Consider the following 138,255-nt stretch of genomic DNA (forward strand, 5'->3'; position numbering starts at 1 on the left):
ACACTGGACTGAGTTCTCCCACCCACCCAAGTGACTCTTGAGACTTGGCTTGACTCCTCCCAGAGCTTCCACAGCAGCTCTTGCTGTAGCTGGCACGAGATAAGATAGATAAACTGTGCCTTTCATTTCAACCTCTACCAAAAGATCAGGGAGAAACATATCCTTACTCATCTTCATTTTACTCTTTTTATGAGGAACTCACTCTAAACTGGTTTAACTAATTCTGTTTTACGAACTAGCACGGAAAATGAGCTTTTTTTACAACCATTCAAAAGTTCTTGCTTCAAGCTAGGGAGCACACACTACTTCCAACATAGGAAATTCTGTTCAACAAGTCTCCCATCTTGCGTGCCCCGTAACAATGAGCAAGGTGCTACTGGAGCTACTCCTTGGGATGCGCATGCAAAGGACAGAGACCAGCTAAGGCACTGGGCTTGAGGCAAGCCAGTTCAGCATCCTCGTTCTGCACATGGTCAGGGATAGGCAATGATTCAACTAGAGTCCTTGGCTACAGGGTAAGATTCATTCTTGACCTGGAAGTCAGAATATCAGCGACAGATCGATAAAAAGCTCTGAAGTCACTGTGTGGACCCCTGGATCCAACTACTCCCTAAGCCTCACCCTAGCTTCTTGTCACATCAGCCAACAAATTCCCTTTTGCTTTAACTAGTTACATTATTTATATCAGAGAAAGACCTATCTAATACAGCCTTTTCCTAACAGAACAGTCATCTTGGTAAAAAAAAGTTCAGACGACAGAATCTGAGCGACAGCATTCAAGAATAAAGGACAACAGTTTGCTGCATATACTTCTTGTTTCACCTGTGGCAAACTACCTATTACACCTTCACGAAAACATGCTCTTTTAACTTCCCCACCCCACCCCCTACAAAGCTTCTAGTAAGCAGTGGGTACAAGTAAGGAAAGAAACTAAACATCGATGTCCTTCATTTGCTACTAGAAAGCACATCCAGGATAGTCACTCTTGGGCAAATAATAAAGAAACAGACTGCAAAACAGCCACATACACAAAATAAAGTTACCCACATTACCATCCAGTAGCACTGACTACAATGTTATTCATACTTCTCTGACATGACACACAGGAAGAAACACATTTTATCATGTACACAACAGGTAACATCACAGTAAAGGTTTTATGAAATATTCTTGAAATGTGTGGCACCCTCTGATTTTTCAGTTTTTTTCCCCAAAAAGACAGGCTGGAGTGCAGTGGTGCAATCACAGCTCACCATAACCTTGAACTCCTTGGGCTCAAGTGCCCAGCTTCCTAAACAGCTAGAACTACAGGCACTTGCCACCACACCCAGCTCTCTCTCTCTATATATGTGTGTATTTTTATTTCTACATATATAAAATATACTTATATGTATTTTTTTAGAGATGGGGTCTGGCTATGTTGCTCGGGCTGGTTTCAAACTCCCGGCCTCAACTGAGCCTCCTAAAGTCCTGAGATTACACGAACCACCACACCTGGCCTGTCATTTCCTTGCCCCCACCACCCCCAAACACCAATTGCAACCCACTAAACTCATTTCATGACCCATAATTTGAAAAACACATATAAAGAATTATGTTCTACTGTAGTCCCAGCTACTTGGGAAGCAGAGGCAGGAGGATTGCCTAAGCCCAGGAATTCAAGTGCAGCCTCGGCGACATAGCGAGAGCCCAACCCCCTCCCAAGTTTAAGAAGAGTTCTAGCATGCAGAGCCACTCTCAACTTTATTAAACATAAATTATTATTAGACCCCATCTCTTAAAAAGAAAAAAAGAAATACTTTCTCTGAAAATCCAGGTTCTTGTCAGTTCTCTGGAACCCAAACCTATCTGCTCTGATTTACATATGAAAAACTGAGGCTTGGAAGTGTAGGTAACAAGCCCAAGGACACACAGCAGGTCCCAGTCAGCCCACACTGGCACCCACTCCTAGGGCTGGCAGGTCCCACACTCTCCATGTAGTTCTCATTTCAATGCTAACAATAGTGATCCACTCCCACAAAATAGATGTTTCCTCAGACAGCGTGGAAAATATTTAAAGTATAAAATCCCCAAATTTATCTCACCCTCTTCCCTTTCTTTCACACAAAACAAAACAAACCTCAAAAGTCAATCCACCCACAGGCATGTATGTTACTGCCTGAGGTAGAACTGGGGACATTAGCCATAAACAAGCAAACAAGATTTACTAATTTGTGTTTCTGAAAAATTGCATAATACCAAGCCTAACGCTTCTCCCCTGGCGCTGGCTCCACAGTGTGCCAGTGTCTCCTGATGTAACAGCAGCTAGGAACAAATGAGGAGTTTCAGACTAGCATGGAGACAAGACAATAAAGGTGACCACATGCAAAGTAGGAAGGACCTAGACGGCCTTTCTCAAGGTCCTGCAGGCAGAGAGCAGAGCAACACTCCTAGTCTCTGCCTTTCCTGCCTCAAGCATCTTACTACAGTAAGATCTGAGGCCCCAGTCAGTACCCACATGGTCTCATCTTTGTCAAAGTATGTAGGCACGCTGATCCCATTTTATAAAAGAGGAAACTGAGGCTTATGGAGATTATGTCATTTGCTTGAGGTCAAGGCCAGAAGGGGGTGGGGCTGGGACTGAGCCCTGATAGAGAAATCCACAGCTCTCCCTCTCTGGTACACAGTCCCACCGAAACCCAGTCAACTCTGTCTGCCACAGCCCGAGGTCCCAGAACCTTCCCACAGTGGGCAGAACAGGCTAACACAAGCCAAAGGGGGGAAAAAAATCAAAGAATAGCCTATGCCTATGGTAAATGTGTGTGGGGGGGTGATGATGGGAGGAGAAGTATTTCTAAGTGTGCACAGATCAAATAGAACAAATGTCGTATTTATTCAATTTCTTGTAATTTGAAGTTAATGTTCAGATTCCCTAACCAACCTCCAAAAGAAATACAAGCTCCAACTGTATTTCACATAGACAAAAGGCATCCCTCCTGGACCTGCACACCCATGGCTCCCAGTAACAGGGACTGGCACTAACTGGTTCTTCTGGTCAAAAGACCCAAAGTCTATTAGTAGGACCCCAAGCTCTCAGTCAGGAGCTCTGCACATCCAACTGCCTGGTTCACTCTATCAAACCCTTCCAGGGAGACCCTACAGTGTAGAGCCTACACCTTCCTGGGGCCCAGAATCCTTTCACCAAGCCCAGATAATCTGAATCACGGGCAAGGGAGGCAAGAAGGTTCGAAGAGATGTTGTGCCTGTGCTCTGGAAAAACTTCAGTCTACCAGTGCCTTCTAGCTCTCTGGCCATGCCTTTGCTCAGATAACCAGGTTTTCATAAAATGGATAAGTTACATTTTAGGCTTCAGGATACACTGGCCCAAGTTCCCCTGCAGGATCATTTTCCCAAACTGGGGAGCAAACATCCCAGGGTGGATGCCCCAGAGCTGCCACATTTCTACTAATCCCATTATCACCACTCTTAATCTCATTATCAGATAAAAACAAACACAACCCCTTTCAATTGCCTCCTCCATGGGTCTCCACCCAGAGGTCACTCAAAAAAGACACAGCACCCCTGGACCTTAAAGTCACTTAGTGCCCTGCCTGGATCAGCTGCTGCACTTCCTAACTGTCAGCAGCTCTACTCTGGCTTTCTCTTCCCACTTCTATTCTTTACCTGGGCAATGTCAGCAAGTAGCTAAACTAACCTTGAGAGGGCACCTTGGCATTGGTGCAAAGATCTGTGCTTTATGCCCTCTGAGGTACACATATTTTTTACTCTTATCTAAAAGATGAGCAAGTGAAGCTCCGGGAAGGATGAACAACAGGCTGAAGCTCACACCGTGGGCAGCAGAGCCAGGACTCCAAATGGGGTCTGAGTCTGCCACACTGGTGGTATCAAGAGTCTCTGGAGCAGAACAGAAAAAAGAGACAAGAATAGATGTCAAAAGGCCACTCGTGCCTTCTAGGGTCACCCTCCCTAGAGCATTCTGGTAATATTGGGCTCCTATCTCAGGGTCTGGAGACTGACTTGATTTCAGGAAACAAAGTCCAACTCTGGGCAAGAGAGGGTAGAAAGGTCAAAGAGCAAGAGCCCAGAAACACTTCTGCTTCTCAACACATTTTGTTTTCACACAATCATCATTTGTGGAGGAAAAAAATGTTAACCTCACCCTTATAAGCAAGACACTGCCAAGCTCTGATTGGAAAAATGGAAATGTATGCAACCTTTTAGAAAAATAATTTATAACAAATTTTCAACAATACAGACTTTTTGATCTACTAATCCTCTTTCTAGAGATGAAAAAGGAGAAAACCTGAAAATCATGTCCAAATGTCCACAAATAGCAATATTAAGTTATGGCACAGTCATATGATACTTAAGTATCCACTTAAAACAGAACATTTTGGAAATGTTCACAATGTAGTATTTAAAAAAAAAAAAAAACTTGAGTACAAGCCAACTTTGTTACTCAAGTATAGGAAAAAGACTGGAAGGAAATAAAAATGAGATTAAGAGGTAACTCCCTAACATTTAACATTGTTTTAACATTTTATATTTTCCAAATTCTTTAAAATGACCACACACTACTTTTATTTAATGAGAAAAACTCTTACAATCTCATTTTCAAGTGATATGGACCAACTAATGTTACTCCCCTCCAGGGTGCGGACAGATTGGGACAGACAGCTTCTTTGCAAAAGGTGACATATTATATGATTCCTGAAATATCCGTAACAGGCAAATCTAAACACAGATTTGTGGTTTCCAGGGATTGGTGGGGGGAGGAAGGGGGAGAATGGGAATTGACTGCTAACCGATTAAGGATATCTTTTGGAGGGGATAGAAAAGTCCTAAAATTGGTTGCAGCTATGGTTACACAACTCTGTGAATACACTAAAAATTAATGATCAAAATTGTCTTCCCTTGTACATAGCATAAGAGCTCAGGGACTAACTGTAGAGACGGACTGGTTCATCATGGACACATGAAATCAGTATCTTAAAAAGAAATGCGTTCAATGTTTTTTTAAAAAGTGATCAAGTTTCTACTGACATGCGAGTCACATTAAGAAATGCTACCCATACGTGTGTTTATTACCCACTTCATCTCTCTCTTAAAATACTTTTTGCAGGTCAGGGTTGAACCACAAGCCCAAACCCACTCACCACATTTCAAACTGCTAAGTGGGAAATGTACAGTAGACTGTGCATGGAAGCAAATGCATGCCAAGCTGCTCAAACTATTAATAAACTTACTGCAATTCCTAAGATCTAAACATTATCTTAATTAAAATTCACATTCCTTGCAAGTCACTATTGACCAATTATGTCCACTGCTAACAATATTTTTAAGAGGAATATTTGCATTTGGTATTATGGGCACACCAAATTCCTGCTCAATTGTCTCTCTAATTTATTCATTCAAAGAATGAATGTGTGCTCTTCCCGACACAGGATACAAGGGGATAGGCAAAGCCAAGCAAACCAAACCCTGCCCTCATGAAACTTACATTCTGGTTTTTAAAAACATTTTTACTTAAGGAAATTTTATTTTTACAAACTCACATCTTATGTATTAAATGAAATGTCAGTATCAGCAATGAATTCCCCACAATTCTCACCTTGCAAATATCCACCCCTTTCTAAACACGAAAAATCACAAAGATTTATGAAACATTAATAGCAGTTTCCAACAAGCTTTTCTTTCCTTTTTATAGATTTGCCAGGAACATAAAGACAAACTTGGTCTGCTCTACAAATTTATTCAAATTCAGAAATCAAAACATTTTACATCCACATAATCATGACAGACTACAACAATCGGATGTCAAAAGCATATTTAATAGCCCCAGATCTTCAAATCACTGAGGTACCAAATGGTTCTTGCTTTAAAAACAAAAAATTCCAATCTCTCTCTCAAATCTGTAAAGCTCAAGTCATTCAATAACTTGAATTGTGTAATGGGAAAATATTGTGCACCCCCAACTTCCAAAAGCAAAAGTGCAATATAGTACAAAGATCACAACTGGCTCAAAAAGGTAACTTTTGGAAACAAAGTCTAAATTCCTTTAAACAATTCAATAATTTGGTGGAAATTTTACTAAGTGGCCACTGATTCTTTCACAATTCTTAGCTAATTTTTTCCTCCTCACTGCCCTCCCAAGCTAGGGAAGCTAGGCATATGGCACCCCAAAGTAGCGGAACAATTCTTAAAATGCAGCTACTTTTCAAGTCTAACTTTCATGTGCAGGCAAAGTTCCTCATCTTCAGCAACAATTCCGCTGCACTGAACGCTAACCAAGATACATGGAGGTGAGCTCTACTCTTTCCAGTTAACACCAACTAAAACCATCTTAAGAGACTCCAGTTTGAACCTGTAGATACTGTTTCCTACCAAAGAGCTATGGCGGATAACAAGACAATACATTTTGATTCAGATTAGGCTTTTTGTTCTCCATTTGATCAATGGAAACCATCTGAGACATTTATCTTTCCCTGGCTGGGGGAATGGGTTAGTTATCTACAATGCCTTGGTGGAAAGATAATCCCATCCAAATTAAATCGAAAGAAGTGTTTCAATGTTTTATTAAATTATTGGCAAGGTCATAAAACAGATTGTGCCATCCAAAACCTTCCTGAAATTGAAAACACACATTCATAAATCCTTCTAAGTATCGCTTTCTTTACAACTTCCAAGACTACAAATTCCAAGGAATTTGCGGCGCACTTGACAGTTCCATTCATAAAAATCTCCCAACCATTATTACAGCACCAAAGACCCCCTGGCTTAGAGGTACACTGCGACTTGGTTTTTGCAACCACGGACTGGTAGAGCCCTCTTGAAGCTAAGCAAAGACATTTCAATTCTCGTGAAGCACAGACTCCAAGAGGTCATTTGCCTCGAACATACACACAGAGATAAATGAACCCAACGACCGAGACTATAAACCCGATGCGGCTGCACGAAACGTAAACAAGCAAATTAAAAATAAAAATTAAAAAAAAAAAACCCACAAAGCATGCTCTTGAGTTAAAGAGAGGTCAGCCACTCAGCAAAAGCACATGACTCATCCACGGACCTGAACAGAAGTATTTACACCGTCCACTACACCAAAGTGGGATTTCCCATCTTCATCCAAGGCCAGGCCTTGGGGGCATCTCAGTCGGGTGAAGTTGTGCTATTTCCGTTTGCGGGTGGGGGGGTCATTTTATTTCGCTGAATCACAACTCCCCCATATCCCCACCCCAAACCACCACACACACGACACCACAAATAAATGAGGCCGTGGCAAGGAAGCCGGCCAGCACCGACAGAGCAAAACAAAGCACCCAGCGAGGGGCTGCCAGGCAGGGAATGGGTGGGTCAAGAGGGCCAAGCTCGACTCCTAGGGCACCGCTCCCGCCCCCTGGGGCCTGTCTTCGGGCTGGCGCGCCGCAGCAGCCCCCTCCCTCTGGAGAGGACCTGCCCCTTTCTCTGCAGAGTTCTAGGGACCGCCAGGAAGATGAGGACACGGGGTCGGGGGACGCGGTGCCCCAGCCCGGGCAGAATGACCCAGGGGCCAAACAGAGAGCGCGCGCGGCCCGGTCCACGTGAGCGCCGGAGGCCGAGCCCGCCCCGGGGACCGCGGCCGTGGACGGCGGCGCTCGCGGGCACCATGCCGGGCCCGGACTTACCCGGGCCAAGCGCGCTACGGACACCGCGGTGGCCGCTTCCTCCTCCTCCTCCTCCTCCTCCTCCTCCTCCTCCTTACTTGACAAAATGGCGGCGGCAGGAAGTGCCGGGCGCCTCGGCCCGCCCCCCGCCCGCCCCCGGCCGCCCGCCCCGCCGCGGCGCCCGCGACCCCCGCCCGCGCCCCCGCCCCGCCAGCCGACTCAAGCCAGGGGGCGGCGGCGCGAACGACCGGACGCCCGCGAGCAGCCCCGCCGTGCCGACACCAACGGCGCAGGCCGTCGCGGCCCGGCGCGAGCGGCGCGGGAGGCCCGCAGGCCCGAGCCCGCGTAGCCCCGGCCTCCCCGCCCCCGCGCCGCGCCGCGCCGATGGCGTAGGTGGTGGCGCACCGGCCCCATTACGCAATGCAGGTTACGCGGGACGCGCCGCGAGACCCCGCCGGCCGCCCCGCGCCGCCCGCCGCCCAGAAGGGCACCGGTCCTCACCTGAGACGCTAGGCCGCACGCCGCCCCCGCCGGCCGCCCGCCCGCTGCCGCGGTTCCCTCCCCGGGCTGGCCTGCGCGGCGCCGGGGCCCGCCCGCCGCGCCTGCTGCTCCGCTGCGCTCACAGGCCCCGCTCGCCCGCGGGCACCGCCGGCAGCCACCGCCGCCGCCGCCACTGCTTCGGCTCCTGGGCTGCGGGAGAGCAGAACAAACAGCCCTGCCGCCGCCGCCAGCGCTCTGACGTCACCGCGCACGCTGCGCGCGCGGCCCCGCGCCACCGCCCGGCGTGCGCGCCCCGCCCCCGCGGCCTACGCGAACGAGCTCGGGGAAGACTGTGGCGCCGAGGTGAGTGGGGGAGGAGGGAGAAGGGGGCTCCTTGGGGAAGGAACCTCGCAGACTCAGGGAGGGGCCTGAGGGAGACCCGCAGACCGAAGGCTGGGCCTCGGGGAAAAGGTCTGAAGGCTGAGAGTTGGCCACAGTTTTCAGAGGGATCTGATGACAGACCCTGAAAGAGAGGGAAGACGGTGAGGAGAGACCCCTTCAAAGACTGGTGATGGGAGAGGCCGAGGGAGGTCCCCCTCGTGGGCGAAAGAGCCGCGATGGGGGTGCCAGGGCTGGGGTGAAGTGAATTCGGGAAAGGAGGTGAGAGGAGGCTGTCAGCAACGCCGAGGCTGCATCTTCGTTCGTACTAGAAGGTGCTGGTCCCCAGGCCCAATGCGTTCTCTCTGCTGTTGTCCCCCTGCTTTCCCCCTGCTGACCTCCTTGTCATTCTTCAGACTCAACCCGCAACTCAGCTCCAGGGAGTGTGTACCCCCATTAGACTCTGGAGAAAAAAAAAATCACACGACCTCTTCTGGGGCTTGCAGAACATCCCACCTGAAGCCCAGAAGATCTTAGTAAACATTGGGTAGTTTCCTGATCCCTAAAAAAAGAGGAAGTTAGGCTTAGGTCTCTTGCGGCTTCATATGATGGTTCCGTGAAATTTTTCAAACCTGGACACATAACTGCCTCCTCTGCCCTTTTGCCTTTATCTAAAGTCTGGGTAATGAGAAATTTCCATGATGGTCCCTTATTTCAGAACATATTGATACAATAAGATACCAGTTAAATCGATTTTTTTTCCTCTATTGTGATGTTTGTTCACACTTTAACAGAGGATAATCATACATTTATGGGTCCTAAGCAAAGGAAAAGCTATATCCTCCCCTTTATTTTAACAAAGCATGAGGTAAATTATTAGTTGCAAGAAATAAAGGTTGTAATCGTAACTGGTTCTTAAAGCATCTTTCTAACCCTGTATTACAAATATTGAAATTTGTAAATATCGTCTGGCTCCTAATTTTGCACACTCTGCAACGTGCAGAAGATGATCAGAAATGGAAAAAGAATAAAAAGGTACACAGTGCTGTGTGAATATGGAATAATCACTGGTTTGTTGTTGTTGGTTTTTTTTAAGGAAACCAGAATGTATCTATTTTAAGGTTCCCTTCCTTGTTAGTTAATCTTGTCTTGTTACATTATCCACTTAATTTATTACTGTTGCTGACAATAAATGTTTTTGGAAGTAATTTGGAGCTACCAATTTGCAAGTCGCATAACAAAATCTGTCACTTTACTACAGAGTCACACTTCATTTTAGACAAACCATATATTTAGCTCGATATACTGGTCCCAACTGGATCGCTTCTGGCTATTGCTGGAAATTAAATCCAACCTGAAGAGAGTATGCAAGCTGTGAAGACAGTTTCAAAAGCTGTTTCAAAAAATCTTCTAGGACGATGATGTCTCATTCTTTTTGTTTTCCGTGGTGCTTAGCCTAACTTCTCACAGGTAGCTCAAACTCAGAAAATGTTTACCTAATTGCATCTGTTAAATAAAAAGTCTTGTTACTTAATGGTTCACATTTTAAATAAGCTCTTTTTACTTTCTCCTGTTAGTACCATGTTCATAATACTAAAATCCAGAAGAGATTAATGAAAATATTAAGGAATAAAACTTGAAATACATAAATAATTCTAAGCACTGGTTTTAAATATCTATTATTATTTATTAATTTATTTATTTTTAGATTCAGAGTCTTAGTGTATCACCTGGGCTTGAGTGCAGTGTGCAATCATAGCTCACCATAACCTTGAACTCCTGGGCTCAAGTGATCCTTCTTCCTCAGCCTCCCAAGTGGCTAGTGCTACAGGTGCCCACCACCATGCCCTGCTAAGTGTTTTTCTTTTTTGTGGAGATGAGTTCTTGCTGTGTTGCCCAGGCTGGTCTTGAACTGCTGGCCTCACACAGTCCTCTTGCCTTGGAGCTACCACACCCAGCCTCCATTATTAATTTTTAATAAAATAATATATGAAACCATTTTAATTGAACAATACACAAGAATAGAGAGGAAAAATAAAGAATGCCCTGTCTCTCTTCCCTTCCCTGACCAGAGTAACTGCTGTAATCACTTTGATGTATTCACTTCTGTTTTTTTTTGTTTTTTTTGAGACAGAGTCTCGCTTTGTTGCCCGGGCTAGAGTGAGTGCCATGGCGTCAGCCGAGCTCACAGCAACCTCAGACTCCTGGGCTTTAAGCGATTCTACTGCCTCAGCCTCCCGAGTAGCTGGGACTACAGGCATACGCCACCATGCCCCGCTAATTTTTTCTATATGTATTTTTAGTTGGCCAGATAATTTCTTTCTATTTTTAATAGAGACAGGGTCTCACTCTTGCTCAGGCTGGTCTCGAACTCCTGACCTTGAGTGATCCACCCGCCTCGGCCTCCCAGAGTGCTAGGATTACAGGCATGAGCCACCGCGCCCGGCCTAATGTATTCACTTTTAGACTTGTACTCACATGATGGCCACTGGCCACATGTGGCTCTTGAGCACTTGAAATGAAAAGACAAATGTAAAACATTTCATTATTAATTTTTATATTGGCAGGGCACAGTGGTTTATGCCTGTAATCCCAGAATTAGGGATATGGACAAGAAACAATACATTTTGTAAGTTTTATTATGTATTTTAGGTGGTGGGAAATGAAAAAAAGAAAAAGTGGTCAGGCATGGTGGCTCACACCTGTAATCTTGGCACTTCGGGAGGCTGAGGTGGGAGGATCACTTGAGGCCAGGAGTTCAAGACCAGCCTGGGCAACATAGTGAGACTCCCGTCTCTAAAAAAAATTTTTTTTAAATTAGCCGGGTCTGGTGGTACACACCTGTAGTCCCAGCTACTCAGGAGGCTGAGGTGGGAGGATTGCTTGAGTCCAGGAGTTGGAGGCTGCAGTGAGCTATGATGATGCTGCTGCACTCCAGCCCTCTAGCACTGGCGACAGAGCAAGACTCTGCCTCAAAAACAAAACACACACAAAAAAACAATGACAACAGGAGCTCTCATACACCACTGGTCATCAGGCTTTATCTGGTGAGCTAAAATTCTACATACATTATGGACCAGTAATTCCAATCCCACAGAAACTTGCTGACACATTTAAGAAGGTTCAGAGAAGGTTCAGAATGGCAGTGTTCATAAGCACCCACACTGGAAACAACCCAAATGTTCATGGATGGTAGAATGAATAAATTGTAATGAAAATGAACAAACCACAGCTACACCCAACAGCATGAATGATTCTTACCAACGACACAAAACCAAAGAAGCAAAGGCATATTGAGTATGCAGTGATTCTACTTTCATGTAGATTTCCAAAACAGATAAAAATAGATTGAGTTTTTTAGGGAAGTGAAACTATACAACAAAAACAAAAACCAATAAGTAATCACCACTGGTTACCTGATGGCGTAATCAGGAAGGGACGAAGCAGGTGGGTGGGGATGGCAGGTTTCCGAGGTATATCAATGTTGTTTTTCTTTTCTTTCTTTCTTTTTTTTCCAAATTAAAGATCCATATGGCCCTGCTGATTTGCTTTTTTTTTTTTTTTATTTTGAGACAGAGTCTTGCTCTGTTGCCCAGGCTAGAGTGCCGTGACGTCAGCCTAGCTCACAGCAACCTCAAACTCCTGGGCTCAAGCCATCCTCCTGCCTCAGCCTCCCGAGGAGCTGAGACTACAGGCATGCGCCACCATGCCCGGCTAATTTTTTTCTATTTTTAGTAGAGATGGGGTCTCACTCTCAGGCTGGTCTTGAACTCCTGACCCCTAGAGCCATCCTCCTGCCTCAGCCTCCTAGAGTGCTAGGATTACAGATGTGAGCCACCGCGCCCAGCCTGCTTTTTTTTTAAATTGAGGAAGAAAACACATGAGTTCTGCCCCTTTGAACAGATTTTTAATTGTTCAATACATTATTATTGTTGATATAAGCACAATGTTGTGTAGCTCTAGAACTCTTTCATTTTGCATGACTGAAAAGTATTCTGTTTTCTTTACTATGCATTAGCTTTGTAGCACCCTACTATGTGGGTGCTTTATGCATATTTTTTGTGTTGTGTTTTAAAATTTTTCAAAGGAGAAAAAAGAATGAGTCATATATATGAGGAAAAGTGCAAGACAAGTTAATAGAAAAAGTTAATGCTGAGCCCGGTGTGGTGGTGCATGACTATATTCTCAGTTTCTCAGAAGGCTGAGGCGAGAGGATCGCTTGAGCCCATGAGTTCAAGGCTGCAGTGAGCTGTGATTGTGCCACTGTACTCCAGCCTGGGTGACAGAGCGAGACCTCGTCTCTTAAAAAAATAGCATCTATATCTAGGTGTATACAAGTGTTCCGTGATAGGCAGTTTCAAAGCTGGCTCCCAGTGATCCCTGCCTGCTGGTATTCATACCTTCCGTAATCTCTGCTTGAGTGCGGGCTGGACTTGGTGACTCATTTCTAAGGTATCAAATATGTAAAAGTGATGGGAGCTGGGCTCAGTAGCTCAGGCCTGTAATCTGAGCACTCTGGGAGGCTGAGGCAGGAGGATCAGTTGAGGCCAGGAGTTGGAGACCAGACCCAAGCCTTATAAAAAAGGAGTTAGCCAGGCATCGTGGCATGCACCTATATTCTTAGGTACTGGAGTGGGAGGTGGGGAAGTGATGGGATGTCACTTTTGTGATTAGATTACAAAAGACTTGACATAAATCTTGCACTTTTTTGTGGGTTGTGGGGGGACAAGGTCTCACTTTGTCACCCCAGCTACAGTGCAATGGCATCATAGCTCACTGCAGCCTCAAACTTCTGGGCTCAAGTGATCCTCCTGTCTCAGCCTCCCAAGTAGCTGGGACTACAGGTGCATGCTATTACACTTGGCTAATTTCTGGGGGTGGGGGTTTGTTTTGTTTTTTTTTGTAGAGACAGGGTCTCTCTCTGTTGCTCAGGCTGGTCTTGAACTCCTGGCCTTAAGCGATCCTTCCACCTTGGCCTCCCAAAATGCTGAGATTACAGGCATGAATCACCACACTGACCTATCAAGCACATTTTGATGTAGCAAGCTGCCGTGTTGGAAAGTCCTGTGTGGCAAAGAACTGAGGGGTAGGTTCTGGCCAATAGCCAGAAGTAGATCCTTCCAGTCTAGCCTTTAGATGAGACCACCGCCTTAACAAACACTTTGATTGTAGCCTTGTAATTTAAGCTAAGGACTCAGTTAAGCTACCCCCGGATTTTGCTCATCCGTAGAAATTATCAAGTGTGTACTATTTTATGCCACTAACTTTTGGAATACTTTATTAGACAGCAATAGAAAACTAACAACATACATCCTGGGACCATATATCCCCTTTTCCTAGTGAAAACATTTTTCAGCCTTTGTGAGGTCAAAGAATACTGGCAGGCAGATTCTTCCTTCTCCCTTTAGCTCCTTCTGGTTTTGCCATTGTTGAGCTAGACAAAGTGTATTTCAAACACTGGGGAGAACTGTTGTGATCTTAGTTCATGGGTAATCGTATTATCATTCTCACTGTCCTCCAATGGGGAGGAATTGAGTACTTCAGTCTCTCTAAAGAGGCTACAATTTTCCTTTGGGGGACCATTGTAGCAGAGAATTTTCACATTTATACACTTTGTTACCCTGAAGTTATTGTCCCATGGGGGCTTATCCCTAAAGAGGACAATAAGTACATAGCAGTTCTTTCAGAGAAAATTTCCTTGAAGCAAATAAGAAAAATTTGCATGCATTTCTGATCTCTTCTTTACCCCTGTTTAGAGAAACATTCCTAAATCTTTGTATGCATCTGAGAATTTAAATTCCCCAAGCATTTCCCATAGGGCAGGTTCAGGATTTGTCTGGAGTGGGTAGCTCTGGGTAGGTTGCTGGGTGAAGACATGACGGTCTGTGCACCCACACTGCCTAGGCCCTGCAGACATAAAAGTCCCGCTTGTTGACCTGCGACTCACAGGCTTAGACTCCCCCCAAAGATATGTTATATACTTTATGTTCTTTTTTGTTTTTTGAGACAGAGTCTCGCTTTGTTGCCCGGGCTAGAGTGAGTGCCATGGCGTCAGCCTAGCTCACAGCAACCTCAAACTCCTGGGCTTAAGCGATCCTACTGCCTCAGCCTCCCGAGTAGCTGGGACTACAGGCATGCACCACCATGCCCAGCTAATTGTTTTTTTCTATATATATTTTTAGTTGGCCAGATAATTTCTTTCTATTTTTAGTAGAGACGGGGTCTCGCTCTTGCTCAGGCTGGGCTCGAACTCCTGACCTCAAGTGATCCACCCACCTCGGCCGCCCAGAGTGCTAGGATTACAGGCATGAGCCACCACGCCCGGCCTACTTTATGTTCTTTATTCAAAGAATCCAGCTTAAATGGATTGGCTGGAATTATATAGTATCTGTGGGAACAAATGGTCTTCCACATAAACTTAGTGGAATTGACAGGAGAAAGATCACTGAGGGTGTAAATATACTTTAAAAAGAAGTTTTATAAGGATGCTAGCATTGCCCTGGAAGTTCTAACCAGAGCAATCCGGCAAGGAATACATACGAAAGGCATCCAAAGTAAAAGTCAGTCGAAATCAAGCAGCGGGGAGGAGGGGAGGGGCGGGGCAAAAACCTACCTAATGAGTAGAATGAACGCTATTTGGGTGATGGGTACACCCATAGCCATGATGCAGGCATTACAAAAGCTATTCATGTAACCAAAAACATTCGTACCCCCCTTAATAATTTGAAATAAAAAAAATTAAAGGCATCCAATAGGAAAGAAGTAAAACTATCTCTGTTCACAGATGACATGATCTATAGAGAGGAAATCCTAAAGAGCCCTCACACACAGAAAAACCTATTTGAGCTAATAAACAAATTCAACAAAGTTACAGGGTACACGATCAACACGCAAAAATCAGTTATTTTTCTATACACTAGCAATGAACAATCCAAAAATGAAATTAAGAAAATGGTTCCACGGTGGACACTCAGAGAGGTGGGGTAGGGTGGGAGGGGGTGGTTGATGGGAGGTTGCTTGGTGGGTACAATGTGCCTTGCTCCAGTGATGGATGCACTGAAAGCCCTCACTTCACTGCAGTGAAATATATCAATGTTTCACGCCTGTAATGCCAGCACTCTAGGAGGCCAAGGCAGGAGGATTGTTTGAGGTCAGGAGTTCAAGACTAGCCTGAGCAAGAGTGAGACCCTGTCTCTACTTAAAAAAAAAAAGAAAAGAAAAGAAAAAGAAAAAGAAATTAGCCAGGCGTGGTGGTGTGCACCTGTATTCCCAGCTACTCAGAGGCTGAGGTGGGAGGATCGCTTGGGCCCAGGAGTTTGAGGCTGCAGTGAGCTATGATGACACCACTGCACTCCAGCCAAGGTGACAGCATGAGACTTTGTCTCAAAAATAAATAAATAAATAAATAAATAAATAAATAAATGAAATACTTGGGAATAAATTTTACAAAAGAAGTACAAAACTTATGCACTGTAAATTACAAAACACTGCTTGAAAAAGTTAAAGACAACCTAAATAAGTGGGAAGATATCCATGTTCGTGAATTGAATGACTTAATATTGTAAAAATGGCAATATTACCCCAATTGATCTATAGATCCTCTGTCAGATAGCCCTATCAGGATACCAGCTGGCTTCTTTGTAGAAATTGACAAGCTGACGTTAAAATTCTTATGGAAACTCAAGGGACACAGAAAAACCAAAACAATCTTGAAAAAGAAGAATAAAGAGTCAGTCACACTTCCCAATTTCAAAACTTATTACAAAGCTACAGTGTGGTACTGGCATAAGGATGATATATAGAAAAATGGAATAGAACAGAGAGTCCAGAAATACACCCATGTAGCCATGGTGAACTTATTTTTGACAAGGTTGCCCAGACCATTCAGTGGGGAAAGAATACTTCAACAAGTAGTATTACGACAACCGGATAAGCCACATGGAATAGAAGGAAGTTGGACCTTACCTCACACCATATATAAAAATTAACTAAAAATGGATTACACAGCTACACATAAGGGCAAAAACCATAAAATTCTTAGAAGAAAATAAAGAGGTAAATCTTTACTTGGATTTTCCAAAATCACAAGTAACAACAGAAAAAAATAAATTGGGCTTGATCAAAATTAAAAATTTTTGTGTATCAAACAACACTATTAAGGGAACAAAAAAACAGCCCACAGAATGGCAGAAAATATTTGCGAATTATATGTCTAAGTGTCTAGTATCCAAGGTATATAAAGGACTCATGCAACTTAACAACAAAAAGACAATCCAATTTTAAAATGGGCAAAGAACTTCAGTAGATATACAAATGGTCAAGGAGCATATAAGGAGATACCTAACATCTTTAGTCATTAGGCAAATGCCAATCAAAAGCACAATGAGATACCACTTCTCACCCACTAAGATGGCTAGAATTTAAATAGTGGAAAATAGTACATGTTGGTAAGGATGTGGAATTGGAGCCCCCATACATTGCTAGTGGGAATGTAAAATGGCGCAGCTGCCGCAGAAATGTTTACTGGTTCCTGAAAAAATTAAACATAGAATGACCACATCACCCAGTGATTGCACTCCTAGGTATATATGCCAAAGGATTGAAAACAGGTACTCCAATACTTCACACGAATGTTCCTAGCAGCATAATTCACAATAGCCCAAAGGTAGAAATAATCCTTACTAATCAGATACATGTATACACAAAATGTAGCGTATATGTACAATGGAATATTATTCAGCCATAAAAAGAAATGAAGTTTTGATATATGCTACAACATGGAAGAAGCTCAAAAACATTATGCAGAGTGTAAGCTAGACTGAAAAGGTCATATATTATATGGTTCCCTTTATATGAAATATCCAGAATAGGTAATCCAAGGACAGAAAGCAGGTTATTGGTTGTCAGGGATTGAGGGGAGGGGAAAGGGGGAGTGACTGCTAATGGGTATGGAGTTTCCTTTTAGGATGATGAAAATGCCTTGAAAGTCATGTTAAATTTAGCATAAAGCTGCCTTTTACATATTTTAAGTTCAGCCTAAAGGTTTCTCTGTACATATTGAACCATAAGTTAACTGGACGTGTAAACAGGCTGTAACCTACTCTGGTACTAATCACAGAGTTTCAGCCAATTGCAGGCAGCCAACGGTTCAAACCATGTTCAAACAAGGCAAACGTGGAGCTGTGACCAACCCAGCTTCCGCATTTCATTTCTGTTTTCAGTCTGTCACTTTCCTTTTTCTGTTCATGAGTATTATCTGACCACCTGGCAGCCCTGAGTCACTGTAAACCTATTGTTTCTGGGGACTTCCCAATTTGAGAATCGTTCTATTTTTTTGTTTGTTTGTTTTTTGTTTTTTTGAGACAGAGTCTTGCTCAGTTGCCCAGGCTAGAGTGAGTGCCGTGGCGTCAGCCTAGCTCACAGCAACCTCAAACTCCTGGGCTTAAGCGATCCTACTGCCTCAGCCTCCTGAGTAGCTGGGACTACAGGTATGCGCCACCATGCCCGGCTAATTGTTCTATATATATTTTTAGCTGTCCATATAATTTCTTTCTATTTTTTTAGTAGAGACGGGGTCTCGCTCTTGCTCAGGCTGGTCTCGAACTCCTGAGCTCAAACAGTCCGCCCGCCTTGGCCTCCCAGAGTGCTAGGATTACAGGCGTGAGCCACCGCGCCCGGCCTAGAGTTTTTCTTTTAATACTAGATATAGGTGGTGGTTTCCCAACATTGTAAGTGTGCCAAATGACACTGAATTGTTCACTTTAAAATGGTTAATGGTGGCCAAGCATGGTGCCTTCCAACTGTAATCCCAGCATTTTGCCTTGAGGCCAAGGCGGGAGGATTGCTTGGGCCCAGGAGTCGGAGACCAGCCTGGGCAACATTGTGAAACCCTGTCTCTACAGAAGTTTTAAAAATTATCTGGGTGTGGTGAAGTGTGCCTCTAGTCCTAGCTACTCAGGAGGCTGAGGCAGGAGGATCCCTTGAGCCCAGGAGTTTGAGGCTGCAGTGAACTATGATCATACCACTGCACTCGAGCCTAGGCAACAGTGAGACCTTGTCTCTAAGACAGAGAAAAAAAAAAAAAAGTTAATGGTTCCATTTTTTGGTTATGTGAATTTTCGCTCAAAAAAACCAAAATTGAGCCACTGTTTCACACAATGCCAAGTGCTTTAAGTCTGTAATCTCACTTGATTCTCATAAACAACCCCATGAGGATGAAGATTTCTTATCCCAAAACTGAATTCTCATTTAATTTCTATAAAGTATACACTCAACAAGTAGTGTTTTCATAGGCGGTGGATAGACTGTACATCTGATTGCAGATAATCACCTACCCTCCTAGGCCTCAGTGTCCTTGTGGAAGATTAAGTCCCTCAATAATTTTATTAATTATTGAGAAGCCTCCTTTAGTGTTAAACCAGTGCAAAGTCATACCCATTTTTTTAAATCCATTATGCGCATGTTTTTATTGAACCCTCCAGGAAGCTATTATAAAAAAGAAAATGCAGAAAGGCTCTTCTAGAACTCTGCTATTCTCATTACTACTGGCAGCACTTCTTGTGAGCAAGGACCACTGTATCAGGCAGTGACAATTTTTCCTTTAGGGTCCCCAATCTAATTGGAGAAGATTTAATAATACTAATGATTGTGTACTTTAATGAGCACTTTGCTTAACTACATTGTTTTCCCTTTAGCAACTGTGCTAATTCCATGAAAACCTAATAAAATCACACAAGTAGGTAACATGATTAATGTGAAGTTGAGATTAGGCTGCCATTCTTATGATTTCTTGCATAGGAATTGAAGCAGGGGTTGCCAATTTCTTCAGACTTGTTTTTAAATAATAAATTAGGTGTTGTATGGAAAGATCACGACCATTGGTCTCATGGACCTGCATATTAATCTGGTCACCCCACATCTTTGACATGTGACCCTTAAACTGACTTAGCCCCCGTCATGTTTCTCCTCTGCAAATGAGGGAAATAACTGATAAATATGAGCTCCTGTCTCAAATGAGGAAGCTTGCAATTCATTATTGTCATTTCAGGAAACATAAGTGCATCCCATTTGTGCAATCCACGTCATCACTCTCCAACTTGGGGCACAAGGGCTAGATTTAACCCCAAGTATAGGAACAAAATGATTCATGTCATTTCACATGGGGTGGAGGGTAGAAGAGCCTCATTGACATTTAGATTGACTTAAGGATAGGCCTTGGATTATTTTTACAAAAAAATCAAAAACAAACAAAATAAACCAACCATCGCCAAACAAAGCTTTTCGCCTTCAGAGAACATGCCTTGAAGGGGATGCTCACCCTGCAATTAAGCTACGTCTCCACCGCATTAAGGAACTACTGGCAGAAATGATTCACAGGCACCATTTTCTCATAAAGCAATTTATTGTTCTAATAGTGACTTCTTCATATTCACCTCGCAACTCCAATAAGGTTCCTTGAGAACAGCGCCCTATGTTAGAAATTTATCATCAATTAGCACCTGGTATACAATAGATGCCCATTAAATATTTTACTGCCTCTGTTCTAGTAATTTCCCACTGGCCAAGACTTCCCAAAACATGAGATGTATACAGTTCAAAGGTTTTCAGGGAAATAGACACAGCAGGACCATTTCAAAAGAGATCTTCCAAGTCTTCTGATTCTATGAAAATGTAACTGTTGAGTGCCACCCTTCAACACATGCTAGCCTTCCTTTCTCAGACTCAGAAACCTCCAAAGGAATAGTATTTATCTAAAGTGAAACATGCCTATTCCATTATATTACCTTTTTACAGATAGCCTCTACCTATGGCAACTTACATTGGTTTTCCATCTATGGTAGTAATAATCAAGTTTTCTTTTAAATACATTTAAGTGGGAATAACTCAATTTAAAGAAAATGAAAACCTGAAGTAATCTAGAGGTGGATCACAAATGAGGTAAAGTATGATAAAAAGTGATTCACCAAGGACTGAAGATTGGAAAAAAATGCCCTACGCGAAGTTTCCTCATTCTTGAGGGTCAAGTGGTGAACTTCCAGTGGTGCGGGTCAGTCAGACCCACCAGACCTTTGACAGAGCTCACTGATGCGAAGTGACCAGCATCACGTGGTAGAGAGATGCTGCCACATCTTGTGAGGATCACAAATCATACAGTGCGCTGCAAAAAGCAGAGGTCAAAACCTGAAGCCAAAGCTAACGCTTGAAACTTAAAAGCAAAAAAATCCTTTATAAAGCAAAATAGATTCCTACTGTTGAGCTGTTCACAATCAAAAAAGAAAAAAAAAATTAAACAACCAAAAAAATAAAAAGAGACATTCAGCCAGTGGGCTGTATCTAACAAGCAAAGCATAATACCATCAAGACCTAATCACCCAATCTTTATTATTATTCCAACTACAGTGTAAAGAGACATGTCACAGCTGCTTGGGGGGAACGTACAACTTCTGCGGCTTTTAAACCCAGGCGGGAAGCCACTCAACTGTACGGAACAAGTCCGTGAACTACACCATTCGGAAGGAGATGGCCGGGTCTCTTCACCCATTAGTTTACAGCATATTCCAGCAACACACACCCTAGTACTGCTTACAAATCAAGGAAGAAAAAGCAATGCATTCTACAGCACATCCCTTGAAACAGGGAAATCAGGATCATTCTGTGGGAATGGCATCTTTGGACTCTGTGTCAGTTTGTTCCACTTCAGCTTCCATGGCAGCTGGGGCAGGAACGGCCGCTGTGCCTGTGCTTTCTGCCTCGGCTGCCAGTGTCTCAGCCTCACTTCTGGCCTCAGTGGTCCCGTTCCCAGATGCTGTTTCACAGGGTGTCTCCTCTTCTAGAGGCTGTTCAGCCTGGAGATTGCTGCTGGCCGCCGCCGTGTCCACGGGGCCTTCCCCTTCAGCCGGGACTTCACTGCTCTCTGCAGCCCGTGCTCCTTCCCCATCCACGGCCTTCACTGCGGCCATAATCACCTCGGCTAAGACTTCTGCGGCCACCTCCTCAGGTGTCTCTTCCTTCTCCTCACCTCCTAAATTGTCATCTCCTTCCATTTCTGGGTCAACAGTTTCATTGGTGAAAGGGTCCTCACCCTGGCCAAAGAGGAAACACAGGTCAGTGCGGTCTAACAAGAGCTCAAAGGAGCCCCAGGACTGCTGGGACTTCATGTTTTTTAGGACCAGCACTGTCCATGGCAGAAACATTTAAACTAGACCATGTGAGTTAATCTTAAAGGCTCTCAGAGCCTACAGTTGCAGAAAAGAGATCTTGGAAAAGCTTCACCGGAAACATTTTGCACTGTTTTTTTTTGAGATGGGGTCTCACTGTTGCCCAGGCTGGAGTGCAGTGGTGTGATCATAGCTCACTGCAGTCCTGAGCTCCTGGCCTCACGTCCTTCTCTTGCCTTGGCCTCCTCTCAAAGTCCTGGGATTATAGGCATAAGCCATCACGTCTGGCAGATTTTTTATAAAAGCATGTGTCATCTGCTCAGTATTTCACAGCTAGACAATCAGGGTTTCTCCTGGTGAGAGCACTCACCCCTGCATGCTGGTTAATCCAACAGCGCCAGATCCCCACGGCCCCAGGCAGCGAGTAAGGAAATCCCTAGCTGTCACATTCCCAAGCTTGATACATTTCAATGTCCCTCAATTGGTCAGAAGACTCAGACATGCGAAATACTGTCCCCTGGGTACAGTCCATGCTCAGAGTTCCCCCTGTATGTTAGAAGCTCTCCCTGTCCACTGACTCCCCAGCACAAACCTTGAGGTATTTTTCCAGCATCTTGACTATATGTCTGTTGTTCAAAACACTCTTGGCCACATGGAGACTTGTTTTCTTGAACTGCTCAGCAGCCAACTGCAAAGGGAACCAAATGTGGGACTTTAAGAATGAGAGCAAGAAGGCACCACAGAGAGAGACTTTGCAATTGAGACTGAAACAAAGTGGAAGAGTTTGATAATCTTAATAGATAAAAGCACAGACAGGCCACTGCTATCCAGGAACCATCTGCTGAAGCAAGGATGAAACGAGAACATTTGCAAATGAGAAGCTATGTGGACTAAGCAGGGGAACAAGGTGAGCGCTTTCTTTTCCGGTTTTTGGGTTATGTTGGTTTCATAATAAAAAAAGTCCAACAGGAAAAGTATGAATGCATCAACCGTTTGTTGCAGAGCATGACTTATTCGTACCATAATCCCTCGTTGGTGCAGTGCTCAACAGCTGGTCTGTAGTAGCGCCGTGAGATGGGCGGGCATTTTTTGATATTTCCATTTAATACCTGAGTCAACTAAGGATCAAGATGCTAAACCTGGCGTCAGCAACCTACAGCCAACAGACCAAAGGTGGCCAGCCACACCTCCTTACTGTCAGTGGCTGCTTTCGTGCACCAGTGGCACAGTTTTGTCACTGTACAGAGACCCTGTGGCCTGCAAAGCCAAAAATATTTACTCTCTGACTCTTTCAGAAAACACTGCTGACCTCTGGGCTAAAGATTTAGCCTCAGGCCCCATCTGCTAGTAAGGACCAAACCAGTTCCTTAACCTAGGTCCTCCCCGGCCACTCAGCTTGGGGGCCTTCCACCTCAGCTTACAGAAGTTCACAGATTTTTAGCAACTGGGGGATTTACCTGTGCGGCTTACAGGGAACATTCTCAAATCAGGAGAATCTCAGGTACTATATCTAATCAAGCCAAGCAACACATTTTCTCACATTTCAGTAAAATCGAGATGGATTTTACAATCAGTGGCTAGAAGTGACAGACTTGAAATATACAGCAAGAGCCCCCGACCCCAGATATTAGCACTCCCAGTAAGACACGGAAGGTTCTAAACTGCACCCCTGCTGGCAGCCCGGGAATGCTCCCCCACGCCCCCGCCCCGAGTCGGAGGGGACTTACCCTGCGGTTGTGATTGTGGTCGACGGAATGCAGGTGCCGCTGGAGGAGCTGCGGCTGTGCTGGGATCAGCATGTCACAGGCCAGGCAGTGGGCGGCCTCGATCCTCTTGAAGAAGTGCTCCTGGCCAATCCCTGTGATGACACCAGAGTCTTGTGGGATCTGGGACAGCAAGTGACTGACGCTTTCCTCCTCTCCCTTGACAACACCCACGCATTCTCCCTGCGGCACTAAGATTCAGCTGAGCCAGACTCTGAAACAGGCCTGCCCTTCTACGGGGAGTGTGGGGTCAGAACAGCCAGGCTGTGCACCTGGGAATTCTGCACTTCCACTTCTCTTGCCCTTCTGATCCTTCCTCTCCGAACCGAGGAGGAAGAGACATCAGGGTGCTTAAATCACTCCAGCAAGCTGCCTGCAGGGATGTGATCTACTCGAGGTCACACAGGAGGGCTTCTCTCCATTGCTAAGTGCCGTTCCCTCGGGTCTAGACTTCACTTTCTCAGCAGCCCGGGCTGCACCAGGTTTCACAGGCCCCATCACACACCTCACTGCCGTCCAGGACAGCAGGTGCCCCAGGATCACAACTCACCTTTGAAAGGATCTGGTTTTGGTTTTGTGCTTTCCTTTTCTATTAGCTCCTGACGCCGCTTCTCAATTTTCTTGTTCCTGTTTACGATGTATTCCTGGAGGGTGGGAGATGGCAGCAAATGAGCCGAGAGGCCAGCAGAGTGGACACTTCTCGGCTGCCCCAAGGGTGGGCACGCAGCTATCAGAGCAGCTCGGTGGGCAGGGCTAGTGGGAACTATGATGACTGGAGCGCTTGACTGTCCCTCTGTGACCTGGGGACTTGTACAACTGTTTTGTTCTGGGAAAAGAAAGCTTGACCGAATTTAGGCCTCCTATTTCCCTTCCCTTTCCATTTTCTGTGAGGAATGTGGTGCCTGCAGAATCATCAGGAAATGCCGAGATGGAGGCCAAGGATCCTGTACCTGGAGGAACTCCACCGTCTTGTCAGGCAGCTTGGTGCTTATAAACCGCAGCGTCTCTTTGTGAAACTTGCTCTGCAGATGCTTCTGGATTTCTTCGTCATCAAAGCTCCGGAACTTGCACACGGAGCAGGCAAACTGGATCCTGGGGAAGGACAATGAGGAGAGCAGTGAAGTGGGGAAAACCAGTTCATCTCTGGGCAGAGCTGAAATGCAAACGGGAAAGCAGTTTCTGAACCAAGACCTCTGACTCCTCGGGGGGTGCCAGAGTAGCAGCTCCCCAGGCTTCCTTGGCTGAAGAACCGGAATACAGCCTTGCAAGTATTCAGGAAAATGACTCACACAGCAATTTACTGACATCCCCAAACCCCCTAAGAAAACACCCTAAAGTGGTTCAGAACTGTGGTGGGAGGATTACTTGCGGTCAGGAATTGGAGACCAGCCTGAACAAGGGCAAGACCCCATCTCAACTAAAAGTAAAAAAATAAGCCAGGTGTGGCGGTGGCATCTGTAGTCCCAGCTATTTGGGAGGCTGAGGCAGGAGGATCACTTGAGCCCAGGAGTTTGAGGTTGCAGTGAGCTACGATGATCCCACTGCACTCTAGCCCGGGCGACAGAGAAAGATCTTGTCTCAAAAAAATAAAAAAGAACTGTGGACTCCCTAAGCTCCAGCTGACTGCTCTGAGGGCCGGGGGTTCAGTGTCTAACCCCATAGCCCCATAGCGTCTCTGCAGTTAGTGGGATGCCACAAGGCAACCTGGTTTTAGGTGAGGAGAAAATTCCTGACCTGAAGACCTTGCACAATCCAAAACTAACATACCTCGAGACCAGTTCTCCCAGGGGACTCAACATAAAGCCCCGTTCTATCAAATTCTATGCATAAAACATCAGGCTCCTTTGTCACGTTGCTTTCAAAGCTGCAGCAAATGTAACTTTGCTGTACAGTGAGGAGAGTGACCTGCAGACCCCCAGGCGCCCTCAGTGGGGCGCTCTTCTCCTGGCTCTGCCCTGGAGGCTGCAGCCCTCCTGGGGTAGGAGTGCAGGCCCTCGGGAGGATAACCCACAGTTCTGCTGGCTCCCCATCACCTGACTTCCAAACTGCTAAGCGCCATGAGACACTTCTGCGGACGCCGCCCCCCAGCCCCGTAAGAGTGAAGAAGACAATCTGCCAGGTCCTGTGCACAGGCCTGTCAGGAAGCTAAGGAAGAGATGGGGGTGGGGTGGGGGCATTCACACCTCCCTGCTGCACCTTTACCTCCTCTGTAACCACTCCTCTAAGTCCCTTCTAGATCCTTGGTCACCAGTGCAGAGCCTGAATGTTTCTTTAGAAAAATGTCATCTCAATTACCATGTGGCATGAAAATAGGTCTACTCTACCCATCATTTATATATTTAAAAACAAGGGTTTCAATGAGTTTCTGTATCACCTGGCATTTCTTTGCACAGAGAACTCACTGTCCCATTTGAACCCTCAGGTCGAGGACTCCCCAGGTGCTCACATGGTCACCAGGGATGTCCACCTTTAGACAGAAGCCACCTGATTACTGCATTGGGAGAAGAAGGCGGGTGGTGTGGTCACACTGACACTCTCAGGGCTTGACATTATTACATGCTTTTCCTACTTCAAAACAAAATCTTGATGGTAGGACCATCTCTCTACGCATAGACCTGCTATGGCAAACTTGAGGGCTGGTCTGGATTTGAACAAGGTACCCAAAGTGCCTTCTTAGCAGCTCTGTTGAATGAAGGGTCACTTGTCTGGGATGTCAGACACCAAGCCAGGGGACGGGGACACCCCTCAGGTCTGCTGGAGGGCAAGAGAGCCCCCTGCTGGGCTTGTCCAGGCCACACAGACCCACCAGCAAGGCTGGGCTTTCCCATACTCCTGACTCATCTCCTAAGTCTCCCGTTGACTTGGCTCCAGCTCCCGAACTGTGCCTGGGGTCAGATCACACCAGGCTCCCCTGCCTTGGGGAGCAAGGACAGAGCCTGACAATGCCCAGGTCCGGGCACCTCCAGGGGCTCTAGGCCCGCTCTCACCTGTCGGCGGCCCGGTCCCGCATCCTGTCTCTCCTCCGTTGCTTTTCTCTTCTCTTCTTCACTTCCTCGTCCTCCTCATCCTTCTCTCCTGTAACAGACAAGTTCCTTCGAGCTGCTCTGAGGGACCTGCCGAGGAGCCGCGCTCCAGGGCCTTGCTGGTGCTGTGGCTTGGCTGCTGCCTCCACCACATGGCAGGGTCAGGACACCCGAGGGACCGTCACAGGCTCCTGACGGGCATGGGTCTCGGGTGAGAACCCAGAGGAGTCACCTCACTCCCCCAATGACCTGGGAAGGCCAGGATGGGCCAGGGACGTGGCCTGCCGGTCCCATGCGCACCATGGGCCCTTGCTCTTCGTCCTTCCCCGTCCTGCTTGTCCAGGCTAGCACCCTGCAATGGGGTCTTCTCCCAGCATCACTTAAGGAGAAGCCAATTCTCCCCTGTAAAGAGGCAGCAGGAATGAAGCAGCCGCTCTACCGCCCTCAGTCCCACCTCTAGGTGGGCCATGACGAGCATCCTGCCAGCCTCGTCTCAGCTAGGGCCTCAGCAGGTCTGACAGTCCTTGCTGGCCCAACCTCCACCTTCCACTCACAGAAACCGTCAATCTAGGGCTTTCCCAGGGCTGCGTGGGAAGCAATCCTAGAAACAAAAGTGGGAAGAGACCGACTGGTCCTCCCGTCCGTCCCCTGGGGCCAGCACAGGAGCTCCTCGAGCGCCGTGCAGCCAGTGTCCCAGCATGAGGCCAGGCCGGGTCCCCAAGGCTCAGGGCCAGAGCTGGATGCTGAAAAAAGGTTGGATAAGCATCTGAACTGTAACCCCTACCCCTGGTGCCAGTCCCGAGACTGTCCCACGAAGATGGCGACCGGTGTGCGCTGCTCAGAAGCCTCTCAAAAGGGCGTGTGGGGTTTTTGGCAAGAGGTCACTGCCTGAAACTATGACTGCTGTTTAATAGCAAAGTCATCCCGGGTAGGTAGCAGGACCTGCGCGCAACAAACATGTCACCTTTGCTTTAGCATTTGCCCCGCCGCACGAGCTGCTAAATGCTCGGTGTGGTCCCATGCTACGGGCAGAACTGCTTCAGGATATGGGGTGGGGGGACCGCAGAGGGTCGTCTAAGCCTGAAAACACAAGAGAAGGAGCATCTGAGCCAAGAGCCTTCAGAAGTTAAGGGAGCAGAGCTACGAAGGAGCCAGCTTACGATCCTCACGGTAACCAGCTACGGACAGACCCACGGGAACAGGGCAACAAACAAGTGGCTTCTGAGAGAGCTCGAGACCTCTGCATCTTAGGCTGCTTTGCCACGGCCCTCCAAGGGGTGTGACTACTTTCTGCCACTTCCTTTGGACCCTTAGGTCTCCTAAGTTGGAAACGACACAGCCTGCTGAGCAGTGACTGCTGCTCCAGGATCTGCTGGGCCTGGGTGCACCTGACAGGCCCCCTACCACTGAGCTCCCAACCCCAGATGGTTTCCACTCTCTGTCCCCCACGTTCAGGCACTGCAGCTGCCGGTATCCCCACCACAGAAGCCGAGAGCACAGCCCCGGGCTGGCAGCTGAGGAAACTGGACAGAATGAATCCCAGGAGAGAACAGTACAGGGACCTGCCCTGGTTGGGGAGGCACACAGGGGATGGGCTGGGGGGCCTCTTCTCTATGTTTCTGAGACTCTCCCTTCCTCCCACCATGAGCTGGTGCGGACACCCAGAGACAGGCTTCACTCCGTCTCCGCAGCCTGTATCAAGTGAGGCAAACGGGCCTGTTTCCAGCAAATGCTGCCCCAGACACTTGGAGGCAAAGGCTCAGGTGAGCGCTGTGGTCAAGGCCAACCCGGTGGCCACAGCCCCTCCTCTGCCCTGAGCAAGTGGCCCAACCATCTAAGCCCCCAGCTGGGAGCCGGGCAATGAGCACACGGCAGCCGGCAGATGCGGGAAAGCTGCGAGGGACGCTGGGCAATGCCTACCTCTCTGCCTCCCGGAGTCGCAGAATTCGTCCTCCTGGAAAAGGGCACATGCAAAGTTGTGCGGTGAGATGGTTTCCAGAATGTTCCACAAGCAGCCCAGCTCCCTGGCACTACCCACTGAGTGGTCTCATCCTAGACCCAGGACACTGTGCCACCAAGACACTCATGCCACAGTGTGTCAGGACGAGCCTAGAGCCTTGGGATAAACCTGTGTGCTCTATTTACCACTCCTGGCTGCCTTCCGAGATTCCGTGGTGACAACTCTTTTATTTTGAAGTCACCCTCTTTCAGTTCATTCTAGAGTGACGGAACTACCTGCCCTGTGGCAAAGGCCAACCTGCATGGAAGAGCCCACTCACCAAACTGTAGGGTAAGGAATTCTGACTTGTGGGATGCTAGTTCCTGCATTCTTGGTTGAAAATGGGCTTCACCAGGTTTCTCGAGCCTTCGTTTATATTTACCCAGTATTTCAACAAACCAGCTATAGATAAAAATGACTCATCTGAGTATCTGGGCAGAGCTGATTCTGCAGGCAGTGAGCCTGAACGTTAGGGTTAGGAAGCAACGGGCAGATCTGCAGAGATCCCAGACTCAAGACCTAAGCAACCCAAGGAGGGAACAAGCGAGACTCTCAGAAAAGCTGAAGATCCACCGTACTCTGCCTGCTCCCAGACTGTCACCTAGAGGAAGCTCTCCCACACTGCGATGGCCAGGCTCCCCCCACACCCCGACACTTGGGTGGGCATCTGCACAGGGCGGCAAAGGCACCCTCGCCGGGTGCTGGGGTGGTCCTGGCTCAGAAACAGCCTTAGACACTGCTCTCCTGGGCCTTGTTGTGAGAATGGAAAGATGCAGACATGGGTCATTAGCACCCGGCACAGAGCTGGCGGCAAACACGCCTCCAGTGTTTGACAGCTTCGGCCCACACAGTCCTTGTGCTTACCAGCCTGGCAGCTAGGCCCAACACACTGACACAGCGGTGGCTGGGGAGAGGAGCAAGGAGCTTTTTCAGGAAGGAAATGATTGTTGCAGGTAGAAAACTCTTAGAAACCTAGCTACAAGTCTAGGTACTAAATCCACTCAGAGGGCCAGGTGCCGAGGCTCACGCCAGTAACCCCAATGCTTTGGGAGGCTGAAGCAGGAGGATTGCTTGAGGCCAGCAGTTTGAGATCAGCCTGGGCAACATGGCGAGACCCTGTCTCTACGAAAAAACTTTAATTAGCTGGCATGGTGATGCATGCCTGCAATCCCAGTTACTCAGGAGGCTGAGGCAGAAGGGTCGTTTGAGCCCAGGAGTTTAAAGCTGCAGTGATGCAGTGAGCTATGACAACACCACTGCACTCCAGCCTGGGCAACAGAGCAAGACCCTATCTGTAAAAAAAAAAAAGAAAGAAAGAAAGAAAGAAAAAAAAAAAAAAGAAAAATCCACTCAGAGGTAGAGTTGAGTCTACCAGGGCAGTTCTTCCTGTCTCTCTGTGAGGAAGAACGACTGAGGAAGGAAGAAATCTCACACTAGACACAAAGGGTTGGGGGTGTGACTGATAAAGGGTGAACTTACACCCCTGAATTCTTCATCTCCTGACCGGAAGTCACCAGCTCCGTCATCTGCCAGACACAAAGGAATAGGAAAAGTCAGGCCCTCGAAGGCAGCCCCATTCCATTCCTACCCTCCCAAGCTCACTGTCCGGAGTGCCCATCTGTCCTGGCCACAGAGGGGGTGAGGGAGCAGGGGTGAAACATGCCACCCTTGAGTGCCCATGGGATGGATGGGGCAAGCCAAGAACCAGGCGGGCAGGTGACCTGTCTCACACCCAGTGGGCCCCACTGGGCCCCAGGCCATACCGTTTTCAGAAAAATCCCCTTCACTGTCAGCCCGGGCCAGTTTGGCATCCGGTTCCTCGTAAATCTGAAACTGCTTCCGTTTCCTGCCCATGCCGTCTGGTCCGAAGCGGTCAAACCCTCTCCTCCTGGGCTACGGACACAAGCACATCTTATGTACCACTTACCTGGACTGTTAAAAGATCCCCAAAGAAATGAAGACCGGAGAACATAGGCAGAAAAGGTCTTTTCAAAAAGCAATGAGAGACAACGTATGTGGGTGGAGTTGAAAAGGAAACACCATGCTAAGCATAAGAAGCCAAACACAAAAGGCCACGTGTTGTGCGATTCCATTTGTATGAAATGTCCACAACAGGCAAACCCACAAAGGTAGAAAGCAGACTGGTGGTCATCAGGGGTTGGTGGAAGGGAATGGGGAATTATTAATGGGCAGAGATTTCTTTTTGGTTTGATAGAAATGTTCTAAAATTAAACTGTGGTGATGGTGATGATTGCAAGATTTTGCAGATTTAATAATAAAGCCAAATTGTACACTTACAAATGAGTGAATCTCATGGTGTAGAAATTTTACCTCAATAAAGCTGTTAAAAAGAAAAGCAAAGTTGCCCCGACCTAACTTTCAGAGGGCTTACCCAGTCCCAATCCCGATCCCGTATCCGGGTCTGTGACCGGCCACATCCATAAGGCATCGTGTTGTCATAACTGCCCGCCCCCTGCATGCCCATGACACCGTAGTCAGGAGCCATGGACTGGGAGAAGAGGGACGGAGGTGGCCTGCTGGGGGAGGGGCCGCCCAGGCCCCGGCCACCCCCGTAGTTCAGCTCGTTCCAAGGAGTAGACAGGGGCTCAGAGGAGGCTGAGGGCGGCATGAAGGGGTCACTGCGCATGAAGGTGCTGGGGTTGCTGCGGTCTTGGAAGCGACCCTGGCCCCGACCCCGCATGAAACCATCAAGGGAGCCCCGCTCTCGGGCTGGGTCCCGGCAGTCGTTGTACTGCCCACCAAAGCTGCCGTTGCGGTCGGACCCCAGGTCAAAGTCATAGTCATAGCTGTAGCTGGAACGGTAGGGATTGTGCTCAGGCAGGCAAGGCCTGGAGTCGTAGGACTCAAAGGGCTGGAAGCGGAAGGAGCTGCAAAGGAAGCACAGCCTGTTGGGGATGGTTGGGGACCCCGCCCGGGCCGCCCCAGCCAACCACTTCTACATTCCCTGGGTACAACCTCAATGCCCAGCTACCTCCCTATATTCAGAACAGTGAACTAAACCACCCTGCACCCCACCTAAATGCTCAGAAAACAAAACAGACCAACCCCCTCTTCTGAACACTGCTGAGCGAGGGGCATGGAGCCCTTGACCACAAGAGTGGCCTGTCGTACAGATGGGGAGTCTGCGGCAGCTTAGCCGATGGCCACTCCCCAAGCCCCACCACAGTCCTACTGTAATGCCCTGCAACAGGCCCAACTCATCCATGCCACACACAGGTGGGAGGCGAGAAAAAGCCCTCCCCGAGGAACAGGTGCCCACTCCCAAGTGCACAAAGGTGGGCATACAGGGTCTCAGGGGAAGGGGCGTGGATCCATAATCACCTCTCCCGGTCCTGCATGCCCTCCCCACCGCCGCCGCTCCCGCCCCTGCCTCCTTCCTTGGACATCATGTCTAAGCGCTGGTTGATCTTGGCAATGAGGGAGTCAGAATTGTCGGTGCACGGCTCTGGGCCAAAAGAGGCCATGTGCACAGCAGGGCCCCCTGCTGCCAGGCCACCATCACTGGCCTTGGTGGCCTCCCAGGAGGCTGGGCCATAGCTGTAAGTTGCTCCTGTGGTAACGCTGGTGTTCTGGGTGCTGTAATAATTGTAGTTTTCATAACCTGTCGTAGAGAGGAGGAGCCAAGTCAGACCTTAGGAGCCAAGAGACCTGTCCGTGGCGGACGGTTCTAGAGAAGAGCACCAACCACCCATAGAGAAGGAAAAGGGTCGTGGGACCAAGCACTGCTGGCATCACTTTATGCTGAGCTTGTGACCTGCCGAGAGGCAACAGGAAGGGCAGCCTTGGCACTGAGCAGCAGCTTTTCTGTGCCAGACCCTAGGATTTGCTTCCATGCAAAGCCAAAGGTTGCTGAGAGCCCAGAAATGGCAGTTCGGGTTGTTGATAAACCCCACAAAGAGCTGCCACTCAGTCCCAACCCTGTCCAGCAAGCCCCCTTGAGGCCTCCATGGCCTCGGCCCTCCACAGCACTTCCTGCTCCGAACAGCAGCCCTGGTCAACCATGTCCTCAGCAACAGAGCCAGGAAATCCGTGCCAGACCTCCCTGACAGCCTGACCTGCCCGGCCTTCAGGACAGTGTGAGCACAACTAGGGCGGAGGATGGGGTGCCTGTATCCCAACCCACTGGGGGCTGACCAGAGGCCCAGCTGCCCACTTGCAGACGCACAGAAGGGCTCACCTTGCCAGCCGGCCACACCGGTTCCGTATGCACCTTAGGGGAAACAAAAATACACAACAGCTCTGTCTGCAAAACGAAGGCAACCGACACCACCCCACTGAAGGCCAGCTGTCACCTCACTCCACCATCCACAGCCCCAGGGTCACACCCTTGGTTGCCTGTTATCGTGCGCCTGTAGAATGTGTTTCCTGCAGAACGTTTGGCTGAGCAAAGTCAAAGCCACTCTCCTAGGCAAGCCTGACTTCCCCCAACAGGGCACAGGAAAGGACACTGCACGCTCTCCAGGAAGCTCATCCGGTGTGGGCCACCAGCCGAAAGGCCAGTCGGGCCAGGGCCCCAGGCAGAGCCCTTGTAAAGGGCCAGTTCCCACCAGGAGCCAAAGCTCAGGCACTGCAAACCTCACAGGAGGGCACTGGTGGAAAGTCATGTCCTCAATTCAACTGAGCAAGGGGATGTTATGTGCCGTGAGAGACCTGGAAAGCCTCCTCCTGGGACGCCTGGTGATGGGGAGAAGAGCAACCCTGCCCCACCTGGTGCCTCTCCACCGGAGAGCACATCCTGCTCCTCCAAACAAGCTCAGCATCATGGTCCAGACTAAAGAGCAGGGGTCAGCAAAAGGCCCCTGCGCCAAATCTAGCCCGATGCCTGTTTCCGTACAGCCCTTGAGCTAAGAACGGATTTTACATTTTTTAAATGGTTGGAGGGAAAAAATTCCAAAGAATATTCAAGGACAGATGAATTTTGACATGAGACGCACCACTTATACTTCTGTCAAAACTCAGAACTATAAGACACAAAGTAAATATTAACGTAAACTATGGACTATGGTTATTACTATCCACACTGGCTTATTAACTGTAACAAATGTATCACACTAATGCAAGATCTGAATAAAAGAAAAAACTGCTGGGGTGGAGGTGGGGTAGGTGTACAGAACTCTTACTACTATCAGGCGAATTCTATAAATCTAAAGCTGCACTAAAAAGTGGCCTATTAATTATAGCAAAAAAAAGTGCTTGATTATATCCTCAGCTATTTACTTAGAATAAAAAAATTTTACCAAAAGTATTTCACGACATGCAAAAATTATGAGTTTCAAATTTCAGTGCCCATCAATAACTACAGGCACACAGCCACGTTCACTCTGTAACATATCTATGCCTGCTTTTGTACTAGAAACTGTAGTCCACAGAGCCACAAAGATATTTCCTATCTGACCCTTTACAGAAAACGTTTGCTGACCCTTGGCCTACTATTTCCACTTTACTCCGATGAGCAGGAGGTTCAGCTTGGGTGTGGGAGACGCCCACGCCTCACATACAAGGCAGGACGCACTTACCCTGGGTGTTGGCAGGTCCTGCGCTCCACGCCCCATAGCCTGCGAAAAGAAGATCCTGTGAGTTAAGATCCCATCTGTAAAACGCCTAAACGGATCTCCTTGCAGGAGTTTGGTGCTAGTCTTGCGACAATGCAGCATAACCATGACACCATCCCCGTATAAAACCCACCCCACAGCTGGCTGACTGCATACCCACATTCTGAGGCCAAAGAAGAAAAAAAGGGGAGGGGAGCAAGCTTGGAAGTCAGCTCTGCCCTGCGGTGAGACCTTGGCTGAGGAGCTCACCCCTCCAAGCCTCAGTCTACAACTGATGACCCAGGACAAGCCACTCAGCATTAAGGCACAGTCCCCACCCAGTTTGGCCCAGCCACTATGCAGCTGGGAAACCCATTCAGTCCACCACCAGTACCCTATACCTGGAGATGAACTTGGGACTTGGGTGACATAAAGTGCTCCTCTTTAGGCCTCACTTACTCCACTGCTCCCTTGGGCCTTCAAGTCCCAGGGCTTGCCCTGGCCCTACAGCAGCATCAGATGACACTCCTCACTCCTCAAGATCCCCTACCATAGCAGCATCTGTCTGGCCCCTCCAGGCAGGAGAGTGGGAACTGTGTTCTCTTCACTTCTGTGTCCCTGGAGCCCAGCACAGAGCTGGGCACAAGAGACCACTCATGCCTGTCAAATGAATGATCTCACTTTGATGAAACAAGAATATATTCTTGCCCCCTTACCAGAACAACATCCACCACTAGCTGAGTGCCTAACATGGGCCAACATATGACAGGCACTCAGCAAATGCGGTTGTCCCCCATGCTGTTCAGAGACAAGGGAGCGAAGGCTCAGAGGTTAGGGGACTTGATCCAGGGTTTCCCCTCTGCTCACCTCTACAGGCTACGCCCAATCCTCCCTGTCACACTATACAGCCTTCCATAGCCATGTGGCAGAAAGGCAGAGCGCAGATTCTAGCAGCAACCGACCAATCTCACAGCACTGACTGCTTCTCTGTAAGGCTCTGGTCTGAGTGGCACACACTACTCACTTAACCTGAAAACACCCTGAGACAGAAAAATGAGAGGCTGCAGTATCTTCACTGAAGCGGAAAGGTTTTTGGGGCGGGGGGAATCTCTCCAAACTACGGGCATAAAATAGGAATAAAGTACCTGTAGGAAGACCTGATGGGAGGGAAGCCAAAGAATGGTGAGATCCAGACTGCTGAAGGCCGGGAGAGGCAGGCTGAGCCTCCCCTAGGGCCCAGCTGACACCCAAAGCACACCACACATATAGTCTCACCTTGGGACCTCTGTTTCTGTAATCTCTGCTGCTAGGATCTGGCTACTCTGCCACCTCTCAAGTCCTGAGTCTTCCCTAGCCTTTGCAACCGAACAAGCCCCAACCGCGTGTTCCAACTGTTCTCTGTGGGTAAACTTGGCTTCTAGCACAGAGCAAAGGCCTCCCAGGAGGCTCTGACTCCAAATGCTGGGAGCAGGTAGCTCGCAAAGGTCGGACCGACTGTCGGCAAGCACTGAAGCCAAGTGGGGAAAAGGCACGTTCCCTCCCACGTAGCCCTTTGCCTCCTTGAGGCCACGAGAGACTGCCCAAAGGAGAACGGCCGATCTGTCACCAGGCCCAAGGCACATCAAGTTTCCAGCTTTGAACAAGAAAACGCTCAGAATCTGTCTCTTAGTGTCTTGTTCCGCGCCGGGTCTCTGCCTCCCACGGCCCGCACGCAGCAGACACACAGGGGGCGCCCCGGGCGGCTAAGTCCCGAGCCGCCTGCACCGCGGCTAAGGGTCCGGCCCCGCACCGCCCGGACAGTTCCGCGACAGGCGCCTCGGGCCCCGAGAGCCAGCAGACGCCCCGCCGAACCCCGAAGGCCCGGCAGCCTGGAGAGCGGAGAGCCCCCCGCCCGGCTCCAGCCGCAGCCCCGGCGACTCGGGCCGGACCCCGGGACCTGCCGTAGCTCCGCCCCCGGCGCCGCCATTTTGTAGCGTCTGCAGAAGAGGAAGCAGGGGCTGCGAACGCCGACCGCCCGGGCCGGCACGGGCCGCGCTGGGGCTGCGGGCAAAAAACGGTCCGGACGGCCCAATGCGCCCCCCGAAGCCCGCCTCAGCGACCGCCGCCGAGCCCCGCCCGCCTCCTCCGACCCCGCCGACCAATCCGCACGTGGCTCCCCGGGAACGACGGCACCGAGGCCCAATGAGCGCTGCGCGCGCGCGGCCGCCTCTCCGTAGGTCTGGCCTGCGGCAACCGCGCTCGGAACGAAGGCCCTGGTCGGCGGCCCTCTGCCTGGCGGTGGCAGTACCACCCGCACGAGCCCTTCCCGTCCCTCCCCGCGCCAACCAGCGGACACAAACCTCCGTAGCCCTGCTCCATGTCTCCGCGGCCCGCCAGCAGCCCCTTTTTCTAGGTTGCCACAGGACGCATGCGTTCAACGCACCTCCTGGCGCCCGCTACTGGAAGACCAGGCGTACACGTCACTACCTCCGCGCGCTGCCATTGGCTGACCTTGACGAAGGACCCGCCCCTGGCCCCCTAGCCAGCCCTTCTGCTTGCGCAGGGTCGACGTCCGCAGCGCCTCGTGAACAGTCGAGCCCGGCGCCCAGCCCGCCCGTCCCGTGCGCAGGCGCGCCCGTCGCTCTGCACCCCACCCCCTGACGCCCCGCCCACGCCGCACACCGACTGGCAACCGAGGTCGGGTGGAAAGAACTTTATTAAGCTCGGCTTCTAGCCTCTGCCACATGGGACCCGCCCGCCCCCGGCCTGGGTCACGGGGCGCCCCCGCCGCCCTCCTCTTCGTCGTCCTCGACGTCGAGGCCCGGGATGCCGCGGATCTGGCGCTGTAGCGCCCCTCCCAGCAGGGGCACGGCATCCTCCTCCTCCTCCTCCTCCGGGGGCGGCAGCGGTGGCGACTCGGCCCCAGGGGCCGGCTCTGGGGGCTGCGCCGGCGCGCCCTCTGCACCTTCCTCGACGCCTGCCACCTCGGCCTGCACTCCCTCATCCAGGGTGCCGCCCTCCGCCTCCTCCTGCTCCTTCTCCTCCTCCGGGCTGTCGGTGAAAGGGTTCTCGCCCTGCGGGGAGGGACGTGGACACTGAAAGCGGGGAGGACGTGCGGGATGAGGCTGGGGACGGGAACGGCTGGGGCCTGCGCCTCACCTTCAGATAGCGTTCCAGCTTCTTGCTGATGAGCTTGTTGTTGAGGATACTGCGAGCCACCATGAGCGAGGACTTCTTGGACTGCTCCATCATGAGCTGCGGACAGGGCAGAAGGGGCTGGAGAGGCTGCTCAGGGTGCCCTGCAAGCCCCCACCCCCACCCCACCAGATGAAGGGGGACCCCCATACCTGCGCACCTCCACCAGGGGCTTAGCCCCGCCAATGAACGGAACCACGACCTGATCTGATTCTTGTTCAAATGCCCTATCCTTCCACACCATACTTACTGTATGTGATTGATTGAAAATACATATCTGTGTTATCTTTACAGCTGTATTGCAGAAATCTTATTTGCTTACATAAAAACTATAAACAGTGAACAAATTAAGAAACCTACTGAAGCCAAATGTGCAAGGAGCCAGCTGCCCTAATAGACAAAGAATACTGCAATCAACAGGAAGATCTAAAAGAAGGAATGCAAATGTCTCACAGTATAATTAAATGATATATGTCCTTTTAACCCATAGGATTCCAAGGATGAAGAATTTTTCTCAGTAAAGCAAGGTTGAAGAGACACTTCTCTGCCTGGTGGGTCAACTGTTTACATATTTTTTAGAAAGCAGTTTGATGGACTATCATCAAAAATAAAAATCTGTCTTAGTAATTCCTTCCCAGAACCTATCCTAAATTTAAGGATTGGAAATATACATGCACACTGCTTGTAGTGGTGAAAAATAGGAAAGCACCTAAATGTTCTTCAGTGGAGAAGTGGTTAAATAAATCGTACATTCAAAAACACCACCAAGCAACCCCTTAAAATCAGACTCATCTCTCCACTGGCATAGTAAGAAAGGTGTGTGATGGGGCAGGCTGTATAGTGTTCTAGAGCCATTTTGGCTGGAAGGATTTACACCAACATGCTGGGTCACTTCCTCAGTGGTGGGAGTACAGGCAAATCTCACTTTCATCATTATAAAACCATAAGCAGAGAGAGAATGATAAAGCTATTTTTGCTGAGGTGAGAGAGCCCATTGCCAGGAACCCTACTGAGCCCCAGCCAACTGTATTTGCATATTTCAGGAAGCCATCTCACTGGCTCTTTGCACTCCTTTCCTCCACCTTCATTTATTTCTTTACACGTTTTTTTCTATGACTGGGGGAAAGTATTCACAGATCTCATGCATGCCCATAGGTTAAAGATACACAACTAAGACACCACTACAGACCTACAGACCTGTTCCTCCACATCTCTTTCTCACTTGCCAACACATTATCCTCCCCCCCAGATGGATATACCACAAATTCTCCCACCTGAGGCATGTTTACATTGTTTCCAGATTTTCGCAACAATAACCAGAATAAGTTTATATATTTCCATGTAGGTGTTTTTAATTCTAACCAGACAGGTCCCCCAAGGTGATAGTGCCCAATTATTCAGCAAAAAATTTGCAAGTCATGCTTCCTCCACCTGCATTAAATCAATGAACCGGTCCTCTTGCCTGCCCATGAACATTGGATGTTATCACACTGCTGGGTGTTTTTACTGTAGATGAAAGAGAAAAGAATGTATATTGCCTCCCTTGGCACTTCCCTGCCCACCAGCGATTTTGAGCACTATGATATGCAGGTGGGGCCGTGTGCCTAGTGTTTCTATAAGGTCAACCCCTTTCTGGCCTTAGGGTTTCCTGGCTTGCTCAAGGTAAAAAAATAATCTAAATATTTTCAAATCTTGATTTTTCACATTTATAATTTCTAGAATTTAATACAGATTGAGATTCAGTATCCACCATGCTTGAGAGCAGAAGTATTCTGGATTTCGCATTTTGGGATATTTACATTATACTTACCAGCTGGGCATCCCTACTCCAAAATTCAGATTTTCAGAATACCTGTTTATGGTATGAGGCAGGGGGGTCTAACTTTCCAGAAATTTCTAAAATAAACCACTATTTTCCTACTGAATTAGCATATACCTCTATAATCCCTTATCTATAAATCTGAAATCCAAAAGGCTCTAGAAAACAAAAGTTTTCCCCCAAAACTCATTTGGTAGCAAAAAATGAAATGACATTACATTTTTATGCCATTTTAATTTACCCTACTTATGCCAGTAACTTGAAGATTTATTGATTCAACAAGGCATTTTCCCAGATCCTGCTGAAGAGGTCAGTTACTGTACCATATTGTTTTTCTGAAACCCAAAAATTAATTCAGACAAACATCTGGTCCTAACATTTCAGATAAGGGATCTGTACCAACTTTAACAAATATTAAGTTCTGAAACATACTAGGATCTTTTGGTAGACTCTCTATTCTGGTTCCACTGTTTTAATTACAGTGTCAATATCACTTCTTTGTTTTAAAATACAATGGCTTTGTAGTAGTAAGTTTTAATATCTGGTAAAGCAAGTCCCTGAACTCAATACTGACCTTTGTATAATCTTCTTGGCCACTGTTAGACTTAATTCTACAATGTATTATAAAACTTTAATATTCTATTAATTCTAGGAGAATTTTGCTGGAATCATTCAGCTTTTCTGAGAACATAATCACATTATTTGCACATAAAGATAGTTTTCATATACAGTACTTTATACCAATAATATGTAGCTAGATTTGTGTGTGTGTTAGATATGGATTTGCTCTGTTACCAAGGCTGGAGTATAGTGGCACGTTCATAGCTCACTGGGAACACAGGCATGAGCTACCGCACCTGGTCAAAAGCAGAATTACATTTCTTATCAAACCATCCTTGCATTCCAGAAACAAGCCCCACTTACAACTTATACATATATTTTTTAATTCTTTTTTTTTTGTAGAGACAGGATCTCACTCTGTTGCCTTAAGCTGGTCTCAAACTCCTGGCCTCAAACAATCCTCTCGTCTTGCCTTGGCCTCCCAAAGTGGTGGGATTACAGGCGTGAGCCACCCCACCTGGCCTTAATCTTTAATAGTAAACTAATCGACATAATCTTTATCAGATTTTTGGAATTAAGGTTAAAAAAGCTTTCTAAATATTAGAGAGGATAGACTTCTAGCATGGCAATCACTAATCAAATACACAAGCAAATACAGTAACAAGACCCAGGGTTGGGGAGGGGGAGACCAGTTTTTAGGATGGACCTACTACCTAGTGAAACTGAAAAAAAAAAACAAAAACCCAACCATTGAAAAGTCTCTGGAAATGTTTCGAAGGATATACAGTGAATTAAGAAATATTTAGTGAGGAAAAGTTACTAAAACCCAAAAGAAAAATGAGAGTCATGGTGTTCGAAACATGACTTGTTGCCTCCCTGTCTCATCTAGCTCAGGATGATGGAAACTCCACTCCACATGGTATAGCCAATACAGTGGGCTTGCCCACTCCACCCAGCTCTCAGTAGAGGGCTATGGTATCTTTCCAGGAAGAGCAGGATGTCAGCATTTCTTATCCTGCCCCCACCTACCTGCTGCTGAGGCTAAGTTCTCAGCAAGTACAGCTAAGAGGTAATGGCTCATATCTCCTACTCAGCCCTTCACATGGAATGGAAGCTTGGCCTTGGGCATGGCAAGTAAAGAATACTGGGGCCCACCAGGGCTCTGGCTTGTTTATAAAGTAGAGGTCCCATGCCAGGAAAGGCAAAGCAACACCAGAGGCTATAGCCCACCGCACCTCCCCCTTCTTCTCTCCTAAAGCAGCAGAGTCACTCAAAGCGAAGCACTCCTCTGTCCCCATCCCCTATAGCCTTGGCTCAGAGATGTTGCCCAGGGATAGAGCTGGGTCTTAAAAGAGCAAGCTCCCAATCTTTTCTAAAAGATTCATTTGTAAGAGTGTAGGGAATTGGGATTAAAGACTCATCCCACAGGCGTGGTGGCTCATGCCTGTAATCCTAGCACACTGGGAGGCCAAGACAGAAGGAACCCTTGAGGTCAGAAGTTTGAGACCAGCCTCAGCAAGAGTAAGATCCTGTCTCTACTGAAAACAGAAAGAAATTAGGCAGGCAACAAAAATAGAAAAAATTAGCTGGGCATGGTGGCACATGCCTGTAGTCCCAGCTACTCGGGAGGCTGAGGCAGGAGGATTACTTGGGCCCAGGAGTTTGAGGTTGCTATGAGCTAGGCTGAAGCCATGGCACTCTATTCTGTCTCAGAAAAAAAAAAAAAAGACTCTCCCAAAACAATGGAGGGTGTGAAGAAAAGAAATTAAAAGGAGACTGATAGATAGTGATACAAGCTAAAGCACAGGTCAGCTAAATTACCAGAGACAACCAGTAAAACAACAAAGACACCATCCCTGGGTTTAGAATAAATCTCAGACAATAGCCTCAAAAACCATCCCTGTAAAGGAGCCCAGATTTAATAGGATCAGACTGGGAAACAATTTATGCCCCAAGACATTGTTGAAAACAATAGAGCAGTCAGCCAGCAATTAGTGGAGTTTAACAGCTGAGTGTGTTCTGGGATCACAGAGAGTCCTGCCAAAACCACTGTCATCCCAGGGTGACTGTGCACATGCCCATGGCTTCCTTGGCCAAGGCACAACATCAGAGCTTCACACTGTGTGGGACAAAAGAGACCTCACTAAAAGAATCTGGCTAGTCACTGAACAGACAAAACCCTGGGTCAGGGAGGGTCAGACCAGTACCCTGAGCCAAAACATATTTTCTAGACTGCAGTCTCTAATCCCTGGGCCATGGGCCAGTAAGGTCCTGGGCCTATTAGGAACCAGGCCACATAGCAGGAGGTGAGTGGTGGGTGAGCCAGTGAAGCTTCATCTGTATTGACAGCTGCTCCCCATCACTGGCATCACTGCATGAGCTCCCACTTCCTGTCAGATCATCAGATGCATTAGATTCTCATAGGAGCACGAACCTTACTGTAAACTGCACATGCAAGAGATCTAGGCTGCATGCTCCTTACCAGAATCTAATGCTTGATTATCTGAGGTGGAGCTGAGGCTGTGATGCTAGTGCTGGAGAGCGGCTACGAATACAGTTTATCATTAGCAGAGAGGTTTGACTGCACAATAAATGTGTTTGAATCATACCAAAACTGCCCCCACTTTGGTCTATGGAAAAATTGTCTTTCATGAAACCGGTCCCCGGTGCCAAAAAAGGTTGGGGACTGCTGTTCTAAGACATCTAGTTTCTAACAAAAAATTATGAGACATCCAAAGAAAACTCTGACCCCCACACAGGAAAAAAACAGCTGATAACAGAAACTGCCTGGGACAGTGACCAATGTCAGCTTTAACAAAGATTTCAATGTAGCAATTACAATTATGTTTAAAGAACTAAATGCCTGAAGAAGTATAAGGTATAACAACACTGTCTCATCAAACAGAGATGGAAATTGTAATAAAAAGAAAATATAGGCCGGGCGCGGTGGCTCATGCCTGTAATTCTAGCACTCTGGGAGGCCAAGGCGGGTGGATCGCTCGAGGTCAGGAGTTCCAGACCAGCCTGAGCAAGAGTGAGACCCTCGTCTCTACTAAAAATAGAAAGAAATTATCTGGCCAACCGAAAATATATACAGAAAAAATTAGCCAGGCATGGTGGCACATGCCTGTAGTCCCAGCTACTCGGGAGGCTGAGGCAGGAGGATTGCTTGGGCCCAGGAGTTTGATGTTGCTGTGAGCTAGGCTGACACCACGGCACTCACTCTAGCCTGGACAGCAGAGCGAGACTTTGTCTCAAAAAAAAAAAAAAAAAAAAAGAGAAAATATAAATCTTGGAGCTAAAAAGTACAATAACTGAAATGCAAAATTCACTAGAAGGGCTCAACAGAAGATTTGAACTGAAGAATTAGTGAACCTGTAGATCAATAGAGATTATACAATCTGAAGATCACAGAGAAAAAAAGAATAGAGTCTCAGACAAATTGTGACACACCATTAAGTGATCCAACAAATGCTTAATGAGAACACCAGAAGAGAAGAAAAAGAAAGGAGCAGGAAAAAAATTTGAAGAAATAATGGCTGAAAGCTTCCCATGTCTGATGAAAAACTTTACACATCAAAGAAGCTCAACAGAACTCCAAGGAGAATAAACACAAAGAGATCCACAAAAAGACATATTATATTATAATTAAAAAGCCAAAACTCTATCTTGAAAGCGGCAAGAGAAAAACGAATCATCATCTACTAGGGAACTCCTATAACCGGACTTCTCATCAGAAACGGGAGGCCAGAGGCAGTAGGATGTCATATTTAAAATGCTCAAAGAGGAGGGGGCAAAAACTGTCAGCAACAATCTTATATCCAATAAAGCTAGCTTTCAAAATGAAGGCAAAATAGATATTCTGAGATAGGTAAAAACTGAGATTTGCTGCTAGCAGACCTGGCCTTATAGAAAGTCCTAAAGGAAGTCTGAAAGCAAGTAACTCCAGACAGTAATGCAAATCCACACAAAAAGAACAGTAAAGGTAATTATGTAGTTATAAAACACACTATTAATACATATTTTCCTTTTTTCTCAACTCATTCAAAAAGCAATTATATAAAACTGTGTGTGTGTGTGTGTGTGTATAAAATCTCAATTGTTTGGCCCATAACATACAGAAATGTAATATAGTTGCCAGTAACAGCACAAAGAAGGTGGGGAAGCAAAGCTATATTGGGGCCTGACACGGTGGCTCATGCCTGTAATCCTAGCCCTCTGGGAGGCCGAGGCGGGTGGATGGCTAGAGGTCAGGAGTTCGAGACCAGCCTGAGGGAGACCCCCGTCTCTACTAAAAATAGAAAGAAATTATCTGGCCAACTAAAAATATATATAGCAAAAAATTAGCCGGGCATGGTGGCGCATGCCTGTAGTCCCAGCTACTCTGGAGGCTGAGGCAGTAGGATCGCTTAAGCCCAGGAGTTTGAGGTTGTAGTGAGCTAGGCTGACGCCACGGCACTCACTCTAGCCTGGGCAACAAAGGGAGACTCTGTCTCCAAAAAAAAAAAAAAGCTATATTGGGCTAAGGAATTAACTACAGATGGTAATTTGAATCCACAGGAACAAATGAAGAGAAAGAGAAGTGGGAATTAGGAAGACTAATAATAACTAAAGCTAGAAATATGCAATTGCTTTCCTTTCTTCCCTCAGTTTATTTTTCATAAAGCTAGTCAAATTTAGTGACACTAATTTTAGTAAGTTCTGATAACCCACTACCATTGGACCAGCCCTTCAGCTTCTTTAAAATACAAAAAATGTCAGATCTAAGCAACTCTGCCAAAAAAAAAAAAAAAGACACAAAATCTTAAAGACTAATAATTGCAACAATGTATTGTGGGTTTTTAACATATACAGGTATAATATGTATAACAGTAACACCACAAAAACTTATGTACACAAAGTTACACAAGAGCAAGTTAATCTCATTGGAATCAAGTTATATCTGAAGCACATTTTGAGAAGTTAATAAGTATAAAGGATAAGGCCTGGTCCAGCCCAGTGGCTCAAGTCTGTAATCTCAGCATTTTGGGAGGCCAAGGTAGGAGGATCGCTTAAGTTAAGGAGTTCAAGACCAGCCTGGGCAACATAGTGAAACCCCATCTCTACAAAAAATTAAAAAATTAGCTGGTCTTGGTGACATGTGCTTATATTCCTAGCTACTTAGGAGGCTGAGGCAGGAGGATCGCTTGAGCCCAGGAGTTTGAGGTTGCAGTGAGTGAGCTATGGTGACACCACTGCAGTCTAGCCCAGGCAACAGAGTGAGACTCTGTCAAAAAAAGAAAAAGAATAATAATAGAGATTTCAATACCCCACTTTTAGTAATGTATACAACAACTTGACAGAAGATCAACAAGGAAATAAAAGGCTTGAACATCACAAACCAACTAGGCTAAGACAGATTTATAGAACACTCCATCAAACAATAGCAGAATCTATATTCTTGTCAAGTGAGCAAGCACTATTCTCTAGGATAGACCATATGCTAGGCTATAAAACAAATCTTTTTTTTTTTTTTTGAGACAGAGTGTCACTTTGTTGCCCTGGCTAGAGTGAGTGCCATGGCGTCAGCCTAGCTCACAGCAACCTCAAACTCCTGGGCTTAAGCGATCCTACTGCCTCAGCCTCCCGAGTAGCTGGGACTACAGGCATGTGCCACCATGCCCCGCTAATTTTTTTTTTCTATATATATTTTAGTTGGCCATATAATTTCTTTCTACTTTTAGTAGAGACGGGGGGTCTCGCTCTTGCTCAGGCTGGTCTGGAACTCCTGACCTCGAGCAATCCACCCGCCTCGGCCTCCCACAGTGCTAGGATTACAGGCATGAGACACCGCGCCCGGCCTAAAACAAATCTTAATAAGTTGAAAAGGACTGAAATACAATGTATGTTCTCCAACCAAATGGAATAAAACTAGAAATCAGTAACAGAAATAATCTGGAAAATTCACAAATAATATATAAATTAAACAACAAAACTTATGGATGCAGGAAAAGTAGTACTCAGAGAAAAACTTACAGCTGCAACTACCTATGTTTATTTTTGCCTTTTTTTTTTTTTTTTGGAGACAGGGTCTCACTATGTTGCCTAGGTTGGCCTCAAGTAATCCTTTTGCCTCTGACTCCAAGTGAACACCACCTCACCCAGCCATGCCTACGCTCTGAAAGAAAAGCTATTCGTGATGGCACACACACATGGTCCGACTTACTTGACTCAAATTACTAGAATCAGATATTAAAGAGGGGACAACACTACCTACCTTACAGAAATAAAAGGGACTATAAAGGAATACTATGAACAACTAGATGCCAATAAATCAGGTAACTTAGACAAAATCAGCAAATTTCTAGAAAGATATAAACTACTAAAACGGACTCAAAAAAATTTAAAAATCTGAATACACTACAACAATTAGATATTGAATTAGTAAGTTACTTATAAAGAAAAGCCCAAGCCCAGGTGGTTTCACAGGCAAATTATACCTAGCACTTAGAAATTAATACAAGTTCTTGACAAACTCTTCCAAAAAATCCAAAGAAGAAAAACTTCGTAATTCATTCTTTATGGCCTATATTACGCTGATGCCAAAACCAAAGACATCACAAAAAAAAAAAACTATAGACCAGTATCTCTTATGAATAAAGATATAAAAATTATTAACAAAATACTAGCAAAAGCAATCTAAATATATAAAAATATATACTATGACCAAGTAGGATATATTCCAGGGATACAAGGGTAGTTTGATATCTAAAAATCAATTAACGGCCGGGCACGGTGGCTCACGCCTGTAATCCTAGCACTCTGGGAAGCCGAGGCGGGAGGATCGCTCGAGGTCAGGAGTTCGAGACCAGCCTGAGCAAGAGCAAGACCCCGTCTCTACTAAAAAAAATAAACAGAAAGAAATTATATGGAAAACTAAAAATATATACAGAAAAAATTAGCCAGGCATGGTGGCACATGCCTATAGTTCCAGCAACTTGGGAGGCTGAGGCAGGAGAATCACTTGAGACCAGGAGTCTGAGGTTGCTGTGAGCTAGGCTAACGCCATGGCACTCTAGCCAGGGCAACAGAGTGAGACTGTGTCTCAAAAACAAACAAACAAACAAACACCCCAAAATGAATTAACATAATATATGATGCCAATAGAATAAAAACACAAACTATATCATCATGTCAATAGATTCAGAAAAAGCTTTTGACTAAATCCAACAGTTTTTTAGGATAAAAATACTCAACAAAATAGGAACACAAGGAAACTTCCTCAACCCAAACCAGGGTACCTATGAAAAACGTGCAGCTAACATCATACTTAATGGTGAAAGACCGGTGCTTTTCCCTGTAAGATCAAAAACAAGACAAGGACATGCACTCACTACTTCTAATCAATATTGTACTGGAGTTCTAGCCAGGGCAATTACGTAAGAAAAAGAAATAAAAGGCATACAGATTGGAAAGAGGAAAAACTAACTCTATTTTTGATGACTGATATTATATATAGAAAATCCTAAAAAATCCACTAAAAAACAGTTAGAATTAATAAACATTAGTTTAAATATTATTAAGATTATTAAAAACTAATGGTTCAGAGTAAGGTTGTAGGACATAGTATCAATATACAAAAAAGAATAGTAGTTTTAGGCTTGGCACAGTGGCTCACGCTTGTAATCTTAGTACTTTGGGAGGCCAAGGTGGGAAGATCACTTGAGGCCAGGGCCTGGGCACCAGAGCAAGACCCTGTCTACAAAATTTTTTAAAAATACTATTTTTATACACATACAAAGCAAAATCCAAAGATATTAAGAAAATCCCATTTATAATAATATCAAAAAGAATAAAATACTTACTGATGTATACATTGGCCACAATCCTATCAGAATACCAGCTGGCTGCTTTGGAGAAATTGACAGGTAGATCCTAAAACTCACATGGAAACTCAAGAGACACAAGATAACCAAAATAATCTTGAAAAAGAGGAACAAAGTTGAAGGACTTGCACTTCCTGATTTCAAATCTTATTACAAAGCTACATACAGCACCACCTGGCATAAAGATGAACTGAACAGAATAAAGAGTCCAGAAATAAATCCCTGTAGCTATAGTCAACTGATTTTCAACAAGGGGGCCAAGATCATTCAGTGGGGGAAAAAATAGTTCTTTTCCTTCCCCTTTCAAATGGTGCTTGGACAACTGAATTTCCACATGCAGAAGAATGAAGTTAGATCCTTATCTCACACCATACCAAAAAAATTAACTCAAATGGAACAAAGACCTCACTGTAGGCCAGGTGCAGTGACTCACGCCTGTAATCATAACCTGAAGCGGGAGGATCACTTGAGGTCAGGAGTTCAAGAGCAGCCTGAGCAAGAGTGAGACCTGTCTCTACTAAAAATAGAAAAACTTAGCCGGGTGGTGCACACCTGTAGTCCCAGCTACCTGGGAGGCTGAGGCGGGAGGGAGGATCGCTCGAGCTCAGGAATTCGACGTTGCTGTGAGCTAGGCTGACACCACGGCACTCTAGCCCTGGCAACAGAGAGACACTCTGTCTCAAAAAAAGAAAAAAAAAAAAAAAAAGACCTAACTGCAAAAGCTAAAGCCATAAAACTCTTAGAAGAAAACATGGGGTAAATCCTGTGACCTTGGATTTATCAATGGATTCTTGGTTATGACACCCAAAGCATAAGCAATAAAAGAAAAATAGATTAAACTCGACTTAATAAAAATTAAACTATTATGCTGCAAAGGACACATTAAGAAGGTGAAAACCCACAGAATGGGAGAAAACATTTGCAAATCATATCAAATAAGGGACTTGTATCTATTAACAGAATATATAAAGAACTCTAGCAACTCAAAAAGACAACACAATTTAAAAGTAGGCAAAGAACTTGAATAGACATTTCTCCAAAGATATCCAGATGGCAAAAACAAGCTCATGAAAAGATGCCAGGGAAATGCAAACGAAAACCACAATGAGATACCACTTCCTACCCACTAGGATGGCTAGATCACAAAGTCAGATAATAACAAGTGTTGGCAAAGATGTGGGCAAATCAGAACACTCATACACTGCTGGCAGAAATGTAAAATGGTGCAGCCACTTTAGAAAACAGTCTGGCAGCACCCCAAGAAGTTAAAAACTTGCACACAAATGTTCCTAAGAGCATTATTCATAATAGCCAAAGTTGAAGACAACCCAAATGCTCAAACAGATGAACAAAACGTGGTATATCTATACAATGGAATAATAGGCCATACAAAGGAATGAAGTTCTGATACATGCTACAATGTGGATGAACCTTGAAAACATTATGCTCGGTGAAAGAAGCTAATCACAGAAGAGCACATATTTGTTCCATTTATTATGTGATTTCATTTATATGAAATGTCCATAATAAGCAAACATATAGAGAGATTTAGTAGTTGTCTTAAGGCTGGGGGAAGATGAAAGGTTGGTGGGGGTGATGAGAGCTAAATGAGATACATTCTTTTTGAGGTGATGAAAATGTGCTACAACTGATTGTGGGGATGGCTGCAGAACTCTGAATGCACTAGAAACTACTGAACTGCACACCCATAATGAGTGAATTGTGTGTATGTCAATTACAGCCCAGTTAAGCTGTTACCAAAAGCAATAATAATTAGCTGGGTGCAGTGGCGTGCATCTGTAGTCCCAGCTACTCAGGAGGCTTCAGTGGAAAAACTGAGTTCGAGTCCAGCCTAGGCAAAATAGCAAGACCCATCTCAAACAAACAAACAAACAAACAAAAAAAGCCAAAGCAATACTAATAATTAGAAGCTTTCCATTCATTTCTACGGTCTGGAATTTTTTTCTTTTGGAAGGGTTTTTGGGGAGGGAGGCACGCCAGCCAGGTACTTAGCCAGAGCCACCTACATTACTCTATAACTTTAAAAAGTATAGTATTTAAATTGTATTAAAATTATCTCTATAAACCAACTACTTGTCCTGCCTTTTAAGTATCTTTCATCACCCTTCAAAACCCCTCTATGGTTACAAGTTGTTATGGCTTTTTTTTTCTTGTTTTATTTCTTTCAGGATCAATTTTGAGTTTATATTTTGCTAAATATCACTCATTTCCCCTGCATTTTCCAGAAGTTTTAATGCCATGTACACTTTCTGTTCCCTGCAATCTTCTCTCTCCCCACCTCTGTGAGTTCCCAACCCAAGAATCTGAAGCTTCTCTGCTGCCAAAGCCAATGGACACTTTCCTTATCTTTCCAGGCCTCTTGGTGGCATTTCCCAATCTTGGGTTTCTGTGACCACCAACCTTGTCCCACTGTTGAGAATCACTGCACTGAGAACTGAAGTCTCCAGTTCAATGCCAATGGTAATCCTGTTAGTCCCCTGGGACTAACTTCGCTGCCTACAGGAGCAAGCCCAGACCCCTCAGTGCAACCCTCATGAACCCCAAAGTCAAACCCTCTCCTCCAACAACATCTGCACTGTACACTTCTGTTTGGTTTCTGAACCCAATCTGGCTGTTGGCCCCTGTGCACATGGAGATCCTCATATCCCATAGTGTGTTGCTCCTTAAGATCTAGCTCTGATGTCACCTTCCCCCAGGTAGAGTCCCTATCTCCCATCCCTGTCTCTGTAGCTGTGCTGACTGCACTAGGCTGGAAATGTTCACATCTACCTGCCCTGCCTCTGCTACAGTTCATCACAGGCAGGCAGAGGTGATAATCACAGGACCTCCCAAGAGGCATCACTCAGTCCACCCACAGGATCGAGGGAGGGCACCTGTGGCCACTCACCCTGCGGTTCCGGTTGTGATCCATGGTCTTGAGGTGTTTCTGGATGATCCCAAACTGCATGGGGATGAAAAGGTCACAGGCTGCACAGTGGGCTGCCTCCACCTTCTTCACAAAATGCTCCATGGCAATTTCTGTAGGGGAGACAAGAAGGGAGTTGCTACTGCTTCCTGGTACCTAAGACAACCCAGAAGTTTGCGAAAAACTACATCAGCTTCTCAACTTGGCCTGCCACTTCCACATGGGCCCGAGGCTACTCTCACTGACCTTCCCTGGTCAGTGAACAGAAGGGTGTGATGACCCTGCACTGAGAACCAGAGGAGAGCAGGCTGAGACCTTGCCCTGGTGGGAGTGCGATGGAACCTCCTTACCTTGAGTCAGATCCTGGTCTCTGTAGATCTGCTGGATCAGACCATCAAGGTCCTCCACAGTTTTTCGGAGCTCCTCTGTCTTCTTAGTCTTATTGGTGACATACTCCTGCCAGAGATATCGAAGTTCATGTGGGCTGCCCTATGTCCCGAGGGGCCTGAAAAACTAAGAGCAGCTGTGCTACTCCAAGGCTTACCTGCAGAAAGTCGGCCGTCTGCTTAGGGAGCTTGGTGCCTACATACTTAAAGTGCTCCTTGTGGAACTTGCTGTCAAGGTGGCCGGCCATCTCATCCTCATAGAAAGTCCGGTATTTGCAGAGAGAACACACAAACTGGATCCTGCCACAGGAAAGAAACAAGGGGCTAAGGCTGTGAGGGTCCCAGGGGACAGTGCTGCTGCCTCACCCAACCCAGATGCAAGCCCACAAACAGGCCTTGCTCATGGGCCTCTGAAGTACGATCCCAGCAGAGGGACATAGGCTGGGACCAGTGGGGTCGGGAGTAGAAAGGGACAGAAAGTCTGCAGGCTGCAGTTTCTGCAACGTAAGGGACAGGGGAGGAGCTCTTCCTTCCCACAGGCAGGAGGCTGAAGCCCGAGGCAGCTGCTGCTGCAACAGGCAAGGAGTCGCTGGAAAGTTGCCGGAGGGCCTCTCTACCAAGGCTGGGCAGGAGCTTGTGCACTTGGCCCAGCTGGGGAGCGGAAGGAAGGATGCCCTGGCGTGAGCCAGGTGGCCCTGAGGTGCAGAGTGGAGTACACAGTCCCGAGACGGGGCCCGAAAAGGTGCTGCATCTTCCTTCTGGGGTCTGGGGGACTCAAAGGCCCAGCCCATTCTCTGCTCAGAATGCTTGGGGGTGGTGTCGGGAGGGATGGGAGGCGAGCAGGCCTGGGCACCTGCTGCCTCGTCTTCCTCTTCCAAGAAGAGACCAGTCTGAGCTGGAAGGAGGGTGCCCGCCTGGCCTGCCAGAGGGCAGCCTGGAGTCACCTGGGCGAGGTGCTCTGTCTGGGCCTGGTGTCCACAGTAGAAGCCCGGGGTCTGGGGCCTGGGCTGGAGCAGGCCGCCGTGGCAAGGGGCGGAGGAGGCCAGCCGCCACTGAGGCCTCAGGGCAGGTCCCTACCTCTGCCGGACGTCCTTATCTGGGCCACGGGGTCAGCTTTGTCTGGAGAGCCCAGGGGCCGGGCGCCGGCGAGGCTGAGGAAGGTCCAGCAAGAGCAAGAGTCTGAGGCGGAGGAGGAGGAGGCAAGCACCAGTGCGGGAGCCCTGAGGGCAGACAGACCCGACCAAGGGGCGTGAAGGACTCAGCCGCAGACAGGCCCGGCCTGACAGGGCCGGCGGGCAGGGCAGAGGGCAGGCCCAAGGCTGCCACAGCCCACAGGTGCTGCCATCTCTCCTGGGCACGGCGGTGGCCTCTTGGCAGCTAGCTGGGGCAGCACAGGCGCCTTGGACCTTGAGTCTCTGATGAGCTGGCCCCCTCCCTCAGGGGCATCGGGCCCCCTGTGCACCTCAGGACTCGTGCGCCGAGTGACCTAGCACCAGAGCTTCTGAGCAACAGTGCCGAGCTGTGTCGGGTCTCAGGCCACAGATGCCAGCGGTCACCAGGCGGCCGCAGAGGGGCAGGGGATGAGTCAGGCCTTGGGAGCTGGGCCTGGCGGGAAGCAGGGTCCATGCACGGCCGAGCAGGTGGCGGCTCCCAAGGGAGGCCAGAGGGCGGCGAGATGGCAGAGCTATGGCCCTGCTCTCCTGGCAGCAGCCCCACAGCGAGGCAGAGGCAGAGGGCTGGAGGGAAGCTGGTTACCTTTCCACCATTCGGTCTCGCTGCCGTTTTTTCTGCTTATCCTGGCTCTTCTTGCCTGCCTGCAACTTGCGCTTGGCCTGGCTGTTCTCATCCTGGGTGGTCAGGGCCCCTATGGGAAGAGATGGGCACAGTCACCAGCTTGGCTGTGCCAGGACAGTGTAGGCCCTGTGGCCTCTGGCTGAATCACCCGCTGTCCGCTCCAGGGTGTCCATCTGAGAGCAGCTGTCCAGACGAGGCCTCTGGCCACGAGCAGGGTTGGGTACCCTGGGCTGGGCAGGGAGTGGGTTTGGCCTAGGCCCTGAGGAGGGAGGGCCAGGCACTGACTCCTTTGTTCTCCAGAACACCCACGCTCTCTGCACTGTGGGCTAGGAGGCTGCAAAGCAAAGAGAGGCTATCTCGGTGCGGACACTGGCATACGTTTATAGGGGCTGGATGGTGGGACGCAGGAAGGCCGCTCACATGGCCCTGCCCACCCCCCACCGGGCACTGCGGCAACAGTGGGCTGAGGCTCGATTTACTATCAGGTACCTGCTGGCACTCATCACTCAGGTGGGGGGACACGGACTCCCAATAGGGACTGGAGAGGTGCTAAGGGAGAGGACATGCAAACCAGAGCCATAAAAACTGCACCAAGGGTCCCAGTTTGGACACCAGCCACTGAGGACTCGGAACTGCACATTACTGAGGGACCAAGGGCAGGGGCAGGAAGGAGGGTCCATGCACAGCCAAGCTGGTGACTGTGCCTGTTTGTTCCCAGAGGGGACCTGACCACCCAGGATGAGAACAGCCAGGGGTTCCCCACACGTTTCCTTGCTGCCTCCACATGAAGGCAAAACCAGTGTGCTGGGCAGGGGCCACCACCATCCACTGCCTCTGTCTGGGAAAAACAGGGACAGAGTGGGAAGCCGGAGGAGGAGGAAGAAGAGCCCCTGTCAGCACATACCTGGCCCCACAAGGGAGGCCCCCAGCCGGGCACCTATCTGCCACAACCCTACCCTCAGCCAGATCCCTCCTGCTGCAAGCAGATGGCAGAGCCATCCCAGCACCCAGATCCCTGGAAGACTCACCCTTCTCTGGGTCCTCTCTGCCTTCTTCTCTCCCGTCCTCTCTTCCCTCTTCGTCCTCTCCTTCCTAAGACACAATTTCAAAATCCAGTTTTAAAACGTGCAGTTATTTATAATGGCTGTAAATGACAAGGCCTAACCATGTGCCAGGAGTCTCATATCCTCCCACCACCCAGCACAGAGGGTCCCCCCCCCCATTTTTCCATAAGGAAACCGTGCCCCTGGCTAGGCAGCCTGTACTTCCTACCAGACCGCACTGCCCCTGTGCGGGTGCCTGTGCACACCGTACTACCACAGCGCCATGGCCCATGGAGAGCACTACTCTTCAGCCCAGCTCAGTCTCCCTAGGTCCTCCCCACCCCCGTAGACAGGAAGCACCCAGGGCCAGGGGCCACTTACTGCTCTGGAGCCCTTCTCCACAGCCTCGGCGCCTTCAGTGCCTTCTGCAGCTTCGCCCTCAGTGCCCTCATCTGCAAGGGGAGAGGAGGCGAGCTCAGCCCAGGAGCCTCACAGGAGAACGGGGGTGTCCCAGCGCCACCCTGGCTCACCATTGTCTGAATCGCTATTGTCAGAGCAGTCCGTCCGGGTGGCTTTGCTGTCTGGCTCGTCAGGACTGCCACTCTGCTTTCTCTTCTTCTTTTTGGTCTGGGTCAGAAAGAGGGGGCTGGGTCAGGATGGAGGGCTCCTGGCCCTTCGCTCCACTCCAGTCAGGGGCCAGCAGAGGAAGACCACCTCCACTCACCCGGAAGTCAGCCGTGGTCCAGGTCTTCCAGGTCCGCCTCATCTGTTTCATGCCATTGCCAAACCCGAAGCCAAAGCGGGAGCCGCCCGGGAAGGTGCCCCCACCTCGCATGCCCTGGAACATGCCATACTCCGGGATGATGTTCTGGGAGAAGAGGGAGGGCAGCCGGGAGGCACCAGACATGCACTGGCCCCGGGCCCCCATGGGGTCTTCCCACATGCGCCCATAGCCCGAGGCCATCGGCCGGCTGCTCCGGGCATCCCGGGCCCAGCCCTGAGCCCTCGGACCGAAGGTGTCGCCGCCACGCATGCGGAACTGGTCACGGTAGGCATCGTACTGGCCCTCATAGGCCATTTCCATCTCAGGGTCAAGCTCGCCATAGTCATAGCCTGACCGGTACAGGTCGCGCTCGCTCAGGACAGCCCTCGGGTCACAGGCCTCATAGGAGTCATATCTGCAGAGGCACAAGGAAGCATCAGGTGGAGCCCCCGCAAGGTCCTCACCTCCAGGTGTCTGCTCCTGCCCCCTCTACAACCTCCCAGTCCCAGGGCAAGAAGCCCAGCCCTAGCACCCACCCTGCCCTTTCAGGGAGGCTCTATGTTCAGAGACACCAGTTCAAAGGTTCTAGCCTCTCAGGAGCAGAGAGCTCTAGAAGCAGGAAGGGCCCCTCAGATGATGTCCTCATAGGGGCCACACTGGCCCAAGGTTGACTATAACCATGTACCCACTTGGGGACCCCAAGACAGACAACCACTCTGGTCCAGTGAGTCACAATGAGGTACAGAGCCACTCCTGCCAAGGTCCTTTGAAAACACATGCACCAACCATGGTAGCTACAACACCCAAGGCTGCTCCTCAGAGGGCAGGGCCCAGCACCCCAGCACCATGCAGGATGTGGGCAGTCAGTCCAGCACAGTGAATGTTTGGCCAGTGAGGCTGATAATGCCCATGAGAAACATTGTGTTGGTCTCACTCCGCATGGCTATGGCTGGAGAAACTCAAACCCTCCGAAGCCCCTCACCATCTAAAAAGAAGTGAGACAAAAGGGGGAGTGTTCCCCAGGAAAGACACTGACAGCTTGCTCAGGAACCAGAAAAAGAACTGTATCACATCTACCCCGGAGCCCGGGGCTGGACACCAAACCTTATATAGCAACTGGGAAGGCAGGCCAGACCTCCTGCCAGGAAAGGGCACTGCAGAGAGCCGTTTTCACTGCGGCTGCAGCCCACACACCCCCAGGCCCCAACCCCACATGCCTCACAGACACAAGAGCCCCTCCCTGCACCCTATTCCCCAGACCTGGGCCACAGGAGGCAGCACCAGCTGTGAGAGCAGCAGCCACTGCTGCCACTGCTCCCCTCGCCTCTGACCCTGGCTCCAGGCTGTGATGAGAAGTTGCCCAAGCCTTTCACACTAAGTCTTCAGCTCCAAGCGCTGTAGCTGTTGGTCCAGGAGCACAGAGCCCATGCCAGCAAGTCCCCTTGTGCCCCACCCTCTCACTCAGTGCAGCCCTGGGGCCTCACGTGGTTCCACCAGTGCCTGGCCAGGCCTCTCCCTACTCTCTGGTCTCCACCATGTGTTAACCAGAACTCCACTCCATCCCATGCTAGAGATATGTATGCCTTCCTCATTGAAGCCTCTCACCAGGGCCAACTCCAGGTTAGTTAATGGCAAACACCATAGAGTGATGCTTTGGAGTAGGGCAGATCTGGGTGCAAGGCCCAGCCCTACCCCTTACTGGGTGCCTTCAGGTGTGACCTGCCTGCAGTTCAGTTTCCCCATCTGTAAAATGAGGGTGGCAGCAGGTCCCCACAGGGGTGCTTCCAACAGGTGAGGGTTTGTAAAGCACAGGAGTGGCCAGGCAGTATCCACATCTGCCCCGTCCCTCACGTGGGGATGGCCCAGCTCATAGTGATCAGCCCCAAAGGCTGGTCCCAGCCTTTACACCAAACCCAATCTGTCCCGCCCTGACACCAAACAGGAGGCAAAGTCTTGAGAGAACTCCAAATGCATTTCCAGAAGGAAGGGGTCACTAAGCACTCTGTTCTTGAGGAGGCATCCTGAGGGTACAGTGACGTCAGCCCAATCTGGGCTTGTTCCTCCGCCTGCAAGCTGGGGAGAGGTGCCACCAAGCAGCAGGGCAGGGGTTGGGGTTGGGTGAGAGGACACAGGTCAGAGAACGGAAGTGCAATGGACCCCATCAGGAGCCCCAGCAGGACCAAGCAAGGAGGGGAAAGGCAGACATAGAGAGAGGCATATTCAGGAAGGCGGGAGCCACCCATGCAAAGCCACTGCCCTCAGGCAGGTGCCCACTCACCTTTCTCCTCCTGAGCTGTACATGCCTCCTTGTATCATGTCTGTCTCCAAATGCGGCACCATATCTAAGCGCTGGTTAATTCTGGATAAAACGGAATCAGCACTGGCGCTACCCGAGGCACTAGGGTTTGCATTTGTGTCAGAGCTAGGCATTTCCCAAGAGTGTGAAGAGGCCATACCATACCCATAGTTGGTGGTGTTATCCTGGCCATAGCCATAGCCATAGCCATAGCCTTCATAGCCTGCAGCAAGGAAGACAGAGAGACAGACAGTGGGGGCCGGGAGGGGGAGGCAGAGATGAAGAGACAAAAACAGAAACAAGGGTATCGTCTCTGTCACAGAGACAAGCTCAGAACCCTAGCCACCCGAGGCTGGGTGGGTCCTAGCCATTCTGATAAGGGTCTCCTGTGAAGGAGCAGCTGGCCCCAGGGACACCCAAAGCCCCCCACTCCCAACCCTGGCCAAGCTGGGCAGTGGCAGAGAAACATGATCAGCACAATCCCAAGGGAGAGCAGAGCAAGCAGAGCAATGATACTTGCCTCTGTTTGTCCCAGAGTTCCAAGTTCCATATCCTACAAAAAGTAAAAGGGCAATTACATCTACAATTGCTTTCAATACAAGAGCTTCATTCAAGGCACAAGCGAAAATAATTATTCCCAGCACCTCACTGATCATATCAGACTGTAGCTCCCTAACTGAGAAGCCTTGAGCTTGAGAGCACAATGCAAATGACCCAGGTCACTTGCTGCCCTGGTGCTTGGCCTTCTGTGGCTTTGACCATCTGTTATTAAGGAGCCTCCTGTTCCCAATGCTCTCAACTCACAAACTTGGCTCCTATACTCTTTCCTTAAAGAGGTATAATTAGAAGATGACATCCCCTCCCCAGGCTAAGCACTAATCGGTTTACAGTACCTCCCATAGACTCTCTTGTACAAGATACCTGGCAGAGTCCAAATTCATTCTGAAATCATGTCACCCAAATCATCCAACAAAGCCATTTGGAACAGGGAAACTGACCACCCAGACCCCAAATGTCTGCTTTAGCAGGAAGGGCCAGCAAGCTTCTGAACTGTTGAGTGTGCTGTGCTGGAACATACCAGGGAGGGAAGGACAAGAAGCAACCCCTAGCACGAGAAAAGCTGCTGAGGAAACAATCCAGATTATAAACTAGATATGCTTTGGATCTGATCGCAACACATGGTAATTCATTCCTTCAGAAACATAAAGCCACTGAGAACTGACAAAGTGCAAAGCCACGTGGGAACTTGGAGTCAACCAGACATGGCTCCTCCCCAGAGGAGTGCGTGAGAACAAGCAACCACTCTCCCAGTGTCTCTGGTGAGACCCCACAGTCGCTTCCTATTCCATGTCATCTCTGCCCTGCAGACAGGACATGCTCATCCCAGGGAAGGGGACTAGTGCTCACTGAGAAGGCAGCGAAGATCCAGACCCCAGGAGAACATGCATGAGGAAACAAAGATGAACCAGAGAATGGGCAGCCTGTGGTCTTGCACTCAGGCTCCTCCACACCCAGCACACAGACAGAATGGGAGGGCAATGGAAACCAGCTGAGGGACTGTAGGTGACCACCATGTTTAGTGAACCAGGGGCATGCGAGAGCTCACAGGACAAGAATCCTCTTGGGCCAGGGAAACCAAAACAGAGGCTTCTCAGCCATTTGTTTTTGCAACAGCTATCATCTTCAGAGCACCCAGAGCAGAAGCTTGCAGTACCAGGCACGGCTCGGGCATGGACTACTGTTCGTTGTTAAAGGAGAAGCTAATAACCAGAGAGCAACACGGGACAGCCAGGAGCTGACAGCCACCTACGGCAAGAGTGGCTAAAGGAGCTGTGCTGACAAGCAAGAAGAGAGGCTAACAGAGCCACACGAGGAACAATGCACAGTTAGCCCCGGCAGCGCTGCCCATGTGGCTGTTTGTACCAGAGACAGTGGACACCAGCTATTCAAAAGGAGACAAGATGGGGGCACAGGCAGACCCATCGGGGCTCTGCTTAATAGGCTACAATACGGTCATCCCAGGTTCAGCTGCCGAGGATCTGCAGAGGGAGTGAGGAGAAGCACAAGGATAGTAGAAGTGAGCATCAACTCTGATAGCACCACGTTATGTTTCCAGGACAGGCAGGTGGCTTCCCTTGACTGACAAGCTGTCAGGAGTCCCTTCAGGGTACACTCTCTATGTGCTGCTTGCTAAGCCTGGAGCAATCCAGACTTCCTGATGAACTCCCTAGTCAGGTCCCTTCAGGAGGAAGCCTTTGCCTAGACTGGTGTTTGGGGACCTGCTCCTTCTGAAAGAATATCCCAACTCACTCACTTCCAGACTCAGAGGGGACAATGGGATCATGGTTCAAAAAGGAATTTTAAGGATCTTTAAAGAAAGAATGAAAAAAGGAGATGGTCACAGTAAGCGATACCTATAGAGCAAAAATAGAAAACAAATTAAATGTTCAGCTTTGAGGTACCAGTTAGTCAGATTACAGCCTACCTATTCATATCAGTAAGATATCGTGTAGGCACCAAAAAGAATTTATTATGCCTTATGTAGCACAGGCAAACGCTTCTAACATAACAAAACAAAGCAGGATACACAATTCTAACCACCTACAAATTATTCAACCATATAAAAGAGGTAAGCTGACAAAGATTAAATACTAAAATGGCAGGATCTTGGCTGACTGGTTTTCAAAATGTTATTTAAATGTTGTTATATTGTTCCTGCAATTTAAGCCAGAGTAAAAATAAAACTATTTCTATTCTTTCACAGTTGTCTATGTAAAAAAATCTCAAATCTACAAAAGAGCTAGTAGAATAAATAAGCTTGGCATGGCTTATTACAAGGTAAATCTACAAATCAAATTCCAAATGTTACCAGGTCAAAATACACATCAAATATCAATCAAATTTCTACATATTAGTAATGAATGACTGGAAACTGAAATTTTTAAAAAGTACCATTTACCACAGCACTAAAAACAGAAACACTTAGGAATAATTTTTTTTTTTTAAAGAGACGAGGTCTCACTCTGTCACTCAAACTGGAGTACAGTGAAAGGATCATAGCTCATTATATCCTTGAACTCCTGGGCTCAAGTGATCCTCCTGCCTCAGCCTCCTGAGAGGCTGGGACTACAGGTGTGCTCCACCACACTCACTGATTTTTTTAGTTTTTGGGTGTTTTTGTAGAGATGGGGTATTGCTATGTAGTCTAGGCTGGTCTAGAACTCCTGGCCTCAAGCGACCTTCCCACCTAGGCCTCCTAAAGTGTTGGGATTACAGGTATGAGCCACCATGCCTGGCCCTGAGGTATAAATCTAACAAAATATGTGTGGGATCTGTGTGCTGAAAACTATAACATTAATGAAGGAAATAAAAAACCTACATAAGCAGAGTGACATAATGTGGTCATGGATCATAAGACTTTTTTTTTTTTTGAGACAGAATTCGCTCTGTTGCCGGGGCTAGAGTCCCGTGGCGTCAGCCTAGCTCACAGCAACTTCAAACTCCTGGGCTCAAGCCATCCTCCTGCCTCAGCCTCCCGAGTAGCTGGGACTATAGGCATGTGCCACCATGCCCGGCTAATTTTTCCATATATATATTTTTAGCTGTCCATATAATTTCTTTCTATTTTTAGTAGAGACGGGGTCTCACTCTTGCTCAGGCTGGTCTCGAACTCCTGAGCTCAAACAATCCGCCTGCCTTGGCCTCCCAGAGTGCTAGGATTACAGGCGTGAGCCACCACGCCTGGCCCATAAGACTTAATATTGTGAAGACCTTACCATTGAAGACCACATACATATATGATTAAGATGTCAATTCTCTCAAACTAATCTATAGATTTAAAAGAATCTATAGACTTAAGGCTTTCGCACTCAAAATCTCAGCAGGAATTTTTACAAAAATTGATAAACTGATTCTAAAAAAGCAAAGGAACTATAATATCCAAGACAATTTTGGAAAAAGAACAAACCTGAAAGACTCACATTAGCTGATTTCAAGACTTACTATCTAGTAATCAAGACTGTTACTGAAGAAAGTTAATGTACAGATCAATGGAACAGAATTAGAGTCTGGAAATAGAACCACAACATACAGTCAATTAATCTTCAACAAATGTACAAAGGCAATTCAATACAGAAAAAATAGTCTTTTCAACAAATGGTGTTGGAACAATTGTATATTTATATGCCAAAAAAAAAAAAAGAGAGAGAAGAAATCTTGACCTGTAATATACAGCTTGTAGGAAACTTAACTTAAAATGGATCACAGACTTAATATAAAACCTAAAACTAAAATACCTAAAAGAAAATTTAGAAGAAAATCTTTGTGACCTTGAGGTAGGTACAGATTTCCTAGACAAAACAGCAAAATCATGATCCATTAAAGAAAAGATTGATGAATTGGGCTTCACCAAAATAAGAACTTGTGTCTTCCAAGACATTGACAACTTCTGGCCTGAGAAAAGTATAAAAAAACAAAAAAACAAACAAACAAAAAAGTAAAAAAAGAAAAACAAAGACACTGACAAGAGAATGAATAGACAAGCCACAGACTTACAGCACAAAAAGGCTTGTATCCAGAATATGTAACCCAGGGGAAAAGAATTCAAAAAGATGTACAAATGACATTTGGTTAAAGGGATAAGAGGGAGCGCAGGATATTGAAGCCAAGCAAACCAAGCTTCTCCTTACTTAGGAAAGGCCTAACACCTCCTTACCCAATTTCGAAACATTTTAAGTGCCCCTCTCCCCTTGAAACTAGCTGCTAATCCTTGGAGAGTTTTCTTAAGTCCATTTATTCAGTGACTCCTGAATGTCAGCTGTGTAGGCTCAGTCTTTCCCCAGATCTTGGTAATAAAACAAATTACCCATCTCAATAACCAAGATATTATCCTTATTAATTCCAAAGAGGGCTCCTTCTCAACAGACACCCCTAGGGTCCCAGATGCCCAAAAGACCAGCTCTGTTGGCAGTTCCAGGCTGCCACAGCACACCAACGAAAGAGCATCTGTGAATCCTATTGGTGACTTCTTCTGAATTAAGGGAGTTAAGCATTTGTGTCCACACTTGAGTAACCAATCAGAGATTTTCACTCAACCCTTGTGGGTATGGCGCCTGCTAGCTTGATGTAGCCTGACCAGATTTCTAAAAGCCTGCTAGATTCACACACCCAGCTTCCCTTCCACAGCAGAACTTGCGCTACCCTGGGGCTAGGGGGCTAAGTTAATAGCTCAGTTTCTCCTGGACCAATCTTTTGGACTTTGATTAGCCACTGTCCTTCCTGGTTCCTCAAGGTGATTTTCTGAAGCCAGATCTTTTATCAAAGACCACAGGTACTTCTACAAAATGTTAAAGTGTCAAAGGAAGCAATCGTTTACAGTCTAGCTTGCTCAGTAACACAGATATCTTTCTCATAATTGCCCCAAAGGGAAGCACTAACTATTCAAATGGCACACCATCCCATACGTATCATTTTATACAAGTTTAGGTTTAGAAAGCAAGACAGGTGACAGCAAAGCCAAAGGCAGCTAAGAAGACAAGGGACTGCTCTGGAGAATACCCCAGCTCCCATCAGGGTCCCACACTTACCATAATCACAGGTGGGCTGAGCACTGGCTTCTGAGTATGTCGACTGCAAAGTGGTTTCAGATCCCTGGACAAAGCCTAAACATACACACAGTGCGGTTAATTACCTCAAACAAGCAACAGAAAAATGATCTAAGAGTACCCTTCAGTACAGACTTACTGGCAGGTCCTTCCGTCAGTGGAGAGCCACCAAAACCTCTAGATTCCACACTTTAATTAGACCTCCAAAACATTACTAACCAATGGAAAGGCAAGCTATGTTTAACTTGCTATACGAGGGGGACTGGATAAAAGGTTTTAAACATTTAAGCCAGTAACCCATTTTGATAACTGAGTACTCAAATTATCATTCAGTTAAATGAGGAAAATGCTTATTATCATATCACTAAATGGATTGAAACAAGGACAGGGGTTAGATTTGAAATGATGTTAAAGTAAATAATACCCCCTCTCTCCCTGCCCCAAATCTGAAATATTATAGAAACTGCTTTATATTTTAGTTTTCCCATTAAAAAAAGTATATATAGCTGGGTGCTATGGCTCATGCCTGTAATCCCAGCACTTTGGGAGGCTGAGGCAAGAGGATCACGTTAGACCAGGAGTTCAGGCCTGGACAACTTACTGAGACCCCATCCCTACAAAAAATAAAAAAAATTAGTCAGGCTTAGTGGTATGTGCCTGTAGTCCCAGCCACTCTGGAGGCTAAGGCAAGAGGATCACTTGAGACCAGGAGTTGGAGGCTGCAGTGAGCTATAATCACACCACTATACTCTGGCTTGAGAGAGAGTGAGACTGTCTCTTTAAAAAAAAAAATTGTGTATAATAATTATTTCTTAAGTGTAACTAATTGAGGTTGGCATGTTCATATGGAAATAGTATTATGTAAATAAAATTATGTATATAAATTATGTATTATTATGTATATAAAATTCTCTATCTTCTCAACTCTCAAACTATTTCTCAAATAAAAGGAATTAGTACCAAATCAGGAAAACTTGAAACTTTATCAGAAACTACTGCTCCTGGCTGAGCACAGTGGCTCACGCCTGTAATCCTAGCACTCTGGGAGGCCAAAGTGGGAGGATTGCTTGAGCTCAGGAGTTCCAGACCAGTCTGAGCAAGAGCCAGACCCTGTCTCTACGAAAAAACAGAAAAATAGGCCGAGCGTGGTGGTGCACACCTGTAGTACCAGCTACTTAGAGGCTGAAGCGGGAGGATCACTTGAGCCCAGGAGTTCAAGACCAGACTGAGTAACATAGTGAAACCTCGTTTTTACAAAAAATTTAAAAATTAGCCACCTAAGAAACAAACAAACAAAATTAGCCAGACGTGCTGAAGCACGACTATAGTTCCACCTGCTTGGGAGGCTGAGGTGGGAGGATCACTTGAGCCCAGGAGTTTGAGGTTGCTGTGAGCTAGACGGATGCCATGGCACTCTAGCCCAGGTGACAAAGAGAGACTCTGTCTCAAAAAAAAAAAAAAGAAAAAGAAAGAAACTACTGCTTCTACAGACTATGATTAATACTGACACTTGCTTTAAAACTACATTTTAAAATATATATTTTTATCCTCAGTTGTATGGTGGAAAGTAAAAAAAAGAAACATTTTTAAATGATTTACTCTTTTTTTTTTTTTTTTTTTTGAGACAGAGTCTCACTTTGTTGCCCAGGCTAGAGTGAGTGCCGTGGCATCAGCCTAGCTCACAGCAACCTCAGACTCCTGGGCTTAAGCGATCCTACTGCCTCAGCCTCCCGAGTAGCTGGGACTACAGGCATGAGCCACCATGCCCGGCTAATTTTTTTTTGTATATATATATTTTTAGTTGGCCAGATAATTTCTTTCTATTTTTGGTAGAGACGGGGTCTCACTCTTGCTCAGGCTGGTCTCGAACTCCTGACCTCGAGCGATCCACCCGCCTCGGCCTCCCAGAGCTAGGATTACAGGCGTGAGCCACCGCGCCCGGCCTAAATGATTTACTCTTAACACTGAAATTATGACAGATACCATAAGAGGTAATATTTGCTTGTTCCCATTAGAGCCAACTCTTGACCTGAAAATTAAAGCCTGTGCCTCTAATAGCTTGTTTACAACAAAAGCCCACAAAAGTGACTTCCCCCAGGGTAGATATTCTCATATTTGTTGACAGACTCTCCATTTTATCCCTTGCGATCACACCAACAGCAGCCAACACTGAGTAAGTGCTTTCCCCACAGGGGGCTGAGACGTTTTTTTTCTGCAGGATCACATTTCATCGTCACCACAGCCAGTAAGAGGGACTGGGCAAGATCCCTTACCCTGCAATTCCTCCAGGTCCAAAAGGTCTGAAAACCAAGTGTTCTCCACAAATGTGGTGCCAAAACTCATTCTGGGGCCAAACTGACCTGTGAAGACATTTACAGTCTTTCCGTGTCCCACTCAGTGCAGAATTAATGTATTTAATTAAATATAGGGTGCCGCCCCAGACCCCAGTGTGACTTCTCAAGCTGGAATTCCAAAACACACCCAGCTCCCAGGGTTTCAAACAAGGAGCTGAGGACCAAACATCATCTTTACTTCCCAGAGGAGGGAAGTAAAGGATGGACAAAACCCAAAGCACACAGATCCAGTTTTTTAAATCAGGGGTTCCTAATTAAAGAGGGTAGGAATCAGGGATCTTCCTGAGATACCTAAACTCCAAACATTGATGATTAAAACTGTCCACAAGAAACACTGAAAGTATTTTGGAGAGTTAACCTAGAGGGAAGGTACAAAGTACCTGACCCCTGCCTTCTCCACTGTTTGCTCAACTACCTTCTGGAAACCTGTTTGTTCAGCAATAGGGCCACCAGCAAAATGGCCCCAGACTTTAGATAACGTGGGTTGTAAATACTACAAGTACGAACCCACCACACCCTAACAGGAACACGATAAGCAACCCACAGAGCAAAAGACCTACATCTGTTCGGCGACAGGGGCCCTGGGTCTTCTCTGGGAGGAAAGAAAGGCAATCCACCCAACCTTCACAGCTCAACGGCAACCTCTGCTCTAATTCTGTCCTCCCACGTTAACATCCTGTTCCACGATACTATCTCCAGAGCAGGCCCTTCGTAGCCAGTTGTGGCTCCTAATATGAATAAATTCTGATCTGGTTCATAAAGTTCTCTCTTCTTGGTTCAATTCACTGGCCTGACCAGCTCTGGGTTAAAAAAATAAAATATGCCCTATTTGGCTCTAAAAAGGTAAGGGTCAGATGATGGATTTCTAATTTGGCAGCACTGCCCCTTGCTCTTAGCCAACCTATCTTGTCAGTTTTGTTCAAAAACACAAATGTTTCTCAATTTTATTCTTTTTCTTTTTTAAAAAGTATATTCTTTGAAGGAATGATATAGAGTGGAAAAAATTGGAGGACAACTGGAACTAGGTTAGGTTGCCTCCAACCTCCGCTATGTGAGCCAAGGGTAGGGTGGTGACTATCCTCCAAGATGGCCTCCAATGACTCTCACCTCCTGACAGTATGTAGCCCCCTCCCAAACTAATAGAAGTGGCCAGCATAACCAGTAAGATTTACAGAAATGGTCTGGGCACGGTGGCTCATGCCTGTAATCCTAGTAGTCTGGGAGGCCAAGGTGATCACTTGAGGTCGGGCATTCCAGACCAGCCTGAGCAAGAGCAAGAACTGCCCCTACCTCCACCTCTACTTTAAAAAAAAAAAAAAAAAAAAAAAAATTTACGGAAATGACTGAGTGTTTATCTTGGAAGTTAAGCAGGGTCGGGCCTGGTTAGTACGTGGATGGAAGAAATTACTGAGTGTGACTTCGAGACTTGCTCTTTCTTGAATCAGTCTGGGGGAAACCAGCCATGTTGTAAGAACCCTCCAGCAGCCCTATGGAGAGATCCACCTGGCAAAGAACTAACAGCCAGCATTAATCTGCCAGCATAGGAGTTTAAGTCACCTTGGAGGTGGGACCTCCAGCCCCAGTCAAGCCCTTCAGATGACTATAATCCAGACAGATACCCTAAATGTAACCTTATGAGATATCCCAAGCCCAAAGCACACAGCTAAACCACATGTCCGTCCTTAACACAAAGAAACTGAGATAATAAATATTTCTATTAAAAGATTGGTAGGATTTCAGACGTTTGAAGGCTTAATTGTGGATTTTTTGTCTATTTTTCCATTGCTCCAATCTTCCCTCTCAGTATTAGAGGAGTTTCCTTTCCCAAGTATAAATAAAGTAACTAGGTTCAAAAGTTGGACGAGTTAACAAAAACATATATTACATCAATCACCTTTTATGTTTAATTATAATGGTAACATTTGCTTCAAGGCTTATCCTTATCCTTAAAGCTAATACTTGTCTGAAATGTGACTTAAAATACCTTTGACTTCAGTGGTTGGCTTCTTAAAAGGTTAAGATTCCCATTATAAAGCTACTGTGTTTTCAGTGTCTCAAGATCAAGGAGGAAAAAAATCATTACCTCATTAGCTTGGCTATCTCAAACCCAGAATTGCAACCTACAAGATCTAGAGTTGAAATTCAGCCTGGGCCATCAGTGACCTCTTTAACTCAGTTTCCTCATCTATAAAAACAAATGCTCCATTATTAAGCTACCCCACAGCACCCAACCATTCATCTTCTGGTTTCTCCAGCAGTCCTGCCCCTAAAAACCTTAAAACTACTTTCTAGTTTTTGGAAAGACATGGTGAAGAGAATTACATACCAATTCCAGAGATGTCAACAACAACCCTAGTATCTTTTCTCCTGAACTAGGAAAGCTACAAAAAGGTTCAGGCAGAGCTGCCCAACCTTGGCACTGCTGATGTTTGGGGCCAGATAATCTTTTGTGGCACCATAAAGAATTCCATGCACTGTAGGATATTGAGCAGCATCCCTGATTTCTATCCACTAGATGCCAGCAGCACCCCTACCCCCAGATGTGACAACCAGAAATGACTCCAGACATTGCCAAATGCCCTTTGGAGGCAGAATCACCCGTGGTTGAGAACCACTGGGCTGGGAAATGACTGCTAGAAAAACTGGGGTTCTTGGCAAGTTCCTGACCTGGGAGCCAGAGTCAGGACTGGCACTACTTTCTTGCCTAGGCCAACCTAAAGCAGCCCACAAAGGAGTCCCTGAGACTCAGGTTCCATTCTCAATCCTGAACATTCTGAGTAGAATGCAGGTTACCCAGCAACGGCACATGCTCAAACCTGCAATACTCCCATCAAAGAGAGAGGCCTAGTCTACAGCTCCTGGATGAGAAACCTCATTGGTCACTGCCAAGGCAAACCCAGGAGGCCTTGGCAATTCACCCAGCAATGATTTACAATCTCTCCCAAGCATATCCCCGGTGGAGGCCGGTGGGGGTGGTGATCTCTCTAATCTTATCACCCACTCTTCCTTTTTTGCTCAAATCCCACCGGAAGCCGATCTAACAAGCCAGGCAGCTCCTGCCCCCCGGCCTACAGCAACAGCTCCCTGGGCCACATACCTTTACGCCCTCACTCCATTTAAGTCTCCGCTCAAATGTCACTTCTTTACACAGGTCTCGAACCACTCCCTATAAGGGAGCAACCTCCTCATGGCACTGACCAGCCCAGAATATATCCTCTACATGTTTATTTGCCTATTAAGATCTGTGCTCGCCTATAAACTGCTTGAGGAATTCCTGTCAGTATTCCCATGCCTATTCAGCATCTGACACGGTAAATTCGACAGATGTTGAGCGAATTGACGTGGAAGCTAGCCATTCCTCGCCAAAGCTCAAGCTCAGACCAAACCTTTCAAATATTTATTTATCTCCCCGGGGCTTGGCGCCTCTCCCAGCTCTGGGGCAGGCAAAGGAGGGTGGGTGGGATGCGGGCTGGGGGCAGCTGCAGCGTTTTGCAGAGCAACTGCGCGGGGGAGGGCGCGGCAATGGCGACGGCGCCCGAGCCTGCTGCATGCTCTGAAGGGCTAAGGCCTGAGAAAGAACGACCTGAGGCATCGAGGTCTGACGACCATGGGCCAGGGACGGAGGTGGTGGGAGCAAGGTCCTCAGGCACCGAGGCCCGGGGCCCGCGGACTCAGATGACAGAAGCCAAGACCCCGGGCGGCCAGGAGCCGGGACGCCAGGATGCCAGCACAGAGAATTGAGGCGCCGAGGCAAGAGGGGAGCGACCCTGAGGCGACGGGCCTGCGGCGCCATTTTGTGACCGCAGAGAGAGCAGTGACGGGGACCCGGGGCAGGTGTGGGTAAGACCAGCGCGGCACCGGCAAGTCCCTGTCGCACCCCCGACCCGGAGCCCCACTCCTACCCTGCAGAACCCACCTGTGTAGCTCATGGCGGTGGCGAACACTACGTCTGAGGACACAGAAAACGGCCCTGCGCACCCGACGCCGAGATAAAGCCTACAAGCCTCTGGGCAACTTCTATACACATACAGAGCCCCGCCTCCCGACCGCATTGGCTTGCGCCCGCCTCGGGGTTCACACCTATTGGACTGACTCACTGTCTATCTCAGCATCTCTTCATAGGAGTGGCTGAAGCTTCTGTCAATCTCGCAAGAGCCCCGCCTTGTCCCCGCCTTCCATTTATCACAAGCCCGCAGTGATTGGCCAACAGGAACCGGCAGAGAGGCGGAGTCCTGTGGAGTTCGAAGGGGCAGAGCTGTGCACTACGGCAAGCCAGAGGCCCAAGCGTGGCCGAGCCGGAGGCAAGCATGTGCCCTGGAGACCCGCCAGAGGGAGCCGGGTCTGCAGCGCACGCACGGCACGGCTTGGGTCCCAGCGCTGCCACCGAGGTGGTGTACAAACTTGGGCCAATTTTCTCAACTTCTCTGGCCCTCAGCTTCAAAATGAGCACGGGGGTAAGCCATGCTGGAATGTGAAAATTAAAACTAAGAGCCAAACAAGATGCTGGCATGACATGAGAAAATGTATGTAAAGAAACCAGTTTGGTGCCAGGTGCACTAAATGCTATGTTTTGTTATTAATGGCAACATAACAGTAAACATTTTTTTTTCTTTTTTTGTGTTCACAGCATCAGAACATAAGTAAATATATTTGTATATTTACATGGCATGTTTATATTTTATATGTAATAATTCTGTTTGTATCGTGTATCATTCAAATGTTCCCCCAAACCTGTGAGCTTCTTTTTTTTATTAAATCCCCATTTAAAGGCCGGGCGCGGTGGCTCACGCCTGTAATCCTAGCTCTGGGAGGCCGAGGCGGGTGGATCGCTCGAGGTCAGGAGTTCGAGACCAGCCTGAGCAAGAGTGAGACCCCGTCTCTACTAAAAATAGAAAGAAATTATCTGGCCAACTAAAAAATATATATACAAAAAAATTAGCCGGGCATGGTGGCTCATGCCTGTAGTCCCAGCTACTAGGGAGGCTGAGGCAGTAGGATCGCTTAAGCCCAGGAGTTTGAGGTTGCTGTGAGCTAGGCTGATGCCACGGCACTCACTCTAGCCCGGGCAACAAAGTGACACTCTGTCTCAAAAAAAAAAAAAAAAAAAAAGATAAGAATACTGAGGCTTGGAATCCATGATTTGCTCAAGGTCCTTGACACTTATGCGTGAAAACTGGAACTTCGCTTCTAAAACCCTCTTGGTTCATTCTGGACTTCAGAGATTGTGCAATAGAGCAGCCTGGCCCCAGCCTTGTCCTCAGCACCCTCCCTGGATGTGAGGAAACCACCATCAGGGACAGCTCATAGTTTCAAAAAGGTAACTTGACAGAGCAGCAGATACTGAAAATGGTACTTAGTGTGCATGTTTGAGAAAACTCATAAATTATGACTTGTACCTTTTTTATGTTTTACAGTTTTTTTAAAGTGTGCTATTGCTGACTTTTTGATATTAATGATGTCAATTTCTTCAGGTATAATAGTGGCATTTTTAAAGTCCATATTCTTCAAAGAAACATACTGAAATATTCAGATATTGATTGGATGACCGGGACACGCTTCACCTAATTCGGACAGGAAAGGGGAGAAGTTGCAACTGAAGAGCTGAAGATATTGGTCATGAGCTGATAATTGAGGAATAAACAAGAGTTCATTTTACTATTTGCTGTATTATTCTATAGTTGGAATTCTCCATGAAAAAATGATATATTAATAACACTCTCCCCCAAATGGGGATTACACAGAACTTGCTGCTATATGGAACAAAGGCATTTATGATGCATTCAGTGAGGAATTCCATATGTGAATCACACAGATCTCAGATTGGTGTGCATTCTGGCTTTGGGGTTCATCTCCCTGTCACCCTGAGGGATAGGGTCCTGTCCTCCAAACTAAGTCAGGGCTGCAGGACACCTCTCCTGTGTCCTGTAGGTTCCTTCATGGCACTTGCCGCAACCATCATTTCACCGATTCATGATTTTGTGAACCTCTGATGCCCTCACAGACAAGAGTGAGCTGCTCAAAGGCTGAAACCACATTGCCTGAGACAAGACCGTAGAATGGGTTAAGCAGAGAAGGGCTGTGCTCAAGTAGCTAGGACTATGGGTGCGCACCACTACACTTGTCTATTTTTTTAAAACTTTTTTTTTTTTTGGTAGAAAATGAGTCTCGCTCTGTTATCCAAGCTGGCTTCAAACTCCTGGCCTCAAGTGACTCTTCCACCTTGACCTCCCAAAGTACTGGGATTACAGGTGTGAGCCACCATGCCTGGCTCACTTTTGTGTTTTCAAAACTGATTTACAAAAAGTTGTAAGAGGAAGCACCTTTGGGTCAGTTGTCATCCCATAAGCTGCCCTCTCCACTTCCTAAGTCTTAGGTGTTCCCACCCACAGCTCCAGATGGATAGAAATGGGAGGCCTTCCGCTACCAGGTGAGATGGATGTTGACCCCACAGGAGCAGAAAAGCCAAGCGTGTGGGCCAAGACCATCCTTGTGGGTGTGAGATTACAGCCCATTAACCCCTCCTTCCCAGGCAGGGCCATGGTGAGGGGCCCAGGGAAACAAGGGTGGGGGTACAGGAGGCCCCTGCTGTCCACGCCCTATGAGGTCATTCCCGCTTTCCAGCACTTGGCCACTTAGTGGAAACAAAAAGAGCTGAAAAACCACATGCAATCAATAAGAAGGAGCAGCCAACAAAATCTCTTAAAATCTCAGAAATGTTCAATAAACATTTGCAGAGCGAGAAAATAAATAACATCACAAAGGAGTCAGCGGCTCCTCTTTTTTCTCGTGTTACTTGGGTTCAGGGGTGCATGTGTCTAAACAGAAGTCACATGTCTTGAAGGCTTAAGGCAGGCAAGCCCTGGCCCCCAAATGCTCCCAGCAGTTGTGTGCTTGTCCCTCCCCCAGTGGGTCCCCGACACCCTTGCTGGTCAACTCCTGCCCTCAGTAAGCTCTTCTAAGCTCCATTGCTCCTTGATCCTGGCTCTCTTCCCAGACTGGCAGCGCAGAGGCCAGGTTCCTCTGCTTTACCAGCTGGCCAGAGCCCCCCACCAGCCACAGCATCAAGGGCCAACAGCTGGGAACTTGGGCTTATCCCCAGCTGCGTCTGGTCGGCTTGGCGGCCAACGGGAAAAGCCGAGGAGCTCCAGGGCTCTGGACAGAGGAGGCCCCGATCCCAGCCCTGGCTGCCAGCCAATGCCAGCCTGTCCACTCGACAGAAAAACACACGCTGGCTGCCTGCCCCAGGATGTTTCCAGAAGAGACATTTAATCTAATTTACATATTTCTAGTTACATTGATAACCAAAACGTGGCCACTGAAAAAAGTTAAAAGGTCAAATCTGCTCCCGGTTTCTAGCTGGCCCAGGATTGCAAAATAAAAAGATCCACGTTCCTTATTCTCTACACAAAACGCGCTTTTAAAAAAGTGAGAGGTCTAGGGACCTATATATAGAAAGCAACAGTGAAAAGGGCGAGGGAGACAGGAGTGGGGGAGGAGAGTCCCACCCCCCACCCCACCCTTCCGGGCCCCGGAGCCCCTGAGGCTCTTGGGGGCCACTGACATGGCAGGAGGCAGCTGTCAGTCTGAGCTCTTCCTAGCAGGGAAGGCCCCTCTGGGGGTGGCCAACAAGGATTTCCGTGGCATTGTGGGCTCAGTGGGGGGCTCCCAGGCCCTTGTGGGCCCCACAGAGGGAGTGTGGCTTCCCCTGAGCAAGCACCGTGGCATGATGTGGTCGTTCGACTCAGGAACTGGGGGGCTGGGGCAGATCCCATGTCTCACGAGGTGCACGTTGTGTGTGTTCGCATGTACATGCGTGAGAGAGGATATTCATGGGGGTGAGAGGGAACCAGAACAGGGGTCTTTGGAGTCTTTGCAAATGGCCACGGATGGCAGACATAGCCCTGCCTGGCTGCTAGATTCATGGGGGGCAGGGGGTGCTGTCTTCCCTTGTGACCAGATCAGCTGCCACCAGAGACCTGGCTGCTGCCCTCCCGCTGGACCAGGTGGGCTTGGCCTGAAGGAAGACACCCTGTGGCCCCAGAGTCCTTGGGCTGGGGGAAGGGCGCCCCGGCTGTAGTGTGCCCGGCCCCCCAAGGGGTGCCGGTTTGAGGTTTTGGCTTGCTCCTTTGGAAACGGAAAAGAAAGAGGGAGAAGAGGGAAGAGGACAAAGAGGAGGCGAGACAGAGGTGGCACAAGAGGGAATCTGGAATGTTTTTGTGTTAGGGAGCCTCAGCCGCCGCTGTCTGTGCCTGTGGGGCCTGGGACTCCTCAGGCGGGGGGTCCACTTTGGAGAAATTCATCTCCAGGATGTGCCGCTGTAAGTGCCGCACCCACTCTTCCTGGATGGAGAGGGGGCCCTGGAATTCCACTTCACAAAACCTGTGTGGGTGAAGAGAGAGAGAGGGAGTAGCCACTGCTGTGATCAGAGGCAGAAGCATAGCCTTGCCCACATCCCTGGGCACACCCGTGGCTATTCTGTGTGGACGGGGCAAGCCCAGGATGTGAGGGAGTGGGGGCCCAGAAGCCAGAAGTTTCCTCATGGACAGCCACCTCCACCCACCACGGGGTCACAGTGGGGTCTCATGGAGACTCCTTTGCCTCTAAGAGGTCACTGGTACTCGGTAATGGTCACTTGGCTTCCCAAGCACCTCTGCCACCTGACTGATGCATATGATATGAGATGGTAAAGGGCACAGGAGGCAGATCCTACCCAACTTGCCAGGCCCCTCTCCTCCTCCTGTCCCCAAAAGAGGCCTCAAAGTGCAGGGGTCCAGTGCCCGAGCTCTTGGCTCCAGAGACCTGGGTTGTTTTTTTTTTTTTTTTTGAGACAGTCTCACTTTGTTGCCCGGGCTAGAGTGAGTGCCGTGGCGTCAGCCTAGCTCACAGCAACCTCAGACTCCTGGGCTTAAGCAATCCTTCTGCCTCAGCCTCCCAAGTAGCTGGGACTACAGGCATGCACCACCATGCCCGGCTAATTTTTTCTATATAGATTTTTAGTTGTCCAGCTAATTTCTTTCTATTTTTAGTAGAGACGGGGTCTCGCTCTTGCTCAGGCTGGTCTCAAACTCCTGACCTTGAGCGATCCACCCACCTCGGCCTCCCAGAGTGCTAGGATTACAGGCGTGAGCCACCGTGCCCAGCCTGAGACCTGGGTTTAATCCTACTTCTGACAGGGCCTGCAGCGAGTCACCTCTCACCTCAGTTGCCAGTGTTCTGGTTTCTGATGTACTCGTAGACTTTGGTAAACCTATTTTTTTCTTAATCAGCCAGACACTTGTTGAGTGCTTACCATGTGCCAGGCTGAGTTCTGAATGCTTTATAAATATTAAAATCACTTGGTCCTCATTTCAAATCTATTAAGTAGGTCTATTACCTATCCTGTTTTATGGGTGGGGAAACTGAGGCATGGAGTAAGTAAGCCCTTGCCCGAGGTCACTGAGCTGCTAAGTGTCAGAGCTGGGATTTGAACACAGGTCTTACAGGCTACAAAGCTCAGGGTGTTAGCCTGATGCTCTGAGATGCCACTGTCTGTGAGGAGGCCTCACCCCAGGCCCCACCACACACAAGAGCAGCCTTTGAGATGAAATCTCCCAGACCCCACCAGACCCAGACTGTTCTGAAGTTCCCCACAGTGGTCTCCCTCCCCTGGAGACAGCGTACCTGCATTTGAGAGTATAGATGTTGCCAACAAACTTGACGAGTGATGTCTGGGGGGGCCGGGGCACTAGGGAGGGGACCGGCCGGACTCGGGGCGGGGGCTGCCGCACCTCCTCCAGCTTCTGTTGCAGATCATTGGCCTCCTCACCCCCCCGGGCTGAGGAGGCATCTGGAGGGCGGGCTTGTCGACGCTCGAATTCTAAGGTGGGGAGAGGGACGGGAGATGAGCAGGAAAGCCAGGACCTGGGGACATTCCTGCCTTCAGCAAGTGAGAAGTGGACACCACTTGTAAGACAGGACAGCTGGGAACTGGACACCGCCCGTCTGGTAGACAGACGAGTGAATGGGTGAGCAACTGGAGAAGGGACCAAGGGCGACACACAGCAGAGAGCCCGGAGGGTGGCCAGGTGGGCCCACAGGTGCCTGCAGCCCTCCCGACGCCCCTCCACCAGCACTCACTGTTAATGTTCTGCCGCTGGTGCTCCTCGGCCTTCATGGTGCCCGGCGGGCTGACTGCTAGAGGTCGCTCACCACTGTCAGCTGCCCGGCCAGCCTCAGGCCCCGGCTCCCCCCCAGCACTGCGGCCGACCATGGCCAGGCCCCCAGGTGCCAGTCCCAGGGGCGGCCGCTTGTCACTGTCGCGGCCATGGCCAGCACTGCGGAACTTCTTGGTGAAGGGGCGGCCGCCCTGGATGTAGCTGCGGTAGGTGCCCACCTTCTGGGGCCGGTGCTTGATCCACTCGCTCAGTGTCTCGATGGGCGAGCCGTTGACGCACCACTCTGTCACGCCAAACTGCCGCAGGTGTGCCCGTGCGTGGCTGGCCAGGGCCTTGCGGTTCTCAAAGTAAAGGCCACACAGCTCACAGCAGGCCTCGGTAGCTGTGGGGCGGAGGGGGTGCTGCTGAGTCATGGCCTGAACAGGGCAGGCAGACCCAGGCGGCCCTGCCCAGGCCAGGAGCCAATCCCGCCTCCCACTGGGGCCCTGCCGCAGGGGCCCCACTTGAGGTCAATGTGAGCACTTGGGGAACTGCCCGGCTCTGCAGGCCCCAGTAGACGCCCTCCCAGGACCCTGCCGCCCGCTGCTTACAGGAGTGGGAGGTCTTCTCATGGAGGGTCTTTGCCTTGAAGGGCAGTTCAGTTTGGATGTAGGTCTTGGCCTTGACCTCTGCTGGAAGGAGGCGGTCCTCCTGTAGTGGCCGCTTGGCTGCCACTGAGCCCAGGTAGCCAGTGGCTGAGGGCTTGGCCCCAGTGATGGGTGTCAGGCTGAGCTCGCGGGGAACCTGGGCTGGCCCTGCTCCTGGTTTGCCTGGCCGGATGGCCAGGGGCGACAGTGGCAGTGGGGACTGCATGGGCCCAGGGGCTGCTGTGGGGGCACCATCCTCAGCCAAGGCAGGGGCCAGGTCTCCAGCGGGCGGCTCCTTCTTGATGAGGCATGGCTTGGACTTCTTCTTGAGGATCTCCCGCAGTGTGTCGATTGGTGAGCCATTGACGGACCACTCTGTCACACCCATCTGCCGTAGGTGGGAGCGTGCATGGCTGGACAGGCCCTTGCGGTTCTCGAAGAACTCGCCGCAGAACTCGCAGCGGATGTCGCGCACCGGCTCTGCCCGGGACGCTGCAGAGGATCCAGGGTAGGGGGAGGAGAAGGAGGCGGCGGCTGCGGGCAGGAAGCCTCCAAGCTCAAGGCCCGTATCAGTGCCAGCTGCCCCTGTCCACACCCACCGCCAGACCCCAGGGACCTGCTCCCTCATCTGGGCCTCCAGAGGCTGTGTGTACGTCCAGCCCTGCTGCTTATTCCGTCACCGCAAATCTAGCTGGCTTCACAGTGTCTCTTTGTGTGATCCTGGGCCAGCCACTCCCCCTCTATGAGCCTCAGTTTCCTCCTCTGCAAAATGGAGATGAAAACTCCCACCTCCCAGTGTGACCAGGAGGGTCTAAAATGGGGACAGTTCAGCACACATGGCACAGAGCATGTAATGCACATGAGCTCTGAGGCAAAGCCTGGGCCACCCTCACCTGTTCAGCACACAGCAGACATTTAATCAACCTGAGCACAATGAACACAGCGACGCTGCAACAGGGAAGCCAGCAACGGTGATGTTACCGCCATTGTGCACAGAGAGCTTTTGGTAACCAGGCACTGAGCTAAGTGCTTTGTCCCACTTAATCCTCAAGAAAACCATATGGAATTGGGACTACATTGATCTCCATCTTCCAAATGAGGAAGCTTGCCCAAGGTTACACATTGCTAGATTGTGGAGGAACAGAGATCTTGACTCAGACTCCAAATGCCAAGCACTTAATTACCAGGAATGCCAGAAAGACACAGTTCACATATCCACTGCCAGGTCCTACGCTCCTGCCCATGGCAGACATCACTACTTGATCCCCACAGTCTTTCTCCCTAGGAGTCTGGTTGGCAGCTGCAACCAACTGATGATGGCACAAGAGATAGAATCTTTTTGCCATTACTGAATGACACAATTCTGCTTCCCCGAATGAATAAATGAGAATCAAAAAGCAGCTCAGTTGCAGGGGTCTGTGTAGCAGGAATGCACAGCTAGCCCCGTGTCCTCTGGACCTGTGGGGTATCTTCCCTTCCACTGCAACCCTGGGCGCTATGGATACCCCCGAGGGGAGGCAGGGAAGAGACCCCTCCAGCTGTTCTCCCTGCCCTGTCTCAGGGTCACACTTACACAGGTTCAAGGGTGTCATGTCTTCCCGCGGCGCCCCCCACGGACCCTCAGATGGGTGCGGCTCCCCATGAAGGGCCCCTGGCAGCATCTCCCGTTTGATCTCCACCCGCATTTGTTCAGGCTTCAGCTTCTTGGGCAGGGAGGGTCCAGCCAGGCCTGGGAACATCTTTCGGGCCGTGGGAGGAGAGGCAGTTGGAGAGTGGCCCAGGGGGCTGCCTGGTGGCGGTGGCAACTTCTTGGCCAAGGGTGAGATGTGAAGGTCCGAGGGACTGCGGGCTTCCAGCGAGCTGCCAGGACCTCCGCTGCCCATCACCTTGGCCAGGCCTTTTGGGCTGGGCCCTGGTGGATTTGGGGGTCCACCGGGCCGAGATTGGGTCCGTCTTTTCAGGATCTCCCGCAGTGTGTCTATGGGTGAGCCATTGACGTACCACTCAGTCACACCCATCTGCCGCAGGTGGGAGCGTGCGTGGCTCGACAGGCCCTTGCGGTTCTCAAAGAACTCGCCACAGAACTCACAGCGGATGTCTCGTGCTGGCTCTGGGCCGGAGGCTGCAGCAGGAGAAAGGGGCAGTTAATACTATGGCATCGCTAGCATGGTCACCTGTAGGAGTGTCCTGGTCGGCTGGGTGTGGGCAGCAGCATGCCCACAGGCTAGGGTGGTGGCAGAGGGCAGGTGCAAGCGAGGGAGCTCAGGAGTAGGGCAAGGAGGCCAGATACCTGGCAGAAGCGAGGGAGGCTCCACAGAGCGAATAGACCCTCGGTCCTGGCGGAGGAGGACGGAACCAAGACTCCACAGCCTTACCAGTCCCAACAAGGACAAGGGGCAGGAGGGCAGGAAGCGGCAGCCTAGGTGCCACGTGCCATCCAGACCCGGGGTGGATGTGGGTGCCTTCCACACCAAAAGGCAGGATCCCCCCTCTTGGCCTTCATTCTCAGGGAGGGTCATGGTCATGGAAGTCAAAGGCCAAGAGAGAGGGCCTAGCAGCCCACTGCCAAGGGCCCCTGTCTACTCCCTGCCCCGGCAAGGAGGGAGTAGGGAGGGGACTGTGACCCCCCCCCCCGGGAGGGGCTCCAGGGCCCACAGGGAGGAGGGGGCGGCTGAAGCGAGAACCTACAGAGGTTGAGAGGAGACGGCTCCACATCAGAGGCCCAGAAAATGCCGGCGGCTGCGGCGGCCGAGAGGTCCTGCTTCCCCCAGGGGCTGGCCATACCCGCGGCCTTCAGCTTGGCCTTCTTGGCCGGCGGTGGGGGGGGGAGCAAGGAGAGGGCCGCGGAGGTGGGAGGCCGCCCCAGCTGGGCCAGGGCTCCGTGCCCGGGTGGGAGGCGGATCTGGACGCCGTCCCTCCTGATGAGCCCGTGGAGCACGTCTATGGGGGATCCCTTGGCATCCGGGTCGCTGACGCCCAGGTGGCGCAGGTGGGCACGGGCGTGGCTGGACAGGCCCTTGCGGGTCTCAAACCAGGCACCGCACAGCTGGCAGTCCAGCTCTCTGCCCCCGTCACTATCTACAGCTGCGGAGACAAAACACAGGGGGGCGGTTCACGGCCGCCACCTTGGCCAGCCCTGGGGGACTGAGGCAGGAGGGTCTGATGTGATTCTTGGCTGCCCGGGTAGCTCGGGATCCAAGACCCACGCTGCACATTTCTTTTGAGAGGTTTTGGGAAGTAGAACTGCCCCGTCTCTTGGCATCAAGGTGAGTGTGGACAGTGTAAGGATGTGGGTGGCGGGGTAGTGGCCAAATCGAACGCTCCCAGGCCCTCTCTCCCCTGGGACCCCTTCTATGGAAGCTGTGTGGGGTAGATGGTGACTGCCAAGCACCATGCAGCCAAGGGCACACCTGCTCAGGGTCCTGCTCCAGGAAGCACAGTAGACTGAGTGGAAGCAACTTCAAGAGAACGTGAGGTGCCAATCAGGACCCTGGGGTCACCCCTAGACTCTAACTTTAATGACCACAAATGTATGTTCTAAGGAACACTCTCATTAAACCTGCTCACTGTGCCTGGAGGCTTTCTGCCCAAACTCTACCTTCCAAGCCCACAGGCAACCCAGGAGGCGGGGCTCCACCCCCAGACACAGAGGGAGAGTGCCACCTCTACAAGGACAGCCAGGAAGATGTGAAGACACGGCCAACTAACGGGACCTCCTGTCAGCTGGACCATCTGTCTACCTGCTGGACCCAAGATGCCTTGAACTCCTGCTGGGGAAGCCAGGCCCACAGGGGCCCTGGTTGCCTTCACTGCCCCCAGCCTCAGGCCCAGAAAAGGCCAAGAGCTGCCCATAAGTGGTGGGGGTGACCCTGGCAGACTCAGCAGCTGCAGCCAGGTCTCCAGGGACAATCAGCAAAGTCAAGAGGGAGACAGATGATCGTATGCTGGGTGGCCCAACAGGGGACACAGAGCCTTGACCAGTGCTCTGACCTGGCCAACTCACAACATGGGAGCTGGAGTCCCCACTGCCCCCACCCTGGGCCCTGGAGCCCAACCTGAGGCCCCTTCCCTCCCAGAGCCGGGACCTCCCTTGGCTCCCGGGACCCACACTCACTGAGGTTCAGGGGCCCCTCGTCCTCAGACTGGGGCCACTGTGCCTTTGGGGAGGCTGGCCGGGGGCTCAGGGACAGCTGGGGGCTCTTGTCCTCAGGATTCTTGGGGTTAGGGGAGCCCGCCAGGGCCAGCGGTGCTTTCTTGAGGAGTGGAGAGCTGGGCGGGTGGGCCAGGCCCTTGGCTGAGAAACCGGGAGGCGACTTGATGGCTTTGTTCACAGATGGTACGTCCAAGGGCTTGGCCAGGGTGAGCAAGCCAGGCCGGGGGGCCCCGGTGACCACCTCCTTCAGTGAGCTGGACTTCTTAGCCAGGCCTGGGGACAGCCCAAGGTGGGTGTCGGGCAGGCCCTTCTGCTTCACAAGCTCGTAGAGGAGGTCGATGGGCGCACCGCTGCTCTCCGACTCTGCCACTCCCAGCTGCCGCAGGTGGGACCTTGCATGGCTGGACAGGCCCTTGCGGGTCTCAAAGCAGGCACCACAGACCTCGCAGGTGGTCAGGCTCTGGGCTAGAGGGCAACAGACGCCAGTAGAGAGCAGGCTGTGAGGTCCGTGGGCTGGCTCTCCTGCTTCCCCTCCCCGGGGGTCCCCCTCACCCAGCCTCCATGGAAGAGTCTGTCAAGCCCTCCTGATCCTCACAATGACCCTAATGAGCTGGCAATCAGCCCATCTGGTTTGCAAATAAGGAAACTGAGGCTCAGAGAGGGGAAGAGTTATGCCTAAGGCATACAGCAGTAGGCAGAGCCCTTCTGTGGTCCAGCCAGTGGGAAACCTTTCAGAATTCTGACCTAGCAGGGTGCCTTGGCAACAGAGTCACACAAATGCTGACCTGCCAGCCAAGTGCTTCACCAATCTAAGTTCTAGCCACCCTCTGCGGTTCAACTGATGTCCCAAACGCTGGATGGACGGCCAGCTACGGTCTCTGTGGTCCCACGTTCCCTCTCCTGTAGAGCCCCTATCCCTACCTAGCTGCTTCTCTGCCTCCTCGTCCCTCATCTTGCTCCTCTCACATCCCTGAGGGCTACCCCAGAGCCTGCTACTACTCAATAACGATCTTAGGATCAATGGAAAGATGAACTGATGTCACACAGGAGATGACACAGCTAGAGAGGGTCACAGTCAGCAAATGACTGGGGTCTGAGTGTGAGCTCCTGGCCACCATGCCCACTGATTCTCTGGATGCCTTTTCCTTGCCCAGTGAGGACACAGCTCAGTGCCACACATGCCTGGGACAGCAGAAGCTCAAGAGAGAAGACAGCTGGGTGTCCCCTTGGTGTCTCAAGGTGCCAGAGAGAAAACTGTGGCCAACCTGGAACCCCACATTCACTCCCAGGCCTGAGAGTTCCTGTGTGAGTATGACCAGCCTGGCCAACATGGGCCATGCCATGCCACCTGGGCCACTCACCCTTGAGGTCTGGCAGCTCCTGTTTGCTGCCATGAGGAACCTCTGCAGCCACTTTGCTGCTCAGCCGACTGGCCACCTGCTCCAGGGCCCCAGGCACAGGCAGGCTCTTCTTAGGGAGCGGGGGGGAGCCCAAGTCCATGGTCACCATTGCATTTTCCTCAGAACCCAGGCCTGTGGGGTTGGGGAGACAGGCTCAGCCCAGGCAAGGTTCAGGGTGTCCTTGGGCCATCCTAGAAGGACTGAGAGGATGGCCCTTCTTCCTCATCCTCAGTGCCTGCTCTCATTCTGGGAGGCAGCTCACCCCATGAAAGCTGAGACTCCACCCTTAACCCCCAGCAACAGTATGACACAGGGACATTGAGGCTGCCCAATGACAGCAGGGATAGCAGCAGCTTCCACCCACCAGAACTTGGACAGGTCAGGGGATGCAGCACAAGTCTGAGCCAAGACTCCCACACTAGGGGATCTCAGAGAAGACATCTTTCTGGGCAGAACTCCTGAGAAGGAACATCTGTCCGTCTCGGGGGTGAGAGTGTGGGCAGTCAGGAGACTACAGAGGCAACACAGAGGCAAGGAGCCAAGAACAGGGAGATAGCACCAAAGGACTTGTGAGGAACGTCCACCAGACAAGGCAGTTGGGGCTATAAAGACAATGTGGTGGCCAGAGGTGGTCTACTCATCACAAGCTGAGCCCTAAGTGGGGTAAGGTGACAACCTGGGGCCTGGCTCAGCAGTGATCCGATTGGGGACAGGAAAAGCGGGAATCACAGAATTTTGTGTGAAGTTTCTAAGGCATCTATCAGGCTAGGCAGCTTCCCTGGGAGAGGAGTATGTGGGGAAAGGGAATCAGGGGTGAATTTTCCCAGGATAATTTTTCAGAGAAAGAGGCCTGGGAGGCCTGTTGAATCCCAAATTTAGAGTTCACAGCCTGGGGAGGGCTCTTAGGATGAAGGGACTGTGTGTCAGATGGGGCTGTGGAGGCGCTCAGGAGGATGTGATGGGCAGGGGCCAGACAGGTCCCTTCTCAGTTTGAGTCCCACAGAGGCAAGAAGTAGGCAGGCCGGGAGGCCGCCGGGGACTGGGACACCGAAGACTTAATCAAAGTCTCCGCGTGAGGTGGGCACGTCTGTCAGATGGGGCAGGACCGAAGTGGGTTTCCGCGCCGGGGGACCGGAACCATGGTGAGGGACGCTCCCGGGCTCCAAGAGGTGCAGGGGACATCTGTCAGATGGGGCCAGGGTCCCGAGGAGAGCCAGCGAAGTGTTTCTGAGGCCCGGAACCCTGCGAGCGGCCACAGAAGGCCCGGGGCCCGCGCGACTGATGGGCCGGGGGGAGGGGGGGGTTCCGAAGACTGGACGGTGGGCATCGGGGTGGCGGCACGGGAGGGCGGGACACCGACCTTCCCCTCCCCGCACCCTCCCCGGCGCGGGCTCTTACCCGGCGCGGGCGCAGGCCCGGGCCCGGGCCCCGGCTCCGGCTCGGCCTTGGGCCCGTCCCGCGGCGTTGGCGGCGGTGGCGGCGGCGGGGGTGGGGGCGGCGGCGGCAGCGCGAGGGGGGCCGCGGGGCCCGGGCTCGGGGGGCAGGGCGGGGGCGCCCCCGCGGGCGCGCGCTCCCGGACGCCCCCCGCGCGCGGCCCCGCCGCCGCCTTGGTCTCCGCTTTTGTCACTCGGCACTGGGCGGTGGAGGCGGCCATCTTGGCTCCGGCGCACGCGGGGCGGCCGCCCCAGGCGGGAGCAGCCGAGCGCCGAGCCCCGCCGCCGCCGAGCGCGCTCCGCCCCGCCCCTCGGGGCGCGCCCAGGGTGGCCTGACGAGCGCCGAGCGCCACGAACGAAACGCTCATCTGGGCCCTACGGGCAGGCGGCTGCAGCCGCAGGAAACCGCTCAGCCCCACTGCCACCACCGCTCGCCCGTACTTGCAAGCTGCGCGCTGAGCAGCTTCCAACTGCCGCCGCAGCCCGGTCCCTGGACATCCGCACGGCTAGGATGGGAAACCTCCGGCCACACGCATCCCCCTTGACAGCATCCAGACTGCTAGAGCCCCGATGTGCAGAACCAGGACCTGCCCCAGTACTCGGCCCTATTTACTTCCGAGGAAGTCTCACCCTCCGGGTCGGGGATTCTGCAAGACATCTGATCCCCAACCACGAGGGTCCCCCCAACATCATCCTGGCATCCAGCTGTCCCCCAAGGTGCTGTCCCGCAGTCCTAGGGAACCCCCACAGCCGGCACCACATTCAAGCACTGCCAGCTTCTCCCTCCCCAACATCAAACCGATTGTCTCCAGCTGTTCTTTGACAGCTGGGTGGGACCAGAATCTGACGGTCGCCCCGCCCCCAACCTGGCACCCTCCCCCTCCAGCCCACTTGGGGAAAGGGCAGAGGCTTCTAAGGACAGCCATGCAAGGCCAGTGCCCAGACCTAGCCCTAATCGAGGACATCCTTACTCAAGTCAAATCCTCCAGGCTCTTTCCAAACATTCTTTAGCCCCACCCCCACCTCACTCTCCAGATGTTCACTAAAAGACTGTTCATAACTGTCCTTCCCAAGGACAAAGCCAGGGCAGTGCTAAACCCACTTCCTCCCATCCAGAGGCTCACTCCTCTCATCTCAGTCTGGTGTCTGAACAGGGAGAATCATCCTGAGACTGCCTTGGGACTGGGGCTTCCTTCTATGTTTCTCATACTTGCGGCTTCCAAGGTCCCACCAAGATCTGTACTCTGGGCTTGGTCACACCCATTCACAAGCCAACTTAGGAAGGCGAAGGACACCCAGGGTGCCTCCTTCACCCCTAGCCATCCTCAGAGCTGTCTCTGCCTCCCAGCCACCCCTGAGACACGACAAACCAAGCCAGGTGGGTGAGCTGAATGCCTGGGGGCAGTCTTTAGCAGAAGCAAGAAGCCTGGGGTCAAGTCACCACTTTGCCTCTCCCTGAGGTGTTACCTCCACCAGCCACTATCCTCTCTGTGCCTCCCCACCCTCCTCTGTGCAGACTCCTGGGTGTCCTTCGCCTTCCTAAGTTGGCTTGTGAATGGGTGTGACCAAGCCCAGAGTACAGATCTTGGTGGAACCTTGGAAGCCACAAGTATGAGAAACATAGAAGGAAGCTCCAGTCCCAAGGCAGTCTCAGGATGATTCTCCCTGTTCAGACACCATCCATTCCTCAAAGCCCAGCTACTCCTCACAGCCAAGTTCTCTGCCTTCTAAAGGCTCCCACAAAGACAGGCCTTGCCTCAGGGTTTGCAAGCCTCGGTCTTTCATTTTCCCACTTCCTCTTCAGTGCTCAGTCCTGCACTCCTTCACCAAATATGACTTCTGGAGTTCTCCAACTATCCTCCACTGCAGACACCCCCAAACAAGGTGCTGAGAAGTCCAGCTCTGCCACTGTGTGGCATATGGCAAAGCAGATGACACACGGTTTCCTTAACTGTAAAATGGGAACATAACAATCTTAGCTTCACAGACTTCTTATGAGTCATAAGTGAGAGATGAGATGATACCTTAGTACATGGCAAGCGCTCGATTACGGGAGGGGCGTTTCAGTGCTGCCAGACCAATCAAACACTGGTTGTTAATCTAGATTCTAGAGCTGCACTGTCCAACAGGACTGCCACTAGACTGGCAAGTTTCAAGAGCTTAACAGCCACACATGGCCAGTGGTGACCCTATAGGACAGCACAGACATCTAGAGAATGTTTCCACCCATCATTTTAGTAAATTCTATCCAGTAGCGCTTCTCAAGATAAAAGACATAATTCAAGAACAAGTAAGCTCGACTGCCTGGGTTTCAAATCCCAGCTCCACCTCTACCAGCTGTGTGCCTCAGTTTCCTCATCTGTAAAATGGGTATAATAATAACATCCGCCTTATAGGGTTGTTGTGAGGATGGAAATGAGCTCATGTTTGTGAAGTGCTTAGAACAATGTCTGACTCCTGGTAAGAGTTCCATGAGCCTTTGTTAATGTCACCATCAGGAAGGGCAGGGAGAAACTGGATCCAGAAAGAGCCCCAGCCCATCCCCTAAGTAAAACAGAAATGACTCCTAAGTGGCAGGGTGGTTGTGAGGAGAGCTGTCAACATAATTTGTAAAGTGATGCTTCCAGGAAAGCAGAGCAGCTGCCCCTCTACCCCCAGCCCTTCATCCCTCTGGGACCCTGGGAAGGGTCAGGGCTCCAGCTCAGCCCACCCCTCCCCTTACCATCTCCGTAGGCTGGTCCAGGGTCCTCGGCCCAGGTGGGTGGGAAGGACATGGTGAGAGGGAAGCGGGGCCGGTGGGAGGTCAGGAAGCTGCCAGGCAGAGCCCCAGGCTCTCGGCCCAGGGGACTGGGGGGTCGCTCAGTGGCGGAGGTGGCCAGCAGTTCCTGGAGGATGTTGATGGGTGAGACCGTGAGCTCCCAGTTGGTGATGCCAAAGTCACGCAGGTGGGCCCGGGCGTGGCTGGAAAGGCCGGCCCGTGTGTCAAAGCCAGCCCCGCAGAAGTCACAGCGCATCAAGCTGAAGGTGCTAGGGTCAAAGTTGGCCACTGTGGAGAGAGGACATGGACTGCCTGAGGTGGGAAGGGGGCTACTTTTCAGCCCCAACCCCTCCCTGTTCCCAGGGCTTCACCCTGCACTGCCTTCCTTCCCTGTGGCTGTCCCTTTTGCTCTCAGCTCATGCACCCCTCTCCCCAATTCGAGGAAGCCTGACCCTCCCAGGTCCCCCATTCCCACATCTGGCACTGTTAGGCCTCTCTCCCTCAGAATCACTTCTCCAGTTGTGGATTTGCAATGATCTGAGTGATCATTTGATTCTCCTCCTGCCTCAGCCTCCGGAGTAGCTGGGACTACAGGCGTGCGCTACTGCACCTGGCTAATTTTTCTTAATTTTTGTAGAGATGGGGTCTTGCTATGTTGCCCAGGCTGGTCTTGAACTCCTGGCCTCAAGCGATCCTCTCACCTCAGCCTCCCAAAGTGCTGGGATTACAGGCGTGAGCCACTGCACAAGCCTTTCATGTCTATTTTTGTTCAGGATGACCCCAGTGCTTTAAATTAAATATGTGTTGGATGAAGAAATGGAGGAACAGATGTAACATCCTCTGCTGGGAGCCTTCTTTGAGTCCCCCAAGTAGAGTTGGGGACTCTCTCTCCACTTCCCCAGCTTCCTAGTTCCCTTTTACCCCTAACTCAGGCCCCCAATTACTTGACGTCATTACTGTCTGGTTTTCTGGCTGTCCACTCCTTATCCCCAACCCCTAGCATACACACACACACACACACACACACCCAGACAAACACCACACCAGCACCTCCTTAAGTGGGGTCCATGTCTACCAATGTCAGAACCACCCAGGGTGCTCCTGTTGGAGACAGACCTCTGGAATCAGAACCTTGTTGCCTAGGAATCTGCATACCTCACAGGCAGCCCCTGAGGGTTCTGAAGCCAGCCATGGGGCCCACCCCTTCTGGACTGGGCCATGAACTTCAGGAGAGCAAGAACTGTTATTCCGTTCACTGCTCTGTCCCCAAGCGCCCAGAACAGGGGGACCTCGCTCGATAAATAAATGTCTGTTGAATGAAGGAATAAATAATAAATGAAATTCTCTGCCCCAGGGCTCATTCCTCTGCCCGCACTCCTTTCACCAGCTGGTGGAATAGCCAGGGCATTGGGGCGTCCCTGCACATCCGCCGACAGGGTGGCCTTTGCCGGGGCTTCAGGTGTCTCAGGAGCAGAGGCCACCTCCCCCCTGCTTGGCACTAAGGGAGAATTTAGTGCACAGTGGGCTGCCCAACCACATGTCTTCTGGACCTCGGAGGGAGGTGGTGCCGAAGCAAAGCTACCCTACCTTTTTTCTTCTTCTTCTGGAAGGAGAACCTGCGCTCGATGGCCTTCACCTCCTCAGCGGAGATGAAATGCCGCACATTGTAGCTGACGCCCACACGGTTCAGGTGGCCCCGGACGTGGTTGGCCAGGCCAATGCCATTGTGAAACCGATCAGGGCAGTAGGGACATTTCCGCTCCTCATGCTTCAGAGCCACAGTCGGGTCCCCATCCAGGAGCGTCTCCAGCCCCAGTGGGCCGCCCAACGGTGTGTCCAGGAGCAGTAAGTCCAGCGGGTGGGCCCCCGTCAGCCCCAGCTCCTCAGGCTGCAGCCTTGGGGGCACCCTGGCCACCGCGGCAGCCATGACCTGCGGCCCAAGCTTTGCCACCAGCACAACAGGGACCATGCCTTGGAGCTGCCGCTGCTGGGCCCGCGAAGCCTCCGCCATCCGAAGGGCTTCTTGGAATGTCCGCTTCAGCTCTAGGGCTGGCTGTGGGATGAGGCTGGGGACAGGTGGGGGTGTGAAGTCCCCATTTTCGGGGGAAAAATCCATCTCGGAGGTCAGCACTATGTCATCGTCGTCATCTTCCTCCTCCTCCTCCTCTTCACTCCAAGGACACCTCTGGTCCCCCAGCCCCTGTGGGTGGACAGTGCTTTTCTTCCTTCCAAGCTGTAAGGAGTAGGGAGCAGATGCTAACCGGGAGGGGAAGGCCAGCCTTCCAAGAGGCCTCTGGCCGGAGCCATCCGGGAGTGGCTTTGACAGCGGGAAATCCCTCATGCCCAGCTGCTGGTAGCCTGGGCCAAAGGCCAGGCTGGGGTCATATCCAGCAGGGCTCTCCCGGCCCATGGGGGCCAAGCGCGGCTCGGCTTTGCCAAAGTAGTCCTCTGTGGCATCAGGGAAGCAGGCGTACACATCCTGGCTAGTGCCCGGCTGGCTGTCGGGGTCGTCCTCGAAAGCCTCGCCGTCCTCCTCCCAGTGGGGACGGGCGTGCGCCAGCCTCACATGCTCTCTGAGCAGGCTCTCACTGGGCGCGGGAAAACCACAGAAGACACAGGCACCGAGGCCCGAGGCAGCTCCGTAGGGCTGATAGACCAGGGTGCTGGCCTCGGGGCCTGGGCTGCCAGCCCCACTGCCGCCCCCAAAAGTCTCCTTGGCAGCCCGGCCTGGTGGCTCACGCATGTGCATCTTGGCATGCTGCACAAAGGCCCTGGAGGAATTGGTGCCAAAGACACACTTGGGACACTGCAGCCGAGCTTCCCGGCCCTCATCGCCAGGGACTTGCTTGAGCTTCTGGATCTCCTCGATGATCTTCTCCCGGGAGGCCTGGTGCAGCTGCCGGTGCTGCTCAAGGGCAGCGGGGTCCGAGAAGGCCCAGCCACATTCGCTGCAGGCCAGCGGGGCCAAATCGGCAGGGGGCTCCTGGCCCGGGGCTCGGCGGTGCTGGCTCATGTGTTCCAGGAGGTGCTCCTTCTTCTTGAAGTAGATGCTGCACTCGATGCACGGGAACACAGCTGGCTCCTCGTCTTCATCATCGTCCAGGCTGGCCGTCCCTTCGACCACCTCCTCCAGCAGCTCACACAGGTAGGGCCCGGTCCGAATGGTGGGCAGCAGTGGCTGCAGCCGCTCCACGGATGCCTCCGAGTTCACTGTCCAGGTCTGCGTGGCCACTTCTGAGGCTGATGAGGGCATGTCCCACTCAGACGGCTGGGCCAGCCCCTCGAGGTCCTCCAGGTCTTCTCTGGTGCCCACCACTGCCACGTCCAGTGCCTTGGGGGTGTCTTCCACGGGCACGAACACCCTCCTGAAGGGGGCGAGCGGTGGTGGCAGCGGCGGCTGGGGAGGCAGGTCCAAGTGCAGCCCTGTGTCCTGGGGGGGACCTTGCTCATCCTTGTCCTGGAGCCAGTCGAACCTGTGATGGCCCTGGGGAGCTTTCTCCACGAGCTTCGGTTCACCTCGGTGGTGCAAGAACCTTCTAGAGCCCTCAAGCTCAGCGTGGGGTTTCATGGTTCTCACAATGACCGAGTCCTCGAACCTCCGCTCAGATAGGATGCCCTCCCCAGCCTCCTGGACCATGGAGTGCTCCCAGGACCCCCGGCCATCAGGGGGGCCAGGGAAGTGGCTGAGGAGACGGGGTGGCGGGGAGCCCGGCCGGAAGTCCAGGCTGCCTCCGTCCCAGCAGCTGCAAAGAAGTGCCAATGGGGACAGGTTAGCAGGGGCCTCAGTCTCCCTTCCTAGGGCGGTGATGGGAGTCCTCCCAAGTATCTGAGGCAGGCCCCAGAGGTCCAGCCTAAGGGTGACCTTAGAGGGGCTGGGAGTGTGGGGGTAAGGGTAAGGAGGTGGGAGGAGTCCACGTGGACCCTTTGGAAGCCGCTGGGTCAAAAGCCAGGTGCAACTTCCAGGACGCACCTGTCCACATAGCTCAGCCCCTCTGCATCATGGGGGAACATACAGAGACCACACCTGGGGCCAAACGGGGATGTGGCCACCTCCATGGAGTGTCCTTAAGTCTGGTGGCACAATCAACTCTCACCTCTCCCCGGGGAGGACTCAAGGCTCTGACCTGTGCTCGAGGCTGCTTCTGTTTTGGTCCTCCCCAAACTGGGGTGATTTTGTTAATTTCGTTTCACCTGTCCTCCCAATTGGGTGACCGTTAACTTTGTGGTGGGACAGTTCAAAGGACGTCAATTTTCCCTGTATCTCCCCCCTTGGAAGGGCAGAGGCAGGAGAGGTGGAAGATCCCTGCTCAGCCTCTGGCCCCAGTGACCTTGAGCTTTTCGGGCAGTGGGTGGGGGTGAAGTGGGGGGAGGTGAAGCAACCTCTCTGGGCCTTGGTTTTCCAATCCTAAAAATGGGGGTAATTCCCAAGAACCAGGAACCACCCCCTCGTCCTTATACAACATCTAAGGAGCTTTCTCAACCCCATAATCAATAAAAACATCATGCAAGGCAGGTGGTTATTTGCACAACCAAAGCCTCAAGTGGGGACCATGGCCCCATGTGGCATAGGGTGAAGGTGACACAAGTCAGTATTCAGGAAGTGTTTTGCTTCACCCAGTGCCAGGCTCACTGGGGTTCTTATCATGACCGTCCTGATCAATTCTCCCTTCGTTTTCAAGATCCTGCCTCCATGAGGGGACACTGATCACACCCATGGAACGGATGAAGAAATGGGCTGCACCCGAATGTTGAGCAGAAACCACGAGGTCCCCTCTCTAAGAGCCATCAGTGATGTGCCATACCAACAGGGCCATCCTCCTGGGGGTGTGGTGAAGATTCAGTGGGCGGGAAACACCTGCTGAGAGCCCAGCATGTAGCAGCTGTTATTAATCCTGATAAGATTATTATGACCTATGAGCACCCGCCAAGCCGTTTAATAAAGTGTGGCAGCCACCAGCATTGCTTTTGATTCGTGTGCTCACCCAAGGCCCCTTGGCACCTCAAGGCAAATCTGTGAGATGTATCTTATGGACTCTATTTTGCAGATGAGGAAACTGAGGCTCAGAGAGGCCTAGAATCATTCTAAGGGTCACCTGACAGAGATAGGACTCCAAGGATCCAACCTCTAGGCTCTTGCCTCTGTGGCCCTGCAGGTGATAATGAGAGTTGACTGTCTGTGTTCAATCCCAGGACCTCCCCCGACTTCCAGCACACACCCGGGGGCCGCCACTCCTCCTGCCTGGCCTCCTGATTCCCTCCTGTCCCCTTCTCATTCCCCAGGGGCTTCTCTTGGGCCTGGGCACATCCTGCTTGCCCCCCTGCCCTCCCTGAGGTCAGGGCCAGCATGGCACTCACCAGCTGCTGATCCGATGGGTGGCGGAGGTGGCACGGGGGAGGGCTTCGCTGAGGCCGGGATGGGGCTGCCCGTCTGCAACAGAGAGGGGAGACCCTGAGGGGCTGGGGTCCCCCTGGCTGGGGCCCTCCACACCCCAGCTCCAGGAACCCCGCCGGGCACCTCGGAAGGGCCCTGCTGGCTCCTAACTCCTCTCCCTGAGAGGCCTTTGGCCTCTGCACTCCTGAGCCCTAGAAGGGGTTTCTTTGGAGGAGTCCCCTGGGCTCCCCTGGAGGGCCAGACTCCAGGGGGCTTACTGCCTTCCAACCCTCCTCTCTTTCTCCCCACCTGGCAGCCAGGGTGATTTTTTAAAGTCACACGCTGGTAGAAAATTCACCTGGCTTGTCATTATACCTATATGCCACCTACAAGGCTATGAGGTCAGACCTCTGTAGATCTCCCCAACCTCACCTCCCTCCCTGGCCCTCATTGCCTCTGCTCTGACTGCACGGGCCTCCTCGTGAAGCCTCAAGCCCACCTAACTCTTTCCAGTCTCAGGGTCTTTGGACATGCTGTTCCCTCTGCTCAGAACACCCTTCCCTGGCCACCTACTCAAGTGAGCCCCTCTGATTTTCTCTCTCAGCACCTGTTTTCTTTCTTAGCACTCCCTGAAATTACCCGGCTCCCTCTCTGAATGACTGCTTGTCTAGGTTCCCTGCTATCACATACGTTCTGCTAGAGCAGGGGGACTTTGTCAGCCTGGTTCACTGCAGCGTCCCAGTGCCTGGCATGCAGCAAGTGCTCAACAAATTCTTGCCAGATGATGAACGAGGAGCCTCTTCTAGCCTAAGCTGCAGAGGGCCCATCCCTGCCTTCTGGTCCCCCTCCTGGGCCTAAGCCCTAGAAGGCAATCCCATCCCGGGACCCCAGCCCCCCTCCTCACCACCAAAACACAGATAGAGCCAACTCTCCATTATCCGCCTGTGGAGCCAATGCCTGGAGCGACCGCAGGAATCCTGGCCTACATCTCCTCTGCCCGCCACGCTCGTCTAATGCGGTGAGCATGCCAATCGGGGAACAGGCCAACTGCCTGGGCCAAAGTTAACACGCTAGGGGAACTTGTGTCCCGTCCAGAGCCCGACAGATGCAATTGCTGGATTCGCCTCAATTTGAGAACAGTCCAAAAAGAGGGCTGGGGCTGGGGTTAATTCTTTTTTCCAATCCCTCGCCATCCAATTGGCCCAGGAAATTGAGAGTGGACCGTCAAGAGTCAAGGCATTTAAAATAGGAAGGCAGGATTGGTCAGAAAGGTATGGTCACTGCCTAAGGGGCTTTCTCCTGAGCCCAGGAAAAGGGCTGAGGCTGTTGTGTGGCCTCTGGAAGCTGGGGTGGGGGATGCAGAAATTGGCGTGTCTACAGCGGGTTTCTCAGCCCTAGCCCTGTTGATGTCTGGGGCTGGATCACTCTGCGTGGTGGGGCCTGCCCTGCAAGGAGTTGAGCAGTGTCCCTGGCTTCCACCCTCCAGACGTCAGTATCTCCCCGCCCCATGGTCATGACAACCACAACTGTCTCCACACACTACCAAAATGTCACCTGGGCAGAATCGCCCCATTTTTAGAACCACTGGGGTAGCCTAACCTGGAGCAGGGCTGTGCTTGGATACAAGGCCTGGTTTTAGGGTGAGGTGATGGAGAGGGCATAAAAATTGGGGAAGCAAGATGTGGACCGGCCAAGGGAGCAAGACCGCAGATGCAGGGTCTCTAGAGAACACATGGGTCATAGATGGGACTTTTCCAGGAGAGGGCAACTGGTGCGCATGTAACCAGCCCCAACGCGACCCAAGGGTGTGGGTCTGAGGGTCCTGGGCGTCCTGTTTCCGAGATTCTGGGCCCCCAGGCTCCTGAGATTCTGGGCGTCCCAGATTTAACAATTCTGCGATTGCCATTGTCTAAGATTCCACGAGCCAGGGGGCCACGCTGGCCTCTTTGTCTGAACAGCTCCGGTGAGGCTCCTATTTTTAGCGATAGTGACTTTGGAGGAAGCAGGCCAAGCTGGGCCCCGTGTCCAAGACACCTTGGGGTGGGGTTTGCCAACGGGGATGGATGGGGATCCAGGGGTCCTTGTGGGTCAGAGGAGGTGACTGGGATGCCGCCTTCATGTAGTAGCCATGCCAAAGCATCCTTACGGACTCCTGCCATATGGGGTCCCCCAAGAGGGACTGTAAATGCTGCCAGTGAGGGGCATCTTCGAGCAGTTTGAATCCCAAGACCGGGGTTCAACTTGATAGAACAGCCAAGAACCTAGATTTTGGAGCCAGAGAGAGATTTGAGTTCAAGGTCCCAGGGGTGCCCCGAAGGGCACACCTTTCCCACTCCGAGCCTCGGTTTCCTCCTCTGTTCTGGGAACAACCCAGTCTCGCAGAGTGCCGATGACATCACAGGAAATTCTCCATCCACAGAAGCAGCGGCAGAGGGAAGGAAGGGTGGTGAGAGCCCCCGAGGGGGTGGGGGCTGGCTCAGCGACGTCCCAGGGTGGAAGCTGGTGGTGGCTGCACCCAGAGCTTCAGGCCCTGCTCACTCCACGTTCTGATTTTCTCCCCAGCACTGGGGCCCCATGAGGGCAGAAATGATGTGGCATTTGTCCCTGGGTCCCCTGTCCCCCACACAACACCAGGCATGCAACACACTCTTCTTCCATGCGGACTGGCTCAGCCCCCCAACCGTTGCTGCCTGAGAGGAGTATCAGGCAGAGGCTGCAGGGGGGACATGGGGGGTCCAGGCCAACAGCCATAACGGAGGACAAAGGAGGCAGCAGACACATCCCTGTCCAGGCTGAGAAGTTTGGAGGTAGCTACCCCAGGGTGTTCTTGGGGGGCAGAGTGGGGATGAGGGAGGGCCCAGGAACAGCAGCCCCAGAGGCTGTTCCTATTTATAGACATCACAAGACTCCCAGGGCAGGTGCCCATATCGGTGAAAGGGGGGTGTTGAGCAGGCCAAAAGGGCAGTAGGAGAGACATGGTGTCCCAAACTCAGGTGTCCCTCCAACCTCCAGGCTGCGACCCCACTCTGAATCAACCTGCCCCACCCCTGCCCCAATGTGCTGAGGGAAATTGTTCAGGGTGGGCCTGGCCCCTCTCAGCACTCACACCCCCTCCTTCCCAGGCTGTAAAACGCATGCGTGCAAGAGACCCTGGCTGACTGCCTGGGGCGGGGGGTGGGGGGGGCGTGGGGGCAGTGACGATGCACACACTTGCCTACCTTTTCCCCTCTTTCCAGACCTGGGGCTTTTGCCAGGTAGAGAAGAGATGCCCAATCCCTCAGAACGAGCCCTGGGACCCCAGAGACTGTACCCTCAGACTCCCACAAAGCCAAGGTCCCGGCCCTACCCTTGCCAACTGTGTGACCTGGGATAAGGTCCTGCCTCTCTCTGAGCTTCAGAAAATAATGGTTTGGAGGAGGGGATTACTAAGGTTCCCTGAGTGCTGTTGGGCTAACCCTCTGCCCTCAGGGGTCTCCCCTTGCCATCCCCCTGCCTGACACCTGCAGGTGCCACTGGCCACTTCCAAGCCTTTGCATGTGTGGAGCCCCCAGCCCCCCTTGTCTGGCTCATTCTCCTTCATTCAACTTCTTCCACTTTCTGCAGAACTCCTTGACCCCCCCCTAGACAGGCCAGGTGCTTTCCCATCACAGCCCCAGCAACTGTGTCATAACACCTGGTGGCATGTCTGTCCCTCCAGCCTTTGATGGTGGGGTCCATGATAGCAGGGGTGGTATGTGCTTGGTCCCTGCTGTGCCCCAGTGCCTGGCCCCAAGAAGGTACTCTCTAAACATCTGAGCATCATGAGTGGTAACAGTGGGCCAGGACAGGACAAGGATCTGCAAGGAGGCCACGTGGTGGTTAAAGGTGAGGGTGGTCAAGCTACGTTCCACCCCAGCCGTGTGACCTTGGGCAACTTACTTCACCCCTCAGGGTCTCGGTTTCCCCATCTCTGACATGGTGATGAAAATAACTAAGACTATCGCACAGGGTTCTTCTGAGAATGACATGAGATGCGTGGCAGGTAGGAAACTCCTCAGCAGGTGCTTGGAGGTTCTGGAAAACCAAAGCCTTTGGAGCAGGCCTTGGAGATGAAGGGAGAGGTCTGATATGTCAGGCTACTGTTCTGTGGCCACACCAGACTTCTAGGTGGTCCTTGAACACAGCAGGCTCCTCCCCACCACAGGGCCTTTGCACTTGCTGTCCCCTCTGCCTGGCATGCCCTTCCCACCATTCATTCCATGCTCCCCTCAAATGCCACCCTCTCAGGGAAGTTTTCCCAGGGTCCCCGGGCACAACTCTGGCACTCTGTTTAACCGTTTTACAGCATCTGTCACTAGCTGCTCTTATGGTATTTGTTTAGTTGCTGTTGTCCATCTGCCCTTGGAGGGTAGGATCTCTTGCCTCTTTTGTTTATGGTTGTATTTCCAGCACCTAGAACAGAGCCTGGCACACATTAGGTGCTCAGTATTTAATGAATGTGTAATAAATCCTGAGGTGCAGAGAGTGTAAGATACCCTTTTACTGGGTAAATCGAGGCACAAAGGGGTGGGAGGCATCGCTGACTACCCAGTCTCTACCTAGCCACTAGAGGGCACAAGCTATTTCAGCCCAGGCCTTCAGAACAGGACTCACGGAGACAACAAGAGGGAGCCGGGGACAGACTGATGGGAGCTGGCTACACCTGGGGCACAGGTGCACTGGGGTGGGGAGGTTGGGGTGCTGAGATGGGCATCTGGAACCAAGTAGTGCACTCAGAGGAGAATGTAAGGCTGACCTGAGCTCAAGTCCTAGCTCCCTGCTACCCACTGGGGGGCCTTGGTCTGGTCACTGGCTTCTCAGACATCTGTTTTCACAACTGTGACATGAGAAGCCAAACAGAGTGCGCAGAGAAGGCTCTGGGCCCAAGTGGAATCTGAATCTCAACTAAGCCCCGGCTGGGCTGGGGGCGTTGGCTCTCAATGAGCCTTAGAGATGGGGCTGGATGCTCCCACAGGGCCACAGGGCCCACCCTCTTACCAGAAATGCCACCTCTGCCATCCAGAATGTCTCGGGGGCCCTCCTTGGTGACAGGCAGGTAACGGGTGGACCGGAAGATGCCACCTTCCCCCTCAGCAGCCTCAGCCCCACCCTCGATGTCCTCCCTTGGCATCAGGCCGGGCAGTCTCTCTGAGCCTCGAGGACGATCTGGTGCAGCCAGGCCACCTGTCAGGGACCCCTCCATGGGTGCTCTCTGCTGGGCTCCACTCAGCTGCCGGGCTGGCTCAGCGGGGCATTGTGGGTCTGGGGGTGGGGCAGGCAGAGAGAGGGAAGTACTTAGGGGACATAGGAAAGGGATTCTGCCTCAGTTTCCCCTCCTTCAAAACCCCAGTTCTCACCCTTGTAGCTCACTGCCTCAGTTTACCTCCCAGCCCAGGTGAGCTAAGTAAATGGTGCTGAGACCCTATCTATGCACATTATATCCCAATGGCCCCTACCCTCAGCATGCCTCAGTCTCCCCACCAACAACTCCTCTCTTTACACAGATCCTGTACTGCCTCAGTTTACCCCATTTTTACACATGCATACTCAACCAACCTTGTTTTCTTCCATCATTAATCCTACTTTTTCTTCCAGATGCCTTTCCTGGTTCACACACAGTTGCACTTTCCCCACTGGTGCCCTCACTTCCACGCACATGCACACCCTATGGCCGTGCCTCCCTTTCCTCGCACGAATCCCAGACACTTCTACACTCTGATCCTACACACTGTCTGGAGTCCCACCATCCTCACCCCTTCACTTCTCTCCCTTTGGTTGCCCAGATCAATTACCCTGCACTTTTCCCACACTCCAACCCTTCCCCCCACCGGACCTTAGGGTTCCCCAGCATTAACCCCTTCACCCACACACACAACCTCAAGTGACCCCAGCATTAACCCTTTCTCTTCTTCCCAACATTATCCCTCATGCACACTTAGCCTGGGTTCCTCCATTCCCACTCCCCCACCCTCCAACCAAGATTGCTCTAGTCCGTGGGCCAAAGGGACTGATGGGGCTCCTGGTCCAGAAATGAGGACCCTAGGGAGCAGAGGCTGTCCTCTCCACCTATAAATACCTTCAAGGTAACGGCGGAAAGTGAAGGGCAGGAATGAGGCTCCCTCCCCAGGGAGATGGTGGGGAGGCCGGGCCCAGGCAACCGGGGCGGGGCCGGGGCTCCAGGCCTGGTTGCAGGCGCTGCCCTCGGGGGCCTGGGGGCTCCCAGGGGGCTCGTCCGTGGGCTGGCAGTCTTTGCGGGGGTCTCTGCCCAGGCCCGAAGGAAGCACCTGCGGTTGCCTACCGGGTGGGCACTGCCCGCGGGGAACGGGCGGGACCGCAACTTCGGAGCACTTTGGCAGCGTGGGGAGGGGGCTCCCGCCCGGACGCCCCCCAGGGGTCGCAGAGGTGGGGACTGCGCCGCGCCGGCGCACCCCTCGAGGGGCCAGGTTCTGGGGGATGCGCCCTCCGCCCGTGCACCTCGGGGTGGGAGACCCCGCGGGACGCTCCGAGGTAGGGGGGACACCTGCCCCAAGACCCCCGCCCCTCCCCCCACCTGCGCTGCCCCGCCCCCATCCAGGCCCCGCCCCTAGAGGCCCCGCCCCCGCCCCCCGCCCCAGGGGGTCCCGCCTGGCCGGGCCCGGGCCGGGCCTCCCCCTCCCCGCTCCGCCTCCGCCCCGCCCGCGGGCTCCCCAGGCCAGGCCGGGCCTCACCGGGGAGGCGGCGCCGCCGGCCAGGTGCCGGGGCTCAGAGCTCCCCTCCTCGGTGCGGCCGTTGCTGCCGCTCCCGCTGCTGCCGCTCCCGGTGCCGGTGCCGCGGCCTCCGCAGCCGCCGCCGCCTCCACCGCTCGGGGGACATTGTCCCTTTAAATCGCTCCCCCCGCCGCCCCGCCCCCCCCGGCGCGCCGCCGTGACCTCAGCGCGACAGCCCCGCCGCGTCGCCATGATGGGGAGGTCCGGGGCGTCCCCCACCCGCGACGCCCCCGGGGGGGGGGGGTCGGCCAGCGGGCGCGCCGCCATGTTGGGAGTGGCCAGGCGGGTCACCCTTAAAGGGCCCGCGCGGCCCTACAGTCCAGGGAGAAGCTCTGTTACCATGACAACACCCTTGTCCTTCCGCCCCCAATGGCTCCTTATCATCCCACTGGTTCTTCCAAAGCTAGGTTCGCTAAAAGTACTAGAAGAGTGGGGAGGGGGCCAAGAAGTTCCCCAGTGGGTCATTGAGGACTCCACCCAGCCACTTTTTAGCTTCCAGTCCCTGCCCCCAATTAGCTACCTTCCAACTACGAGCTCACTCCTTCCTTCTCCATCATCCACACATGATTTCAGCACCTCCATGCTCCTAGAGCTACCCTAGGTCCTCAATGCTAAGCCCCGTTTCTCCACCCAGACCCCAGGATCACAGCTTCCAGAACTACCCCATCACATACACATCACAAGCCTGTTTTCTTCTCCTATCCACTGCACATGGCACATCCAACCACCCATCCATTTCCCCACCCATTCATTCATGTGCTCAATCAACCAACCACTCATCTACCCATGCAATCAACTAATCCCCTATCCCTCCACCCCTCTCACCACCTATTCATCCCTCCAAACACCTACTCAACCCACCCATCAATTTCCCATCTCCCTGCCCATTAACCCACCACCCAAGCAAATACCCATCTATTCATACAACCAAGTGAGTAACCAACCATCCCTACACACATCCTTCCACCCAGCCACCCGAACATCCATCCACCAATTGCATGACTGTTTGTTTGTTTGTTCTCTCTGCTAGAGTATAAGCTCCATGAGGACAGGAATCTTGTCTGTCCAGTTCATTATTGTTTTCCTACTGCCAAACTCAGAGTTTCAGAAGACCTCAACAAAGGTACCTATGATATATATAATCACTTACTCAATTCAAATATTTCTTTACTACTATGAGCCAGGCCTTTTCTAGGGAGACATATCCATCCTGGTTAACCACCTACCCAGTTACTTACCTACCGGGTCAAACATCTAGCAAATGCTAACTTGTCCATCTGCGTCTTGCTCCATCCATGCTACTCCTCACCCATGATTCAAGTGACTCATTTACCCAACCATTCACCCACAGAGTTCAACCATCTCCCCATCTGCCCACACTTCTGTTACTTCCCAGCCTCATGTCCTCCCTGCAATGAGGGATCTGGTTGGGATCTGTGGGGGTGGGTCTAGGAAGATTCTCTCATCTGGGGCCTGGGAGTTGATGGGGTGGGGTTGGAGGTGGGGATGGGAGTGGGAAGAGAATCTGTGCTTCATTGAGAAGCAGGTGCTGCCCATAACAGTGTTGAATATCTTTTATTGAACACCTTTAACTATGGGTCTTCCACTGTGCAGGGAACTATAGATCTATTTTACAGATGAGAAAACGGAGGCTCCTGGAGAGGGAAGGCCTAAGGTCACATAGCTGGTGAGATTCTGCTCACAGCACCCCCTCCATGAGACTTCTAATTAGGGGAGAATTTAGGAGAGCTGGATGGGGGTTGGGGGGACAAAGTCCTAAGAATTGGCAATTCTTGGGCAAAGAAACCACCGATTTTACTGAAATCAAGACTTTACTGGGCAGCCTCGTAGTGTCAGAGTGGTTGGCACCTACAGCACCACTCCCCACTGGAGGCCATGTAGGGCTAAGGCAAGGTCAAACACCCCCTAAGACAGCCATGCTCGCAGACCACGTGGGGTGGAATGGACAGCTCATGTGGTGTCTCCATTGACGCACGGTGTTTTGAGGGGCAGAGGCTGGCTCCGGGACCCTGGAGTCCTTGGAGAAAGCTGCAGGCTCCGGACTGCATCCTTCAGCTGGGCCTGAGATTTCTCCATCTCAGTCAGGCGGCGCTCCTGGGGAGGCAGTGGCAGTGGGCTCGGAGCCAGGGTAGGGTTGCACCCCAGCCCTCGCTCTCCCACCGCCCAGACCTGCCCCAGGGCTCAGACAGGAGTCTTACCAGACTTTTAAGACTGTGCCCTTCACTTCTTGGAAGGCCGTGCTCTGGATCCAACTCCGAGGTCCTGTGGGGGTCAGGGGCAAGAGGGGGAAGGTCAGAGGCTGGGGAAGGCCCAGCTCTGGGTTGGAGAGCCAGGGATTTAGAGGGCGGAGCTTGGAGCGGAGGCGGGGTTTGTTCCAACTGGAGAGCGGGGCCTAAATATGCCTCAAGCAGAGTCAGATCAGAGCCTGGAATGATTAGGATGAAAAGACCAATCAATTAATCCTTGGAGGCGGGGCGTGGCCAGTCCTGGGTGGAGTTATGACTCAGTGAAGGAGCATCCAGACTGGGATATCTCAATGTCCTCCCCAACAGGTTGAGAGGGACTGATTGAGGGGCGGGGCCTGGATGAGAGGACCTGCCAGGGTCCCGAGGAAGCCTGCGCAGGTGGGCCCATCTGGGGGCAGGGCTTACTACGAGGCGGGGCCTGGAAGGCATATGGAGGCGTGGCTAACATAGGTGTGGGCGTGCCAGGCGTGATTTGGGCGGAATTGACTAGGAGGCGGGACCAGACTGAGAGCCAGGGGGCCTGAAAAAAGCGGGTCCTGGGCAAATATAATTGGAACAAGCCCACCTGGAGGCGGAGCTGGTGGAGAGGACGGGGCTCACCCAGCACGCAGCCTGCAGTCCAGATCCCGCAGCTGGGCCTGCAGCTGCTCCTGCTGCTCTGTCAAGGCCTGGATGTGGGTGCTCAGCGACTCCATCAGTCGAGACAGCACTTTCTGCTCCTCCCGCAGCGCAGCTACCTCGCACTGCAGCTCTGCCAGCTGTGGAGGGAGAGCAGCTGTAAACCTGATCCCTGGTCCTGCTCCTTCGTCTTCCCGGAGATCCGGACCTCCTGGGCCCAAGAGTTCAGCCCCATCACTGCCCTTCCCTGTTGGGCAACATCGCTCCTGTTGTACAGAGGCAGTAACTGAAGTTCAGAGAGGGTCGGGCTAGGCCTGGGGTCACACAGCGCAGCGTGCTCAGTACTTGAACCCAGACTTGCCTCTCCCTTCAGTCTTTTCCCAGTCCGGCCCCCCACCCTCCCCGGGTGCGGACTTGGGCTTCACCTCACCTTGCTTACAGGTCTGTGTGTGCCCACCGCCTGGTCTCGGTCTCGCGGCTGGTCCAGGTGGCGCTGCCAGGGCACCGACGGCTTCCGAGGCAGCGAGGTGGAGGCCCCAGTCCAGGGCCGGCTGCGCGGCGCGGGGCTAGTGCGCAGGGAGCCTTTGGGTCGCGGCCGGGGCCCCGCAGACGGGCGGCGGCGGGCAGGGCGCCCGGCGGGGACGCTCTGCGTGCGCTGCACTGGCCGGGGCCTCCGCTGTGGCCGCTCCTCGTCGGGCCGCGGCCGGGCCCAACTGGCGGAGCGGTGAACGCTGCGCAGGGACTGGCTCTTGGAGATGAGAGGGGTGTGCTTGGGGAGGTCCCGGGGCGCCAGGAAGCCGGGCTTTTCCCTTGCGGAGAAGCTGGGGGTGGGATGGGGGAGCTCAGACCTTCAACTTGCCCCTGAGATGACCCATCCCAATCTCTGACCAGAAGTGATCTCACCCCTAATCATTTCGTTCTATGTGATCCTGTTCTTGATGGGATTATATTTTGATCTCTGACTCAGATAAAACCCTGTCCTTTCTATGACCCTGGACTTGACTCCGATGTAACTTCTAGTCTCATCCCTGACCTCTAACACAATGTGCCCTTTTTCCTGACCCTTTCTGCAACCTCTGATTCCAGTCTGACCCTGGACTTGAGCTCTGCTCACATGATCCATCTTCACCTGTGACCCCAGACTGAGCCCTGCTCCTGCTCCCACCCTTCAGAACCTGGACCAGATTTGAGGTTACCTGGCATGGACCTGGGCTGGGGGCAGGGGGAGACTCATTGGCACTGACACAGGTACGGGCCGGCCCTCCTCAATGGCTCGCAGGATGGTGGGCAGTGGTTCCAGGCTGTCACGGGTGGTCTGGTGAGGCATACAGGAAGGATGCTGAAAAGCTCTCTGAGGCCAGAGCCTCCCAGCCTTCTTGCCTCCCTACCCTGTTTCTTGGGCTCTGGGTTCAAGCCCCACCTGGTCAAGTTCAGCAAAGATAGTACAGAGCTGGGCATGCAGGACTGCCAACTGGAGGGCCAGGTCACTGCTGCCCTGGTAACCACTGGGTGCAGCATCCACATCCGCCATGGCCACCTGGTCCAGGAAGTGCTGCATGGCTGGTCCGTGTTCCTCCAGGAAGCTATTCATGAAGCCCATGTAGGCCTCCTTCTCACCAAACCTGAGTTGGGACCAGGCTGGGTGGGTCAGGTCAGGCACCTGCCACACCCCCCCACCCCCAGCATGGCTCCCCAGCCTCCCAGCACCTACGGGGCATGGTTGGCAAGGTTCTGGATGACCTTGGCAATCAGCGTTAGGGTGCGGGCTGGGCTGGGTGCTGGGTGTTCCGGTGCCAGACCAAAGAGGCTGGGTGACAGGATGGCTGGGCAGAGGAGCCGCAGGAAGAGGGAGGCACACACCAGTCGGGGGCCCAGTGCCTCGGAGCCACGTGCTTTGCATGCTTCTCTCCAGCCTGAGAACACCATGCCCAGCTCTGCAGGGAACCAGCTGGGACAGAAGAGGCAACGGTCAGAGGGGGAGGCTATGAACATAAAGGTCAAGGTCATAAGGTCAGGGGTCAGGAGTCCAGAAACTAATGCATTAAGCCTCCATGATCCTCCAGGAGGCTATTTATGAAGACCATATGGCCTTCTTCTCAATGAACCTGGGATCTGGGTTCCAGGATTGCGGACATCTGAGATAATGATGCTTGGGGTTATGGGTCCACTTGGGGGTCATGGCTTATGATGTAGTTATGGTGCTGTCTGAAGACAATATTCTTAGAGTTGGGGGTACAGGGACATGTGAAAACAGAGGTCATGAGCTTGGGATGCAGTTTTTATTGGACATGAGATTGAGGTGCCAGAGTGCACAATATGAAGTAGGATTGGGGTTCCAGGGTCACCTAGGGTCAGAAGTCTCTGGATTGAAGTCAAGGATTAGACATGCAGGTTAAACTAGGGTCAGAGGTCAAGGGATTGGTATCCTAGGCTTTCTGTGATCAGTTCCATGGGATTTGAGGTATGGGGGTCACTTAAGGTCAGGGGTTATGGGATTAGGGGTATGGCATCATCTGGAATCAGAGGTCATAGGACTGAGGTCCTATGTTAACTTGGGCCAGTGGCATAGCATTGGGGGTAGGGTTGCCAGATGTAGCAAATAAAACTTCAGGACACCCAGCTAAACTCGGATTTCAGATAAGAGTAAGTTTTATTGATATTATATATATTTTTATAATTTTATTTATATTTGGAACATACCTAATACATAAACTTTATTTATTTGGTATGTCCCAAATATTGCAGCAAATTTAAGTGACCATCCTATATTTTATCTGGCAACCCTAACCGGGAGTCCGGGTTAGCATGACAGGCAGCGGTGGGTTCAGGTTCTGGGCCCCTGATTCTTACGCATAGGAATGGACGATGGTTTCCAGGACCTCCTCACAGCTGTTTTGAAGTCTGGCCTGGTGCTCGGGCAGCTCTGAGGCTGGGCACTTGCTAGGATCCACCTCACAGTCTTCAGTGGAGGCACAGAGACGCCCCACAACCTGCCCTGCAACACAGCACAGCCAGATAGGAGTGGGGGCCATGACCACCAAACCCCACCACACCCAGCCTCCAAGCCTATCTCCAACTTACTTGGAAGGCATCTAACATCTCAGGGAGCTCCCAATTCCCGCTAGGATCCTAGCACCCCCAAATCACCACCCACTACTAAAATCCAGGTTACCCAAGGATTCCTAGAAGTCCTCCAGGTCCCCTAGCCCACCCAGTAGGCCTCTGACACTGACTCTTCCCCGCTCCAGCTCACCCAGGGTCTTCTGGAGGTAATCCTGTGCCACCAGCTTCATGTACTCGTCGATGGCCTTGGTGGCCAATGTGTTTTCCCGGAACAGCAGCGCCTCACGGCCTCCACAGCGCGCGAGCTCAGCGGTGCCCAGGTCTGTCACCAGTACCTGGGCAAGGCAGGTGTCATGTTGCACCGGGTGCAGACTGACCCAGAGGGAATCCTGACCCTTGGCCCGTCCCACACACCTGGGGCAAAGGTCCCACCCTTTGTAGCTGTCCCCCCCTCACTACTGGGGCTCATAACTGAGGCTGGAACCCTCCACCCCTCACAACAGAAACTTAAGCCTTTTAGCGGTGAGGCTCAGTTTAGGCCCCGCCCCTTACAGGTGCAATTCAGGTCCTGTACCCCAGAGCGCGCTATCCGCCCACTCCTGGCCACCCCGGTCCGCTCCGTCGCGCCGACGCACCTGTGCCCGGCCAGTGGCCCGCAGCACGCGCACCAAGGAGGCCGCCAGCTCCTCCTTGGCCTGCGCAGGCAGCGCGGGCTCCAGAGCCCCGCAGAGGCGCTCGTAGTGGAAGGTGAGGAATTCCGCCAGCTCCTTGTAGCGCTCGGACGGCAGCACGCGCAGGCGTCGAGCCCGGATCCGCGCCCGCAGCGCTGCGCCCGCCGGCGCTCCGAGCAGCGGGAACCAGCGCTCCAGGCCGGCGGCAGGTGTGCTCGGGACCTCCAGCTCTTCCAGCGGCAGCGCCACGCGGCCTAGCACCGCGACCCCCGGGCCCGCGCCGCGCAGCCGCAGCGACAGGCGACGCGCCCGTGGCAACGCCTCGAAGTGGAAGCGCTCGGCCCAGAACAGCTGGCCTGGGCCCGCCCGCGGTGCAGTGCGCGCCAGCAGCGCGCCGTCCAGCCACAGCTCGGCGCGCACGCCGGCTGTCCCCGCCGCCGCCCGGGGAAGCCCTTTCGCCTCCTGTACCCACACGCTCAGCCACGTCTCTTCCCGCTCCACGTTGTCCTGCAGATGGGAGTGGGGCGGGAGAAGCGTTTCGGAGGCTTTGGCACTCCAAGGCGGGCACCACAGCTGAAGCGCGGGACGTCCAATCTGGTGCGCCAGGTCCCCGGAGAGATCGCTGGGCCCTTACGGAAAAAGGATGGGGCCACGGAGGTCCCGAGGTGGCCAAGCGGAAGCCTTAGATCGGGGCGCCAGGGTATGGAGGAGTAGTCGCGGAGTGAAAACTTAGTAACTACCTGGCAGCCAGGGCTTTGGGTACAAATAGGGCAAGGGGCTGAATAGAAGGGGCGGGTCTGGTAGTAGGTGGAAGGGGAGTCTTGGAGCAGTTGCAAAGGTGTAGGCGGGGCAGGTGTGTTGGCGGTGGTTATGGAGCCAGCTGGGCTTGGGTAGAATGGAAAGGGTAGGCCAGTCCTGTGGGCTGGGTTTCCGTGTCCCACTTTTCTGGGGCAATGACCTGGGTGGCATGGAAGTGGCGACGAAGGTCCTCGATCCAGCGATCTCTTTCAGCAGCAGAGCGACAAGAGAAGCAGCGACTTCCGCCCGCCCACGTTACCTGTTGGGGTGGAGAATCCAAGGGTGTGGTTGAGTCCGAGCGTGGAGACGAAGGGTCAGAGGTGACACCGAGGTGGAGGGTGGCCTGCACTGACCTGGAAGCAGTGGGGCTCCCCCAGGAGGCTGGGGTGCACTGGCCAGATCTGCACATCCCGCTCGGCGCCCAGATCTAGCTCGGAGAGTGTGGCCAGCGATTCCCTAGAGCCCAGAGCACTGGGGGGTCTGGGCAGGGGACAGGTGAGCAAGCGGTCATTCCTCCCTCTTCCTCCCCACCCCCCACTGCCTGAAGGGAGGATAGAGGAAGGCCAAGATGGACTCGAACATAAATTGGATCCTGTCCCTCTCAGACCAGAGTGTCGACTCAGCTCCCACCCCATTTTAGAGTTATTGGGTCAGACTCTGTCCCCACCCCTCCACCAAGGTCTGGCTCCATGCAAGGGTCTTTCAGTGGCCCTAGCATCACCTGACATGGGGCAGAACACAGAGGTGGCCACAGGGAATGTTTGGTGAAGCTCAGAATGACAGGCAGGGGGAGGAGGAGGAAGAGGGCAAGGTTGACCCCCAGCCCCTCCAGCCTCTCAGAGACCCTTACCCATCCCGGGAGACATTGGCCCCCAGCTCCGACCTGGACTTTTTCTTCTCTTTCAGCCTCTTGAGCAACCCCTGTGAGAGAGGGGATGTCAGCTGGGCAGAACCCTGTGGTCCTTCCTCAGGTCTTCCCTCCCGGGGTGTTCCCGAGGATCTGCTGGTCTTAGGGACCAAGGTCAAACCCTGTGCTTTCCTGCATTCTCTACTGACTTCTCACGAACAGCCTAAGAGGAAAGTTCTACCTTTATTGCCACGTGACACATAAGGTCTCTGAGGCCCAGAGAAGGTCAGTGACCTGCCCCAGATCACCCAGCTCTGAGCATCCGGGGGTCTTTGCCTTCCCCATCTCCCACTGGCCGCCTCACCCGAATGTTGTGGACCTGGTTGGGACCAGCAGCGTCTGGCTCGGTCTTTCCAGGAATCCGATCTGTGGGTCATCAGAGGTGGGAGGTGAGAGGTTGGAATCTTCTTAAATTCTGTCCCACTTTGAGAGGCTCCTGAGTGCCCCAGACCGTTACGCCCTCCCTGCTTACCTGGATCTCTGAGGTTCCCTAAGGCTGCGTGGATGCTGCCCTCAGAGCTAGCGCTTCCCATTTGGGGCCTACAAGGACCCTGTTCCCCAAAGAAGTGGGCAGTCAAAAAGGGGAGGCAGACACCCCCCCATTATCCTCACTCCCACCCCTGCCTCTGTTCCATCCCCCTCCCTTTTCCTCCTTCCCTCCCCTTGCCCACATGCCCTCTTTTACCTCCTCCTCACCCCCAAGCAGCACCAGCTTCCCATCGAGCAGGGTGAAGCCCCCGATGTCCCAGACGGGCACATCAGGTGTGGGGGCCTCAGGGATCTGTGGGGCAGGGGGCTCCAGCTCCGGCTCCGGCTCTGGGAAGAGGAGGAGGTGCTGGGGGACCTAAGAGTCCTTTCCTCTCCCTCAGGACACTTTGTCCATTTACTAAGGCTTATCAGGGGCTCCCTCCTGGGTGCCTGCCCCAAGCTGAGCAGCCATGTCAGACTGTGTGACCTTAGGCAAGTCTTCACCTCTCTCTGGGCCTTGTCCCCACCAACCACCATGAGTAGTGGACACAGACCACCTACTATGTGCCCAGTACTGTGTTTGCCACTCCACACACCTGCTCTCATGTAACCCTTCAAAAAGCCATTCCAAGGGCTTTTATCACTGAGGCCCAGAGAGGTCGAGTGACTTGCCCATGGTCACAGTTTGTGAGTGGTTGAGCTGGGCTTCAGACACAGCATTCTTTGCTTAATCAAGACAGTAGGTAGGTCCAAGAGGTTCAATAAAAGGGTAGGAGCCTTGGTTCCTTGCATAGATAACTAATCTAAGGTGGAAAGTATTCAAAGTTTGGGAAAAGAACAGAAAAAGTTCAGGGTAGGGAGAGGTCTGTTTCTTGGGGAAGGGGAGGAGGTTGTTGGGAGGTCAGGGAAGGCCTTCCAGAGAGAGTGAGTCTGCACTGGGTCTTGAACAGCAGGTAGGATTATGACAAGCAGAGATGGAGGGGAAGATGGCAGGAATAGCTTGAGCAAAGACTGGGACAGAACAAGGCCCAGGGAAATAAAAAGTCAAAAAGAGGCTCGAGGGCTCGGAAGCTGGGGAGGGGAAGGTTTGGGAAGAGATTGGTGCAGGGCCTTGGGTGCCAGTGGGAGGAGCTGGGGTTTTCTCCTGGGGGCAGTGGGGAGCCATGGGAGGTATTTGAGCAGGTGAGGAGCAGGTCTGCTTGTTAGAGATCTCCCTCTGGCTCCTACAGAGTAGGTGATACCTGACACCCTGGAGGCAGTTGAAAAGATGCTTTGCAAACTGGAAATATGAGTGGTTAGAATTAAATGAGTTTCCAGGAAATGGAAGGGCTGAACCAACCCTCACAGATTCCCTATTTCCTTGTTTTGTCACCAGGCACAATAATAACGCCCACTTATGAATGGATCACTTAGAATATGCTCAGCCCTGGGCTAGTGCTACATTCCTGAGCTCTAATCCTGGGATAGTTATTACCCTTCTAGATCCCCCTGTGTGACACTAAGCAGCGTCTGTCATTTTCTTTTTGACTTATTTACTGTCTGTCACCTCCAGTATACTATGAGCTCCATGGGGCAGGGAGTGTCATCTGTTTTGTTCACTGCTGTGTCCTCAGTGCCTAAATCAGGGCCCAGCACACAATATATGCTCAATAAACCTCTGCTTGATTGAATGAAGGAATATGAGCAAATGAAATGATATACCCTTCAAGGTAGGGATCTTTATTCCCATTTAACTGATGGGAAAGCTGAGGCTTGGGGAGGTGAAGAAACCAAGACAGGGAGACTCCAAGGCAGGAGAGTAGGAGGGAGCCGAGATGGGTGGGCCTGGCCCATTGGGTGGGAGGAGAGACTCATTGGGGCCAAGAGCCATTTGTCATCTGGACAGTACAATCGTGGGTCTATTCCCTGTCCCTTCCTCAGTCTGGATCCCCTGCCCACAGGTCCCTGGCCACTCCTCCCACCCCTCTTTAGGGGGAAAGAGGGAAGAGGGCAGCCGGGCCCCAGCCACTTCCTGCTGGGCTTTTGCGCTCCCCACAACTTCCTGTGTCTGTAGGGCTGATGCTCTGGAGGCAGATGAAACCCAAGCATCCGGCTTCCCAGCCCGGCCCAAGCTCAGAGTGGGGGAGTCATGTACCTGGGGCCTCTGGCTCCAGCTCCGGCTCCAACGGTGGGTTCTTGTGCCTCCCCCAGAGGGTCTTGGATAGCCGGAGGCGACTGGTGCGTGACTCCTTGGGGGGTGCAGAGAGGACCCGGCGGAACAGCGAGCGAGGGGCTGGTTGGCTGCTGACCATGGGCTCCTGGTGGCTCAGTGCTCTGCCCCAGCCCGCAAGGCGGCCCCAGCGGAACCCTCCAGCCCCCTTCTCCCCACCACCTCCTGTGTGCCAGCGGTAGGAAGTCAGCAGAGAGGGGGCCGCCGGCTGGGTTTGGGAGGCCTGTCTTGGCGACGGTGGGTCCATGGTGTGGGTTCTCCTGGGGGACAAGAAAGTGACAGTTCTGCCCAGTGTCTGCCCCATCTTGGCCCCCTCCCCATTTTCAGCTCTGCCTCCAGGGAACCCCATCTTGGGGCCCACACACACTCCCTCCCTTACCTTGATTTCCTGACCAGCCCCAGAATCAGCAGCCGTCTGCACCCTGCCTGGCTTCCTCCCTCTGAACCCAACTCCACGTGACCCTGTCTGTCCCACCCCACCCGGCAGCCAGGCTGGGAGGGTAGTCAGGGCAGGATGCTGGGGGCAGAGCAGGGGAGGCGAGGAGGTGGCAGAACAGGCTTCTGGCAAGAAGGACCCAGAATCCCTCACTGGGGGAGGCAGCAAATGCCCCTCTCGTTCGGAGCCTCCGTTGCCTTCTCTGCAAAATGGGCACATGCTGAACAAATACTGGTGAGAATACGGAACACCTAGAACCCTCATCCTCTGCTGGCCAGAGCGTGGGCTGATTCACCTGTGATCTACTAGCACTGTTAGCTGGGTGTCCTCTGACCCAGCACTTCCGCTGCCAGATAGATACCCAGTAGACATGCCCACCAGCACTATTCGTGATTGTCCCAAACTGGAAACAAGCCAAGTGTCATTGATGGTAGAATGAATAAACTGTGGTCTCTTCACACAGCAGAATTCCATACAACAATGAGAACAAACAGACTACTGCATGAACTTGGATGAATCACAAGCAATGCTGAGCAAAACTAAAAACCAAAAACCAATGAAGGTACACACCGTGTGATTCCATTCATAGAAAGTTCCAAAGCAGGTAAAACTATGTTTAACAAGTGAGGATATTGGTTTTCTTTGGAAGTGCTAGTTACTGGGGAAGGGGCTTCTGGGAGCTGGCCGTATTTATTAATATTATTATTTTTATTTATGGAAGTAAAATTTATATAACATAAGTTGAATATGTTCTATTTCTTGAGCTGGGTACTGGTTTCGTGGGTGTGTCCTGTTATGAAAATTCATCATGCTATACATTTTGTTGCATTTTCCTCCATCTCTGTTATGCCTCAATAAATCTTTACTTGAAAAATGAGGTGGGTAGCCAGGCACAGTAGTTTGAGCCTGTAGTCCCAGCTACTTGCGAGGCTTAGGTGGGAGGATCGCTTGAGACCAGGAGTTTAAGGCTGCAGTGAGCTACAATCACAACATTGAATTCCAGCCTGGACTACAGAGTGAGACGCTGTCTCTGCCCCCCACCCCTGGCCAAAATAAAAGAAGAGAGAGAGAGAGAGGTGCATAAATGCTGTTCTGAGGAATAAATGAGTCAGCACAATTCTGTCCCAGGAGCCAGAAAAAGACAGAGTGGGTTTGAGTGCCAGTTGGCCCCTCTCAGTGTGACCTCAGGCAAGTCACTTCCTCTCTCTGAGCCTTGGTTTGCTTGTTTGTGCAAGATGATAATATCAGTTTCAAAAAGTGCACCATGTGAGCCTTTGTCTAGTTATACAAGTATTTCCTGAGTGCCTACTATGTGCTAGGGGCTGGAGAAGCCATGGGGTGGGGGACTAAATAAACTTGGTTCCTGCTGTCCTAGAGCTCACATACAGACCAGTGAGGGAGAGAGATACCCAACTCAAGCACGGGACATTTCTAGCTGGTGAAGAGGACTTGGAAGTAAATAGGCAGATTGGAGTATAGGCTGAGCAGAAGTGCTTTTCTTTGAGCTGGAAAAATCAAGGAGGGCTTCCTTGAGTAGGTAACATTTGCAACCATTTGCATCTGGCAAATGGAGTCCATTCTGCCCATGTAACAAGCAGCCCCAAAGTGCCAATGAATTAACATGTCCCCGAGAGCAGTCCTCAACTAATAACTGATGGGAATTAGTGTATAAACACCCCAGTTCTCTCGCCCCTTGAGTGGGATGGCTCTGAGATAGGTTTCCCATGTTCTCCCCCAGGGCTCCCTGTGGGACTGAGCTCTGGTTGCCCACAGTGGAAACTTACTTGATAATGCATCCTTTCCTGGCTGCCTCCCCTTCCCTGCCCTGGTACCTCATTCCGTAGCTGATATGTCCTGAGATCACCTCTTGGTAAACTACTTGTACTGGAATCGTTGTCGCAAGGTCTGCTTCTGGGCAAACCCCAACTAAGACAACGCGTGCAAACACACATGATGCATGTACAGAGATTTTCTTTCCATGGTCTCTTTATTGGGGGTCTGTGGTTGGCAGGATCATGGCAGGCAGCTCCCTCCTGGACCTCTGAGAGGTCCTCCTGGCAGTTCTTGGCTTCACAGTCTAGAAAAGACGAGGGAGTGTGAGGCTTGGGGTGGGAGGTGGCTAGGTCTGCCTTCCTCCCAGTGGAACCCTGGATGGGAGGGGACAGGGGCCCAAAGTGAAGGAGTGAGGACAAAGCCAACTTTAGGCGGGCCAGTATGGGCAGATCAATAGCTTAATGAAATGGAGTGACAGGTGGCATGAGATTATCTAGGTGTGATTAGAGAGGTGTTTTAGTGATGAGGGTCAGGGGCTTGGATGAAGTCATCAGGCCAAGGTTGTGCTGGCTGGGCCTAGGTTGCTCCAGCCTAAGAGCTGTCATCTGGGGTCCCGGATTCAGGAGCTGAACAAGCATCCTCAGGACTGAGATAGTCTGAGCAGAGGATTGCAACACAGGGTTAGGGGCTGGACAGAGGTTGTGCGGGCAAAAGGTCACAGGGCAGGCTAGTGTTGTATGGACAGAGGGCTTTTGGGTAGGGGGCAGGGGTGATGCCAAGGTTGGGTGGGTGGCTGAGGTAGTGCAGGCAGAGCAGACTCACCGCTTTGAAGTGCGGCCAGGTGCTCAACAGGTGGAAGAGCGCGTCGCCGGGGCAGTCGGTGCGCACAAGCTGGCGGTGGCCCAGCAGCGTGTAGTCTGGCCGCAGGAGGCCGGCGCGCACTGCGCAACTCGGGAGCACGTCGCGCACCGTGCGCAGCGCGGCCTCGGTGGGCAGCGCCGCCGTGTAGTTGCCCACGAAGGCCACGCCGAAGCCGAGGTGGTTGTGGCTGAGCGTGTGCGCGCCCACCCAGTCCCAGCCGCGGCCCTGGTACACGTAGCCGTCGGAGCCCACCACGAAACTGCGGAGAGGACCGGGAAGGAGGAACCACGTGGCGTGAGGGATGCCCCGCCCGGATCCCGCCCTTGTGCCACAAGGGCCATCGACCCCAAGTCCTGCGCGGTGGCACCGCCTCTGTCAAGTCCAGCTCCGTCCCACTGTCGCACGAATTGCCACCCCAGAACCATCCTGTCTCTGGGGATCCTCCCCTCAGCACTGGCCACACCCCTTTCCCCTCCCCTCTCCTCCCCCTCCACCTTTTCTCAAGTCCAGTTCTTGCCCAATTCAGAGCCGTTTTCTGTCTTAGGCCATCGCTGTCCTGCCCCAGACTCGGACCCTGCCCCAGGACCCGCCCCTCTCCCAGGTCCCCTCCAGTTCTAGTTCTCTCCCCTGACCGAAGAGTCCCACCGTGTCGCTATTCTCGGCCTATATTAAGGCCCCGCCCCCAGTCTAGGCCCCGCCCCCTCTCCAACTCGACGCTATCCATCGCAAACTCCTCCTCCTTCCTGCTTCCCTGGGGTTCAAGCCCTGTCCCCTGCGTCAGGCTCCGCCCAGTTTGACCCCACCCCTTCGTTTCGGCCCCGCCCACGACCCCGCTGGGCTCCGCCCACCTGTAGCCGATGTCATCCCATCCCTTCGTGTCCTGGTGGAAGCGCTGCATGGAGCGCATGTTGGCTGCGCAGTGCGCGAAGTCCGTGCAGGGTGGTGCGGGCACGTACGTGTGATGTACGTACAGGAACCCGAGCGGCAGCTGCAGTGGCTTTGGGCTGCCCCGATACGGCGCTGCTCCCCAGCGACAGCGGGGGTGGATGGCGGGGCATCCTACGAACAAGGGGGTCCACGGCTGGGGTCAGCAAAGGTTTCTCGGCCTGCCGCCTGCATCCCCATTAAAAGGCACATATGGTCCATCCTCTGGGGTCTTTGTAAATTTGGGAAGGGTCCAGTCTGTCCCCACACTGGTCCCTATTGGGGACCAACTAACGAAACTAAATCTAACAGCACCCCAGTCTTGTTGGAATATCCACTATGGCTCCCATCCCCTTCAGGATAAAACCCAAGAATTTTGACCCTTTACAACCCAGGGCCCACTGCTTTCTCCAGCATTGGGATGGAAGGACACTGAGAAGGAAGTCCAGTTGTGTGCTACTTGCTTCATGTGCTTCATCTTTTTAAACCACTCAGCAAATCCAAGAGATAGCAATGCTTTATCCAGCTTTACATGAGGTTCAGAGAAGTGAAGCAACTTGCCTAAAGGCTCACAGGAATAACTGGCTGAACTTCCATTTGAACCTCTGTGCCTTTGCATATGCTGAGCCCACCGCCTGGAATGCCCTCTTCCTCACTAAAAAAAAAAAAAAAAAAAAAAAAAAAAAAAAAAGCAGACTGGACACAGTGGCTCATGCCTGTAATCCCAGCACTTTGAGAGGCTGAGGTGAGAGGATCGTTTGAGGTCAGGAGTTTGAGATCAGCCTGGGCCTCAAAGCAAGATCCCATCTCTATAAAAAATAAAAAATAAATTAGAATTAGCTGGGCAGGGTGGCATTGCCTGTAGTCCCAGCTATTCGGGAGGCTGAGGCAGGAGGATCACTTGAGCCCAGGAGTCTGAGGTTGCAGTGAGTCATGATTGTACCACTGTACTCCAGCCTGGGTGACAGAGTGAGACCCTGTCTCAAAAAAAAAAAAAATCAGATGAACTCCTATTCATCCCTCAAAGCCCAACTCTAGCTTTTCCTCATCTGTACAGCTGTCCTGCCCCACCCCACCCCCACCATAGCATTTATTGCCCCCTTTGTACTCCCTAACCTTGAATTCCCTTGACCACATGGGGCTGGGTGTATGAATCTGTGAGAGGGAGGGTCACAAGGGATGGGGGACCTTCTCACCCAGGAAGGCCTCAGTGAACTCCTTGGCAGCATAGGTGGCCACCTGGGCCAGCTGTTCTTGGCTCATGCCTTGTATTTGGGGGTGTACTGGCTCCAGCTTCTGTAGCAGGGCAAGGGCCCCCCACACCTGCTGGACCAGGGTGGTGGCCGAAATTAAAGCAGCCCCGTTCTGCCGTCGGAAGTTGCTGCGGAGCCCTGGGTCTCCAGACACCCCAGATCCGTAGTACTGGCGCAGCAGGCTGCTGAGAGGTGGCCGGGGCTCAGGGGTCTGGCTCAGGTAGTTTCCAAGGAGGACCCCATCCAGGGCACCGTTGAGGAAGGCCACGGTGAGCAATGATGCCTTGGGGTCCAGGAGTGTAAAGATCCGGGGCTCAGAGAGCTTGTCCCAGCAACCCTCCGTTCCCAGACCTGGACGGCTCTGGGTCTGGGGGAACTGGAGGAAGGTCAGGCCCAGGTTTCTGGCCACGGTGACTGCTAGGAGGCTGTCTATAGTAGCCGGAGACTCGGCTTTGGCATCTGCCAAGGATGCTGGGACATCTGGAGTTCTGGCATCTGGAGAAGAGTAGGCTCCAACATCTGCAGAGGTGACATCTGGGGAAGCACTCCTGAGTCCTGGGGAGATGGCTATTACATCTGGAGCGGTGGCTCCAACATCTGGAAAGGAGGCTTCTGCATCTGGAGGGGCAGCTGTGCTGTGCAAGGGCAAGTTCACGACCCTGCGCCCCTGCAGCCCTGCCTCCAGCCCCGCCAACAGGGGCTCCACGGCCACGGTTGAGCCATCAGGTGCCAGCACAACCCCGAATTCCTGCCCGCCCCATACACCATGTTGGGATACCTCCTCGGCCAGGCCTTGCAGCTCTGGGCTTAGCGGGTAGGGACCCAGCTTGGCAGCATTGAAGCTCTGTGCCCCTAGCAGGAAGTGGTAGAAGTGACTGTGGGGGCCAGAGCTCTGGACTGACAGCATCCATGCAGAGGTGGTGTGGCTGGGCTCCGTTGCTGGTGCCTTCTGCTCGATCTCCATCAGGACCTGGATGACAGAGTCCATACTCATAGGCAGAGAAGCTGCAGGAAGAGAGAGGTTGCAATGTTAGCCCTGCAGCCCAGCCCCACCCATTCCTGAGCCTCCTTGTCTGATTCCACATCTTCCCTATGCTCCCAGATCTCCATCTGATAACCCCAAGACCCTCATCCCTGTCCTTCTATAGGTAAAGAAACTGAGGCACACGGACTGTTGCCTATTGGATAAGGAGCTTAGACTGTCTGTGAGCACTGGGGAGCCATAGCACGTTTATGAGCAGGAGAGGGACATGGCCAGGCTGGCATTCTAAGATGGTTCCTTTGGCTGCCAAGTGGAAATGGATTTTCAGGGTGCTAGGGTCGAGAAGGTGAGACAGTGGGGAGGTGAGCGATGACAGTGGCTGAAGGCAGGTGGTGGCATTGTAGTGGACAAAAGTGGGGAGAGTCCCCAAATCTTGAGGGGGAAAAATGGACAGTTTTTGGTATTGGATTTGGAGTTGGGGGATGTTAGTATGAAAGGTAACTGGAAGAATGCCCAGGGGGAGGAGCAGGGTGGGCTTGTGCCATGTGGGGGGAGTCAGTGGATGAACCTGGAACCTAGAAGTGTTAGGTCACCTGGCCCAGAGCCAGGTCCAGGATGGGTAGTTAAATAATAGCTAACATTCAGCAAACATTTACTGTATTCCATGTACCGCTCTAGGTGACTTACGTAACAGCTTGTTTAATCTTCACAGCCCCTGTGAGCTAGGTCCTATTGGCCCCTGTTTTAGTCTGTTTGTGCTGCTGTAACAGAATATCTGAGCCTGGGTAGTTTATAAAGAACAGAAATGTATTTCTCACAGTTCTAGAGGCTGGGAAGTCCAAGGTCAAGGGGTTGGCATCTGGGGCCTCCCAGCATTCAGAACTATACAGAAATAAATGTTTGTTCTTTGCAAATTACTCAGGCTGAGGTATTCTGGTATAGCAGCACAAATGGATTGAGACAAGCCCCCTTTTACAGATAGGGTATCTGAAGCACAGAGAGGTTAAGTTACCTGCCTAAGGTCACATAGCAAGAAAGCAGCAGAGGCAGGATTTGAACCCAGGAAGTCTTAATCTCCACACTCTGCTGTATGGAATCCAGGCTCTTCTCCAGACAGTTTACACTGTCCTTCCTCTATAGCTTTTTTCTTCTCCCCCCAAAATGCCCTTTCCTGCTTCTCCACCAAACACCATTCTCCTTCCTGTCCTAGTTCCTCTCTGTGTCTCCTTCTCCAGGAAGCCTTCCCTATTTTTGCTCCTCAGACCCCAGGTCTTTCCCCGCAATCCCTGCCCTGATCCTATGGGGTTGGGAGCATCTATATCCCCAGACTGGAGGTTACCTGAGAGCTGGGGCATGCTAGGGTCTCTGGCCTTACCCCATACCCTGCCAGACACAGAAAGCAGCAGTACACTTCTACAGAGTGAGAGTCCTGGCCCCGGGCCTCTGCCCTTGGACTCACCTGTCCCTGGCTCCGGCCACAGCAGCGATCTGAGCAGAATCCAGAGGATACCCTGGACCGTCATTGCGGGGTTCCAGCTTCCAGGGGACATACCCGCTTGACCTCTGTGGACAACTTTGGCAGTTCTGGAAGGAGGCACGTCTGGAGGGCTGAGCAGAGCTTCCGGCCACGGTCAAAGTCCAACGGTGAATGGCAGAGCTGCCTCTCACAGAGCTGTGGGTCAGAGGCAATACAGGTATGGGGCAGGGTGTCTTGGGTCAAGGTCATCTGAGATTCAAGGTCTCCCCCAGCCTATCCTGTCCCTCTCAGGCTGAGACCAAGGGTCAGTAAGCCAGGCCCATACCAGGAGGGATCTGGAGGCCAGAGAGTTCAGATTCTAGCAAACTCTGACCATTCTTGGGACAGGTAGACTGAGGCCAATCCCACAAGCTCTGCCACCTCCTTACAGTGACAGCTCTGTAGTTGCTGCTGGCCACCAGAGGGGACTCTCAGCTGCAGGCTTGCATGACTGGTAAGACCAGGTTGCTGGGGGAGGGGAGAGAAGGAGGGGCCTCAAGTTGGCACTGGCTCCTGGATTCTTTGCATCCAACACTTCTGGCTTGGGCAGAGGGTGGGTGCGGGGCCAGGGATTGTTTTCAACAAGACCTGCTCTGAGCCCATGGGGACCAGGAGATATCACCTCTCATCCGGTTCCAGGCCCTGATCCCAAGCCACCAGAAGTAGCTGAGAGCAGGGCTTGGGCTTGGGTGTTCAGGACCCTGGCTTTGTCCTGGGAGCTGGCTTCTGGTCTTACTTGGGGTGGCAGTGAGGGGTCCTTCCTCTTCCCTGGAACCTGTGGCTGAGTCCTGCAAAGTGGGTCCGTCTCCCCTTTATTCTGGAGTCAGGTGGGGCGTCAGGTGGGGCGGGCTGACGTGGTTGGGCCGCTGTGTATGTAAATTGCTTCCCTGTGGGCCTCCCACCCCAAAACCAGCCAGGGGAGTTTCCGGGAGACCCACTCAGCAGAGGACTCAGCATTGGGCGGGACTTGGGCAGGTCTGAGAAAGCCCAGACTGAGCTAGGCCTGGGATTCCCCTCATATACCAGCTGTCCTCCGCTGGGGACTCTGGCTGGGCACACAGTGGAGGCTCAGGAAGTAGGGCACTGAGGGATAGCATGTATGAGACCACTCCCCAAGGGAGTCAGAGACAATATCCTCCTCCAAGCCTGAGTTCCCAAGGATTTGGGGATGGGGGCTCTGCCTGGTAGAACCACATGGAGGATGTGGGCTGGGTGTCCACCCAGGCAGGGACAAGGTGAGGCATCCTTCCTGGTGCAAAATTTAAGGCAGAGCTGAAAATCTCAGTCACCAAGATAAATAATTTTTTTAAAGGCTTTATTTATTTATTTTGAGACAGAGTCTTGTTCTGTGGCCCAGGCTAGAGAGCAATGGCATCATCATAACTCACCGCAACCTCAAACTCCTGGGCTCAAGCGAGTGTCCTGCCTCAACCTCCCGAGTAGCTGCGACTACAGGTGCGTACCACTGTGCGCTAATTTTTCTATTTTTTAAAGTAGAGACGGGATCTTGCTCTTGCTCAGGCTGGTCTCAAACTCCTGACCTCAAGTGATCCCCCTGCCTTGGCCTCCCAGAGTGCTAGGATTACAGGCGTGAGCCACCGCACCTGGCCAAGATTTTATTTTTTTAACAGCACTTTTAGTACATGGCAAAATTGAGCAGAAGAGCCAGAGAGTTTTCGTGTACCCCTTGTCTTCCCACATTTACAGCTTCCCCCATTACCAACATTTCGCAACAGAGGGATGCATTTGCTACGGTCGATGAACCTGCACTCAGGTACCCATAGCACCCAGAGTTCATAGTTCCCATTAGGGTTCACTCTTGCTGTTCTACATTTTATGGGTTTGGACAAATGTATAATGACATATGCCCACCATTATAGTGTCATGCAGAGTATAGTTGACCTTTGAACAACACAGGCTTAACCCTCATGGGTCCATTTATAAATGGATTTTTTTCAATAAAAGTTACAGAGTCTGCCTGCCTCTTCTGCCTCCCTTCCCACCTCCTCCACCTCTGCCACTCCTGATACAGCAAGACCAACCCCTCCTCTTCCTTCTCCTCCTCCTCCTCCTCCTCCCCAGCCTACTCAATGTGAAGACGATGAGGATTGTCAACGGAAAAGAAACTAAACTCTGTAAAATAATTTTAAAGAGATTTATTCTGAGCCAAATTTGAGGAACGTGACCCAAAGCGACGCCCAAGAGGCCTTGAGCAAGTGGACTCGCTGTGGCTGGGTTACAGTTTGGTTTTATACATTTCAGGGAGACAGGGGTTACAGGTAAAGTCATAAATCAATATGTGAGACTCATACATTGGGTTGGCCTGAAAAGGTGGGCTATCTCGAAGCGGGGGTTTGCAGGTTATAGGTGGGTTTAAAGATTCTTTGGCTTGTAATTGGTTAAAGACATGAAGCCAAATTGGTTTCACTGATCATCACCTAAGAGCACATTTAGGAGTAACATTAATTGAGTGTCGGGCAGATGTGGGGGGGGAGGGGATGGGTGTATACATACATAACGAGTGCGATGTGCACTGTCTAGGGGATGGACACATTTGAAGCTCTGACTAGGGGGGGCAAGGGCAATATACATAACCTAAACTTTTGTACTCCCACAATATGCTGAAATAATAATAAAAAAATAGCTAGAAGATTTGAAATTTCCCAACCAAAAAAAAAAAAAAAAAGATAAATGAGATGACGTATATCTTAAATACTCTGATTTGATTATTACACATTCTATGTATATATCAAAATATCACATGTAACCCATAAATATGTACAAATATTATGTATTGATTCAAAAGAAATTTTAAAAAGTTTTAAAAAGTTACTTGTGAATAAAGTTCCTCATGGTGGTTGAAAAAAAAAAAAAGACATGAAGCTTTGTCTAAAGGCTTGAAATGTTTTAACATAGTTGCTGTTTATCAGAGACAAGCCACCGGACATAGATTTATTGTGTAAATTGAGGGCCTGTAGGTTTGTCTTGCATACCCTTAGGCTTATTAATGGGTTACAAAGGATGTCCCCAAGAAGGGAGGGGGGCATTATGAGGCATGTCTGACCTCCCTCCTGGCAGGCAATTTAGTTTTAGGATATTCCTTTGGCCACGAGGGGGTCCATTCAGTCAGCCGGTGGCGGAGTGAGCCTTAAAATTTTATTTTAGTTCACAGGCTGAAGACCTTTATGATGATCCATTTCCACTTAATGAATAGTAAATATATTTTCTTTTTCTTAGGATTTTCTCAATGACATTATCTTTTGTCTAGCTTACTTTACTGTAAGAATACTGCATATGATACACAGAACATACAAAACATGCGTTCACTGGCTGTTTATGTTATCCGTAAGGCTTCCTATCAACAGTAGGCTATTAGTGGTTAAGTTTTGGGGGAGTTGAAAGTTATACACAGATTTTCAACCATGTGTATGTTGGGGGGTCGGTGCCCCTAAGCCCAGAGTTGTTCAAAGGTCAATTGTATTTTCACTACCCTAAACTCCTCTGTGCTTCACATATTCATCCCTCTGTCCTCCCCAGCCCTTGGCAGCCACCAATCTTTTCACTGTCTCTGCAGTTTTGCCTTTTCCAGAATGTTCTATAGTTGGATTCACAGTGTGTATCCTTTTCAGATGGGCTTCTTTCACTCAGTAATATACATTTAAGTTTCCCCTGTATCTTTTCACAGCTTGACAGCTCAATTCTTTTTAGTGCTGAGTAATATTCCATTGTCTGGATGCGCCACAATTTGTGTACCCCTTCACCTACTGAACGACATCTTGGTTGCTTCCAAGTTTGGGCAATTACAAATAAAGCTGCTGTCAACACTTGTGTGCAGGTTTTTGCGTGAACTTTTAAGTTTTCAAGTTCTTTGGATAAATACCAAGGAGCGCAACTGCTGGATGGCATATGGTAAGAGTATGTTTAGTTTTGTAAGAAATTTCCAAACTGCCTTCCAACAGCCAGGACCTGGCTCAGCTGCACCATTCTGCATTCCCACCGGCAACAAATGAGAGTTCCTGTTGCTCAACACCCTCTCCAGCTTTTGATGTTGTCAGTGACATGGATTTTGGCCATTCTATAATAGTTATGCATTATTAATAGTATCTCGTTGTTTTAACTTGCATCTACCTGATGACACGTGATATAGAGCTTCTTTATATCTTCATTGGAAGGGGTCTGTTTAGACCTTTGGCTCATTTTTTAATCATATTGATTTCTTAATACTGAGTTTTAAGAGTTGTTTTTTTTAATTTATTTTTTATTTTGGAGACCAATCCTTTACCAGATGGGTCTTTTGCCAGTATTTTTTCGAAGTTGTTGGCTCATCTTCTCATCTCTTGAGATAAATAATTTTTTTTTAGTGCAATGTCTTAAAATTCAACATGAATGCAAAACATTGATGATGAATACAATATTAAGATTTTAAATAAAGACAGGACCAGTAGCCATGCTGTGCTGAGATAATTTGGAGCCAGAAGCAAAAGGAAAAATCAGAAATTCTGATCTTGTCTTTTCACTTCACTGGTCTTGCCCTAGTCCTGGCCCTGCGTCTGCCAGGGTGGAGCCCCCAGAATGCAGAGGGGTGCCTCTTATGTGAGATCCCTACTTGGTGAGATTCCCACCTGGTTTGGGAATGTCCTTGATTCAATGGTGGATCCTGGGTTTGCTCCTCTGTTCTCCCTACTGACAGGAGTTGTGGGGGGCCCTTGTGGCTTTATTTAATCCTTGCCCCCCATTTATCCTCATTTTACCTAGTGGGAGGCTGAGCTCAGAGAGGTTAGGTGACTTGCCCAACGTCACACAGCTAGAACTCAGGATAGGGTGCGGCTCCAAACCCAGCGTGTGTTTCCAATATCCCAGGCTGAGGCTTCCAGGGCACCAGCCCAGGCTTGGGTCAGACCCTTCATGAAGGGGAAATGTTCAAAGACGGCCCTCAGACAACTTCACACCTAGGAATTCATGGGCCACCCAGCTGGGCAGTGTTGATTTCCTTTTAAAGCTGGGAGTTGGGGCAAAGGCTGTGTTGTGTTGAGCCAAGGGCATGTTCCAGGTGGCCTGTATTTTCCATAGGGTTACTTAGGATGTGTGACCTTCTGGGGCAGAACTCTTCCTCCAGGAAGCCTTCCCCATTGCCCCTTGCTCCCCTTTCTTCTTCCCAGCTCTGTGGTTTGGGGTTCCTTCCTTTGTCCAAGGCCTGTGCTTGCAGGGCTGGGACTTTCTCTATCCAATTCTGTCTCCCCCAGACTAGGAGATGTCAAGTTCTCTTGGGGTGCTCAGAAGTGCCCAGCACAGGCTCGGGACCAAGTGGGTGGCAGGGAGGGACTGCTACATGCATGGAAAACCAAACCCAATTGAGGATCTGGGGTCAGTTTGGGGTTGGGGTTGGGCTCTGAAACACACGCACACACGTTCACGCACCCATATACCAATGCATCTGGGCTGGGCTGGGCCGGGGAGGCAGCAGGAAGGCTGGGAATCCCACGATGAGTCACCCCCACCCCGGTTTCCCTCCCACTTGCCAGGGGAGGTCGAGGCCCCTCCAAGCTGCGACAGACCAGGGGTCTCCCGAGAGTAGCCACTGACTAGAGCGTGGGGCCAGATCTCATGGAGGCAGCCTTGGCAAAGACAGGCAGAGCCCTGCGCCTTGCCTCTCAAGCAGAACCTGGGATAGGGCTGGGCTTGGGCTGAAGGTCAGAGTTGATTCACTGTGGTAGCACTAATGAGACCCTGACAATAACAATGAAAACTACTATGCGTGGGGCTCTGAGCTAATATTTTAGGTGCCTGTGTTTTTTTATTCAGCTCTTGGGTTTTTTTGTTCTTTAGAAACAGGGTCTCCCTCTGTTGCCCAAGAGATCCTTCCCCTTGGCCTCCCAAAATGCTAGGATTAGAAGCCTGAGCCACTGCACCCAGCCTAGCTCTGGGTTTTATTAAGAGATGTCACAGAGCAGGAGTCAGCAAACCACAGCCCATTAGCCGGCTGTCTGTTTTAATAATTTTTTTTCTTTTGTTTTTTCAACACATTCCAAACCTATTTTATTTTATTTTTTGAGATGAAATTCACCTAACATAAAATTCACCATTTTAAATTGTACAATTTAGTGGTATTTAGTATACTCAAAATATACAGGCTGGGCGAGGTGGCTCACTCCTGTAATCCCAGCACTTTTGAAGGCCAAGAAAGGAGGAATGCTTGAGGCTGGGAGTTTGAGACCAGCCTGGGCAACATAGCGAGACTTCCATTTCTACAAAAATTTTTTTAAAAAATTAGCCAGGAGCAGGGCACGGTGGCTCACGCCTGTAATCCTAGCACTCTGGGAGGCCAAGGTGGGAGGATTGCTTGAGCTCAGGAGTGCGAGACCAGCCTAAGCAAGAGTGAGACCCCATACCTACAAAATATAGAAAAATTAGCTGGGCGTAGTGGTGTGTGCCTCTAGCCCCAGCTACTTGGGAGGCTGAGGCAGGAGGATCACTTGAGCCCAGGAGTTGGAGGTTGCAGTGAGCTGTGAAGATGCTACTGCACTCTAGACAGGGCCACAGAGTGAGACTGTCTTAAAAAAAAAAAAAAGGTTTGCTGACCCCTTTGAGCTGCTTACTACTAATAGCTTAAACAAGTGGCTTTCTCTCTGGTTCTCATTTTGTCCATCCCTAAAATGGGAGAATAGTCTCAACTTTGTAGGGTTACTGTGAATGTGAAGGTTAAATGAGGTGATACTTGTAAACGGCTTAGGACAGTGCCTAGCATGTGGAAAGCATTGGGTGAGTTGGGGACAGTGGCAGCCTGAGTTCCTGCTGTCCCACTCACCTGCCCTCCGCCTCCCCAGCAGAGGCTCAGCCCAGCCCACGGGAATAATCCACTCAATTACCATCATGGCTGGACTCCCATGTCCTAGAGGAGTCCAGACTCACAGTCATTTATTACTTCTGCATCTGGGGCACCTGTCCAATCCCAGGGCTTCCCTGCTGGCCCCTGGCTTCCCCCAGGTGTCAGCTGGGCCTTAGGGCTGGGCCTTGAGCCAGTCTACAACTACAGCCACATCATGAAAGCTAGGGCTGGCCAGCCCCAAAATTGGCCGAACCCAATTCACAAAAGGGAAAAAACCAAGTCATGATTCGAGTCATTGACCCCACAGCCTCCAGCTGGGGCTTTTCTGCCATCATCAGACGTTCACTGCAGTTGCATCCTTCTGGGACAGCAGAGGTGAGATTTAATGTGTCAGGCGCTTGGCCCTGGAACTGGTGGGGAGGGAGTTTGGCAACTGAGGACATGGGATACCGCAAAGATAGGGTGAGCTCAGCCCTTGGCAGTGTGTAAGGAGCCAAGAATTGGTGTGGAGTGAATGGGACCAGATGTTGGCGCTCCCTGGGGGGAGTATTCACCAAGCATCCATGGTTTCTAGCTGTCATCACCCTGCTCAAGAGACTGGCACAGGGCAGAGGGCTATTTTTTTTATGTAAAGAATTCCAAACTAGGCCGGATGCAGTGGCTCACGCCTGTAATCCTAGCAATCTGGGAGGCCGAGGCGGGAGGATCGCTCAAGGTCAGGAGTTTGAGACTAGCCTGAGCAAGAGCGAGACCCCATCTCCACTAAAAATAGAAAGAAATTAGCTGGACAGCTAAAATTATATATATAGAAAAAATTAGCCGGGCATGGTGGCGCGTGCCTGTAGTCCCAGCTACTTGGGAGGCTGAGGCAGAAGGATTGCTTGAGCCCAGGAGTTTGAGGTTGCTGTGAGCTAGGCTGACGCCATGACACTCTAGCCCGGGCAACAGAGCGAGACTCTGTCTCAAAAAAAAAAAAAATTTTTTTTCAAACACATTCAAAAGGTAGAGAGAATTGTAAAATGAATCCCTATGTATACCCATCACCCAGTTGGCATCATGTGCCACATCACGATCCATTTTTTTTTTTGAGACAGAGTCTCACTCTGTTCCCCCAGCTAGAGTGCTGTGGTGTTAGCCTAGCTCACAGCAACCTCAAACTCCTGGGCTCAAGCAATCCTCCTGCCTCAGCCTTCCGAGTAGCTGGGACTACAGGCGCGCACCACCATGCCCGGCTAATTTTTTCTATATATGTTTAATTGTCCGACTAATTTCTTTCTATCTTTTAGCAGTGACGGGGTCTCGCTCTTGCTCAGACTGGTCTCGAACTCCTGACCTTGAGCGATCCTCCCGCCTTGGCCTCTCAGAGTGTTAGGATTACAGGCATGAGCCACCACTCCTGGCCCACGATCCATTTTATTTCTTCGCCACTCCACCCACGGTCTCTCTTTTGTGCTGTTATCTACAGTTAACGATCAGTGCCAAGATCTGTAAATTCATTAGCAGCTACAACATAGTGATAGTTACATGATATTATTCCTCTTTCATTTATTAGCAGGAATACTTCTACATGGAAAAACAGTTGGCCGGGCGTGGTGGCTCACACCTGTAATCCCAGCACTCTGGGAGGCCCAGACGGGAGGATTGCTTGAGGTCAGGAGTTCCAGACCAGCCTGAACAAGGGTGAGACCCTGTCCCTACTAAGAATAGAAAAATTAGCTGGGCATGGTGTCATGTGCCTGTAGTCCCAGCTACTCAGGAGGCTGAGGCAAGACAATGGCCTGAGCCCAGGAATTTGAGGTTGCTGGGAAAGGCAAGAGATAAATGTTTCATTCTTTTTTGCCCCCTAATTTTCAAAATAATTATTGGGTCCCTTAACATCCTCAAAAGGTAAACAAATGAGATTCCCCTCCATATAGTATGAACCCATAAATTTAAGCCATTGAAATATATCAAGACATTGTAGTTTTTATCATTACTGATAATGAAATTGTCTTCCTGTTTTGGCCAGTGGGAATCTAATCTCTTTATGTTTACTCCTGAGTTCTTTTCACATGGCTTGGAGTTTCAGATAGCTTTCTTGCTTTATGATGTAACAACATGTTCTAACAAGATGTTTTGAGAACATCTTGTTTGTTTCCTGCCACAGGCTTCGGGCCAGCCATTTCTCCTAAGAGCCCTTGTTCCTTTGTTTGGAAAATGATACTTAGAGACCACAATTGAGGTGCTAGGGGTGCTCATGGCTACTGGGTTTGTTATTGTTTCTAGGACTTTTCAGCAGACACAAAGAGAAAATCCCCTATCTTTTTTTTCAAATAAGATATATCATGAGGCCGGGCGCGGTGGCTCACGCCTGTAATCCTAGCTCTGGGAGGCCGAGGCGGGTGGATCGCTCGAGGTCAGGAGTTCGAGACCAGCCTGAGCAAGACTGAGACCCCGTCTCTACTAAAAATAGAAAGAAATTATCTGGCCAACTAAAAATATATATACAAAAAAAAAATTAGCCGGGCATGGTGGCTCATGCCTGTAGTCCCAGCTACTTGGGAGGCTGAGGCAGTAGGATCACTTAAGCCCAGGAGTCTGAGGTTGCTGTGAGCTAGGCTGATGCCACGGCACTCACTCTAGCCCGGGCAACAAAGTGAGACTCTGTCTCAAAAAAAAAAAAAAAAAAAAAAAGATATATCATGAGTTTATGATTCCAATTCATATTCAGAACTACATGACTTTTGTTTAACCTGATCAATGTTATACTGGCATTTTTGTTCTCTCACACTGAAAATCCAAATTTCCAACGACACCAACAAAATTGCTCATTTGCTTTATTCCATAATACATACACATCCATCTCAGAAGAATACGTCAACAGTGCCTTAAATGATATGGTTCTCAGAAGCAGTTTTAAGATTTTTTTTTCTGGTTCTTTTCATCATTTGGGTATATTTCACTAGGGATACACCATGAAATTACTGTGCTGGCCTGGTGTGGTGGCTCAGACCTGTAATCCCAGCACTTTGGGAGGCCAAGGTGGGAGGATCGCTTCAGGTCAGGAGTCTAAGACCAGCCTGAGCAAGAGCTGAGACCCTGTCTCTACGAAAATTAGAAAAATTAGCTGGGCATTGTAGCATGTAACTGTAGTCCCAGCTACTTGGGAAGCTAAGGCAGGAGGATTGCTTGTGCCCAGGAGTTGGAGGCTGCAGTGAGCTACGATGATGCCACAGCACTCCAGTCTGGGTGACGGGCAGAGTGGGATCCTGTCCCTAAAAGAAAAAAAAAATTATTATGGTGTAAAGTCACCTAAAATAGTTTCTTTCTGTATTGTTATGCCACTAATCTGAAGTGTTTGAGTTTTAGGGATTTTTTTTTTGAGTGCGGAAAGTTTTTTACTTTTCAAAATAGCAATGAAACAATAAAAACAAAGCCTCACAATAAGGTTGTGCTTTATGATTGTGTAACTAGAAACATTGTATAATTAAAAATAGCTCCAGGCTGGGTGTGGTGGCTCACGCCTGTAATCCTAGCACTCTGGGAGGCCGAGGTGGGTGGATCGCTCAAGGTCAGGAGTTCCAGACCAGCCTAAGCAAGAGCGAGACCCCGTCTCTACTAAAAAATAGAAAAAAAAATTAGCTAGACAACTGAAAATATATAGAAAAAATTAGCTGGGCGTGGTGGCGCATGCCTGTAGTCCCAGCTACTCGGGAGGCTGAGGCAGTAGAATCGCTTAAGCCCAGGAATTTGAGGTTGCTGTGAGCTAGGCTGATGCCACGGCACTCACTCTAGCCTGGGCAACAGAGTGAGACTCTGTCTCAAAACAAACAAACAAACAAACAAACAAACAAACAAACAAACAGAAACAGCTCCAATAGCAGGATTAATATTATAATAATAATAATTATTAATCTGTTATTATTGCAAAGTTCACCTCACTATTACATCCACTTCACATTTAAAAATATCACTATAACTAAATATAGTACTATCACACATGAAACTTAGAGTTACTGGGTCAAATGAGGTAATTACACTATTTTTTTTTATTGTGGTAAAATATGCATAACATACAATTTACCATTTTAAACTTTTTTTTTTTTTTTTTTTTGAGGCAGAGTCTTGCTCTGTTGCCTGACTAGAGTGTAGTGGCATCATCATAGCTCACTGCAGCCTCCAACTCCTGGGCTCAAATGATCCTCCTGGCTCAGCCTCCTAAGAAGCTGGGACTACAGGTACGCACCACCACACCTGGCTAATTTTTCTATTTTTAGTAGTGACAGGGTCTCAGCTCTTGCTCAGGCTGGTCTCAGACTCCTGACCTGAAGAGATCCTCCCACCTCGGCCTCCCAAAGTGTTGGGATTACAGGTCTGAGCCACTGCACCCAGCCCATTTTAACCATTTTTAATTGTACAGTTCTATGACATTAAGTACATTCATGTTGTTGCACAACCATCACCACCGTCCATCTCCAGAACTTTTTCATCTTCTCCAGCCGAAACTCTGTACCCATTAAACACTAACTTCCCATTTCCCCCTCCTCAAAGCCCCTGGCACTCACCATCCTACTTTCTGTCTCTATGAATTTGAGTACTCTAGGTACCCCATGTAAGTGGAATCATACAATATTTGTCCTTGTGACTGGCTTATTTCACTTCCCTATAAGTGGATAAATGCATATATAATTTTGCTAGATATTACCAATTTCCCCTCCCCAGAGATTATACCGCTTTGCATCCCCACTAGTAAAGTATGTGAATGTGTAAAATACTCCCAATCCTCTTCATTTGACCTGGTGGATTCCTGTACATTCTTCAAAACCCATCTCCAATATTCCGTTTTCCAAGAAACCTTTCCTTCCGTCTGGCTTCCTCCTTTTGGCATCCCCAGTTCCAAGCTCCTTTCTCTGGTTCAGCCCTGACTCCAAGAGAGGCTGGGAGCATCTGTGTCAAATTGATACTCTCTAGATTGGGAACTCCTTGAGGGCTGGCCCCAGGGCTGAGTCATCTTGGGGCATTCATCACAGGACTGGCATGGAAAGGTGAAAACTCAGGAAGGTTTTCTGCCTGAATAAATGACAGTTCCTTAGCTCTGATCCTCCCTGGTTGGGCTTTCCTGGGCCAGGGAAAAAGTACTAGGTCAAGCTGTCCAATCTCTGCCCTCTAGCTGAGCCACCTGTGCTCAAGGGTGGTGACTTCATTGTGTGTGTCTGTCACCTGTGTGGCTTGTGGCCACAGGAGTAAATCTGCCTGAGGTCAGGAAGACCCCGAGACCAATCCAGGCTTCCTCACTCCCCTTATTGTGCCTTGATTTCTCCATCTCTGAAAAACAAGCACCACATGTACTCACCATCAAATTGGTATTAACTGATCAACACTTAAGTGCACATATAATAATGACATTCATCGGGTGTCGCAGATGGGAGGTGGAGGAGGGGATGGGTATATACACAGCTAATGGGTGCGGTGTGCATTGTCTGGGGGATGGACACACTTGAAGCTCTGACTCGGATGGAGCAAGGGCAATATACATAACTTAAACATTTGTACCCCTGTAATATGATGAAATAAAAAAATTAAATAAAAAAATCAAATAAATAAAATGAAAAAGTAATAAAGTGGGAATAATCACGTTTTTTTTAAATCTCCTGGTTGTGGCAAAGGAATTGGGGAATGAGAGTCTATCAACCAGCTTCCCATCATTTTTTTGTGTATTTATTTACTTATGGAGGTCAAACTCATATAACACCAAATCAATCATTTTTAAAGTGTGCAGTTCCATTTAGTACATTCACAATATTGTGCAATCATCACCTTTATCTAGTCCCCAAACATTTGCATCATACCAGATGGAAACCCTGTACACATGGAGCAATCATTTCCCGTCCCCCACAACCCCTCCTTCCACCAGCCACTGACAATTACCAATCTGCTTTTTGTCTCTACAGACTGATCTATTCCGGTCATTTCAGATAAACGGAACTATGTACTATGTGACCTTTTGTGTTTGGCTTCATTCACTCGGCATCAGGTCGTAGCATGTGTCAGGGCTTCACTTCTCTTTATGGCTGAATAATATCCCGTAGCATGGGTGGGACATATTTTGTTTATCCTCTTATCATTGGATGGTCGTTTGGTTTGTCCCCACTTGTGGCCATGGTGAAGAATATTGCTATCAACATTTGTGTGCATGTGCTTGAACATTTGTTTTCAATAATTTGGGGTATGTCCCTAGGCATGCTGTTGCTGGGTCATGTGATAACTCTATGTTTAACTTTTTGAGGAACTACCAAACCCCATCATTTATTTTTACACACTTTATATCTCTGATGCCACCCAAAGCCATCAAGGAGAGAATTCTAAGTGGAGACTGGTTAACACCCCCATTTTGCAGACAAGGAAACTGAGGCTGGGAGATGTGGTCCCATGCCAGTCTGAGGTTAATAACCATTAGAATAGCTCCCATCTGCTAAGTGACCATTGGTTGCCACCCACTTGCTAAGGAAGGTCTTAGGATTGTCCACCAAATAGCCTCACAGTCCCTGGAATCTGACCTGTGTTTAACTCCCAACTTCGGCGAGTTACATTCTCACTGTGAGCTTTTCCACCTGTAAATGATCATAATTCAAGTCCCTACCTCACAGCCTTATTGAGGAAAACTAATTTGATAATGTAGGCAGAGGATGGAGCCTGTAGCAAACGTTTGCTTTACAAATGTAGCAAACAGACAAAAAGCGGTCAACTGAGGCTCAGAGGGGTGGAGTCACTTGTCAAAAGTCACACAGGAATTGGTGAGACCTCAACCCAGCCTGCAAGCCTTTTTGAGAAGTTTCCTGAAGCTTCCTAACCCTTCCAGAAGCCAGTGAGGAGAGATTCCAAAGACAGGTTCTCTAGGGAGGGCGTTTGCTGCTATCTTGGTTTGCTCTGCAGGCAGCTGACCTTTGACAATGCAAAATCTTGCCAAGTCAGCCTGCGGTGGCCTGTGGTCATGAATGACAGCAAGTGGTTCTCTGGTGGAGGTGGCTGAGCTACCTTTGCCCTAACCTAACCCACTTACTCCCCCTCTCTGCTCTTCTCTTTATATCAGCACAGCCATAGGCAGGGTGATTTCCAGGGTCTCAAATGGGGGCATGCCAGGCACTTTCCCACCTCCAGCCATTGGTTGCTGCTGGTTTCTTTGTTCTGGGGTACCCTTCCCCTTTCCCTCTCATTTCTGCCTGGCACACAGTGGAACCCTATAAGAATTTTCACAATCCAGCTTCTACCAACCCTTCTGATCTCTCCTACTGGGTCCCCCAGCCTACTGGCCTCTAGCTCCTGGAGGATACCACCCTCATTCCAGCCCCAGGGTCTTTGCACTTGCTGCAGGCTTTGATTGGAATGCTCGTATTCATGTCTTCCCATCATTCAGGGATCACTCAAACATCACTTCCTTCTAGGAATCACATTACCTGACTTTAAATTACACTACAGAGCTGTAGAAACCCCAAACAGCATGGTGCTGGCATAAAAACAGACACATAGATCATGGAACAGACAACCCAGAAATAAATCCACACATCTGTAGTGAACTTATCTTCAACAATGGAGCCAAGAATGTACAGTGGGGAAAGGACAGTGTCTTCAATAAATGGTGTTGGGAAAACTGGATATCCGTATGCAGAAGAATGAAACTAGACCCTTATGTCTCACCATATACAAAAATCAAATAAAAATGGATTAAAGACTTATATCTAAGACCTGAAAATATGAAACTACTAAAAGAAAACTTTGGGAAAACTCTTCAGGATATTGGTCTGGGCAAGGACTTCTTGAGTAATAACCCCAAACACAGGCAACCAAAGCAAAATTGGACAAATGGGACCACAGCAAGCTAGAAAGCTTCTGCACAGCAAAAACAAAACAAAACAAACAACAACAACAACAAAACAATCAACAAAGTGAAGAGTCAACCCACAGAATGGCAGAAAATATTTGCAAACTACTCATGTGACAAAGGATTAATAACTAGAATGCATAAGGAGCTCCAACAACTCAGTAAGAAAAAAATCAAATAATCTGGTTAAAAAATGGACAAAGGATCTAACCAGACATTTCTCAAAAGAAGACATACAAATGGCCCACAGGTGTATGAAAAAGTGCTCAACGTCATTAGTCATTAGAGAAATGCAAATCAAAACTGCAATGAGATATCATCTCACCCCAGTTAAAATCTCTTTTATCAAAAAGACAGGCAATAACGAATGCTGGCAAGGATGTGGAGAAGGGGGAACCCTCGTATCTTGTTGGGGGAATGTAAATTAGTGCAACCACTATGGAAAGCAGTATTGAGGTTCCTCAAAAACCTAAAAATAGAACTACCATATGACCTAGCAGTTCCACTGCTGGGTATATATCCAAAGGATAGGAATTCAGGATATTGAAAAGATATCTGCACTCCCATGTTTATTGCAGCACTATTCATAATAGCCAAGAAATGCAATCAATGGATGAATGGGCATACACAATGGAATACTGCACAGCCACAGTAAAGAATGACATCCTGCCATTTGCAACAACATGGATGGAACTGGAGAACATTATGTTAAGCAAAACAAGCCAAGCAAAGAAAGACAAATCTTGCATGTTCTCACTCACATGTGGGAGTTAAATATTAAAAACAATTAATCTCATGGGGACAGAGAATAGAATGATGGTTGCCAGAGGTTGGAAGGGGTTAGCAGGGAGGGAGGGATAAAGTGGGGATGGTTAATGAGTGCAAAAATGTAGTTAGACAGAATGAATAATATTTGATAGCACAACAAAGTGATTAGAATCAACAATGTTAGGGTATACTTTAAAATAGCTAAAAGAGTGGAATTGGAATTTTTTTTTTTTTTTTGAGACAGATTCTCCCTCTGTTGCCCTGGCTAGAGTGCCGTAGTGTCAGCCTCGCTCACAGCAACCTCAAACTCCTGGGCTCAAGTGATCCTTCTGCCTCAGCCTCCCGAGTAGCTGGGACTACAGGCATGCGCCATCATGCCCCGCTAATTTTTTTTATATATATTTTTAGCTGTCCAGCTAATTTCTTTCTATTTTTTTTTTTAGTAGAGAGTATTTTTTTTTAGAGTGGTCTCGCTCTTGCTCAGGCTGGTCTGGAACTCCGGAGCTCAAACGATCCACCCACCTCGGCCTCCCAGAGTGCTAGGAATACAAGCATGAGCCACCATGACTGGCCTGGGATGTTCTTAATTAACACAAAGAAATGTTACATGCCTGAGGTGATGGATCCCCCAGTTACCCTGATTTGATTAATTCACATTGTATGCCTGTATCAAAACATCACATGGACCCTATAAAGATATACAACTATTATGTACCCAAAATAATTAAAAATAAAAATTAAACAAATGAAAAAATCATCACTTCCTCCTAGAAGCCTTCCCTGATCGTCTTATCTAAACTAGGTTCCCAGTCCCTCCCTGTGACGTCATCCTGTGTACTCAGATCCTTATCTGATACTACTGTTATCCATGTGCTTGTTTATTGCTGCCTCCTTCAGTTGAATGGAAACTCCAGGAGGGCAGGGACCTGTCCTGCTGAGTGCTGCATCCCTGGGCACTCAGTGTTCAGGAAACATCTGTTGACTGACTGACTACTGGGCTGATTATTCTTATCAATATGAATTTTCTTTCTTCCTAAATAAGCTGATGAGGATGAAGGCCTTTTCCATGCTCAGTATTGGAGTCTAGGGATGCTCCTCAGATGAGCCATAGAGTTCAAGTCCTGACTCTGTCCCCACCAGGCTGTGTGACCTTGGGCAAGTCACTATCCCTCTCTGGGCCTCCAACTTAAAAAACAAAATTCTTTTTTTTTTTTGTTTAAAAAAAAAACCATTTTCTTCTTCAAAATCTAGGGAAAGCTATGGTCCTAGTCTTCCCTGAAGAATAAACTCATGATTTTGTACATGATTTTAAGGGATTTAACGATCCCCCCCAAAAAGTCCAATTTTGGACTCCCCTCCAGCTGATCAGTATTAAAATTGATTTTTTCACTGGCTCGGTTGGTCAGCAAACATCTGAATGGCACCTACACTCTGTGCCCAGCTTCATGCTGGGAGATTCTGGAGCTCCCAGAGCCCCCAGCTCTGGGCTCTGAGGTTCCCAGCTTGGGGGCAAATGCAGCCCCATATGGTCCCCAGTTGGGGAGCTAAGGTACAGCCTGGGAAGAGGGTATAGAAAGGTTTCTGTTTTTCTTAAATCTTTTTTGATAGCCAGAACATAGAGAAAGTTTTCTGGGTCAGGGTGCTGCTGCAGGAGCTTTGAAGGATGAATAGGAGTTGATCCCACAGAGAAGAGCATTCCAGCAGAGGGAACAGCTTTAGGGGATTTGGGGGAAGGAGAAGTTGGAGGAGAAGTAATAAGGGACGTTTACATAACATTTTCTTGGGGATAGACCACTTTTCACACTCACCTGCCTGTTGGAGCCTTAGGACCATCTTAAGAGGGAAGGAGGGTGATTTTCGAGTTGAGAAAAAAGCAGCACACAAAGGTTAGGAAGTGTACCCAAGGTCACAGAGCTGGCAAGTGGCAGAGCCAGACCTAGACACCTGCCGGCTTCTCCTAAAGGGGCATTCTTATTAGCTGAGGGTCAAGAGGGTTGTTTCTGATAGGCTGGGGAGAGGAGGCAGAACCTGATTGGCTAAGGGACTGGAAAGTGGCAGTAGTTGGTTAGGCGAGCAGATCTGGGAAGTAGGATGTGAACATATGATTGGCTGAGAGTTAGGAGCGTAGTTTAATTGGCTAAGGCAGAGTCTGATTGGCTGAGGGGTAGCAGAGCAGAGTTTAGTTGAGTGAGTGGGCAGAAGGTGCAGTCTAATAGGATGAGAAACAGGAGATTGAAGTTTGATTGGCTAAGGGATAGGAGAGCATTTAATTGGCTGAGGAGTAAGAAGGTGGAGTCTGATTGGCATGGCATGTTCGTAGGGTGTCAGAAGCATCGTTTTCCCTCTCTTTCACTAATCCTGTGTCCCTGGGCCCTGGTAGAAGGTGGTGATTAATCCCCGTGGACTATGGGGACATAGAAGCAGGTGTGTGTGGAGGAGGGGAGGGGGCTGGGTCACTCCAGGCAAAGGCCAGAGGGACACCTCCCGAGCCATACTTGGTGAGAATCTTGTTCCCCACCTCCCATCAGACCTCCTCCAGAGTGACCCGATTCCATCACTAGGATTTCTGGCCCAGAAGGGTGAGGTGTCACTCTTCTCCACCCCAAATCCCCAGGGCAGAGGGAAAGGTCCTCCCTTCCCACCTTGGTCCTCCCTGCCCCCCGCCCCCTCCCCAACCACACCCCTTACCCCTACTGTCTCCCTTGCTAGGGGACCTTGATGTCCATCGCTCTAGTTTCTGAAGACAAGGACCTCACCTCTTTCCACCTGCCCGAAGACATCTTCCTGCACCCACCTGGGTCTTTATTGCGATTAGACAATGAAGCAATAAAGATCTGAATTTCCACCTGAACTCCCTTCTACCTTCCTCCACCCCTATCTCCCTATGTACCTGTCTTTATCTCTACCCTCCCCACCCCGCTTCTATTCACTCCATTAAAAGCTCTAACCTAACTGTTGTCCAGGTCCAAACCCCTGGGATTCACACCCAGTCTGTCACCAATCCTATCAGCTCCTCGTTTAAAACAAACGCCTAATTCCACCACCTTTTGCAACTTTCAGTCCCTCCAGTGCTGGGTGCTTAGGAAGCCCTTGCTCCCCCTTTAGTCTGTCCATGATATTGCAGCTAGAGGGAGCCAGTGAAAAAACCCGTCAGGCCACATCCTCTTTTGCTCAGAGCTCTCTGTGGCTTCCACCTTCCTCAGAGTAGTAACCTAAGTCCTCCCAGTGGTCTCTCAGGTCCTACATAATCTGCCTTGTCACTTCCCTGTGCTCATCTTCTCCCATTACCCCCTTCAATCACCCTGCTCCAGCCTCACTGGTCTCTTGGCTGTTCCTTAAGGCACTGTCCAGCCTCAGGGCCTTTGCACAAGCTATGTCCTCTGCCTGGGATGCCTTTCTTCCCTCCCTTAAGGTCTCTGCTCAAATATCATCTCCTCAGAGACACCTTCCCCATCTCCTTACCTTGCTGGATTTTCCTCCATAGCACGTATCACACAGAATATACCCGTTTTTAGATTCTGTGTTTCTGTTTGTTCACTGTAGAACAATGCCTGGTACTGTGTGGGAACTTGGTGTTTGTTGAATGAATACATGCACTGTGCCAGCTGGGGCTGGGGAAAAGGCAGGGAATGAGAAAAACTCTGTCCACCTGCATGGAGCTCATAGCTCCATCTAGGGAGACAGTCCCTAGATCATTCCAAGAGTGATTTTTCTGGGACACACAGGGGCTGTGGCTGCAGAGTACGGGCTTGAACTGCACCCAGTGGTTGGGGAATCCCTCAGAGAAAATGACCTTTGAGATGAGATCTGAAAGGTAAGTAGGAGTTAGCTGGGTGGGTGACAGGAAGAGAATTCCAAGCAGAGGGAATAGCATATGCAAAGGCTTTCAAGTGGGAGAGATATTCTCGGTGGGTTTGGTAAAATGGTCCCAAGTGGTGTGTGTGTGCATGGGGAGGAGAGTGGCTGGCACAAATTGGAAGGGGCCATTTGACACTCCATTTGCCCCTCACCTTTGAACTGCTCTCTTTTTTGCTTGAAATCTCAGATAGGTCCTGTCGTGTCGCCGCCTTTCTGATCCCCTCCCCCATTCTGTGTCCCAGGAGGCTAACTTACGTGGACCACTCGATGGACTCCTTTGCCTTGTGGCTCCCAACTGGATCCAACCAATAGGGAGCCACAGCAGGCACTGAAGAGAGGGAGGAAAGCGAGGTCAAGGTATTTCTACCTCATCTCTTTTCCATGCAAGCTGGCTGTGTGCCTTGCAAGGTTCACAGCTCCTGCCAGGTAGTCCTCTCCACCTCGCTCTATGGTGTCCAGGTTCCAGCCCCTTGGCCCCAGGTCCTAAAGGTGGTAATGATTTGCTCCTGGTTGTTATTAACCCTCAGGGTGCTGCACTATCCCTTTGAAAATATCACTTTTATTAAACTCTTCAAATTATCCCATTGGAGTATTCCATCTGTTTCCTGCTAGAATCCTCTTTGAAAAAAATTGAGGGTATGATTCAGTGGCATTTAGTGTATTCACAGTGTTGTGCAACCATCACTTTTATCTAGTTCCAATACATTTTTGTCACCCCAAAAAGATACCACATAGACATTCCCCCCGGGGTATTGGTTTCTGTTCCCATTTCCCCTCTCCCAGGCCCTGGCAACCATAACTTCCTTTTCTGTCTCTAAGGTGTTCCCTATTCTGGATATTTCATATAAATGGAATAAAACAACATGTGACCTTTTGTGTCTAGCTTCTTTCACGCGGAACAATGTTTGTGAGGCTCACCCACATTTTGGATCATGGATCAGGACTGATTCCTTTTTATGACTGAATAATAGTCCATTATGTGGATGGACCACAATTCTTTATCCATTCATGGACATTTGGGATGTTTCTACCTTTTGATGATCGTGAATAGTGCTGTCTCAAGCATTCCTGTGCAAGTATATGCGTGAGAACCTGCTTTTGATTATTTGGGGTCTATACCCAGGGGTGGAATTTCTGGGTCACATGGTAAGTCTATGCTTAGCTTTTTGAGGAACCGACGAACTGTTTTCCACAGCGGCCAGACCATTTTACATCACTGCATCAGCAGTGTGCAAGGAGATCCCTTTTCTTTTTAACTCTGCCCCTGAAAGTCTGCTGTGAGGCTTTGCAGCCCCAGGAAAAGCCCTTTGCGGGATCTCTGGGCCTAGCTGCCTCCTCGGCGCCTCCCTGAATGTTCCATGGGCCTTTTAGAGTAGAGGTGACCCAGGGTTTACCATTCTCAGCACTGTTGACATCTGGGCCTGTGTCATTCTGTGTGGCCAGGGCTGTCCTGTGCATTGGAGGATGTCGGGCACCAGATGCCAGTAGCACCGCCCCCTCCCCCAACCAGTGTGACACCAAAAGTACCTCGGGATATTGCCCAGTGTACCCTCGGGAAACTCTGCTCTGGCTGAGGACTGGTGGGGTAGTCCAAATCAAAGAGCAAACTCAAAGAGCTGATGTGCTCCCAGCCTGTGCTCTCTGCCAGATGTGAGGTTGAGCGCCCCGCAGATACCCTCTCATCCCATGGTCTTGTCAAGACGGGAGGGAGGTGAAGGGTGGTTATGTGACTTACTCAAGGTCACATGGACAAAAAGCCCACTCTCAGAGCATCTTCCTTCCCAGGGCTTTGGGCTTGTTCTTCCTTTCTGATCTCCACCTCTCTGACAGCAGAGAAGCCATGTGGGTGCCCTGTCCTCTTCTTCTCTGGTCCCTAGAACCCCACACTGAGCCAGTGACCAATGTGATGGATGACCTGCTGGACCTTAGCTCCAGTCCCTTCTCAGGTCTCAGCTACCCCACCGCTTGCCCCTGCCCTCCTTCAGCCACTGGAGGGGTCTCTCTCAAGCTCTTTGCTCTTTGTGAATTTTTATATTTTCCAAAGTGTCTCTAATGAGCTCCGTTTGCCAGTGTCACACATCCCTAAAAAAATAGACTCTAATGATATGTCAAGTATAAGTTAAAAAAATTAACAAATAAAAAGACAGCTCTAATGAGCTTTAAAACAAACCAACCAACAGGGGGCACCTCCCCTGCTCAAGCACCATCTGTGGCTCCCCATTGCCCACCAGATCCACCCCCAATCACTCAAGCCTTCAAGGCCCTGCACAGTCTACTCCTTGCCCTTCCAGCCTCCTCACCTCTCACACCCCAAGGCCAGGGAAAGCCACCTGCCAAGCCACACCCTCCAGTTTCTCTGTGCCTAAGCCCCACCCCCTCTCCTGCACCTGTTGAAATCCAACCTCTCCCTGAAGTCCCAGCTCGAATGTCACATCCTTCACGTCGTCTTCCCTGGCCTCCCTTCTGCCTATTCCAAGCAGCAAAACTTCAATTATTTGTATCTTGTCTACTCCACCTAGAAACAGGTCCCCCTTTTCCTACCCACCCTCCCCAAGGGCCCAGCAGCAAGTGAGAAAGCATTATTAAAATAAATCGAGAAGAAGAAATCTTCTAAGTTTACCTCCTGCTGGGAAAAATGGAATTCCTTACACTTATCTTCCCATCTGTCTGCCCACTTGCTAAGGTCAGCAACCACCATCCCCTCGCCCCCCACCGACCCAGGACAACACATCCAGAGGCGGGGCTGATTCTGTCTGGACACATCTGGGGCAGATGGGCTGACCAAGGACAACATCCTGGCCAGAGGGTCATCATGGTGACTGGCAGTGGGTGGGGACGGTGGGGTGGGGAGCAGAACCAGTCTGGTGTTGCTTGTTGAGGCTGGAGGGCTTCCTGGAGGGAGAGGCTGCTGCTGGCCGCACAGTCTCAGGGTGGGTGGGTCAGGCCTAGGATTCGGAGAGA

At 50.7% G+C, this 138,255-nt stretch overlaps 5 protein-coding genes and 2 long non-coding RNA genes across 18 annotated transcripts; 2 read left to right on the forward strand and 5 right to left on the reverse strand.

Moving 5' to 3' along the window:
• Nucleotides 1–20,852: 20,852 nt before the first annotated feature.
• AKAP8 (A-kinase anchoring protein 8) lies at nt 20,853–36,430 on the reverse strand. Its single transcript, XM_045549521.1, has 14 exons — nt 36,335–36,430; nt 33,981–34,019; nt 32,642–32,674; nt 31,786–32,065; nt 30,836–31,331; nt 30,207–30,336; nt 29,923–29,969; nt 28,365–28,398; nt 26,409–26,496; nt 24,372–24,513; nt 23,972–24,065; nt 23,386–23,516; nt 22,251–22,346; nt 20,853–21,583 (listed from the first exon to the last, which is right to left on the reverse strand). Exons 1-14 carry the CDS (start codon nt 36,351–36,353, stop codon nt 21,149–21,151), a joined length of 2,064 nt encoding a protein of 687 aa, XP_045405477.1. The 5' UTR covers nt 36,354–36,430; the 3' UTR covers nt 20,853–21,148.
• Nucleotides 36,431–36,674: 244 nt separating this feature from the next.
• Nucleotides 36,675–68,588, reverse strand: AKAP8L (A-kinase anchoring protein 8 like). Of its 2 annotated transcripts, XM_045549536.1 has the most exons (15): nt 68,496–68,588; nt 62,208–62,282; nt 57,143–57,175; nt 56,788–56,845; nt 56,605–56,685; nt 54,288–54,741; nt 54,094–54,190; nt 53,945–54,015; nt 53,549–53,612; nt 52,482–52,590; nt 50,885–51,026; nt 50,691–50,796; nt 50,323–50,453; nt 37,134–37,229; nt 36,675–37,048 (listed from the first exon to the last, which is right to left on the reverse strand). In XM_045549536.1, exons 1-15 carry the CDS (start codon nt 68,506–68,508, stop codon nt 36,746–36,748), a joined length of 1,833 nt encoding a protein of 610 aa, XP_045405492.1. In that variant the 5' UTR covers nt 68,509–68,588; the 3' UTR covers nt 36,675–36,745. The 2 variants fall into 2 exon arrangements, with proteins under 2 accessions (XP_045405492.1, XP_045405486.1); XM_045549530.1 differs by having other exon boundaries at nt 56,605–56,845.
• Nucleotides 68,589–68,850: 262 nt separating this feature from the next.
• On the forward strand, nt 68,851–70,214 carry LOC123636886. Its single transcript, XR_006734695.1, has 3 exons — nt 68,851–69,033; nt 69,729–69,896; nt 70,051–70,214. It is a non-coding gene; the product is annotated as an uncharacterized LOC123636886 (long non-coding RNA).
• A 1,598-nt stretch (nt 70,215–71,812) lies between these two features.
• On the reverse strand, nt 71,813–95,749 carry WIZ (WIZ zinc finger). Of its 6 annotated transcripts, XM_045549552.1 has the most exons (12): nt 95,491–95,749; nt 90,459–90,531; nt 86,691–88,846; nt 85,068–85,391; nt 80,874–81,044; nt 79,474–79,977; nt 78,048–78,443; nt 76,933–77,481; nt 75,324–75,851; nt 74,696–75,115; nt 74,240–74,435; nt 71,813–72,958 (listed from the first exon to the last, which is right to left on the reverse strand). In XM_045549552.1, the coding sequence occupies exons 1-12, from the start codon at nt 95,693–95,695 to the stop codon at nt 72,799–72,801; spliced, it is 5,682 nt and encodes a 1,893-aa protein (XP_045405508.1). In that variant the 5' UTR covers nt 95,696–95,749; the 3' UTR covers nt 71,813–72,798. The 6 variants fall into 6 exon arrangements, with proteins under 6 accessions (XP_045405508.1, XP_045405517.1, XP_045405523.1 ...); XM_045549561.1 differs by lacking the exon at nt 80,874–81,044; XM_045549567.1 differs by lacking the exon at nt 78,048–78,443.
• On the forward strand, nt 81,880–90,045 carry LOC123636918. Its single transcript, XR_006734705.1, has 3 exons — nt 81,880–82,054; nt 88,151–88,248; nt 89,783–90,045. It is a non-coding gene; the product is annotated as an uncharacterized LOC123636918 (long non-coding RNA).
• A 3,302-nt stretch (nt 95,750–99,051) lies between the features above and the next one.
• Nucleotides 99,052–110,561, reverse strand: RASAL3 (RAS protein activator like 3). 3 transcript variants are annotated; one of them, XM_045549636.1, is made up of 18 exons: nt 108,619–110,561; nt 108,165–108,499; nt 106,248–106,378; nt 106,035–106,113; nt 105,867–105,928; nt 105,506–105,576; nt 105,009–105,135; nt 104,816–104,914; nt 103,822–104,364; nt 103,377–103,521; nt 102,974–103,118; nt 101,835–102,071; nt 101,544–101,745; nt 101,320–101,438; nt 100,554–100,944; nt 100,106–100,389; nt 99,458–99,521; nt 99,052–99,353 (listed from the first exon to the last, which is right to left on the reverse strand). In XM_045549636.1, exons 2-18 carry the CDS (start codon nt 108,484–108,486, stop codon nt 99,210–99,212), a joined length of 3,165 nt encoding a protein of 1,054 aa, XP_045405592.1. In that variant the 5' UTR covers nt 108,487–108,499; nt 108,619–110,561; the 3' UTR covers nt 99,052–99,209. The 3 variants fall into 3 exon arrangements, with proteins under 3 accessions (XP_045405592.1, XP_045405581.1, XP_045405571.1); XM_045549625.1 differs by having other exon boundaries at nt 100,106–100,263; nt 108,165–110,561; XM_045549615.1 differs by having other exon boundaries at nt 108,165–110,561.
• Nucleotides 110,562–110,643: 82 nt separating this feature from the next.
• Nucleotides 110,644–116,777, reverse strand: PGLYRP2 (peptidoglycan recognition protein 2). Of its 4 annotated transcripts, none has more exons than XM_045549667.1 (6): nt 116,721–116,777; nt 115,928–116,140; nt 113,430–114,491; nt 112,158–112,368; nt 111,271–111,568; nt 110,644–110,752 (listed from the first exon to the last, which is right to left on the reverse strand). In XM_045549667.1, the coding sequence occupies exons 2-6, from the start codon at nt 116,016–116,018 to the stop codon at nt 110,663–110,665; spliced, it is 1,752 nt and encodes a 583-aa protein (XP_045405623.1). In that variant the 5' UTR covers nt 116,019–116,140; nt 116,721–116,777; the 3' UTR covers nt 110,644–110,662. The 4 variants fall into 4 exon arrangements, with proteins under 4 accessions (XP_045405623.1, XP_045405631.1, XP_045405605.1 ...); XM_045549675.1 differs by lacking the exon at nt 116,721–116,777 and adding an exon at nt 116,374–116,402; XM_045549649.1 differs by lacking the exon at nt 116,721–116,777 and adding an exon at nt 116,271–116,402.
• Nucleotides 116,778–138,255: the final 21,478 nt, after the last annotated feature.

The sequence above is a fragment of the Lemur catta genome, chromosome 1 (genome assembly GCF_020740605.2).
Source record: "Lemur catta isolate mLemCat1 chromosome 1, mLemCat1.pri, whole genome shotgun sequence".
Taxonomy (NCBI): Eukaryota; Metazoa; Chordata; class Mammalia; order Primates; family Lemuridae; genus Lemur; species Lemur catta.

What these genes read in the sequence shown, in the direction of transcription:
- AKAP8 (XM_045549521.1), bottom strand. An exon ending in GGGATCGGGATTGGGACTGG is followed by an intron (nt 30,337 to 30,835) that starts GTAAGCCCTCTG and finishes TTGTGTCCGTAG; the next exon opens with CCCAGGAGGAGAGGGTTTGA. An exon ending in TGCTGGAAAAATACCTCAAG is followed by an intron (nt 21,584 to 22,250) that starts GTTTGTGCTGGG and finishes CTCTTTGGCCAG; the next exon opens with GGTGAGGACCCTTTCACCAA.
- AKAP8L (XM_045549530.1), bottom strand. An exon ending in TCAGCCCACCTGTGATTATG is followed by an intron (nt 57,176 to 62,207) that starts GTAAGTGTGGGA and finishes TACTTTTTGTAG; the next exon opens with GATATGGAACTTGGAACTCT. An exon ending in CAATAGCGATTCAGACAATG is followed by an intron (nt 54,016 to 54,093) that starts GTGAGCCAGGGT and finishes CTCCCCTTGCAG; the next exon opens with ATGAGGGCACTGAGGGCGAA.
- WIZ (XM_045549552.1), bottom strand. Translation starts at nt 95,695, where the DNA reads ATGGAGGGGTCCCTGACAGGTGGCCTGGCTGCACCAGATCGTCCTCGA. An exon ending in ACCCATCGGATCAGCAGCTG is followed by an intron (nt 88,847 to 90,458) that starts GTGAGTGCCATG and finishes ACTTCTTTGCAG; the next exon opens with CTGCTGGGACGGAGGCAGCC. An exon ending in ATCTATACTCTCAAATGCAG is followed by an intron (nt 72,959 to 74,239) that starts GTACGCTGTCTC and finishes TCACCCACACAG; the next exon opens with GTTTTGTGAAGTGGAATTCC.
- PGLYRP2 (XM_045549667.1), bottom strand. Translation starts at nt 116,018, where the DNA reads ATGTCCCCTGGAAGCTGGAACCCCGCAATGACGGTCCAGGGTATCCTC. An exon ending in GTTCACTGAGGCCTTCCTGG is followed by an intron (nt 112,369 to 113,429) that starts GTGAGAAGGTCC and finishes CCTTGTTCGTAG; the next exon opens with GATGCCCCGCCATCCACCCC. An exon ending in CCTGGCCGCACTTCAAAGCG is followed by an intron (nt 110,753 to 111,270) that starts GTGAGTCTGCTC and finishes CGTCTTTTCTAG; the next exon opens with ACTGTGAAGCCAAGAACTGC.
- RASAL3 (XM_045549615.1), bottom strand. Translation starts at nt 108,939, where the DNA reads ATGAGGGTTCTAGGTGTTCCGTATTCTCACCAGTATTTGTTCAGCATG. An exon ending in GCTGGAGCCAGAGGCCCCAG is followed by an intron (nt 106,379 to 108,164) that starts GTACATGACTCC and finishes TCCTCTTCCCAG; the next exon opens with AGCCGGAGCCGGAGCTGGAG. An exon ending in TCTTTGCTGAACTTGACCAG is followed by an intron (nt 101,439 to 101,543) that starts GTGGGGCTTGAA and finishes ATGCCTCACCAG; the next exon opens with ACCACCCGTGACAGCCTGGA.